This window comes from Numenius arquata, chromosome 16 (genome assembly GCF_964106895.1).
Source record: "Numenius arquata chromosome 16, bNumArq3.hap1.1, whole genome shotgun sequence".
NCBI classification, from domain to species: domain Eukaryota; kingdom Metazoa; phylum Chordata; class Aves; order Charadriiformes; family Scolopacidae; genus Numenius; species Numenius arquata.
The window spans coordinates 2948783-3089914 of record NC_133591.1 but is presented as its reverse complement, the minus strand read 5'-3'; the positions used below and the strand labels follow the sequence as shown (position 1 = coordinate 3089914).

The 141132-nt window shown below is 45.9% G+C and overlaps 2 protein-coding genes across 4 annotated transcripts in view; both read left to right on the top strand.

The window, feature by feature from the left end:
• The window catches only part of SGSM1 (small G protein signaling modulator 1), a 42831-nt gene extending 6445 nt beyond the window's left edge, over nt 1-36386 (top strand). The window contains exons 3-27 of the mRNA XM_074159779.1: nt 9475-9550; nt 16385-16547; nt 17344-17496; nt 18010-18077; nt 18669-18814; nt 19314-19445; nt 20008-20132; nt 21131-21193; nt 22118-22185; nt 22622-22785; nt 23281-23410; nt 24541-24720; nt 25519-25657; nt 26036-26100; nt 26486-26631; nt 27255-27383; nt 27839-28021; nt 30339-30410; nt 31173-31751; nt 32384-32508; nt 34282-34364; nt 34703-34812; nt 35099-35195; nt 35616-35783; nt 36298-36386. Of these exons, the coding sequence (XP_074015880.1) occupies nt 9475-9550; nt 16385-16547; nt 17344-17496; nt 18010-18077; nt 18669-18814; nt 19314-19445; nt 20008-20132; nt 21131-21193; nt 22118-22185; nt 22622-22785; nt 23281-23410; nt 24541-24720; nt 25519-25657; nt 26036-26100; nt 26486-26631; nt 27255-27383; nt 27839-28021; nt 30339-30410; nt 31173-31751; nt 32384-32508; nt 34282-34364; nt 34703-34812; nt 35099-35195; nt 35616-35783; nt 36298-36386 (3453 nt within the window). The remainder of the gene's footprint in view (nt 1-9474; nt 9551-16384; nt 16548-17343; nt 17497-18009; nt 18078-18668; nt 18815-19313; nt 19446-20007; nt 20133-21130; nt 21194-22117; nt 22186-22621; nt 22786-23280; nt 23411-24540; nt 24721-25518; nt 25658-26035; nt 26101-26485; nt 26632-27254; nt 27384-27838; nt 28022-30338; nt 30411-31172; nt 31752-32383; nt 32509-34281; nt 34365-34702; nt 34813-35098; nt 35196-35615; nt 35784-36297) is intronic.
• A 17203-nt stretch (nt 36387-53589) lies between these two features.
• Nucleotides 53590-140800, top strand: KIAA1671 (KIAA1671 ortholog). 3 transcript variants are annotated; one of them, XM_074159834.1, is made up of 13 exons: nt 53590-53747; nt 75681-75816; nt 76378-78028; nt 79199-79292; nt 81476-84691; nt 85391-85513; nt 128494-128612; nt 134434-134689; nt 137099-137273; nt 138636-138763; nt 139133-139266; nt 139424-139506; nt 140033-140800. In XM_074159834.1, exons 3-12 carry the CDS (start codon nt 76431-76433, stop codon nt 139500-139502), a joined length of 5922 nt encoding a protein of 1973 aa, XP_074015935.1. In that variant the 5' UTR covers nt 53590-53747; nt 75681-75816; nt 76378-76430; the 3' UTR covers nt 139503-139506; nt 140033-140800. The 3 variants fall into 3 exon arrangements, with proteins under 3 accessions (XP_074015935.1, XP_074015936.1, XP_074015937.1); XM_074159835.1 differs by lacking the exons at nt 53590-53747; nt 75681-75816; nt 76378-78028; ... (1 more) ...; nt 81476-84691; nt 85391-85513 and adding an exon at nt 111938-113305; XM_074159836.1 differs by lacking the exons at nt 53590-53747; nt 75681-75816; nt 76378-78028; ... (1 more) ...; nt 81476-84691; nt 85391-85513 and adding an exon at nt 122607-122775.
• Nucleotides 140801-141132: the final 332 nt, after the last annotated feature.

Below are 141132 nucleotides of genomic sequence, written 5' to 3'. Positions count from 1 at the left end.
AACACACGTCGCTGAGATCATTCCTGTTTCCCCTGGGGTAGAATGCTGCATTATGGACCCTTCCCTTTAATGTCTTTTTAATTTCTTTTCCAGCAAAGCGTCCAAATATTGAGAGTTTATATGCGTTAACACCACCTTCCTCCTTACCCCCCAAGGAAACACAGCCCGGTTCCCAGCCGTGAGCACACGTGGTTCCTGGGGAAGCTCTGCTGGCTGGCCTGACAATCCCACGTGTGTCACATGGATGGTAGCCCAGCGACTGAAGGTGCTATGTTTTATTAAGTAAGCCGTGATAAATAATTAAATAAGACTTTTAGAAAAGCCAAAGGTCTCAGGTGGTAGGATTGCGATCGACGTTTCTGTGGCAGCAGGAATATGGAGCTGCCGAATGGTTGTAAAAGCAAGTGCGTGCAGAGGGTCTGGTGTCATTAGAGCTGTCACCGCGCTGTCCCCCGGCGGTGCGAAGGGTCTGTGATCTCTCTTGGTCCATCGAAAGTCCCTGAAGTCTCTGGGTATAAACAGTGCCTGTACTCTGAAGCTGGCAGTATTTTAACTGACTGGAGCCCAACGAATTGGAATTATTTAACGGTCGGCTTGTAAACTCTTAGATAAATGGCAGAGCTTGGCTGCCACTTGTGATGGTGCTGGGAAGGTCTGGCTGGCACCTGGAATAATCAGGGTGTGTGTTGCTGGAAAGGTAAGAAACTGCGTCTTGCAACACTGGGTTTGATAATGTGAATTTTATAAAGGAGTCTGCTAAAAAAGGATGTTGTAGCTGTGTCGGCTAAAGCGAAAAGGCAACGTTTCATTTTCAAATGAGAAGATAAGTCTGGTTTGTGAGAGGTATTGGGCTGACAAGTTCCGCTTTAGCTGAAAAGGTGCCTTTTAGCTGCAGCGCAGGTGGTGTGATTGGACATACTGGTTTTATTATGCACTGTCCCCAGAGACTTCTGTGGGCACTGGAATGGACAGTCCAGAAGTAGAGGACTTGGGGTAATATCTTTGTGTCCTGGGGCTGGACACTGAGCCACCTTTGGTACAAGCCAACTGAAGAGCCAGAGACAAAACCAGGCCTACAGGAGAGATGGGGAGGGACTCTATCAGAGAGCGGAGCGATAGGATGAGGGGTAATAGTTTTAAACTGACAGAGGGGAGATTTGGAGGAGATCTCGGGAAGAAATCCTTTGCTGTGAGGGTGGTGAGAGCCTGGCCCAGGTTTCCCAGAGAAGCTGTGGCTGCCCCATCCCTGGAGGGGTTCAAGGCCAGGTTGGATGGGGCTTTGAGCAACCTGGTGTGGTGGGAGGTGTCCCTGCCCAGGGCAGGGGGATGGAATGAGATGATCTTCAAGGTCCCTTCCAACCCAAACCATTCTACGATTCTATGAAAACCAGCCTCGCCTTTCTGCTGGGAAATGTTCGCTGGTGTCAAAACCCTGCAGTGGGACCCTGGAGCTGCGGAGCAGGTGAATTGTGTTTGTCCTTGCGAATACAAACACTTCTAGGATTGTCTTAATATTGCATCTGCTTCACGAAGCGATCCTTTAGCATTTTATAATACCTGAGAAGTGATAATACCGTAGCGCTACATGGACAGGGGGTGTCCTGTACATACAGTCTCATACACAGTGTATGAAAAACCGTTTCCTGTCGAGCTTAACCAGAGCTTATTCCTGGAAAGAGACCTTGATTCGGAGAAGCAATTAAAGAAATGCTCGGAGTCCCCACATGGACATCTTGTGCCAAAACTAGCACTTAAAAATCCATTTTACGTGTAAAAATTAACGTCCAGATACATAATCAAAGGAGCACTTAAATACTGCAGTGAGAATGAGGAAACACCAGCTCATTAAAGAATTTGAAAAGCAAACATACGAAAGCAAACGGAGTTTAAAGCCTGTATCATCAATGTGGAGGGGGTTTCGTTGTGGTTTGGTTTTGTGTTTTTTTTTGTTTAGTTTTGGGTTGTTTTTTTTTTTTAACATGTAGAAAAGCAGATTAAACAAGTTCACGGAAAGGAAATGCACTTGAGATTTAGTGTGGAGACTTGAACGACCCATTGCCCTCCTAGTTGGAGTCTGAGAGGATACAGGCAGTGCAGGTCTGGTGTTGTATCATCTCATCCCACCCAAATCCCTGACATCCTATGCAGAGGTGGATGTTCAGAGGTAACAGAGGGAGGGGATTCTGCCCCTCTGCTCTGCTTTGGGGAGACACCCCCCCCCCCACCCCCCCAGTGCTGCCTCCAGCTCTGGGGCCACCAACATCAGAAGGACATGGACCTGTTGGAGTGGGGCTGGAGGAGGCCACGGAGATGCTGGGAGGGCTGGAGCCCCTCTGCTGTGAGGACAGGCTGAGAGAGCTGGGGGGGTTCAGCCTGGAGAAGAGAAGGCTCCGGGGAGACCTTAGAGCCACTTCCAGTACCTCAAGGGGCTCCAAGAGAGATGGGGAGGAACTCTTGATCAGAGAGTGGAGCGATAGGGGGGGAATGGTTTTAAACTGAAAGAGGGAGATCTAGATTAGATCTTAGGAAGAAATTCTTTGCTGTGAGGGTGGTGAGACCCTGGCCCAGGTTGCCCAGAGAAGCTGTGGCTGCCCCATCCCTGGAGGGGTTCAAGGCCAGGTTGGATGGGGCTTTGAGCAACCTGGTGTGGTGGGAGGTGTCCCTGCCCGGGGCAGGGGAATGGAATGAGATGATCTTTAAGGTCCCTTCCAACCCAAACCATTCTGTGATCTTCCAGGGTCCTGTCTCCAGGACCACTGAGGCTGGGTCTGGCAAACGGGCCCGTGCCAGGGATTGTCACCGCAGCCGTACGGCACAGAGCTCGCGATTCTGCAGCCCTTTTGGCAAAGTGACCGAGCTTCACCTTGAAACAGGACTGGGAAAAGGATCAAGCTGAGGACTCTGTTTGCATCTGGCTTGCTATAAACAATTGCACGGAGTTACAAGCGTGGCCAAACATATGGGAGACACTGTGCTTCAATACAGATGCCTTAAAAAACAGCGAAAGGCTTTGCAAGAAGCATGGCAGGGAAAATTGTGGCTGTAAACATCACTGAATAGTTTGGATTACGGGTTGTATGGTGACTTGCCTGGAAAAATCCAGCCAGGTAAAACAGAGTTGTGAGTCAATATTGCCTTAGACTAATAAAACCCAGAGTTATTGGTTGGCTCCTCATTCTCTGCACCTCAGTGGTTATTGTAACTGCTGTAATATTTGGCTTGTTCCACCAATGTAAATGACAGCTGGGACTGGGTACGGTTATGGAGCTGTGTTACGGGAAAATTGGACCTTGAGATGAAGCGTAACCCTGGGAATTTTGTAGCAGAGACCTAAGCCTGCATCCCTCTTCGGGGTCTGGGGGCTGTTGGGTAGGGAAGGTTCTGGTTTCATTTATTTTTGAAGGCTCAAATCCCTGGTGTGAAGTGGGTGTGCTGGGAGACCTGATGCCCCTGATGAATGCCATCACCCAAGGACCCTTCTCAGTGCCTGTGGCTCTTGGGTCCGGCTTTGAAGACAGGGCAAGAAGGTAAAAAAATTGTTTTCCTTGTAATTCAGACCTGCACGTGAAGCAAAGAAGGACTAGCTTGCTTGTTCACGCACGAGCCAGTGATTCAGACGGTGATGTCGAGACTAGCCTGTCTTCTGGTGTATTTTTGGAACTGCAATTAATGCTGTTGAGTTTGTGTGGTCACCTCGTTGTGGGGTGTCCCTGTGACCCTCTTCTCCCAGAACAGGAGGTGACTTGTCCTGGGCTCACAGCTGGAGCCAGGAGAAGGGCTTCGTTGCTGTGGAATGCTTTGTGATATTCCTCTCAAGTTTACCTACAGCTAAATTATTAGTTGCTGTTTTAATTTCCTTTCTAATAAAAGAGGAGCAAACATCTCATTTTCCTTAGACTGGCTGTAGATAAAGAGTGGGCAGCTTCATTTGTTGAGATTGTTCTGGCTACAATATGAGAATTAGCATTAAAATGCCGGAGCGCGGCATATTTAGAGGCTGTTCAAGTCTTCTCTATGGAGTGAGCCAAACGTGGGTTAGTTGGCGTTCTCCATCCCTGCAGTGTCACAAACCAGTTTTCCGGAGAGGATGCGGGAGCACCACGGCAGATGGATGCTGCTGTGGCGGCATTTGTGGTCCCAGCTTGCCGTGGTGGGGCTGGGGTCCAGGTGGGAGAGTCCTTTGGGGTCTGCAGACAACGGCTTAGGAGAGCTGTCAGGAGTTTTGGGGTTCTCTGGGTTGGAGCTGTGCCACAGATGCCAGCTGTGTCTGTTTATGGGCAAGTATTAGATTGTTTTGTTTGAAAACAAAAGGGGCCTGGAGCATCTCTCTTTTGAGGAAAGGCTGAGGGACTTGGGTCTTTTAAGTCTGGAGAAGACTGAGGGGGGATCTGATCTTAAAGGGTGGGTGTCAGGAGGATGGGGCCGGTCTTTTTTCAGTGGTGCCCAGTGACAGGACAAGACGACATGGGCACAAACTTGAACACATAAGAAGTTCCATCTCAATATGAGGAGGAACTTCATTCCTGTGAGGGTGGCAGAGCCCTGGAACGGGCAGCCCAGGGAGGTGGTGGAGTCTCCATCTCTGGAGACATTCAAACCCCACCTGGACACGGTCCTGTGCAGCCTGCTCTGGGTGGACCTGCTTTGGCAGGGGGTTGGACTAGATGATCTCCAGAGGTCCCTTTCCCACCCCGTATGATTCTGTGAAAACCTTCTTGGTATAACACTTATTTTTTGTTAGGAGACTCTTATCTACCTGTTGGGGCTTCCTATTTATTGTAAAGCTGCTCCCGATCTCCTCTAGCCCTTCATGTCAGGTGAGTCCCCTTGTTGCAGCTCCCTTTCCACTTCTATTCCTTCAGATATCTTTGATTTATTTTGTTCAGTGCGATAACCTCAGTCAATACGGAGCATATTTATTTTTTTTCTTTTAATGAGTAATTTTCCACTAAACTGCCTCCCTTGGAAGGATTTTTTTTTTGTTGTGTGCCTTGAGAGTGCAGGTTGGTTGTGCTGTGTTGGCACCAAGCTGCCGGGTCGGAGCCGGATCCCGCTGTGCTGGTTGCTCCACGGGCACTGGGTGACCAGATGGTCCCTGCCCCACGGATGGCGGTCCTGCTGGAGGTGTGACCATCACAGCAACAAGACGGCGGCTTGCGCTGAAGGGGGCTGACAAATATTTGAATAAATACTGCTTTAATTTGAATATGCTCCTCATTTGAATCGGAAGCTGGTAAGAAACTGTGTGTATTAATTCCCAAGTGTGTTTTAGGGGTTTGAAATACGGATTCTCGGTTTATGCTTTTGGGTGATTCATGGAGAGGCTGAGTTCCCTGATGGTTCCTCATCACAGTGTTGCAGGAGAAGTTTCAGATCCTGAGAACTGATGACCTGATTGGAGTTTTAAAATCCCCAATATTTTTTTTTAAAGCGGTATCTATCTGCCATGGTTAGCAGCATGGCCCCAGGAGCAGTTGTATCCTTGGAGCTGCCGGGAGGAGCAGGGAGGCAGGAACAAGCCCCTGGGACCGTGAGCAGACCTCTATCGCTGTGAGGGTACTTTTTATATCTGTGTGCTCGTGTTTTCTAGAAGATTAATTGGATATATGGGGGAGAAGTGCTCATGACCTGCTGCCAGAGGAAGCTCAGCCCAGCTAGGTGAGGGCCATGAGCTCTCTGGGCCAAGGCAGCTCGACCTGCAGGGAGAGCCTAATTTTTGGGGAATCCCCGAGGGTCCCAAGGCGACAAGGGGGTGATCAGTGGCGGTTCTTGGACCCATCAGGGTTTCTAAAGGAGGGGTTGGCATGTCTTTGTTGGACACGTGTAACATCAGGAGGAGGAAAAGGAGGAACTCTGTGCTGGTGTGCACCTGGTTGCACGTGGAGGAGAAGTGCTGCTTCCCATCTCTAATTCACCACCGCAGCCGAGGTCAAGGGACATGTCTCACTACAACGATGCAGAGAGGGACTCCTTTCCTGTTGCTGGCACTCGCTCTGTCCCCATTTCTGTTTCACGGTGTTCCTTCCGTTGTGGAAGTTTGAAATAAAACACTGCTGGAGCCGTGGAGCCGGAGTGAGGATTGTAGCTTTCCCCTTCTGCGGCGCTCAGGATGTGGCAGTGGTACCACGGGCAAAACCCTACGTTGGACGTAATAAAAAGATGGGTTTGCTAAACTCACCTGCCCTGATAAGGGGCAGCTGCAGTTTTTGGCCACTTGGCACAATAAAGCCCTGAGATGGAGGGAGCTTTTGTGTGGGTCTCTGCTTCCAGAGCCCTCCGTTCCCGGGGTGTTCCTGCAGCTGGAGTCACTGCTCTGAGCAGGAGTTGCAGGAGCTCCATCATGCTGTGCCCAGGGGAAATTCCCAGTGCTCTGAGCCACCTCCAGTCCCCAGATCCTCATCTCCGTGACATTCTCTGCTGTGAGTTCCTGACTCACTGTCAGCTCATCCGAAATCGGCGTGCGAGCCCTGCTCCCCCCAGGGTCGGGAACGGGCTCTGTTAGTCACCCGGCACCTGGAGCAGCGCGGCACAGAGAGCTGACCCGGTGGCTGTGACATCCAGAGAGATGCTTTTGGCTTTTGATACGACTTTGTGCTTAATCCATATTCGTAAAAGGATTTCCTTTATTGAGCCATCAGCTCTGCATAACTGACCTTGATTATGTCTTGCCAAGGAGTTTAATTCCCCAAATGATGCCATTAAAGGTCTCTCCTACATGCAAGGTTTGCTTGGCCAAGTCTTGACCTGCTGTTTTTTTCCTCTTCCCTGTGCCTTCAGAGGGAACATCTTGATAAGCAGAGCCTCTCTTACACCCACGTCTCTGCACCGTGAACCCTTTCCCTGGCATTTTCTGAAACCAAAGAGCGAAAAGCAAGATGTTATAGAGGCACTAGAAGATGAGATCTGGGCATGCTGGCAGCTTTGTGTTTAGAAGGCAAAATGGTTAGGAACAGAACATTTAAGGACCAAAGATTCAGCTGGATTTTTGCTAATTTCGGCAAGATTTGGGGGGGTGACAGCTGGGGATGGAAGTCACCGCCACTGGCTGTATGAGGTAGAGCACCTCGGGAGCAGGACAGCTGGGGTCTGCCTGGGAAGGTGTTTGCACCAGGGCTGTGGGGTGATGGGGGGACAGACGGAGGGATGGCAGACCCTGTGGTTGGTCTGGTATGAGCTGGCAAGGCTGTGGCGGGTACGGTGTCGAGGAAGCAATTTGAATGGAGGATGGTGGCTGGCAGAGCTTAGGGCAGTTCATGGGGCCATCAGTCTGGGGCTGCCTCCTTCATTAATAACACCTACTTCTCTGGCACTTTCTGAGCCAGGCTCAAACCCCCCTGAGCACTAATCTCCACCTCTCTCGCATGCACCTCCTGTGTCCTAACGAGGTGTGGGGGCAAATGGAGGTGTTGCTTGAGAGCCGGGGTAGCTCACAGAGCTGCTCTGCTTTCCCCTGGCAGTGCTTTGGCCCTGATCACAGGACCGTAATACCCCCACATCATCCAGCTTTAAGGGCATTTCACGTGGAATGCCACCCCGAAAATCAGAGCACCCCCAGCAGCATTCCCCCAAGTCTGTGGGCACTGTGAGAAGTCATTTCTGTTGGGAGCACGAGGTTGGTTGAGGTGCCCAGAACCATTACAGTGCGTGTTTTGGTGTTCCCTTCAGTGTCATCCTTGTAGAGAATATCTGAGTTCAGCACATCAGCAAGGGAGCTTCCAGGAGCTATAGAGGGAGGAGAGCCGGAGTGGGACTCTTTGTCAGGAGATGTAGTGACAGGACAAGGGGTAACGGTTTTAAATTGGAAGAGGGGAGATTTAGATTAGATATTAGGAGGAAATTCTTTCCTGTGAGGGTGGTGAGGCACTGGAACAGGTTGCCCAGGGAAGTTGTGGCTGCCCCATCCCTGGAAGTGTTTAAGGCCAGGCTGGATGGGGCTTTGAGCAACCTGCTCTAGTGGAGGTGTCCCTGCCCAGGGCAGGGGGATTGGGACTCGATGATCTTTAAGGTCCCTTCCAACTCTAACCATTCTATGATTCTATGAACATGGTTCCAACAGGAGACATTAAGCAAGGGTGGGGGGACACTCTGCTGGCAACCTGTGTTGGAAGCCGATCTTCAGAAATAGGAAATCAAGGCACTTTAAAAAAATCTAAAAAAAAAAAAAAATTTAAAAAAACTAAAAAAAAAAAAATCTTCTCTAATAATAACTCAACTTTGTAACCTGTAGTTGCTGTGCAGGGTTGGAACAAAGCTTGGTCCAGTCCAGTTTTCTAGCTCCAAAATACTAAGGAAACACCAGAGGCTGCGTGGGAACGTGGGCTGGGGAGCTGCGACCCGGCTCAGGTAGGGCTGTGGAGGCTGCTGGTGCCGTGGGGAGCGCTCCGTGTGGGAAGGGCGAGGGTGAGCCCTGCAGGATAATCCTCTTCTGTTGGAGCTGCTAAAGCTGAGCCAGGAGGAGCCAGTCCCGCAGCAGCGCGTTGTACCTGCTGTCTCCGAGGGGATGTGTTACAGACAGCTTTAATGCTCCACGAGTTCATTAGCACCTGCAGGGTGGGCTTGCTGCATCCCCAACACAGGTCTGAGGGGTCTGTATTCTACAAAGAGGATGTTCTTGGTGGGAGGGGAAGAGCTGGTCAGTGTCCCTGCCGGCAGGGACAGGTACTAGAGGAAGAGCAGCAGTGCTAGGAGTACTTGGATTTCTTGCTCCGATTGTCCTTGACTTCTCAGGCTCCTCTGAGCTACTTCCAGGCAGTCCTGGGGGCTTCTCTGAGGCCAGTCTGTCCTGTGCAGCCCGCTTACCTGCAGGTCTCCCCTCCCATCTTGCGTCTGCAAAACAATTATGCTCCTAATTTATGTGGCTTCCTATTTGTTTTCCTCCCGTCATCGCGGCCCTGATGTGCAGCCTACACGACAGCTTCCTTCGGATTAATTGCACTGAACTGAGTGCCAGTAACGTGTCACGAGCAGCACAGACTCAGTCAGAGGGCAGCGCCGATTGCATTGCTATGCAAATAGCATTTCTGGTCACAGTTGGTGCCAGGTGATCATTAACTTGGCACTAATGGATAGTTACAGTCATTTGGGACAGCTACGTCACATGGAATTTGTCAAATCCCCATAAAATGAAAGAATATAACAATACTGTATTATTAAGATGCCTTTTATCTAAATGATGCTTGATTCCTCCAGTGAATTCTCTGCTCGTAGTTTTCCTACTTTGAAGTTTCTCAAAACCAAAACATCTCTTTCTTATTATCTGGCTTTTTGAAATAGCTGGTGATGCTCGGCAAGCAAAGATGCAGTGATGCTCCAGGAGACCTCGTGTGCCATTAGGGGCGATTAGAGAAGTCAGAGAGCAGAGGAGGCTTCCTTACAGACACGGAACAAGCAGAGCATCTCGTGCTCAGTCCACTGCAGGTCTCCTCACTCTGGTCTATGGCTGAAATTCAATGGTTTCTCTCTTCTGTTCAACAGGTGAAGCAGATCATGGAGGAGGCGGTGACAAGGAAGTTTGTGCACGAGGACAGCAGCCACATCATCTCCTTTTGTGGTGAGTCTCTGGATGTTGATGTGAACTGGGGGGCTGGAGTACCCAGTTTTCCTGCCCGGCACTGGGGCTGTGGTACACGTGGTTCCTGGGAACACACTCCAGCTCCAGGGCCTCGTGCTGGAGCTCGGAAGGTGATTAGTGCCAGAGGATGAGTTGTTCTGGCAGAGCTCTGAGTCCCTGGGGCCTTTGCTCTGTGCTTAAAATATATTGAGATGTGTCAAAAGAGGGAAGGATGTTGGCAGTGTGTATGGTCACTTAAGAAATACTAGAAATAATATTTTTTTTTTTTTAAATTCCCTTGAGAAGTGATTCAACAGAGTCTGCTAAGTCCAAATACTTCTTTGCTGTTATGGAATAGGAATTTATGGGAAGGAATCTTCAGTCTGCATGACTGCAGGAGCAGAGAGGCTGGATGCTGCTAAAGAATTTTAAATGGAGTTTGTGGAAGATCTGCTCTGATATTGTGCAGGGTTTGGGCTTGTTTTCTGGCAGCTGTGCTCTTCACTGAACCTGCTTTTTTCACCTGTGTTTTTTTTCTGCTGGTGTGACAAGTTTGTAAATGTGGAAGCGTTTCAGAACGGATTCATCAAAATCTCAGCAAAGTGTTTTTTAAAAACCTCCCTGAAGAGCTGTTGGGTTTCTGCCTGTGATACGTGCTGAGGGCACTCTGGGCAAGGACTGCGGGGCAGGAGAGGAGGAGTATTTATATCCCAAAGGGTAGTGTGGAGCAGGAGAGAGCAGCTTTGTTCCTTGTGGCACGTGTCATGAGTTTGAGGCTGGGTCTCAGCACCCCCGGTGCAGAGCTCAGCGCATCCTCAGGAGGAGCGTGTGGGGCAGCATGTGGAGCGGCACCGTTTGTGGCAGCCCAAACTGTGGCTGCCATGGGGTAACGAGCCCAGGCTCCTCTCGGCAGCTGCTCTGTGCTGGAGAAGGCTTCTGGGGGCTGGAGAAGGCTGTATTCCTTTCTGCAGGGCACGGAGCTGCTGACAGACCTTCCCTAAGGTTAAGAAGCAGCGTTAGGGGAGGGGGGCTGGTTGTCCCCCGCAAACAATACGGCTGAAAGGGCCTTAGGAGAGATTGCTACCAGCTGCTGGGAGAGCTACGTGCCGGTTTTACCTGTGGCTTGCTGTTTGCTGCCACCTCTCCTCCCCAGGTGACAGCCAGCCAGCCCTTCGGTCCCTGCTGGAAGCCCACCATGGCTGCAAGGGGAGTCATTGCTCCTGCAAGCCAAGGAGCCTGGGCAAGTTTGGGGTGTCTGCTCGGCATTGGAGGTTTGAGACAGAGATGTGCACCTCACAGGGTCCTTGGCCAAGCAAGTTTAAAGGGCAAAGGAAGAAACTCCTCTGTCACCCTGTAGCTCAGCCCTGAAGGTGCCAGGGAACCTCTCTGCTCTGACACCACGAGCCCTGGCTTCCAGGTAAGGGGGTGGGCAACCCGTGGCCGTTTGGAGCCTGATCTGTTCGCCCTGCCCGTGGCTCTCAGCAGAGATTTTTGCTCAGTTACAACCGTCTGTGCTTCCAGCAGGCCCAGACCGGGGCCATGTGGCTGCTGCTGAGCGAACGCTGCGGAGGGGAAGCAGCCCTCCTCCGTTTGCAAATAGCCGAAGGGCAGCTTGCTAATTTAGAGGCTGGGAAGAAAATGACAGAAGTGATGACAAGCAGCTTTTGAAGAAGTTGCTCCGAGGAGGCTCGTGCAGCACTGTTGCCACTGAGTAAGGCTGTAGCATCCACAGACAGGCACAAAAAAGAAAGAGAAGGGAGCTGTGAGGTCTCTTTTTTTTTTTTTTTTTTTTTTTTTTTCCTGCTTTGGAGAGCAAATGGGCTGCCTTTTCCCTTTACTCCTGGGCCCTCGTGTGAGATAGATGCAGATGCTTGTTTCAGGCCTGTGTGCCTTTGTGTGCTCTCCACCGCATGGCATCGAAAGAGCAGAACAGACTTCAAGGTGTGACTCATTCTCTGCTTTTCTGTGCAGCACGAGGCTTTGCAGCCTGGAATTATTTATAGCCTCCTGCCACACGGAGCTGAGGCATCCAGGCACGAAGGGCTCGTTGATTCCTTCTGGCTTCTTAATGATGCTGCTGCGCTTTCACTGGCTTGTGGTGTCTACACCTTCTGCTGTTGCTCTCTCGTTGGAATGGTGCGTGCGCCTTCCTTGGTGTTGTGGCTCTCCGTGAGCCGGGAGAGCTTATAAATAACCTCTTTTCCCTGGCAGGCAGAGCGTGCTGCGAGGCTGGTTCTGGGTAAGCAGAGCTGCCCTTTTCTCTGGGGAGAACTGCCTTCCTCGCAGAGCCCTCCTCATCCTCTGCGCAGCCAGCGTACCGCAAACCCCTTCTGATGAGACCAGTGGTCTGGCAGGAAAGGGCAACCACCCTGTTTTGCCTGCAAGGGAAGGGTTTGAAGCAGACAAACACGAGTTGGCATCTGTCACGTTCACGCTGCCCTGGGAGGCTGATGGAGAGCCGGCAGCGGGGCTGGGGGTCTGCGTGAGCCGAGGGGTTTGTTGTCCACATCAGTGCTAAGGCTGCCTTTATTCTCAACCCCTGAGTGGTTTGAATCCTGCCAGACCACCCTCCGGATCTCAGAAATAGCTTCAGTCTTTTGCCAAGAATCAAAACTCCCTCCTTTCCTGGGTGCAGCTGCCTAGAGCCCCTGCGCTGTGTGTCTCTGCCGTAGGTTATATCCTTAGGGATGGGGAGAATCTCTTCACAGTGTCTGTTTGCAGTGGTGACAGTAAGTGATGAACGGGGCTCAAAAATCATAAGGTTAGAAAAGAACCTACCTTTATACCTGCATTTAGCGTGGACAGGGCGCTCTTAGTTTATGTGCTCAAACCTCTGAGCCCTTGGGCGAGTACAGGGAGAGGTTTTCCTATGGAGACTCCACATTTGTGTGTAGTTTTGCCAGCAGAAGTAGTGTTTTGGAGGAGTTTGCCCTACGGCGTTGAGGACAGATGCTGATGATCGCTCCATCGTGCTGGAGCACGCTGGAAGGCTTTTCTCCAGTGCGGGTTTTCTCCCTCCTGCAGCTCCCCAGCTGGCAGGGAGGTGTGATGCACTGGCCGAAAGGTGAGCAACACATTTTGCCGCTCTCTCGCATGAACGTGAGTGCTCTTGCTCGTCTGCTGGAAATTCAGAGTGGAACTGGTGGCACGTTGCACCGTGTCCGGCAGCTCTGGTGCCCAGCTGCACCGGGTGAACGTCGGAGCCCATCCAGGCTGGCGCTCGCTGCAGAGGTCACCTCTGAAGAGCTAGAGATGGCTCCTCAAGAACAGGAAAATCCCCAAAAATACAAATTGGAGGAGGGTGTGACAGTGCCCTGCCCAGCTGAAGCTCAGCTCCAAAAGCAGAAAGCTGATGTTGGCAGTGTGGTCCCCCAGAGACCTCACCCTCAGTTCAGTCTCAGTGGAGAGGGGAAACCACCCCAGATTTTGAAGGTGCTGCTGTGATTTGCTGTATGTCAGCATAACCTTACATCCCCAAAACAAATCTGTGGCTTTTCTGCTTGCAATTCCACTTCTAGCTGGCTCCTGAACTCACTTGTCTGGGGTTGATGACTGCAGTTCCACCACAGGAGGTTAGCAGAAGAGATCTCCCTGAGCTTTCGGGAGATACCTGCTCCATGGCTGGGTACTCTACAATGGGTATGACTGGGTTCAGTCTCAGCCATGTAGGGTTGTTTGTGTCTGTTACTTGGATTTCAGCTTTGGAGCTCTGAACAAACGAATGAAGGGATGTGGGGTGATTTCAGCGTGTGTGAGGGAAAGGTGGGTCTTCTTGCATTTGGTCCCAAAGCCATGACGCAGTTTGGTCTTACTTTGCAGCTGCAAATTGGGACAGGTAGGAAGACCCATCCATGTGATTTGTACCATCTCTGGGCTTCAGGAGGGTTTGTGCAGGGCTTTAGTTAAAAACTGTGTACCTATCCAGCAGCTCTGAATGGCTGGGTTTGGGTGAGCAGGACTTGGCTGGCCCAAACGCATTGCTTTTCTGCCTTTTTTAGTACAGGACGTGTCTCGCAGCCCCTCAGATGCTGCACGCCTGCCCTGCCTGCTCAGCGGTGAACTCGGGCATTAAGAAGAGCAGAGATAATGAGAGCATCTCTCAGCCCTGGGAGCTGCTGTTGATGGATCTGCATGAAATACCTTTTTTAATGTCTCCATAGAGTTGTTCAGCTGTAGGAAAAAATGCCTTTCCAAACGAGAGGCGAATCGGTGGCTGCAGGGAAGGCTCTGCAGCGCCGGGTTCCTGGGGAAGGAGGGGTGCCAGGGTGCCAGAAAGCTTGTTGTCAGACCTGTATCGATAGCCTGCAGAACTGTGGGTCTGTGTAATTTTCCAGTGCTTTGATCAGCCTGTTTAATAAGTCTGTGTTTGACACTAGGCATCCATCCTGAGCCCTCCCAGGGGACTCCAGCAAACAGATTGCCAGTGGAGCCTGTACGTGTGCGTGTCTTTCTGTGGAGTCATCGCTGGCTCCCATCGCCGGCAGAGCCAGCTCCCTGGGCTCCTCGTTTGCTGCTTGCCCAGGCAGAGAGCCCAACAGGAGAAGGCAAGCGGCCAGAGCTTTCTGGCCACTCGCTGTGGTCTGGTGAGTCCCTGAGGCTGCCTTTCGGCAGAACCCAGTGCAAGGAGCCATGCAAAGCCTTGCACGGGGACTTTACTGACGGCTACCAGCTGCAAGGAGTCACCAGCGAGCTGGGAGGACCTCCCAAGCCACACTGAGCTGCTGGCGTTGCCTGTGGTTCATCCCCAGGTTCTCTATTGCCTTTAGGTTTTTTGTGGAAAATGCTTGTGTGAACATTGAGATTTTTTTTTTTTTTCCCCATTTCCTCTACTGCTTTAGAAATCCTAGGTGTGCCAATCTCTTGCTCCTGGGCTTTCTTGTTCTTGCTTGGACCATGCCAGCACAGGGGGATCAGGGGGTGAAATCTTCTCTTCCAGCCTTTCCCATCCCTCAGACTGGGCTGAAGGGAAAACTTCAGGGAGTTGTTTGGTTTCTCTACAGTCTTCAAGAAAGCTGTGAGGAGGATGGCAGCCTGTTTGTCTGCATAGCAGAGCAATTGTCCTACCTCCAGAAGATGCTTGTTTGTTGTCTTGTGTCTGACGAGGATGTTTTCCTGAAGGCCAGGTGGGGGTGTCCTCTGCCTTAAAATATATCCTCTGTGAGGTTTTACCTCCTGTCCTTCCATCTAGCTTAATGATGGTGGCTGGAGTGGTGAGCACACTGGAGAGAAAGGAGTGGGACTGGTGAGCTGAGCTTGCAGAAGGACCCCAAGTCTGGTGTGCTGTTGGCAGTGCCCTCCCCAGTGACACTGCAAAAGCCTGTCCTCTGTCCCAGGCTTGGCTGGGGCTGCTGGTCCCGTAGACAAACCGGTCACCTGAGATGGTTTCAGACCCCTTTAGCCAGGGGAGCAGAGAAGATGCATTGCTGTGTGGCCACACTTAGCTTCAAGCTGTTAAACCACAGATAAACTGTTTACTCCCACAGGCTTAAACTGAGCGACTGTACGAGCAGGCTCTTGGCAGCTCCTGATCCATGCAATTACTGCCACATCACGAGCTGGTGGCTCCTCTGCTGGGAAAAATCACTGCTCTGGTACCAATGATCGTGCTGCTGTGGACCTGGAAGCACCAGCTTCCAGGATGCAACCTCTGTGTGTGCTGAGATTTCCCAGCGTTAACATCAATTTGTTTGCAATCAGGATACTGCGTAGCGGAGCTGGATCCCGGCATTTTCAGAACAAAGGGCTGCGAGCACAGTGGTCTGGGTCCCTTCTCCTGCTCTGTTTTATGAATGAACAAAGCACTCTGAGAAATCCAGCCGCCAGCTTGGCACATCGTCACAGACTGCTCGCTCCTGCGGGCACAGAGATACCACCTCTGTGGTCTGGAAGCTGCACGTTCCCATTTCATCACCGGTCTAGTAAGGTCTCTCTAGGCTGTTGGTTGGTCAGATAAGTGAGCACAAGACAAGTTAGTCTGCCTGACTAGTCCCTCTCAGGAGATCTCAGGGAGACCCTGGATCTACTTTAACAGGCAGAAATTAACTCTCCATTGAAGTATGTTCATCATGGAATGGTTTGGGTTGGAAAGGACCTTAAATATCATTGAGTTCCAACCCTCCTGCCCTGGGCAGGGACACCTCCCACCACACCAGGTTGCTCAAAGCCCCGTCCAGCCTGGCCTTGAACCCCTCCAGGGATGGGGCAGCCACAGCTTCTCTGGGCAACCTGGGCCAGGGTCTCACCACCCTCACAGCAAAGAATTTCTTCCCAATATCTAATCTAAATTTCCCCTCTTCCAGTTTAAAACCATTACCCCTCATCCTATCGCTCCACTGTGATAAAGAGTCCCTCCCCATCTCTCCTGTAGCCCCTTTAGGGACTGGAAGGGTCTCTAAGGTCTCTCTGGAGCCTTCTCTTCTCCAGGCTGAACAATGCCAACTCTCTCTGTCTTCATAGGAGAGGTTCCACCAGCCCTCGCAGCATCTTTGTGGGCCTCCGCTGGACTTGTTCGCACACCTGCAGTTCATGCCCAGTTCAGATTAGCCAAACTTCTAATAGACGCCACCAAAAACTGAAATTGTACCTCTGTATAGTCAGCAGAACTGATGGCTCTGTGGGCAGAAAAGCTGTACCACTGTCTGCTGCTTTGGGCCAGAAGACATCTGGGTTCCCCAGTCTCCTGCCTGCTCAGGCAGGAATAGAATGTGGCACTGGTTTCCTCTTGGGAAACCTCTCTGCTGTGGAGTAAGGAGATGGATGCAGAGAGAGACCGGCTGTTGTGATGTGGGCTGTGAGTTCTCCTGCCGCTTCAGTGACGACTTTGCTCTGTTGCAGCTGCGGTGGAAGCCTGTGTCCTGTACGGCTTGAAGCGGAGGGCGGCGGGATTCCTACGCAGCAACAAGATAGCAGCTCTGTTTATGAAGGTGGGCAAGAGCTTTCCTCTGGCAGAGGAGCTTTGCAAGAAGGTGCAAGACCTGGAGCAGCTCATTGAGAATGCGTAAGGCACCGGCATCGCTGTTACCCCACCGGTCGCCTGCGTTTCGGTGTGGGTGTGTAGTTTGGGTATGGCTGTGGGTTGCAATGTCCAACTTGAGCCCCTCTGCAGGAGGAATTGCCCTTTCAGTGGAGCCAGACTCCTGTCTTGGGCTTTTGATACCTTTGAACTGGCTGTTTTTCTTGGAGACTGTAAGTTACAGTTGTGGTTTAAGCTAGGATGGACAAGTTCTTACCTCCTCCACCCCTTTTCTTGTGCTTAGGAGCAGCTAAGCATGTTTGCTCCTGAGCTGTCACGGTTTATGGACCAGTGCACTAAGCCAACTGGAACCAAATGTGGTCTGCCTCGATGTGCAGGGCTTGAACCTGCTGTAATTCAGCCTCTGTTTGAGAGTGGCTTACTCATCCTTGGACGGGAACCAGGGAGATGGATGGTGCCGCTACCTGGGGGCAGGAATTTTTATGCCGCTCTTTGCTTGTGACCTGCTGTCCTCAGGTACCAGGGGAAGAGGACTCCGCTGAGCCAGAGGCTTGTTCTAGGGTGCATTTACAGTGGGGAAACCTATTTACTGACGTCAGTTTTCAAGTACAGATGTGGGCCTTCTGGAGCAGGGGTGGAATAGATGAAGGGAGCGGTCTCCAGAGCCTTGTCCCCATGCAGTTTCCTGGGCATCCCCCAGCCACCGCAGTCAGCACTGCTGAAACCCCGACTCCCTGCCCCACGAGGTGCTGTGAGTGCCCTGTGCTCCTGCAGTGCTCAGCGATAAGATGTTGTTGTCTTTTGCCTTGTACTTCTAAAGACGAAATCAAGTCCAGGGCGTCCCGGAGAATGTGCGCAAGATGCCGAAGCTGCCCAACCTGTCTCCTCAAGCCATCAAGCACCTCTGGATCCGCACAGCCCTCTTTGAGAAGGTCTTGGATAAAATCGTGCATTACTTGGTAGAAAACAGCAGGTGAGTGCTGGCACAGGCCAACCATTTGCCCCTCCAAACTCTCTACCAGCATCTGCCCTGGAGTAGTTGCTGGCTGAGCTGTGTTGAAGTGGGCCAGAGAAGTCCCTGGATGGGACAGGCCAGTCCCTGCTGCTGGTGGCCACCGTACACTCCCTAAAATAAAGACAGGCCACCCTTGCTCTGCTGACAGCCAGGTTGTTGGGGACTGCATCGTCCTTGTCATCTGAAAACTCCTTGCCATGGTGTCCCCTCTTGGGGAGGTGTCATCTCCAGTCCTCGGGATGTTTTGTTAGGAGATGGTGATGCTTCCAATGTGCTTCGGGAGGGCATCTGTTCCCCAGGAATTTCACAGTGAGCAGAAACAGCCTGTTAAGGGCTTCTTGCCCTCTCACCATCAAGGAGTGATACAGAAAGAGAAGGGCATTACAGTGATTTAAAATTACTGTCTCTGCCATTATGCAGTCCCAGGGGGCTGAAATGCTACAGCATTCTGCTCTCTTTTATTTCTTCTAGTAAGTACTATGAGAAAGAAGCTCTCCTGATGGATCCTGTGGATGGGCCAATTCTTGCATCTTTATTGGGTAACACTTTCCTCTTGCCCTACTTCGATAGCTTGCTTTTCAAACCTGTGTTCCCAGTTCTGTGATCTGGGATGTGAAATGCAATTGTTTTCTAGTAAGAACTTCAGAAAGCTTAGTAGCCCTAGACAGGTAGTCCTGTGGAATGGTTGTAAAGACCACATGATGCCCAACTGCTGAGCAGTGAATAGAGATGGAGAGTCTTAAGGCTGAGCCTGGGGTTTCCTTTTCTTGCCAGGCTTCAGTAACAGTGATGGGCATAAACCAGGGCTGGGGCCAAGGTCTGGGAAGCAGGAGGGAACTGCAGCGCAGGACTTGGCATGTTCAGTGCGTTATTGCTCCTGACCCCTCTGAATTCTTCACTGCTGTTACCGCAAAATCATAGAGTGGTTTGGGTTGGAAGGGACCTTAAAGACCATCTAGTTCCAACCCCCTGCCAATCCAGCAGCAATGTGTGCTAAGCCTGGTGCTTGTTGCCTGCTGTCCCGCCAGCCCTGCTCTGAGACGCTGGGCTCCAGGGATCTGAGAAGTGACCACAGTCCTTGGAACGACACCGATGGCTTCCTTATGTTTGCCCTTTTCTTCTCTGTGCAGTGGGGCCCTGTGCGCTGGAGTACACGAAGATGAAGACGGCTGACCACTTCTGGACAGACCCCTCAGCTGACGAGCTGGTTCAGAGGCACCGGATCCACAGCTCGCACTGTCGCCAGGACTCACCCACCAAGCGCCCGGCGCTCTGCGTGAGTCGGGGACAGCCGGGCCAGGAGGGACAGTCCCCAGCAGTGTGATGCACGGGCACTGCCAGGGCTTGGGGCTCCACCTGCTTCAAAAGGGCTGTGAAACCCTCAGATGAGAGAAGGTAGAAAAGTGCAGTTACTTGAAGTCTCCAAGCCAGAAGTGCCGGGAACATGGGCTATGGAGACTGCAGGTGTGCCGGCCCAAGGCAGCGCTGCACCTTGGGGTTCTCCACCCTTTGGGAACAGCGTGTTAGATTGAAAAGCAAAGGCAGCTGAAGTCTGCTCTGTTTACTGCAAACAAAGCACACTCTTGGGGCTTCTCTAAGTACAGCATCAGGCTTGGCCAGAGCCAGGAATCCTCTTAAGAGGACATAAAGGGAAAGATTTCTAGTAGGGACTTTCTTAAGTGTAAAAGCGTGGAGGGAAAGAGCTTTCAGGAGAAGCTTTTTGAAAGCAAGAGGTGTCTGTGCTGAGCTCACGTTTGTAGGTGGATCTCTTCCAGATTCAGAAGAGGCATTCGAGTGGCAGTATGGATGACCGGCCCTCACTGTCTGCCAGGGACTACGTGGAGTCGCTGCACCAGAATTCCCGAGCCACGCTCCTCTACGGCAAGAACAACGTCCTGGTGCAGCCGGTAAGTACCTGCTGGGGCATCTGGGTTTTACAACACTGCTCTGCTCCCCGCCAGGAAATTCCACCCCAAGTTGCTCTTTGACGGAGAAAAGCACAGGCTCTTTTCTAATCTGGGAGGGCAGCGACTGGGCTGCGTTTGCTGAGGTCCTGGTAATGGATCCTCCCAACTGAATGGAAGAGCTCTTCTGTCTGAGTAGAAACAGACTCCTCTCTTGGCCACAAAACACCGCCTCCTGTCCCTTCCTGCTTATTGTAGTCGAATAAATGAAATGCAGACTGCTTAAGTGGAGCTGTTAAGTTTGCCTCAGCTGAGCAGCTGCTCCCGGCCCTTTTCCAAGCTGGTGAGGTGTCCTCTTGTCTCCGCTGGGAGGTTTTGCAGGGCCACCATGGGTTTGTCACTGTTGGTGAGTGGATGGGCTCAGGGGCAGCAGGCAGGGCTGTGTTACGGTCCAGGGCTGTGCTCCAGGGCACGGCTCAGCTTCAGGTAGCCTGGGGTGGTGGTTCTGGTTTCTTTCAGCCTGTTCTCACCAGCTCCCTCTCTCCCTGTGTTTCTTTTTCTCAAGCGAGATGACATGGAGGCAATCCCGGGATATCTGTCCCTTCACCAAACTGCCGACATCATGGCTCTGAAGTGGACTCCCAACCAGCTGATGAACGGCTCTGTGGGGGACCTGGACTATGAGAAGAGGTGACTGTCACCGAGTGCACCCTGTCGTGGGGTGGAGGGGAGGCAAATGTTCCCCGGGTTCAGAATTTGGATCTGGTGTCCAAGGCCATCGATGAGTTTTCCCACTGAGTGCAGAACAAATCAGTCGTCCTTGAGTCTGTAAGAGGAGAAGGGAGGGGGAAGAGGCCTGAGGTGGTGGGAGAGGTGGCTGCGGGAGGTGGTGTGAGGTGCTGTGGTGTTGCTGGGAAGCGTTCAGCGAGGGAACTGGTGGGTGCTTGTTCTGAGAGACACAAAGTGGTTTCGTTTACTGCCCTTGGGGAATTCCCCAGGAGAATGCCCTCTCTACACACTAAGCATTGCTTTCGGATTTATCGTGGTTATTTTCATCTGGGGAGCTGAGGAGCTCATAAATAGGGAAGTAGGAAGAGTATCTGCAGAGAGAGGGGACACGAGTGGTTCCCAGATAATCATACCTTGGTGGCAGAGTCTGGGACATTTTGTGGTGTTGTATTCCCACGTGGTCCCACGTGCAGGTATTCAAAGTCCTTTGGATTTAACTGAGTCCCTGGAGCTTATTCCTCCAAAGGGCCTGAAGTCTGCTTAGTTTGCTGGGCAGGGTGGATTGCCGTGTCCTTTTGCCTGGGATTGCCTTACGGGGCTCCTGGCATTTCTCTTGAGAGCTGCAGTCGTTTTAACAAACGGCAGAATCGTGCCAGGTCCCAATTTGCCTGAGAAATGGAGCAAAGGAAAAAAATCCCTTTCCACCAGCAAGTACTCCAGGAAAGCTGGAATGTTTAGGACACTGATTCTTTGACCTGGGGTAAAGGTCGTCTTCAGCAAAACTTGTTCTCAGTTTTGTTTATTCTCAATTGTAGTTTTCGGGATTTTGTTTACCTGTGTTCTTTTCATCTCCCCTTCCTTCTTGGCCCTTGGGCCGTTCCTTTATGCCTGGTACCCTCCCCCTAAAATGCTGTTTTCATCTCTACACTACTTTTCTGAGTTCTTGACTTGGGCATCAGCCTAAGCTCTAAAACTTCCCAGTGTCAAGACGTGACCAAGGAAGAGAGGAGGCAGATGACAAAGTAAGTACGAATCTACAAGGGATGACCCTTACGCACCCCTTCCCATCCTTAACTGTCTTTATGAGCCTTTATTTTAAGTACTATTTTTGTAAAGTGACAGATAATGCTGCTCAGAATCTGGAAATTGCTTTCTTGGAAAGAAGTAGGATGTTATTAAAGGCTGGCACCCTCACAGAGCTCTTGCTGGGCTCTCCACAGAACTGAAACCTTGCGTGAGGCCATGTGTTTCCTGGCGAGATCCCCTTCCCCGGCTTCCTCCTGGCGTCTCTCTGTCCCTCTGCCCTCCTTGGTGACCAGCAGCTCTCCAGCATTTCCTAGATCTGCTGTCACCTTGAGGTGCCGGTGCTGAGGGAGCGCAGTTCTCCAGCAGGAGCAACTGGGCCCAAATCTATTTCCAGCTTTGAAAGAAACCCACGAATTGTGAGGGTTTACTTTCCCCTCCCCTGACAGGAGCTCAGCAAAGCAGCAGCACAAGCTTGGACTGCACTCACTTGCACGTTCCCTTTGGGCTCCAGGGCTGCTCCTACCAGGTTCCTGGGGTTCTCCCAGCACCCCAGCCAGGTCGAGGAGTCCTTTCTGGGGTGCCTGGAGGAGAGTGCTCAGCTCTGAAGGGCACTGCGTCCCTCCATGCAATTCCCAGGATCAATGGGCACGTTGTCCGTATCTGGGAATGATGTGAGGGTAGAGAAACAGCCCAGGGCAGGTGGGACTGGACTTGCTGGCTGAGCTCAAGTGGCAGGGACAGTAACTGGCTCTGGAGGGATGCTGTCACTTACTTGGGCTGGCTTTGTGGCAGTTGTGCTGCTGCTGGGACCTCATCCTTTCTGCAGCTTCCTCTGGAGGCAGGATCTGGGGCTGATGTGAACAGAAGCAGAGCCTCTTGCATCCCTGAATCTCTCGACTTCCTCTCTCCCTCTGTTCCAGCGTGTACTGGGACTACGCCATGACTATTCGCCTGGAGGAGATCGTCTATTTGCACTGTCACCAGCAAGGTAAGGCCAGAGTGGGGGCTGCTGGAGGGTGTTGTCACCCTGACATTTGCTTCGTTAGATCTTTGGGGACTGCCTAAATGGGAAGGTTTTGATTCAGCTCCAGGACAGATATCCAGAGCTCTGGGTGGTCACTACTATGTAAGTGCTTCTAGGAAAGCCTTTAAACCAGCTCCTGGCTCTGGGGCTTGGCTGGGCAGCGCTCCCTGCAGAGCAGTGCCCTCTGCTTTTCCAGGGTCCTGTCTCCCAGGCAAGCCTTCTCCAGCGCCCAAGACTTGTAATGGACTTGGGGAAGAATTCAAACAAGGAAGAAATTCTTTGTTTTGCACACCAGAAAGACAATTCCTCGAACTTCCTTGCCTGTCCTCTGCGTTTTTGACTGGTAATGTTTCCCTCATTCATGTGTGTGTCTCCTCTCTGCTGTCACTGTTGCTAATAGTAGACAGCGGTGGGACGGTTGTCTTGGTGAGCCAGGATGGGATTCAGAGGCCCCCGCTGCGGTTCCCCAGAGGAGGACACTTGCTGCAGTTCCTGTCCTGCCTGGAGAATGGCCTCCTGCCCCACGGGCAGCTGGATCCACCCCTCTGGTCGCAGCGGGGAAAGGTAGGCACCCCAAAACTTGTTCCTGAGCCCACGGCACTGCAGGTTCTTGCTGGAGTGTCTCAGAGCAGAGCTGATGGCGAGGGACCACCAGTGGCTGCTGCATTTTAGACAATCCCCCTCCTGAAACCAAGGGAGGCGGGCTTGAAATACAGCAGTTTGGTTTAGCTCGTGGCCTTCACCAGCTAAACAGACCCTCCTGGGCAAATGGGAAGGGATGTGGTACGAGGGTGTTGGCCATGAGGCCTGGTGGGTTTGGTTCTCACGGACCTGGCCGCGCTGTGTAGATAATACATACCCTGCGCGCAAACAGGGTTCGATATTCACCGTGTCATTGAAAGCTTAATCCAAAGGCTGCTCCAGCACAGGGAACCTGCAAACGTCATCCGGGCTGACAAAGGACGTGCTTTTGTCGGGCAGGAGTTTGGCAAGCGAGGCAGCGGCCGCGCTGGCCAGTGTGGTGGGGTGGCTTGTGAAGAGCAGGTTTTGTTCACCCAGGGGAAGGTGTTTCCCAAGCTGAGGAAGCGAAGTCCCCAGGGCTCCTCCGAGTCTGCGTCCGACAAGGAAGACGACGAAGCCACAGATTACGTTTTCAGAATAATCTACCCAGGGACACAGTCTGAATTCGGTGAGTGTGTGGGCAGAGGGTGTTTGGGGTGGGTTATGATGGGATGTCTGAGCAGCCAGAGACCCACCACTGACAGACACACGGCAATTCGTGCCAGCAAACAGTTCCAGAGAAATGGGCTTTGCCTGTAACAACTCTGCCTTTTATTCAACTTCGTATATGGGTTGGGGTTTTATTTTTATGTTTTAACCTTTCACTTGCTACTGAATCCTCCATTTCTGGAGCTGCACAACAGGCCATGAGTGCCTTAATGGTTGGAAAAAAAATCTTGCACATAAGGTTGACTTTGGTCATGTTCCTGGGGGGTCACTTTTCAGCACCACAAGCCCCCAGGGCTGATTCTTCCCTCGCTATCACCAGGTCAACTTGGCAAGTGCTGCATTAAACCCAGCAATGTTCCTTCAGCGTTGCTTCTGCAGCGCAAAGGAGAGGTTACAGCACCCTTCTCTGTGTGCTGCCAGGCTTCATCCCTGTGTCTTCACTCCGCAGCTCACAGGGCAAGGGAGAGGATGCTGCTGGATTCACCAAACCAGAAATCTTTCTTAACGTCTGGTGGTGAATTACCTGAACGGTGCGCTTGGCTGAAGTGATTGTACATTTGTCCTCGCTCTCCTGTGGGATACTAAGAACAAATTTTTGATCTCTGGGAACATTGTAGATGACTTTATAAGGGGCAAAACTAAGAACGCAATAGAAGACTTGTGGAGTGCTTTTAAAAAGCCATGAAACGCGATCAGAAACTTGTTCCTATATTTTTGAAGCTAGAAGGGGGCAATCATATCTCCTGTGACTCCTCCGTAGCATCAGTTAAGATTATACTTAGCTCTCCCTGCCTTTAGCTGACTAACACAATTCAGTGAGTCAGATAAAAACCTGATTGAGGCTAAAATAGCAGATAGAGGTGCTCCTTTCTGTAGGTTTCTTTTGATCTACCCCTTAAAATTCCATGCTGGGGGCCAGATTTGTTGCGAAATGAATTGCTGCAATCTGCTTAGCTGGCATCATCAAAGTCTGTGCGGTTCCTATGGATCTCCCCAGAGCGGGATGGAACCACGTCAGTTCTTTCTTCTCTACAGATCCTTCCTTTCTCCCCTTTCATTTGTGCCCTTGTCCTCTCTCTGTGTCCCTAGTTACCATTAATGGTAATTTTCATCCATTCCTTCCGTCTGTGATCTCCACCGCTGCTGTGAGAGGGAAGATCGCGAGGACTCCAGCTGCAAGCAAGATAGTGGTGATCCCTAAATGGTTTATGAGCCTCCCCATCAAGTCCCGACCTCCCCTTGCTGCTCTGGGGGCCACTCGGCATCAGTGTAATGCGGCTGTCATTTGTGTCTGGTCCTACTGCTTGCCTGTGTTGTCACTTGACAATTCCTGCGGAGGTGTCCCCTGTCACTACTGACTGTCACCTGCTTAATATGAGGGAAATAGGAATATTTCAATATTTTTTTTTTTGCTGGTATCAGTTATTCAATATCACGAACAGGAAGAGTCCAAGGGTGAGTGAGGAAGCCCTCTCCCAGCGGAGTTTAAGCAGGGATTTAGCAAGTGACAACATGAAGAGCTACTTGCTCCTGCTGTCCTTCTCCTCTTCTTTGTCAAAGCCTTTATATCCTGTCGTGTGATTTGGATGCTCCCATCTTTCCCTGAATCTTGGATGGGATCCTAACGTTTGAGAGATGGGGGCTTTTCCCCTTCAGTGATCCACTCTTCTTGGGACAAGGGTTGATTTCAATCACGTTTTTTCTCATCTGTGTCACAGTCTGTTGCAGCCCCTTCTCCCGAGTCTCTCTGGGTTGAATGTTTTCTGCCTTGGTCGACGCTCAGCAGTTTAAGATTACCTTGCTGAAGGCACTGTAGTTAATTAGCAGATGATTCTCGTTCTCTCTCATCAATGCTCTTTTGTTTCCTTTCCTTTCTCCTGAGCTCACCATTGATGGTGCTGCGATTACCTGGTGTGTGTCCTACCTGGCTGCTGGAGGCTCCTTGGGAAGAGTGTGGGATTCTACGTTGTCTAATCAAAACGCTCCTCTCTGTTGACCTCCTGTGGCTCACTTGACGCTGGGGCCATGGCGGACTGAGCTGATGCTCCCCTCTCTGTCCTCTTACAGTGCCCCAGGACCTGATGGACACGTCGGGTGCAGGCCTGCCCCCCATGTGGCAGCCCAGCACCCGCAAGTCCTCCTGCTCCTCCTGCTCTCAGAGTGGCTCCTCCGATGGTGGGCCATCCAACGGCTGCAGCCATGAAAGGTATGACAGCTCTGCTGCTGCTCGCTTTGAGAAATACAGGTGAAGTAAAACAGGGGTTACAGGCGAAAGCCCAGCTGGATGGCTGAACCAGAGCTAGGTTGTCCAGGGACCATTTGCAGGTGCCAGTGGGACATGTCCACGCTGAAGGTGAGGCTTGTCCCACTCATCTGGGACATCTCAGCTGCTCTGTGGCCGTGTCGTGGCAGCAAGAATTGCTGCTCCCAAGCTGAGCAGAGCTCCCCTGGTGCACCTCTGAAGGCAAAGAGGTCCCGTGGTGCACCTCTGAAGGCAAAGCTGGAATGGTCAGATCAGAGCAGCGACTGAGGGCACGCATGGGAGCATTCCCTCTCCTCACATCCAGTATGTTTTTGTTGGCAGAGCTCCGCTGAAGCTCCTGTGTGACAATATGAAGTACCAGATCCTCTCCCGCGCCTTCTATGGCTGTGAGTACTTGTCACATCCACGATGCCTTGAGATGTGTGATGGGCATGGGATAAATAAGGTCCTGGGCTTTGGGCTAGCAGGGGTGCTGAGGCAGCAGGGCAGTGACCAAGGCTACTGGGACCAGTTTGTTGCACGCAGGGCCCTATGTACACACGCTCAGGATTGGGAGCAAACGTTTGAACTCTCATCCTTAGACTTGAGCAGCAGCGCTGGTGGTACAAGAGGATGAGATACTGACCTGTCCCAATAGACTCCCTGCTTTGCTGCTGAGTGTGGCTTCAGAGGATCTCCTTCGGGGACCAAATTCATCAGAGCTTTCTCCTGTGCTTCATCCTCATGGCTCCCCAAGTTCCCCAGCTGAATGTTTGCTTCTGCCTGATGCAGGGCTGGCCTATTGCAGACACCTCTCCACGGTGCGAACCCACCTCTCGGCCCTGGTTAACCACAACATCGTGTCTCCAGATGTGCCCTGCAACGCCAGCTCGGGGCTGACTGTGGACATATGGCAGAGATACCTGCAGGACAGCACGGTAGGGCCACTGTTCTTGGGACATGCCAGTTGTGGTAGGCTTGTGGTGTCCAGGGCAGTGCCACTTAAGTGGTTGTAGCACGGTAAGGTAAAGCACATGGAGAAGTTCCCCAAGAAGAAAATTCAGAGAGCCTGCCCCAGGCTGCACAGAGCCAGGGGATCCTAATCCTTGACATGTGGAAGCTGGGGAATGAAGGCTGCTCTCCTTAACATCTTCTATTCAGAGCCTGTGTCTGTCACCCCAAGTACTGTGGTCTGGAGAGGGGGTCCAGGCACGCTGTTACGGCAGGATAGCTGGAGAGCTGTGACTAGTACCACAGTCCTGTCATCCTGCCAGTGCTCTGAGGTACAGCAGTGACCTTGAGTGACTTTGGTGGGCCACTTTCTGGCTGTGGTGAGCCTGTATTTCCCAAAATATCCACCCGCAGTGGCCTCTGGCTCTACTTAAGCCCAAGCAGAGACCTGAGAGGTCATCTGCAATGGATGGGCAGCGAGTTTGTGAGTGGTCAGTGTCTGGACAGCCCTTTGGGTGCTCAAAGGTGACATGGGCACGCTGGGGTTGCCCTTGCTGATGGGCTCTGGCCCTGGCTGCATCTGTGCACTGACTCGGAGCTCTTCCCGCAGACTTATGAGGACCAGGAGCTGCTGCGGCTGATCTATTATGGTGGGATCCAGCACGAGATCAGGAAGGCTGTCTGGCCATTCCTTTTGGGCCATTATCAGTTTGGGATGACGGAGGCGGAAAGGAAAGAGGTTGGTGTGGGTGTGCTGCCAGCGCAGCAGCCTGGTGCGTTGCACTGCTGTGCACTGGGGTATTTCACAGCTTGAAGTGTCTATGCCAGAGTCCGCCCTGTGAACCCACCGGCTGTTGTGTCCCCTTCATACTGTGGCTGTAGATAGCAGGTGGGAGAAAGACTCAGATAAGCAGGAATTGATAGGACCAAGCTGCTCAGTGCCCTGTGCAGCTCTGGAAGGCAGGAGGGGGTTGGATGGTCATCTTTCTGTCCCAATTTTTGTGAGGTTTTGTGGGTCGGTCTCTGGCTGTCACTGTGCCGGAGGTGGGTGACTTTATTTCCCGCCTAGCCAAAGTTAACACAAGCATACGCTTAACTTGTCTGTGCAGGGCTATTTGGGGGATGGAGGAGGCACTGGTTTCTGGGCTGTTCCAGGGTTATCCGTTCAAAGACTATCTTTCTCCAAACGCTCAGGCTGATGACCAGATCCGTACCTGCTATGAGCACACCATGGCCGAGTGGCTGGGCTGCGAGGCCATCGTCCGGCAGCGGGAGAAGGAGTCGCACGCAGCAGCTCTGGCCAAGTGCTCCTCCGGGGCCAGTCTGGATTCCCACATTCAGAGGATGATGCACAGGGACTCCACCATCAGCAACGAGGTGAGGGTGGGAGGGCTGGGACCACCCAGGCTCCTTGTTGGCTTGTGCTACGGGGAGGGATGGAGATACGGTTCTTGTTCACCCTCCTTCCCTGACCTCTGCCTGCCTCTGCACTTCCTTACTCACTGTAATATGGGAAAGTCAGGATTGGAGCTTTCTTACCTGTTTTTTCACCTGTTTTTCCAGAGCGTTTAGCAGGAGGAGCAGGTGTCTCCTGCAGTATCTCCTGCAGTATGACCCCAGTTTCCATTCTGCACTGACCGAGAGGTTTTGGTCCGTAGCCTGAGTGATCGATTGAAGTTTTAACAAATTTGCTTTGGTTCTTGTAGCCACAGCGGCGCTGAACACCTCTGCATCCGTGCCCCTGGGTGATGGTGCTCGGCACAGAGGGCCTGAACGCCAGGGAGAGGACAGGGGGTCTTGGCAGAGGGCAGGGGGGCAGCCAGGACCCCAGAGCTTTGTGTCCAAATCCAGACACTCTCACCAGTCCTGTGAAACATTCCTTGTGGGTACTTCTGGAGAGTGAGAGATACTCATTACCCGATTTGCACCCTTGGGGCACATCAGGATTAGCTCCCTGGAAGTCAGTGTTGAAGCAGGAGGAGGGAGGAAGACCGTGTTTTTGGCACTGAGGAGTTGTGAAGCATGTCAGTGGGCTTCTTGGCTCCCTCTTCCATCACCTGCTCAGCACAGAAGCAGCCTGGACTGCTGCCTGGGGGCAGGAGGAGTGGGGTGGCTCTAGGACAGGCCGTGAAGGAGCCCGTGGGGCTCGGGGCAGCCTTGGTACACCGTGTTCCAGCATCCAGCTCCATGGGACTGGCTTTTAGCAGTGCAGTGAGGAGTTAGGTCCAAAGCTCAAACCAAAGGGTGTGGAGGGAAAAGCCTGTTAAAGGAAAGGCAGTCCTGGGAACAGAGTCCGGGGAGTGTTTCCGTGTGGGATTTTTTCCCGGAGGAGAAGAGCCTGGCGCAGCAGAGCGAGTGGTGCTGGGTTCACCGGCGGCAAATGGAGGCCAAGCCGAAAAGGGCCGGGTAGGTGCAGCCCTGGAGACTTCATCTGGTTTCCTCTGGGGATGCTTTTGGAAAGAGATGAGCTCAGCCCCAGCCGTGCAGGCTCCATGTGCGTACAGAGCGGGAGAGATGAGGGAAAGGCAAGTCCAAAGTGGGGTCCTGGTGACACAGCAGGGGTGACACAGCTCTCGCAGGGGAGCAGAGGGGGCTGCACCATCGGAGCCCTATGAATCGTTCCCGTCCCCACAGCATCTGTGCCATGGTGGTTCTTTTGTGTCCCGTTCTGGGAACATGGGCTGGGAGGAGAGCTGGCTGAGCTAATACAAGCAAACGTTCACCCTTTTCCCATCCCAACCTGAGATTTCCTGTTATAAAATGCTCCCATGGTAACGGAGGAAAACTGTCGCCCTTCCTCTCTCCATCAGAGCCCGGCCCAGCGAACACCCCACAATACGAGGGTGGGGACAACTCCTGCTGCCGTTCCAAAAATGCTGTGTTTTCTTAAAACTCAATTGTTTGTGTGTGAAATCATTGCAAAGCTCTGTGCATCCCGACTCCGTGCGGCCGGAGCAGCCGCAGGCTCCTGCCCTACACTAAGCATGGCCCAGGCATGGCTCAGATAACGGTATGGACTCGCTCTTAAACGAAGCCTCGTTGCTCGGAGCGAATCCACCAGGCAGAGCACTGAACTCCGGTGGATCCAAAGCCCAACGCTTCCTTCTGTGCTTCAGCTGGAAGCCAGAAAAGGGTGCTGTTGTCTTTTGGAGGGGCTGCCTGGGCTGAGTCTGGCTGAAAACATCAATATTTGTCCTTTAAGAAAAGGAAAAAGCATTAATATGCTTGGAGGGATTGTTTTATAGCCTGTGACTTCATCGTTTATGTAAACTAAGATGGGGTGAGCCACATCGCTGCCAAATTAGGACAGAGATTTGTAGAAATTTGCACTCCAGGGAGACAGTGTGACCTCTCTGGAGGCCAGAAGAAAGCAGTTCCTTTCAGACCCAAACATACAGTGTTTGAACAAATGGATTGGCTCCGGACTTTTGTTTTCTGTCATCTTCTCCAGCAGTAAATGTCAGTGGCGGGCTGAGGCAGGGTGCTGAGCTGTGTGACAAATCTGCCGGGCAGAGTTGGTGTCATGTGAAGGTCTTTCATGGGTCAAATACGAGAATTTATTGGACGCATTTCCTGCTTGTCCTTTACATGCAGATGCGTCCACCTCTGATAGCGTGCCTTGAGTCTCCCCCTCCCCTGGCTCCAGATGCCACGCTTTTTGCCTTTTCACTGGCCTTTTCCCTCTCTCTTGCAGTCTTCTCAGAGCTGCAGCTCTGGCCGCCAGAATCACGCCCGGCTGCAGAGCGACTCCAGCTCCAGCACGCAGGTGGGTGGCAGCACCTTGTCCCCTCTTGCCCATTCAGACCCCGGCCACCTGACAGCTCTGCCCCGGCTTGGGCTGATCGCTAGTCGATAACTGTCATGATTTCTGGCGAACGGAAGCGGTAGTTGGAAGTAAATAATTTGCAAACCTGCCTTTGGAGCCACTAAGGTCAGAACTGCCCACTGCGTGGCGGTGCTTGGCGCTGCCCGGGCTTGAAGGACCAACCCCCACGGTGGCCTTCACACTTGAGGGCCCTTGGCTGCTCCGTATGTTCGTAACCATGTGTTTAACCAACCTGTTTAAATGACGTTCTGCCTGATATATTACGCTGAATAAAGCGGAGTCCTTTGGAGCGGGGACTGTGGGCCCCGAGTTGCGCAAATGACCGAGCACTGACCTGCCAAATCCAGGCAGGAGGAACCTAAAGGCTGAAAACTGTGCCCAGAAATTCCTCCCAGGAGTCTGGTTAAACTGGGACAGAGAGCTAGATGCCCAGGCTGAAGTTGTCTTCTCACTATAGTGAAGGTGTGGAGCCACAACCGTTGCCCTCAAGTCTTCCAGGCTTTTTTCCATTGGGTCCTTGTGTGAGCCCTGCATATTTAGAGAAGATCTTCCTCCCTTCCAACTGTTGGGAACACACGGGCATTATGTCCCCAAGAGCTGCATTCAGCAGTTTTACTGCTGAATGCAGCTCTTGGGGACATAATGCCCGTGTTCCCAATGGTTTGCTGAACGGTTTTCTCACTCTCACACGTCCTTCTGCAGGTGTTTGAATCCGTTGATGAAGTGGAACAGACTGAAGCGGATGCACAGCTGGAAGATGGCAAACCAAGCAAGATCCCTAACGGGACGGTTCCCAACGGCACGTGTTCTCCTGATTCTGGCCACCCCTCTTCCCAGAACTTCTCCATCGCCTCGGGATTCTCGGAGCGCAGCTTCAGCAACGAGGACAGTGCCCTAGAAACCAACAAATCCTCGGCCAGCTCTCAGGGAAAGGCCGGTGGGTCCGACGTGCCAGCCCCACAGGATGGTGCCCAGCAAGAGGAGAAGCTGGAGGGCCAAGACAGCCTGGAAGGTGAATTTCCCACCGGTGGAAGCGTGGACTTTGTTCCCATGGGTGAGAGCTCGGCAGGGGTCCTGCGTGACCGTGATGCGGTGGCCCTGACTGTGGTTGAGAGCTGGGCAGACAGCGAAGCTGAAAAGCAAAGCTTGGTGGAGAGTGAAGGGAACCTCTCTGAGGAGCCAGAGATGGAGAGCTTGTACCCGCAGCTGGATTCTCTGGCTGTAGCTGGTCTGGCCAACGGTGAAGCATCTGCCGTCTCCTCCACGGGTGTCACCTACTCTGTAAGTATGGACTTGTTTGCCAAGTGGGTTCCTCCTGGGTGCCTCACTGTTTACCTGCATTTGTCCTGTGCTAATCCTGCAGCTGTGTGTACACAGAATCACAGAATCATAGAATCATCTGGGTTGGAAGAGACCTTTCAGATCATGGAGTCCAACCATCAACCTAATTCTCATAAAAACCATCACTAACCCAATGTCACTAAGCACTATGTCAACCCATCTTTTAAATACCTCCAGGGATGGTGCCTCAACCACTTCCCTGGGCAGCCCATTCCAATGCTTAATAACCCTTTCAGTGTAAAAATTCTTCCTAACATCCAATCTGAACCTCCCCTGGCGCAACTTGAGGCCATTTCTTCTTGTCCTGTGACTTGGGAGAATAGACTGACCCTCACCTTTCTACACCCTCCTTTCAGGGAGTTGTAGAGAGCGAGAAGGTCTCCTCTCAGCCTCCTTTTCTCCAGGCTGAACACCCCCAGCTCCCTCAGCCGCTCCTCATAAGGCTTGTTCTCCAAGGGCTACAGGCGCTTTCCACCTTCCACCTAAACTCTGCCATGTCACTCTGCTGCCCTTGCAACTTTCTTTTTGGTTTTTATTTGAAAACAAGTCAACTTTGCTTTTGTTTTGGGCAGCCAGAGCTACTGGACATGTACACGGTGAACCTGCACCGCATTGAGAAGGACGTGCAGCGGTGTGACCGCAACTACTGGTACTTCACTCCCGCCAACCTGGAGAAACTCCGCAACATCATGTGCAGGTGGGAGCCGTGATGCTCAGGGTGGGGGCCCCCCTGCCGTGGGAGTAGGCTCCTGACACTGGTGGTTGGTTTCCCTGAATTCACCTTGAGGCTGAAGCCTCAAACTTTGTTCTGGTTACTGAATTTCACCTCCTTGACTTCCTCCCCCAAATCCCATCATCGTTGTGGCCAGCAGGGCGAGGGAGGGGATTCTGCCCCTCTGCTCTGGTGAGACCCCACCTGGAGTCCTGTGTCTAGCTTTGGAGTCCTCAGCATAAGAAGGATATGGACCTGTTGGAGCAGGTCTGGAGGAGACCATGAAGATGATGAGAGGGCTGGAGCCCCTCTGCTGTGAGGACAGGCTGAGAGAGTTGGGGGGGTTCAGCCTGGAGAAGAGAAGGCTCCGAGGAGACCTTGGAGCCCCTTCCAGTCCCTAAAGGGGTGCCAAGAAAGCTGGGGAGGGACTTCTTATGAGGGAGCTTAGCAACAAGACGAGAGGTTAACGGTTTTAAACTGAAAGATGGGAGATTGAGATGAGATCTCAGGAAGAAATTCTTTGCTGTGAGGGTGGCGAGACCCTGGCCCAGGTTTCCCAGAGAAGCTGTGGCTGCCCCATCCCTGGAGGGGTTCAAGGCCGGGTTGGATGGGGCTTTGAGCAACCTGGTGTGGTGGGAGGTGTCCCTGCCCAGGGCAGGGGTTGGAACTCGATGATCTTTAAAGGTCCCTTCCAACCCAAAACATCCTATAATTCCAGAGCAGTGGGGCTACAGTCTGGTAGACCCAGGAGTCCAGCCATCCTGCCTTGTGCTGCTCTGCCCCGTGACTACCGTGTGTTTGGGTCCTGGGCCAAAGCAGGGGGTTCTCTGGGGCTACCCAGTCAAGCTGCCTTGTGGCCTGAACCCAGCACAGCCCACGTGCTCCCTGGAATATGTCTGGAAAATAATTTAATGAGGATGAGCCCGCAGAGCTGTGGTGCTAATGAGGAAGTGCTTGAAGTGACTTGGTGGTTAGTGCCTACCCAGGAGACAGCGATACCTGGGTGCGTTTCTGATTCTCTTTGCTCGGTCCCTGTGACTAAGAGGTTGCTGTGTGACATTCACTGCCTCAAATCAGCTCCAGCTCAGCAGCTGTGGCTGCTTCAGGGGCAGCGAAGACTAAAAAATATTATTACTCATCTTGCAAATATGAGGAGAAGCTGCTATTTCATTAGAGCCGTCACTTTATCTGACGGCCGGAGTCGGAGATCTCTGCGGAGATGAGACCTCCGATACAGCAGATTTTTGGAAAACTGGTGGGATTGGGTGGAAAAGATTGTTCCCTTTGTGCCAGCAGTGGATCCGAGTCCTTTCCGAACACAATTTTGACTTGTTACCTAATATGGGAAGATATCTCTGCAGGGTTGGGTGATTCCTGGGATGCTGAGTCCAGGGAGGCGAAGCGGAGGGGGGGATGTTTGGGCAGAGAGAGCGCCTTTTTTTTTTCCATGCAAAGAGCCATGGCACAGCCCTGGATCGACACCCTGCGATGGCCATGGCCATGGCCATCGCAGGGTGTCGATCCAGGGCTGTGCCATGTGTGGTTTACCTGAAAGTCCCCAGGGGAACTTAAATCATTGACAGGAAGAACGGAGCCCCAGGCCTGACAGAATGAACGGGTCTGATTTTTTTTCCCTGCCTGCCGGTCCCAGGAACAGAGGCAGGGCATGGACAAGCGAGGTGGCAGGCTGTGACACTCACATGGCCCGTGAGATCTTCCCATGTCACACCTTTGCTGCTCTCTCTCTCTCTCCCGCAGCTACATCTGGCAGCACATTGAGATCGGCTACGTGCAGGGGATGTGTGACCTGCTGGCCCCTCTCCTGGTCATCCTGGATGATGGTTAGTAGGTGGCTCTGTTCCGCTTTCCCCATCCCTTTGTTGGGAGCGTGTGGTGGGATCTGCTGGGCTGGTGGTGGCCCTTTGCAGCGGGAGGGTCCCATGCTCAGAGGTGTGGAGTAGCTGGTGGCAGCATCCCGTTTATCCTTGACTCCCAGTAGGCCCAATCTGTGGACAACAGGTACTTTTTGGAGCGTGAGCTGTCTTTCCAAGGCCGGTCCCTGACGGTGTGTGTGGAGCGGGGAGGGATGTTCCTGCTGTGGGTAGATGGTGGGATGTGGTGATGAGGGGGCAGCTGCGTCCGTGCAGCCAAGCAGTGACCATCTTTCCACCCTCCCCAGAGGCTCTGGCCTTCAGCTGTTTCACCGAGCTGATGAAGAGGATGAATCAGAACTTCCCCCACGGAGGAGCCATGGACACCCACTTTGCCAACATGAGATCCCTGATCCAGGTAAGGGGGATCCTGGCCCAGAAGCCTCTCAAACCAGGGAGGGAATGCTGTTCTTGGGGCCTTGGAGGGGCTGAGAAGAGCTTTCAGTGGTGGGAAGCAGGATGAAGAACGGGGGGCTGTAAAGACAGCCTGGGAGTAACATGTGCCAGGATTGGAGAGGAGGGAGAAGCCGGGTGGGAGATGTTGTGGTGTGGTAGGAGAGCAGCGGGAATGGGGCAAGGCAGGCAGAGGAATGGCTGGGGCCTCTCGTGTGCACCGATGAGTTTCCTTTTGCTTCTCTTGGCAGATTCTGGACTCTGAGCTCTTCGAACTGATGCACCAGAATGGTGACTACACTCATTTCTACTTCTGCTACCGATGGTTTCTCCTGGACTTCAAGAGAGGTGTGTGCTGGGCGGGACGCAGCCAAGACCAGCAAATGGGGAGGGAAGGCCAGGTCTGCCGTGCTTCCACACTTCTCTGCACTCTGCAACTTCAGTTGTTTGAACTTTTTCCCATGTATTCCCATTTTGCTCTTCCCTGGTAGATCTGTGGTTGACTTTTCTGTCTAGATAGAGAACCTGTTGTTCCAGAGCCGCTGGTGAACCTCCAGCGGGTCTGTGTCCTGACGCCTGTGCCACCTGCTGCAGGCTAGAATATTTGTCTCTGGGGATGACTGACTTATTGCTTCCAACTGGAACAGGTTCTTGTGGGGAGAAACCACCCAGCGTGTCTCCCCGGTGCTGCTGGGAAGCCTGTGAGTCGGGATGACTGTAAACCCGTGGCTGGTGGTGTAACTGCTGGGCTTCTTCCTCTCTTCACAGAGCTGGTGTACGATGACGTGTTCGCCGTCTGGGAGACCATCTGGGCAGCCGCACATGTCTCCTCTGCGCACTATGTGCTCTTCATAGCCCTGGCTTTGGTGGAAATGTACCGGGACATAATCTTGGAGAACAATATGGATTTTACAGACATCATCAAGTTTTTCAACGGTACGGTTTGTGTTCTCTTGGGCTGAATTTGTGGCAGCTGCTCGGATGTCGGCAGCACACGTCTGTGTGACCACAGACAGTCGTGGCTGGGATATACTGGTAAATGCTTAGCACAAACAGAGCGGAGTATGGTTTTGCGATGCTGGTACTTGGAACATGATGGTAAAGAGACCCATTGTCCTCACACCGCCAGGCTCTGAGGGGGTCTGGCGTGGGGGGAGCCACCCCGCCATCCTTGGCAACAGCCCACCTTGCCGTGCTCGAAGGGAGCTGTGAGCGAAGGTTGTGCTTCCTGCTGGTTGTAATCGTCCCGGGATGAGCTGGTTAATGATGGCTCTTCAGAGTCAGGTGTCTCTGAAGATGGTGCTTGGGAACGTGGGCAGGAACTTGCAGCTTCAGCTCCCTCCTGGAGCTTGGCTGAGAAGCCCAGAGCTGTGAGGGGTGGGGGTCTCCTTGAGACACCCGGGTTCCTCAGGTCTAACCTCTTTGTGGGTTCCTTCTGTCCGTCTTCCAGAAATGGCTGAGCGGCACAACACCAAGCAGATCCTGAAGCTGGCTCGGGACCTTGTCTATAAAGTCCAGACTCTGATCGAGAACAAATGAAGGATGTGAGGAAGACGAGGCATCCAGACAAAGAGCCGGGACTCCCCTTCAATGCTTCCTCCCCTTCTCCTTTCTCTTGAAGTGCCACACCTGTGGAAATAAGGTAGTTGGACACACGCTGCTGTCTAAACTGGAAGTACCCTTAGCTCTCCAAGTGTTCAGTGTTAGGTCCAGGGGCCCTGGCTCAGATCTTCGCGGCCTTTTTCAGTGACTTAACCAAAGATCCGTACAATTGTGTTTTATTGCTAAGGACTGGCTTTGGAAGCAGGACCCAGGACGTGGCTTCCTCGCCTTGCTGCGGCAGAAGGGCAGCAAGCGTGGTGGTTACCACCACAACTGCCGAGGCCGTTGCCAGCATCCCAGGTCGGAGCTCAGGCTCTGGGAGAGCAGAGCCGCTCTCCCCGGGGCCAGCTCGGGCTCTGCAGCCCTTGTTGTTGCGAGGAAATAAAAGCTGGTTCCTTGGCCAGTCGTCACCCCGTGGCCCGGGGAAGCCAGCCAGCCCTGCAAGCCTGGGCAAGACAGGGATGCTGCCAGTACTCAGTTTCTTACTAACATGAGTTTCTGCCAGTAACAGAGAGGGGCTTTGATCACAGAAATTCCTCTTCTTCTGATCTTGTCCCTTGATGCGTAGCATCCCCGTTAGTATTATTTTTTTTTTTTAGGGCTGTGTTCTCTCCCTGAGATTTTTATGTTGTTTGTTACTACGGTATCTGAGCACACAAGAGTTTCATCTCTGGATGGATTTTCAGAAGAGCTCCAAAATCAGCATCGGGTTTTTCTTTCAAAATCCAGCCTGTTTAATGCTCTCTGAACACTGGAAAATCTGGTCCAAACCTCCTCTGGGAACTCTAGACTTGAGGTTTTCTTACCTGCCTTACTCTGGCTGCTTGTGGTAGGAGTCTGGTCTCCCCGTTGTTCCTCTGCAACCCCCATTAGGGCAGAGCTCCTCGGAAGGCAAGTCGGAGCTCCTGACTTTCCCTCTGAAGGTGCCTCTCTCTTCCTCTATTAATTAAAAGACCAGCTTCTCAAAGCCTAGACAGTGCAAACCATCCCCTTGGTGCCTGCAGATTTTCTGTGTGCTTCTGGGGCTGGCTGCAAAAGCCCCCTAAGTCCACTGAAAGTCTCCGGTTAGGTCTCGGTGGGCTTCTTTGACACGCTTGTGAAGAGGAAAATAGCCCCAGGTCCCTGAGTGATCTTTGCTTTCGGAAGATGCACTTCTGTGGCCGCTTTTCCTGCAGTGGCTCTCCAGCCTCGCAGCCCCTGGAGCACACTGCATGAAGTGCCTCTCCAGCACTACCGGCGTGAGAGATGAGCTGCTGCATCACGCTAAGGCTGCGCTGCCGAGGGTTTGGATTCATTTTTCAACTCAGGTAAAAAAAAAATAAATATATATATATATATAAAGGAAAAGGAGAGGTGTAGGTTATTGGTAGCTCTGGTTCCGCCCGGGAGGACTTTGTCCTGGCCACAGAAGGCTGCGGTGAATGTGTGCTTTCAGCAGCAGGGAAGATGCTGGGTTGTAGCTCTCTATAAAGGTAATTTCTCTCAAGTTTTGCTGCAAAAATTTGTGTTCCCCCCTCCATGCGATGTGTGGTGTGATGTGTGTGTGTATGTGTGTGTGTGCCCTCCTCCTCCCCTCTGCAAGATAAGGCCCTGCTCTTCTCTTGCTGTTGGAGTGCTGCTCGCCAGAAGGGAAAAGGGGCCCTTCCCTTCTTCTGTGGAACATCTGTCTGTGCTGACTGTGTTTTGCATTTACTTGTGGCATGTGTCAGATGTTGCTTGCAGAAAAAAAATAAAATAAAAGACAGATGTAAAGCTGCGGAAGAGAAAACTGCTGCTTCAGGAAAGTTCCGCAGAGCGTGGTGAAGCGGTTTGCGGTTTCTGAAGAGATCAGTTTGTCTTTCCGCAGTCCTGGGACCTGGAGGTTGCAGCCAGAAAACCCAGGGAACAGCAGCGGGTGCTGAGTCCTTTGGGAAAGAGAACTGCAGCCGGGGGTGAGAGCCACGGGGAGCCTTTCATTTCTCATCATCCCGACAGGCGAACCTGTAGCAAGGATCTAGGAAATCCTCTGAAGCGATTTTTCTGCCTCAAATCTCCAAAGAGGGCTTGGTCTGTAGGAGCGCAGGAAACAAAAGGCATTTGAGTTTCAAATCTGCCAGTTCGTGTGTGAATCTTTTATCTTTCCACTGAAGCAGAGCGAAAAGCTCGTGCCTTCCCTGCCAGGCTGTTCCTGTCCCCTCCAGGTCCCAGGACAGGTAACGGACTGCCCGCGTCACCTTCTGTGATGCTCTGTCCTCCCCTTTCCGAGGGACAGGAACCAATAGGGCAACTGAAACACAGTCTCACCAGGCAACGTTCGCTGACACTTTATCTTTCAAGCTTCTGTTTTTCTTTTCTTGGTATTTTTTTTTTTTTTTAAACAAAAACAGCCAAGAGATTCTGCACAATATTTGCTGTCTGTATTAACTGAGAGTGTCTTTGGGCCGCTCTATAGCAGTGTTTTTTGAATAACTTCGGGGGGGGGTGGGGTGTCAAAAAAAAAAGTATTTATTTATTGATTGTACATTACTGTGCGTCCTTGTATAACTGAGTATGTGAGTGTGTGGTGTTACGCAAATGGAGATATATCTTTTCAATGGTCTTTACGATATCTTGTAAATGTTTACCAGAAAATTGTGTCTATATATAATATATATATACAGTATAGAGAGAAAATATGTGAATTAAGTGGGTTATTTTTTGAGGGGGTGGGAGGGAGGGAGAAGAAATCTTTTGCTTCTGAGAACTGTGTGGTTTCTATAGCACCTATTCCATGATGTGCCAATCTGTCACTGTCCCTGTTCTGTGAGAATTGTTCTGGTTACGGCCACGGGAAGCTCCGAGCAGAACCACCACCGTGCCCTCCGCTTGGCTTGATTTTTAGTTCTGACTTCAAAACTGGAAAAGGAGGAAAAAAGGGAAGGGAAAAAAATCCATAATTTCAAAAAGCTTTATTCCAGCTCTGGTGGTGAGTAGAGGCGGCAGGAGCAGACGTCTGCTGGAGCTGTGCAGGGTTTGGTGCCTGCCCCTGGGATTAGTTTGGGTAAGAGCAGTTGCAGAGTCGAGGCTTGGTGTGGGTTGCGAAGAAGTTAGATAGTCCAAAGAATATGGTGTGTCATTTAAATTGGGACTGAAGTGATCCTCCTTTGCAGCTGATGGTACCGTTTTGTTAGGAAGGGAGTATTCCGTGACCTGTACGGAGGAGCTGATCTGCTCTTCTAACCAGTGCCCCTCCAGAGGAGCTCCGCTGAAGGCAGCGTGTCCCGTGCACCGCTCTAAATTCATAGAAGTCAGTGAAAACCATCTGCTCCCAAATATTCCTGTGAGAACTCCAGTCTGAACTTGGAGGTGCAGCTTTGTGTTCCCCTGCAGACCTCGGACACGAGACCTGAACTATTTCCAGGCCCTGTGCTGGTGGAGGGTGCCATTCCCCGGCCACCCGCCCCGCCGGACCCTCGCCGTGCTGCCAGCGCGGGAGCAGGCAGGACAGTGGCCGGGGAGGTCACAAACAGGCTGTGACGGTCCCTGTGCTCTGCTCTTCCCCAGCTCATGTCCACGTGTGGTCCCAGCTCGGTTTTGAGCATCTTATCAGAAGCTGCAGTGGGAGCTGTGCTCCTGCTGACCCCTCTGGGACACCCCCTGTCCCCCCGGCGGGTTTCCGTGCCTGTGGAGACCCAAAGTGAAGTGACACCAGGAGCCTGGGGCTCGAGATCTACTTGATGCTTAAAAGATTTTTGTTGTCCAGCTGTTCCTAGGCCCTCTCCTGCCCCTCTGCTGGATTGCCCCGAGGTGAAAGCCTTATTCTGGGTGTCCAACAGTGAGAATCCCCCTGGCACAGGTCCCTCCCGGCTCTGCAGCCGGAGGATCGTTTCTTTACCATGGAGGGAGAAGCCCGTCGCAGGGGAATGCTTGCCCATATACAGTCATCTTCTCTGGCTCCCTGGGGGAGAGGAATGTCTCATCCCAGCAGCTCTGTGCAGCTGAAATCCACCCGGAGCAATGGCACTACGAGCCGGGGACTATCTTTAGCCTGTTGTTGTTCGCTCTGTGGGAGCGGGGACTCGAGGTGGCCGCATCCTTCCCACCGGCTCTGCATCCCGCTTGCCCCCGGCCCCTGCTCTCTGCCTCGGGTCCCTCCGGAGCTGAGCCCGAAGAACGGCCTCCCCGGGCTGAGCCGTTCGACTCCCCTTGCACCGAGCACCCGCAGAGGTGTGGGGTTCTCGCGTTATCTGTTGTTCGAGCCGCTCAGCCGGCGGGTAATCTCGCTATCTTTAAAAACAGTGAATGTTTGTGTCCTGGCCCCGTGTTCCCCCGAGGGAGTTACTAAAGGATTCTCTTTCTGCCTTTGAGCTCTCTGTTGATGCGTCCCACCGAATAACTCTGGGTACCCGTCGCTTTTAGTGTTACTCATGTAAACACTTCAGAAACTGTCTTTGTTCCTAAATGTGTGATTTTCATAGGAGTTTTTCTCTTACTGTGTTGAGTCTCTGAATCGCTTCGCTATTAACATTTTTCATGAAGACCACGAGGGTTTTTTGCACAGGAGCTTCTGGCTTGCCACCCTGTTCCGCTCTCATCCAGCCTCTTACGTTTTGAACATCCCTTAACGTATCCAGATAAACCCTTTATTGTAACTGGAGCCAGGAGCGGAAACGTAGGTGTCAGCAACCATTGTCACTGATAAGCGAAGAACAGATCAAGAGAAGTGGCTCTTCTGGGTGTGGCAGCTTGGAATCGCAGTTCTGCTGGGACCCCATCCCTGAATCCCACCCTGGAGACACAAGCCTTGTGACAGGCTGGTGGCCAAGAGCACAGGATGAGATTCTTCTTAGTCTTTCTTCTTTATTTCTTTGTTCGCTTATTTTATAATCTGGCTGCTTTTCCTTTCTTTCCCCGTTCGCTTTGAGTTGCTGTACTGGGAGCCACTGTGGCAACCAGTCCTCAAAACAGGTATGGGACCAGTGTCAGGATTCTCATCACGTAAGTTTGCTTTTCAAAGTATCTCATACTTTCTTAAATTGCTGCTCTCTGCCGTGGCTTTGCTGTTCAGGTAGTGGTAGCCTCTGAGCCCCTTCATCAGTGGGGCCAAAGCGATTCTCATTTCATCCAAACATCGCTCAAATATTTTTCGCTCCATTTGGGAATTTTTCCTGAGTAGTTCTGGGCACATTTTCGACATTTTCCTATCGCCTGAGCACAAATTGATAATGAAAAGAGCACAACTCGCCGACCAAGTGACAATTTTCTAGCAATATGGAAGCCTTGTAACTCGCCGGCCCCAGTTTTCAGAAGTTCTTAGAAAAGTTTTCAGATAAAATGCCACTTACTGTTGCCCGCTATTTCAGGTGCTCTGATGATCGTCACTCAAGGTCGTTACTGTCCTTGCCTGCCCCGAAGTAAACACATATCTCTGATTAAAACACCTATCTCTGATTAAAACACCTGAAGTCTTTGTGGTCCCCAGTCGCACTCACCACTTTTACGTTTTACGGTGGCAGCGTGGGCCAAAGTTAAGGTTGTTTTGGTGCCATAGCCGTGTTTTTCCACAGCTTAGAGTGCTTGGATTTCTTCGAAACTTTATCCAAATCCTGAATTTCCTGGAGAATGTACATTGTTGGAATAGCCATAGCAGTCTTTTAATATGTGTCGAAGTTTAGATTAGTGATAAGTGTATTCAACTTTAAATTCTCATTCAGTAGTTTAATGACTTCCTTTTTTTAAAATTGATTTTGCACATGGAGACTGAGCAGGGAGCCCAAAGAAGGGGCTGCAGGTGACAGCCTCCGGTCCCTGTCCGGATGCGGTGGCACACGAAGGGCCTGTGTCCCCCCGGGGCTCCCTAACGGGGCCAGTCCTGCCGTGTCCCAGCCCCTGTCCCACCAGAGGGGTCTGTGGGGTCTCTGGGGTCTCCCACAGAAGCCCCCGCAGGAGACGCCATCGCCCCTGCCCTTGGCGGTGGCAAGAGACTCCCAGGAGCTCGGCACGTGGCGGGAGGCAGGTATGAAGTGCCACTGGAGATGGCTAGGAGGGAGGAAGGCCACTTTTCATCAACTTTTTTTTGTAAGGGGTAAAAAGTACCATTTATCTCTCTTTTTTTTTTTTTTTTAATATATTAATAAATCAATGCTAAAATTTAAACTATGCACAAGATCTCAAAAAGTACATGGAAGGTTTAAGAGCCGGTGTGGCTTTGCTGCTGGGGAGGATAAAGAATGGAAAATCCTAATACTGGATCCTGAGATATTAAAAAATTTTATTTTCTTGACTATGTAAGAAGAAAATCTAATAAAATTCTCAGAAATTCAGTCTCTTCTCGGAGAGTAATTCCCAGGAGCCAGGGAAAGAGAGAGCTGGTTTTTCACAAACAGAATTAATGAAAGCTTCTGTTGAAAATCCAACTTGGATGTAACCTTAGACCCGTGATTGTCACTTCCCTCGTGCTGAAGGTGTGTTCCAGAGAGCTTGAGGGGGTGACGCTGGGCTGTCACCCTGCCGGAACTGTCGCGGCGGTGACAGGTACCGTCCCAAGCTCTGCGGGACGCGGGGGTTACCTCTCAACAGCAGGGTTATGAATGTATCTGATGTCCTGGCGTTAGACTTTTACGTTGCCCTACACTGAATTGCTGCTTTTCTATGTTGGATGCCATTTTGGTCTCTGGGAGTGGCTCTATCCGAGCTTAACGAGCACTATAGCTTTTAATATATTTGTAGAAGTGCTGCTAATGTTCTTAGATTATTTGAATTCCACACTGTGGTATAATATCTGTTTTATATTATTTTATCCATGCTTTTGGGTTGTTTTTTTTTTTATGTAAACTGTTCCTTATCGTTGTTCAGAAAGGAAAAAAAAAAAAAAATTAAAGCTCTATTCTCTATGGTTAATGTATTTTCAAATCAATAAATTCCTGGTTGTTCTTTACGGCTGCGCAGTCCCTGGTAAGACCCCAAAAAGGCAGCGCTGGAGGATGTGGGGCAGTTTCTGTCCGTTATTTCTCTGGGAAGCCCCTGACGGAGTTGATGAAACAGCCGAGGCTCAAGCTCGGTGTGGTGTTTGAAGAGGAGACTGAAATTTTTAAACACAGGGAAATACCTGGCAGGTTTTTTCTCTGAGGTGTGAACTGAAGTGGGGATGGCAGTGGCTGCAGAAGCACAGCCGTTGGAGGGATGTGTCCTGGAAAAACGCTTCCAGGAAAATAAGTATGTTGGATCTACCTTTCCTGGCCAGGGGTGAGGCTCCTGCAGTCCCAGGATACACCTTCTCCATCCAATATAATCTGTGTTTTTCATGGGAGTTCTGCTTCCCTCCTCAGAACACCTGCTCCTCGGTGCTACAACAACTGTTACTGATTTTTAATGGGCACCCAAAGCCACAGCAAAATAACCGGGTCTGGAAAAAGCTCCTCCCGTTGCTGAACACGTGTCGGTAAGTGCTCGCTGGTGCTGTTAATGAAACAGTAATTCCAGTGAAGTTAATCTGCACCGAGCTATTTCTGTGCTCTCTAAGCTGCTGACAAGGAATTTTTCACAGTGGGAATCGGTGCGTGGCCTGAGATCATCCAGAGCAGACTCTTTTTTGCTTGCCCTCCTCCCGCTTCCAGCACTTCTGGAGTGGGGAATGGGCTTTTAAACAGATAATTCCTTGCAGCTCAGCGTGTCGGGGTTGGCAGCAAATTTGCTGAGGGTGTGCTCGATCCCACCGTCCGTGTCCTTGTCCGTGCTCCGAGTCTCTGCCTTGTGGGTGATCCCAGGCTCCCCGCGGTGCCGGGGGTCGTGTGTGTGGCACCCAGGCATCTCCTTTCCAAAATAACTCCAAGGAAAGTACTGTCGCTGCCGGGAGATCTGTCGGGAGCCGCAGGTGAGCGGGGTGAGATGCTTCTCAGCATCCCGTTAGTCCCGGCAGATGGAGCCGGGGCAGAGCTGCTGCTCCTTCATTCCCAGGGGAATGGCGAGAGGCTCCTGGCTCTGCTTCCAGCCTCCCGGTTATGCCAGTGACAACCTGCGCCGTGGTCATCCGGGCTCCCGTCCCAGCCCCCGGGGCTGCAGTCTGCTCCGCTGCCTCGCCAGCCCAGTGACTCGCCTGGGGCTGGGGCCAAGTTTTACCGAGACCTTGAGAATCGCGGCATGTGGGATGGAGGAGCTGAAGCTGGGCCCGAGGGGGAGGCGGGAGGGGTTGCTAATGAATTGGGGGGGTTGGAGAAGCGCTGGGACAGGCCTGTGGTGTGGCACCGGGCCAACACTCCACCAGAGCCCAGCCCCGTTCCCCAGCTGGGAACGTGGGGCACGGAGGGGGTGGCAGAGTGGCTGGTTGGGGGGTGGGAAGGTGTTGTGGTGGGCGCAGGGGGGAACTGGGGGTTTCAACTGGGCTGGGGAGACACAGCCCAGCAGTGGGAAACTGCAGCTCTCCCCTCGCCGGGGGTGGTTCTTCCCCACAATCACCTTTCCTCAAACCCGGACCCCACGGCAGCTCCGCACACCCCCAGTCCCCTTCCTGGAGCCAGACCTTCCCTCCGCAGGAGGTGGAGAAGAGTGTTGCTCTGCAGAGGCCAGGCTCCCAGGTTCCTGGAGACATCTGGGTGAGAAGCACGCACCGCAGCATCCCGAGGGATGACGTTAGAACTGTGTTTTGGAGGAGAATTGTATTTTCACACCTTTTGGAGTCCTCCTTTGCTTTTGTCAAGTCCTTCCTCCGTCGTCACCTCCTCTCCCTTCTGCAATTCTCCCCCCTTGCCCTGTGGCAGTGGCTTGTTTTGATCTACAGCGTGGTCCTTGTGGTCCTCGCCTGCCTTGGTTGTATCTCCTGGCCTTCTCGCTCCAGCCAGCGGTGGCCTTGCTGTCCCTCCCTGGGCGGATGCTGTGTGCCAGGCAGTGACACCTCCCTGCCTCTGCTGCCCTCAGACTGTCACGACCACACTTCCTCTTGCCGTACCCCCCTGGGCGGAGAATTTAAACTGATGGCTGCTAAGGTGAAATAGAGCGAATAAAGAGGAGAGAAAAGGCTGCCAGTCGCTAGGGAACCTCTGGGCTGGGTGAAGTGGGTGGATTGCACCAACGTACCATGATGGAAACACGGCAGAGGGCCCCGGTGCGAGGGCAGCTCCCGGCTGAGGGGCAGCCCAGAGCCAGGACACGGTGGTGATGGTTTATATCCGCGTGGGATTCTCTGCTAACACAGATGGGGTGCGCAGAAGGCAAGGGATTGCTCTCTGTAACACTCTATGAAGTGACCTTGGACTTGATCTCCTTAGCTTGCCTTGATATTTCCTGGATCTATCTCCAGACCTTTACACCGGTGGCGATACGACAGGCTGCGGTGCCTTTCCGGCTGCAGGCAGGCGGGTAGCGGGAGCGACACACGTGTCTTTCATTAAAAAATACAAGAAGGATGAGAGGAGAGCGGGAGGACAAGCTGCTCGTGGGTCCCTGCCTGTGCTCGGGGCTGGCACTTGTCATCCCTGTAGCCTCTGGAAGGTCTTTGGGTGCTGGCGAGGGCTTCCAGCGCTCCCCGGGGACGGTGTCATGCGTGGGAGCAGGGCAGAAGTGAACCCTGACCCTGGGAGTGCCGGGTGCCATCGGTCACCTCTTAATGATGTTGTGCTCGTCGGCTCCCGCGCTGGCACTGGGAGGGAAGAAGAGATTTGCATCAGCCTGAATATCATGTTTTAAACAGCACCGACCAAGTTTAACTGCGTATCTAAAAATGGGATAGAAGTAAAAGCAGGATTGGATGCTAGCTCCAGATTCCTGCCTCTACATACTTAGGAGGAGACTTAATTAAATAAAACCTGGTATTTAATTAATCCTTAATGTGTTTGCTTCTTGGGGCATGTTTGCTCTAATGGCACAGCACCAGTTTTTAGCTCTGGCTAATTGATTGCCAGGGAGCTCACGGTAAAGAACTTCAAAAGGCTGCTGAAGACACTCCCCAAACACACATAGTTTGCAAAATGTCAGGATGGGATTCAACCGCCCTTGCGAATGTGTTAATTACCTGATATTAATTGGCAATCTAATCACTCGAGGCCAGGTCCCCAAGGTGCAAAAGCAGAAATGCTCTGCATTCCTGGTGCGGAGAGACTGGCAAAACTCCCGCTGTTTAAATGGAGGAAAGCAAATGATCCTAAAAGTGAATTTCATTAATTTTTAACTCGGGATACTTTCTCACAAAATAGCAGATACTCTGAGGTTGTGCTTTGAAGTGCAGGTTGGTGCAGCCGCTGACATTTCCATCTAAGTTGCCACCTCCCTGCAGCGGAGGAGACAACAGCCTGAAAAGCAGTTTTCTATCCCATGCGGGATGAAGAGCTCTTCCCAACCTCCTGCGCTGGGTGGCAAACAAGGGCACCTCAGGAGATCATAGAATCATCGAATGGTTAGAGTTGGAAGGGACCTTAAAGATCATCGAGTTCCATCCCCCTGCCCTGGGCAGGGACACCTCCCACCACACCAGGTTGCTCAAAGCCCCATCCAGCCTGGCCTTGAACCCCTCCAGGGATGGGGCAGCCACAGCTTCTCTGGGCAACCTGGGCCAGGGTCTCACCACCCTCACAGCAAAGAATTTCTTCCTAATATCTTGTCTAAATCTCCCCTCTTTCAATTTAAAACCATTCCCCCTTGTCCTATCACTACATCTCCTGACAAAGAGTTCTTCGCCAGCTCTCCTGTAGGATCATGATCAGAGGGCTGGAGCACCTCCCCTATGAAGACAGGCTGAGAGAGCTGGGGTTGTTCAGCCTGGAGAAGAGAAGGCTCCGGGGAGACCTCATAGCAGCCTTCCAATATCTGAAGGGAGCCTCCAGGAGAGCCGGAGAGGGACTCTTTGTCAGGAGATGTAGTGACAGGACAAGGAGTAATGGTTTTAAATTGGAAGAGGGGAGATTTAGATTAGATATTAGGAGGAAATTCTTTCCTGTGAGGGTGGTGAGGCACTGGAACAGGTTGCCCAGGGAAGTTGTGGCTGCCCCATCCCTGGAAGTGTTTAAGGCCAGGCTGGATGGGGCTTTGAGCAACCTGCTCTAGTGGAGGTGTCCCTGCCCAGGGCAGGGGGGTTGGGACTCAATGATCTTTAAGGTCCCTTCCAGCTCTAACCATTCGATGATTCTATGATGCTTCACCCTCAGCCGGTGGTGTCGGGGGGGGGGGGGGGGGGTGGCAGCTCCTCCGAGGGTGGGAGGGGTGGTGGCAGCCCTTGAGTCTGAGCCCTCGGGCTGTCTGTGCGAATGCAGCAACCCCGGCTGATGAACCAGTTTTACCTGGCACATACCCAGGACAGCCCGAGGCGGTGGCTGTGTCCCACAGAGAGAGGGGACAACCGAGGGGCTGCACTGGTGATCTGGGCTTGTCCTAACACACTGTCCCCAACGTCCCAGCACATGGCACCTGGGCAGCACTCGGCCGTGGCCGCAGTGGCCGGGAAGGACCAGGCGTATTTATAGCACGTCGTTAACATGCATGAACGAACATGTTAAATCCCAGCACAAACAAAGCACTTCTAGTCTAAACATCGACTCTGTCCTGCTCACACCTCCACCTGCAGCTGACTCCTTAAGGGGTTCTGACATGTATCTCCGAGATGCCCGTTTCCAAAGGAAAATAAAGCCAGTACACAAAGGCTTACTCACAACCGGGTGTAGCAATGCCTGGGCTAATCCTTTGGAAAGCCCCATTTTGCACCAGTACGGCATGGTTTGGACAGGCACCACTCACTCACCCCGATGCCAGGGTAAGGTCCCTACCCAGCCCCACCAGCGCCGAGGGCTGTGCAACGGTGACGGGCTTTGCCAGCCTGGGATTTGGACTCTCCTTTCACTCCATCTGCGTGCGGTGGCTGCGATGGAGCAATCTGTGCGACGGCGTCTCCCGTGAGCCACGGATGTACCTCACAGCCATGGAAAACAAGCTCAGATGCAGGAGACAAAGGAGCAGGGATGTGTTAAGCCGTCTCTTAAGCACAAGGAAGCGGAGAGCTTTTTTTTTTTTTCCTGCAGCATTTCTCACAAAGTGAAAGCGTTTCTGCAACAGGTTGGGCAGCTGCATTGGAATGACCTGTGAGGGTTCACGGTATTTATCAGAAAGCTCTCAGCTGTGATAATTCCCAAAGTGAGATTATCTGTGCTGGTTTAGGCAGAAGCGTATTTTCTGAGTATTTTCCTGGAGTTCAGCGAGGCTGTTCAACAGCAAAATGCTGTTGTCACTGCGAGGAGGGAGGTCGGGGTTCAGTGCACGATCTCTTCTTTAGTGGCTGAGTTGGCCTTTGGTTGGACAAGTTTATTTGAGCTTTTATTAGTTCAGCAAATGGAACAAAGATACTTGCCTTTATCACTTTGACTAACAACGTGTTGTTGTTGGCTGAGTTACAGGAGCGCCGAGCTGAAATCTGAGTCACTCTTCTGCTTGGGAAAACAAAAACAGACTCCCAGGAAATCTGCTTCCCTTTGTTCTCACCACAGTCCCCCCCCACCTCCGACCATGTGCCGCTCGCTGATACCGCAGGGCAGGCCCCCCACCAGCATGGGTGCTGTGTCCTCGCCCAAACTGGTGGGGGGGGGAGGGGCAGGGGGGGCAAAACCATCAGAGTTTAGATAATTGACAAAAAAAATTCCACACCCACTGATTCTTTTACTCTGATGCAATAAAACCTCTGCTATAGTGCAATCTAACCACTCCTTCCCACTGAAGAGCATTATACACACAAATTTGATGCTCAATTATCCTTGTTTTTTTGTCGAGGATTTCTGGCTAAAGCTGCTTTCAGCAGCTGGGGGTTGACAACCTCTGCCTCGCTGGATTTCTCCTTTCTGGAGGAAGAAGTATTTTGTGGATACTGAAGGTATAACCCTGCGATTACACCTTCCTGCAATCCTGCCCTGGCAGAGCTCAACCTTCTGCAGGACGTGATGGTCAAAGGGAGTCGGCTGACATCGGGCTGTGTTTTACAGACCGTGCTCTTTAAATCAGGACTCTCCCTTTTGCCTTCCTTCTCCCACCCCTGTTCCCGTTTAAATTGGGAATAAAACTTGGAGGCAGCAGAGGAAGCGGTGGGAGGGCCGTGGTCAGTGGGACTTTAATCATGAGAGTTGTTCTGGTGCTGTGGCCTCTGCTGCACTCTGAGCCGGGCACTTAGTGCTCTCTGTGTAGATCTGTACTGATTTCCATGGTGGATGACCACAACGAGGTGGGAAAGGAGCTTTTAAGGACCCCTGGCGTGGTGGTGATGGGAAGTAGGAGGATTTTCTACTTTCCTTTTTGCAGCTTATCTGGACTTGGCAGCGGAGCACCTTCCTGCAGCACTTAATGCCTGAGATGGGCAGGGAGCTCCTCGCTGGTTCCTCCTGGGGCCTCATCTTGAACCTTCAAAGATAGTTTTGGCTTTCACGGGAGCACTTACTTTTGGTTGCAAGGCAGGACACCAAAGTGCTTTGCTGCTTAGGGCCAGAGCATTTCAACCCACGTGGGCCTGAGAAGAGCAGACGCTTGTTCCCCAGATCCAGCGCGGTGGTTTCTGCATGTATCTCCACGTCTTTGAACAGGAGCGACTCGCTCAAGCGGGAAGAGATGGAGATTGTTCACGGCTGGAAGAAAGGAGGGACCAGGTGAAGCTGGGCAGAGCCTGGCTGCTGTGAGGGCGGAGGGGACGTGGGAGCAGACTTTGGTCCCCGTGGAGGCAGCAGGCCAGCGGTGACGGTGTTTGCCTGGGATCTCCCCACCCGCTGCTGCGGCCTGACCTGTGGTTTGCAGGAGCGGAACGCGACAGTTTGGCAGCCGCCCCATGTGGCATATGCAATTAACCCATTTCTCCACTATAGGGCACTGACAGACTACGCGAGAGGAACCAGATCACACCAACAGCCCCGCTTGTACACGCAACATTTGCTGTTATTCACTGGTTCATGCAGTTCTTGGTTTAATTCTGAAAAGGTCCCACCCTGGAAGTTAATCGTACTGTAGAGAGGAGAAACAGTGGCATTACCCACCTGAGAAGCGGAGCTGCTCGTAAACTGCTGCATCAGCCTGGCAGAGCCTTTTGCTGGTTTGATGGCAAAGAGTTTGTGTTTAAAAAATGGAAACTTCTCATAGATAAGGGGGCTTGTCATTCTTTTCCGTCTGCGAGCACTCCTTCACTGTATATTGCTTGCATATCATCGCACTGACAGTTCTGGTGAAATCATAAACCAAAGGTTCAAAGCTCAAATGTCTGCGTGAGATGGGTTTGGCAGTGTCTGTTTGCTATTGCCATCCACACCGCAGGGTGGAATTACAGCTCTAATTTATATACATGGGGGGACAGAACAGGACTCTGCATTTAACTCTGCCCCTCAATTGCGCTTAACTCTAGTCCAATACTTGCTGATAAACGCAGCGGGAGAAAGGTTCTCGCAGTTGTTTCAGAGAAGGAAAGAGCATGGGGGAAGAAAACCTTGGAGCCAGGGCTCCATGCGTTAGGTCCTGTGCTTGCCCGAGTGAGTGGCAGTGGTGGGATGGTGGTGGGATGGTGGTTCCTCTGCCTGGTGCTGGAGCGTGATGGCCAGTGGGGTACCCGACACCCCGCAGCATCACTGCAGGTCCCACGGTTCCTCGCTCTATGCCATTCCCTTTCCCACATGGTTTGGATATCCCCAGGGCAGCAGAGGCTGAGTGAGGGTGAGGATACGGCCCCTCCAGCCTTGCACTGGAGCCTCGTGGAGACCAGGCTGCTCTGCACCGATGCATCTACCCCGCAGCCCTGCAACCCCGCAGGTGCATCCGCTGCTGGCCTGCCGGGGCTTGAAGCATCGGGAGTTTTGGTGGCTGCTTTGAAGTTCCCAGGTCTCATCTCCCAGGGCGTTTGCAAAGGCACACGCTGAGGTTCCTCCTCAGACAGTGGGAAACGAGACGGCAGCTTCTTGGGAACGCGTCTGCTCTCCTTGAAGTCCCCCATTTGAATGCAGCCTCCCAGGGGCTACGTAGCCTCTGGAGCCTGGCTTGGCCAGTTCTCTCGTGTCTGGCTGCGTCGCTGCTTGTAGGTGTTTATGTGGAGGGTGCTGCCATTAGAGCGGCTCCTGAATAACTGATCAGACAACCTCATTGTTTCCCATTACTTGCTGAATGCCCCATGTGCTAGAGCAGAGGTTCCCAAGCCATGGGTGGAACAAGAACCACTTCAAAGAGGTGTTAAGAAGCAGTAACACCCTCTTTGCAGAGGCACTGGTTGGAGACATGGATCGCCCTCTTCCATATGGGGTGCCGGAGCTGCAGGGTGGGTGCTGGCACAGAGGGGTCTGCTCCCAGTCTGGTGAGGAGGGAAGCTGGGGGGGCATGGGTGGACGAGGAGATGGGTTACGTCTTGGTTTCTGGACAAGAGAAAAGCAAATGAATGGGGATTGGGATCCCTTTGTGTTTGCGTGTGCGGTGAAGATAAAAGGATTGCTAAGGTGGGGAAAACACATATATTATCCTGATTTGGGAGCAAGGGAGGGTGCGTGGGGGTTGTCTGTGGGAAAGGGATCTTAATTTAAATGGGATGTGGGCGTACACAGCAAGGGTGGGGACGGAGGAGGTGAGGCCTCGCTCTCTTATCCCTGCAGCTGCTGCGGAGCTGGATGCTTTGGCTGCGGAAACCTTTCCGCTGGCCCCCGTCCATGCAGCGGCTGGGGGGCAGTGCCGGTGCACCCATGGAGCTAAGGCACGTCGAGAAGTGTCACCTCCCTCGCGCAGTTCGGGAGCGGGTCACGGGGAGATCCGTCAGCTCGGTCTGCTCAGGACCCCCCGATGCCCGCAGGGGAGGTGAGATTTCCGCTGGCTCCCTGCAGGGATGGGTAATGGCAGATTAGTAAATTTCCCACAGATGGCAGGGACGTGGGACCTGCCGCCTGACCCTTCGAGGGGTTGTAAAGAGCTGGGGTGAGGATGCCGGGCTGCCTTCTCCTGCGTGGCCGCAGTGCTGGCCCTCCCAGCCCCGGTGGCCATGCTGGCTGCGAGCCGGCCCTCCTCTCTCCCCGGGCACTGCTCGTCTGCTGTGAGTCACCAGCCTTGGGAGGGCCGGCTTTGGACTCCTCCATCGCCCGAAACCACACCTTTTGTCACCACAAAAAGCAGCATTGGGAGCGTTTGAATGACTACAACCGTGGCGGGACCTCGGAGATGGCGGAGGGGCCGCTGAGATGCTCACGGGCACACGCTAAGTGGCTCAGGCACCATTCCTTGGGGAGAGGGGGTGTCTGGCGAAGGAGAAATGCTCCCCATCTGAGGAGAAATGTGCCACCATCTGAGGAGAAACGCTCCCTATCTAAAGAGAAACGCTCCACTGTCTGAGGAGAAATGCTCCATGGCCTGAGGAGAAATGTTCCCCCTCTGAGGAGATGCTCTCCCTGGACTGGGCTCTTGTGCCTTCTAGGCTGCCATTTGAGAGCCCTGGCAGGGAGGCTCTCCTGGGGTCCCTCTCTGCAGCCCAAAGGTGAGGGCCTGGACTATGGCGGCAGACATTTTACTCGGAAGGGGCACCACCACCCAGGGTGCCCCTCACCCAGCGCCTCCCCGGGGAGGGCAGGAAGCCCGGAGGGCTGCAGGAGGCTGGGTGAAGGGGCAGGGTGTTGTGCTGTCCTTAGGGAGAGGAGGAAGGGCAGCGGCACAGCGCTGCGGAGGGGCGGCTGCCCTCATCCGGGCCCTCGCCCTCAGGGAACCGAAGCAGGGGTGGGGGGGGGGAAGATTAACACCGCTGGACGCCGGCCAGGGCCGGGACGCGAACCCTGGTCCTCCGCGCCGCCAGCGCCACGCCCGGAGCCAGCGGAGGGGCAGGTGGAAAGGGGGGCGGAGCCCTTCCCCCCCCCATAAACTGAAGGGCTGCCGCGCGGGAGGCCCCGCCCACCCCGGCGGAGCCGCGCGGTCGCCATGGCAACAGAGGCGCTTCCCCGCCGGGCCCGGGGCCGGGCTGCGCGCGCGCCCGCGGCCCGGCGGCTCCTGGCGCCGGGGCGAAGGGCCGGGCCGGGCCCCGCGGCGCGGCAGGGCCGGCGGCTCTCCGCAAGCTCGGGACGCGGCGGGACCGGGGTGGAACCCTCCCCTCCTTCTCCCTTCCGCTGCCCCCTCGGCAGCCCCTCGCCCCCTGGGGAGCGCGGAGGGGGCGGCCCCCCGCTCCGCCCCGTCCCGCCCCGCCCCCGGGGTGGGGGTGTCCGGTCGTAGCCGGGCGCCGATCACCTCAGGCGGGCAGGCCGCTGGGGCTCCGCCGTCCTCAAACTTCACTTAGCAACTTCCCCCCCCCCCCCCCCCACCACCACCTTACGTTTGCGGCGGGAGCCGGCGCCGTCCCGTGTCGGTTTCACCCTTGAGGGACGAGCCCGGTGCCTCGGCGGGGTAAGTGCCGGCGGTGGGCTCCGGTGAAGGGCGAGGAACAAAGGCGGCCCGGTGAGGGACCGGGCGGGTCCGGTTCACTTACCCTGAGGGGAGAACCGCCCCGGGTCCCCCCCTTCCTTCCCCCGGGCCGGCTCTGAGGGCTTTGCCCTCAGAGCCGGCCCGGGGGAAGGAAGGGGGGGGGCCCGGGGCGGCGTTGCTCCCGGCTTCCCGGTACCGTGGGGGGGATACACACACACACGGGGGTCTTGGGGTCCATGGGGGTCTGTTAGGGTGGTGTTTGGTTGGTTTGGTTGCTTGTTTTTCACTGCGTCAGAGGCAAGGGCGAGGGGAGAAGTTGGGTCTTGGGGTGGGGTGGGTTAAAAAGACACCCCTCCCCCCCCCCAAAAAAAAAAAAAAAATAAAAAATAAAGCCCTCTTCGCGCTTTTAATTTTGGGGTCTGCCGGGGGTTCTAGGGTAGTTTTGGTGGTGATTTTGGTGGCTCGCGGGTCTCGTGTTGTGCTGGCGCGCGCTGCAGATTAGAGCCTTATTTTGTAATCCAAGATGACTTTTTGTAAGCGCCGCAATTATCTGTTCCCTTCTTGGATTAGTGATGATAATGTGCTTGGCGTTCTTAAACGTACAAATAAAGATGCTCCCCCCTTTCCTTCCCCCCCCCCCCAAAGAGTTTACAGCGCAGCCGACTACTCCTTGGGTTTACAGTAGTCTGCAGAATGGACCCGGGCATTTCAGAAGTGTGGTATGTGACTCTCTTATGCCTTGGATTTTAGGAAACATATCTCTGGAGTTAGTTTTAAGTGCCAGTTTAAGGTCATCACACTGGTTCTTTTTAATTGCGGATGCGCATACCTTCGCTTGTTGGCATATCAGCCCTTGCGTGTGTGTGTTTTTATTTTGGAAGCATGTCTGACATTTAGGTGGACGGATTTGTATTGCTCTTTTCTGTTATGCAACTCACTTGTCCGTTTTTTCTTCCTAACTCTACCAAATGTCAGTGATTTATCTGTGGGGTGGAGGGGTGTGGAGTTCTGTTTAGGGGTGGAAATAGCCCATCCAAAAGATCACATGGAGGTCAGTCCCTAATTCCCTGAATTTGCATGCAGTTCTGCGCTTGGATTTGGGAGGGAGCAAAATCGGGATTCTGAAAGGGCGAAGCTAATCTGTGAAATCACTTTATTTCCTGTGTGGTATTGTGTCGAGTCGCCTAAAAAGCGTTGCCTTTGTGAGTCTTTTTGCAGCATTGTTACTGTTCTTGCATTTCTCCCGGCTGAAGGTAGGAGATTAATCTTGTGGATTCAGGTATTGGCTTGACTTCTATTTCTGTGGCGTAATCCGTGTGATTTTGATTTGTGTCTGAGGAATGGGATTAAGGGAAATCGCACTTGGCAGATGGCGGAGCTCTTCTATACCATTATGAGATACCGTAACCTTTTATTATACCTACAGCTTTGATTCTTCAGAGTTTAGTAATATAATTCTATTCAAGATAAAGTATTGCTCATGATAAAGTACTGGTGCTGCATTAAAGCAATTGCAGCATATAGCAATTGATATTTTGTCAAAACTGATGCTTTATTCCATTGTGGTAATTACAGGCAATTTTCATGGTAGGCTGAAGAGGTAAACTATGTTTCCAGGGCAACTGTGAAGTTGTTTAGCTGCTTCAGAGGTACTTTTGGCCAGAATTGAAGGTTGTTGGTATTTTCTTCTCCTTGTCTCTCTTCCAGAAACTAGAAGGCTTTGCATCTTGTTAACAACCACATGAGAATATTCTTTTTCTTTGTTTTCCTGTAATATTTTTAGGGTGTGGTAGGGAAACAGACCATGTGTGGCAGAAACTAATAAAATTGCGAGGCAGTTTAATCTAGGTAAAGACTTTTTCAAAAAGAACTTTTGAGAATTTATAAACTTTTTTTTTGGTAGGATTTTCTTCAGTGTATGCTATGCCTTGTTCTGTAAAAATTGTCAAGGATATTTATTAGCAAGTAAATCTATAAAGCCTTTCTACTTGAGAATAATTAAAGAGGTAGGAATCCTATTTAAATGGATGCTGTAGTCTGTAATTCAGTTTTGATTGGTATATAGCTTGTTGAAAATATACTTGTAAACTTTAGTCTGTTCTTTTTCAGACAATGCTCTGAACTAATTCTAAGCTAAAAGTTTCTTTTCCAACATAAATAAGACATAGAACAAAGTGACTCTGGAGTGTCGTAGTATGGAAAGTCCCCAAGAGAAGTCAAAATCTAGGGCTGTTTTCTAATTCAAGTGCTTGACGTTTGTTACTTTATATTATCTCAATTTATAAATGGTTGTAAATGATGTGAATGTCACCAACCCAAGGTTTGTGCTCACGCTGCAGTTCTAGAGGAGAAAGGGCACAGTACCCACCTGCGTTTCTCCTGACCTGGGCTCTGAATGGAGGAGATACCAATGTATTAGGAAAATGTTAGTGTCTGATGATTAAATAATTTCTTATCTCCAATCATTGCCATACTGAAATCTAAATGTAGTGTTGATTGTGTTGGTCGGTTGGTTGTTGTTTTTTTAACACTGTTTCCAACCTTGTGTGCTATTGTCACCTTAGATACAAACTGAACCCCTTGTGTATCTGCAGGCTCCTCTGACAGCAGTAAATATGCTTCCTGGATGCCTGATTTCTCCCAAAGGAAAAATAGAAATAATTTACAACTTGGAAATAGATTTCATTGAAAGGAAGAATTTCAAGCTCTAAGGTCTGTGTTTGAAAAGTTTGTCAGCCTTTACTGGTCTATGGGCTAAATGTAAAATTTTGACCACATGTGAAAGAAGCAAGTCCTGACCAGCAGGTCCCAGGTGGAAGGTGGATGGGGAGCTCAGGTATTCCACCTCCCGGGATTCTTTGCACGGCTCTGTGATTTTGCTTGGGTGTTGTCCTGGACTCTGCTCCATTCAGTGCTTCTGTTTCTCTGGCTACTAGATAATTTTGAAACCAGTCCTGTCACCTCCCTTCTTTTTCACATGTGCCTGGTTGCTGTAAAGTGAAAAAATGAGCTCGCTCTCCTTGGTGAAGAAAGTCTTGCTGCATTCGCTGCCTATTCCTTACCTCGGGATTAGTCTTTGTTTGATCTTTGGTCATGGAGCTTTCTCTCTTCTGGTAGCTTTTCCAAGTATCATTAGAATCAAGTTGATAGAACTCCTGGTGATGTGATGTGTTGTTTTTTTTTTTTTCCCCTCTTATCCTTGAGTTTTTAAGTAGGTAAGAACGTCCCATAGTCTTGAAAATTTCAGTGTGGCGGTGCTGGTGGGGAGTACTCTGCAGGTTGGGGGACACAGGACTCGGAATCATATTTGAGAGGATTTACTCGGAGCATGTTGGTTAGGAACACGGCACAGTTGTGGCTGCAGAAAGCTACCTCTGTCATACCTTTGCCTGCTCATGCGTTTAAAAATTGTACTGGCTTCTTACTGAGGAGTCTCGTGTATCAAGATTATTCGCTATGACTTGATATGTTTCCTCAAGCTTATATTCCACAGAAATGGATAACTTGGCGCTGCTCGCTTGCCAGGGGAAGTTTCCTTTGGCAAATGAGTAATGAGTTTGTCATGCTGAGTTGTGTGCTGTGTAGTTGTTTAAAAATGGGACTAGTAAAAGGGTGTGTGTGCGTGCATGCACATCGAAGTGCAAGTTTTAAAGTGTTCTGCATCCAGTTACATGTAACGTCCCTATTCTTTTCTTATTTTCTAGCTATTTCTTTTTATAGGATGTTTTCCTGCATGAGGATATGAATAATGCCAGTTGGAAGTCTTTCTTTCGCTTTCATAGCCTGGAAAATTTGCATGATGCTGTTCGTTGTAGGGAGGTATTCTGCGTCTTAGCTTTTCTGCTAATTTATGTTATTAATTTATTTTTTTAAGGCAGACATAGCCTTTTGGGGCTCCTTGTTCAATTCTTAAGTAGCGGGCACCTTTTGGGAGGAAAGCGCTATGTCTATTCAATACTTCAAAGAGACTTTCATGGAATAGGAGATCACGCTGTATCCAGTGGGCTGTTGGTAGAAGCGAGACTGAAGTAAACTGTTTAATCCTGCAAGCCCAGGCATGAACCTCCCAGTGATGCTGTGAGCACAATCTGTATCACTTCTTTGTGTTTGATGCACGAGGGTGACTAGAACCGGAGAATGTTGCAATATTTTAGGTGTGTTGTGGTTTTGTTTTTTTTTTTTTTTTTTTTTGTATGTAGGAATTGCCCAAAGTCATCATATGGGAAAAGCCACAAAATTTTTTTGCTTTTGACTCAGAAATGTGTTTAAATGAAGACTCCCCAGTTGCGGTAGTAGCTTTTGCAGCGCAAGCCACCACATGGTTGTCTTGAGTTTGCAGCCAAAGAGACTGGAATAATAGCGTCAGGAGAGCTGTGGAATTCCCTCCACAGCAAACTAGTCTTGAATCCTAATCGTAACTTTCTGAATGACCACAGACCTGGTAGATTTAACAGTTTACCTGGAAGACTCCATGCTTGGTAAACTCTAGATGCACCTGCCCTGTACAGCTGAATGTATAGACTTTTCCAAAAAAATATACAGGAATTTGCTGTTGGGTTGCCCATATATGTGCTTCCAGTGGGATGTGAGTGTACGGAGCTGACTCCGAGGAGATATTCTACTTGCTGGATTGAAAGAGGGAAAAGAAGTTGTCTCTGTGTGTTTTGGTGTGGTTTTTTTTTTTTCCATGATTGACTTTCAGTAACTTTGAAGGACACACATAAACTTTTCTCTGAACTCTTGAAGCTCTATTCTAGCAATACTCTTTATTAAAAAAAAAAAAGGTAAAAAATCAAAATCATAGCAAGTCAATTACTGTTTGCCTTGAATGGGCTTCTGTGCACGAAATGGTTTTATGCACAGTGGACTTTTCATATCTTAGGTCCTGTTAAATGGCAGGAAAACCCAATTCTTAGGAAAACCTGGGTATTGAGTTTTAGCAAAACACACTAAATTTAGTACGATGACTACTCTATATTTTTGCAGCTATTGGCTAAAAATATTAATAATGTTTCCCCCCCTTTTTTTCCTCCTTTTTTTTTTTTCTCATGACTGGATATCAATATATGCTCATGACCTGAACATCCGATCAGAAAGGGATATATAGGTCTGCTGGATAATTATTTTCCTCAGACATAGGCTTAAATAATCTAGAGTCTTAAAAGAAGTATATTTCTGTAAACAGCTTAATCTTTAGGTTCTTTTCTCAAACCAAAGTGGCCTATTTTCTTGCATCCCACTGTCTTTGGTTTGTTCTGGAAATAAGTGATGCTGGAACGTTGCAGGCAAGAAAGCCTTCAAACAGCCTTCCAAGCTCTTTGGGGTTATTTTTCAATGCATCTATATAAACAGGAGGTTCTTTAATAGATATTTTCACAGTTCTTAATACCTTGCAATGCTTGAAACATGCTTGAGGAGAGAAAATGAATTTTTTCTGAGGCTTGTGTGATTGCAGTGATGCAATTTGAGCAGTTTAGGACTAGAGAGGATTATTATCTAAAACATGGCTTGTTTTTGATTTGAGTCATGGCCTACAAACATGCAGTTAAACGCTGGTGGGGGCTGGGGAGGAAATCTTTAAGGGGGCTTCTTTAAAGCCACTTACAGAGCTGTTCATTAGAAGTTCTTATCAGAATTAAGTGCCCAAACTTTCAGTTTTGGGCTCTAACAAAGCTGTTGCGTGCCTGAAAGAAGATAAGGGCTGGACTTGCAGCAGTGAGAGAACTGAAAGCTTCTTACTGTTGTAGTAATTATGAGTCAGGATGGTCATTAGCCTGCTGTAACAAGTAGAAAAAGATAACCCAACCTTCGGCAATTGAATTGTTATCTACGCAATTTTCACTTAGAGGGGAAAAAGCATAGTTGTGTGTTCCAGCAGTTTCTTTAAAGAGTGTATTTATGCAGCGTATGAACAGCTCTAGCTTTGGTGCAATTTTTACTTGTCTTATTTTACGGAATTAACGTAAGCTTTAATGGGGGGTGGTAGGAGATCTAAGTCTTTTCCCGCCTCCCGCCAGGTCAAAATACCCTTTTGATTTGGTTTGGGGGCTGGGGAGAGAATTGCCAAGAACCGAGTGGGCTATTAACTCCGGCTACAGGCTTGACCCAGTTACAGTTGGGCAGCGAGGTCTGCGGAGCTCTGGTGAGGCTGGGAAGCGTGTGTGCTCTCTGAGCTGGGCCAGACTGGGAACAGACATCCGCGACTTTGCTGCGGGAGCAGCACTTGGATGTAAATTAGATGGAGGGTAAAAATAGAAGAAAAAGGAATTAGCTGCATTTTGTTGTTTAAATCTGAAATATATAGGTTTGGCGCATTGGAGAAGAGGTGGAGAAGATGCTTATATTCTTAGTTTAATAGTTAAAAACAATTTCACCCTTCATAGTTTCTAAGGGTAAAAAGCGGCCAGTATTTTAGTGAAAAGCATGAAAATATGAGTATGTGTGTTTGCTGATGCAGACAATATTGTTGCCATACACTCAGCCCTTTCTGTTTATATTTTCATAGTGACGTTTTTTTCTGGTCTTAGTATTGGTTAATTACATGCTTTCTGTGCCTTTCAACAAGTATTATTAATAATGTGAAGTTCGAAAACTTGTTATTCCTACGGTTGTAGAACTAGGATGGTCTTTACTTTACAATGTTGGTGAGAATTTGAAAGACATAGATAGGAATGGAAATTAAGTTTGTCTTTTTTCTGTTCTTCTAATGAGCTCAGACTTCAGATTGGATTAAGTCTGGCTGCTCTTTCAGTTCAGCTATAGTATCAGTAACTCTTGGGAGGGAGTGAGTTGTGCCAGAATTTAAGAGGGATGTTTATCTGCTGCGAATATGTTCAGCCATACAAGGCTTTCAATGGACAAAGCTGCCTCGTCCGTAACGAAAGTATTCGGCCCAGCAAAGCCATGATACATTCTAAAGAGGGCTGGAATTTCTGGCCACCATAATTGTGTTTGATATTTCATGAGAACTGTCGGAATTCTTCATTGAACAAAACGGGCACAGATGCCTTTCTAAAACGGGCATTTATGCTGAAGTTGTGCATCTCGGCTGGCTCGTTCCTTTACTTGGAGACCTTATGAGAAATGTCATTTTTAGTATTTGTTGTCAGACAGTGCTCTTACTGTACTGGCACTATTAGATGTCAAATATTAGTATGATCTGTGCTTAGTGTTTTAAGCAACATGATGGTCGCAGACTTACCTAAGTGTCATCGTCTTCTTGCAGTGCGCGTGTACAAATGATACAGGGCTTTTCTTTTGTGTGTTTGAGCCTACAATAACACTTATGTCCAAGAAAATAGATATCTTGTTTATGCAAATAATATGAAGTATTTCTAAGAGATGTTTGAATTTGTGCCTTGTAATTCTTACTAGTCATCATAATGTTCAGTTTACGTTCTTCACAAAATGAATATTTTATTTATTTTTTTTTTAAATAAATCACTGCAGCTCTCTGTGATTACTGCTTGCAAAGGAGAGATTAAATGAATTGATTTGATTACAGTAGAGCTTCTAGCACAACTTCGGGTATTTTATTACTCTCCTAAGTATGATTCTACCTAGTAGGGATGATGCTCCCTATTGCTACGTGGTGGTGTGAGGCTGCAGGAGAGATTGCCGCTTCTGATCTATTCTCACTAAACTTGACAGGGCAACGGATGTTTTCTTGACTTCTTCCTTAATACAGTTGAATCACAGTCCACACAGGGAAGACTCATCAATAGTTACAGATCAGCATTTCAAGAAGGTCAGGGAAACTGGTTTCTGCGTGGCGAGCATTATGCTAATTCAGTCGTTAAACATATTGGAATTGCGCTTCCTTTTGCTTCTGCAGTGCTTGCAGATTCCATCGGAGCCTTTGCTCTGCGCTCGGAGTGCAGAGGGTTAGTTTTGGCCAGGGAGAAGCTTTCTTCTGCGCTGTATTGTAATCACGTGCGAGAAATGTGTCTGCAGATCTCAGTTTGAATAGAGCTCTTTACATCAAGCACTTGCTTAAATAGTGTCACTGTCATGTTGGTGCTGTCCTGGTTTGAGGATGTTATGCCTGAAGATGCAATCTACGGAGATGATACCACGATGGAGAGGTTGAAGCCTTGTTTAAGATTAAATACATATTTTCCTCTCCTGAAGGTACTCTATATTGGGCTCAAAAGACTAGCAGTTGTAGTGACTGTCGTGGTTTCAGCCAAATTTACCAAACCTAGACTGACAGATGGCCCTTTCCCCCCCACACCCCTAAAGAGAGGAGAGGAAGAGAGAAGGAGATTTACGAATTCATTGTTTGTGTGTGTGCAAAAGTGAAATGAGAGTGTGTGTTGAAGCGGATGCGTAGCTTAGGCCTCATTACTGACACCTTTTACAAACAATACTAAGCCTTTTCTGTCATACTTGGTCTTGAATATGAGAATGTGTGTTAGAGTTGTTTCCTAGCTGGCATGTGTATTATCTTTAGAGATTATTTGTGATGCATTAAAGCGTATGTGATGTAAGCGTCAAGTAATGATCAGGCAGGGTGTTATGTTTGTTGATATTGGACTGTTGCACACAATGTAAAAAGCAGTAATTTTGTATCTAGGTTTTTTGTACCGTAGATGTATTGTTGACTAAGGTGGTTTTTCCACAAGCTTGACTTTGTAAGGTTCGGGTTAGTGTATTTTTTCAAATTGTGTCCAAAAGGCTTGTCTCAGCTCGATTTGAGGGTTTTTACCCTTATAAACTGTGGCCTGCTCCGTTTTCTGCTTATGTTGGCTCCTTCAAATACTGTGAGGCAACTCCATTCTGGAGATCTGCATCTCAGCATCCTGTTAATTACACTGGTTCCACCGGGACTCAGTTGCTGATGGGAGTGTGGAAAAAGTGTGAACGTGGGAGGAGCACCTCAACCCAGCAGTTTGGGAAAGTATTGGGGAGTGTGGAGAAGGAGGTAACGAAGCAGATGGCAGGTTAGCATCTGGAGAGCTTTAAAACTGATATTGGAAGGCCAAGGATGCCATTTGGACACTTGGCCGTCTGACAGCTTCCTTCTCAGTTGCTCCTGCCTGGGGGGGTCAGTCTGAGTCCCTGGCATTGATTTGAGCGTGGTGATCACTGCCAGCTTGATGGAATTTGGTTGTGGAGCTGTTTGACGTGTCTGAGACCAGGGGTAGTAACTGCTGACTACCCAGAGTCAATACCTGAACTGGTTTTCACAGAGTAACCAGAGAATGGAGTGTTGGCCACATTCAGTGACTCTGCTCTCGGTTGCACGGAGAGCGTACTGGAGAGGAGGCTGGAGTGGAAAACTTGTTGAGGCATGAGTGTATTTTTTAAACTACATAATTAACAGAAGGTTGTTTATAACTATTTAACCAATATTGGCTTTCAACCAGTGTGTGAGACAGTGTTTGTAATGACTTGGACTGGCTTTTATTAGGCATCAAAAATCTGTAGCGTTTATCATTTTGCTGCAAAACAAACAAACAGTTTGGGTCAGGTAGATCTCTTCTCCCATCCTGTAAATCTGTTTTTCATTCACCCTGATTTTTACCACTTTGGCTTTTGAACCTGAGGACTTCGGGGAGGAGAACTCGGGTTGATCAGTGTGATTCCTGGGGAGGGTTTGTGTCCGGTAGTTCAGCTGTTCCTTTTGTCCATAGTATGCTGGTTGGGTCGTACATGATGAAACAAAAAATAAAAAAAAAATTAAAAATCACCCGGTCTTCTTCACTGAGCAGGCACCTGGTCTTCTGTTGGCTTATCGAGTCTCCAAACTGAAAAGAAACAATATTTTGTGTCTACGTCACTTCTGAAGCACCCTCCACTGGCTGCTGTCTCGTGAAAGACGCTGGGATGAGTAGATCCTTGATTTCACTTGCCAAGTTTGCTACTGACTTGAGGAAGCTGAAGATACATTTGGCCTTAACATGCAGCTCCTTGGGTTGGCATGGCTTGATTCGGAAGGAATTCCTCTTGCAGAAATTCTGGATCCAGTGTCAGTTACCTGTTGTTTTCATATCAGTGTCGTGTTGATATTTGATCTTTCAGACCTACAACCAAAAGGCTGCTGAGGGAGTCAGCTCAGCAGATTGCCCAGGAGCTGCAGGACTTAACGGTGCCTCTTGAAGTTGGTGAATGTGTCTCGTGCCTTCCAGAGGCATCCAGGAGTATTAACAGTGAAGCTAAACCTGAGATCAGTTAGTCGTGCTTTGCTCTATGGCTTTCTGGGGGCAGGAATGGACTGGAGAGCTGGGAGAACTCAGCGTATTCTGGTTTTGTTTTGCATCAGATTTCAGTCAAAGGAACCTTCTTTGTAATAACTTTGGAAAGGTGATGTTTCTAAGTTCACTGTGAGATCATTCCCAGGTTACTAAAATGCTATTAAAATCCTTTCTTTGGCTGTGCCCTGAGAAATTGGGCTCAGGCGCTGAGGCTGCTGGTGTGAGTGTGGTTTGGTGGGGGTGATTTGAGGGAAGCTTCTCGGTCTGGATGCTCCCAGGCAAATGAGCGCTCATGCCTCAGTTCTCACGTCTGGGTGAACTGTTGAGAACATATCTGTCATCTTTCACTCCTGCTAATTTTTCTGAGCTGCAAAATATGCCTGTGTCAGCTATTCGTTATTATCCTGCCTTAAAATGTCTACACGGCACCATGTGTTCTTTGACAGTGTCTGCATTTTTTTTCCCAAGTGTTTTTATGTTACTCTTTTATCATCATTTTAATGTGTTAGAGTGGTTCTGTGACTTCTGGCTTAAAACTTATCAGAAAGTTCAAAAAAAAAACCCCACTCTTGTGATTAAAAATGCACTTCTGTGCTAAAGCTTGTGAATGTCACTTAAGTAGCCACTTGGGCTTTCCTTGGCCTGCCCTCCGTGCCCCTGCCAGCACGGGGTGTTGAGGGCAGGGCTGTGTTCTGCTCCAGGGTTTGGTCACAGCCAGGCACTTCCAGGTTCTCGGTGCCTCCACGATTTGGGTTTCAGTGCTCTTTTTTCCGCACTTCTGCTATTTATTTTTTTTTTTACACCCCCCTCAATAAAAATTTTAAGTGCCTGAACCGTTGTCTTTCAATTAATAGGCATTTTTTTCCCCTTTCTGTGCTTTCTCAAGCATATAGGGAGATGGAGGGGATTGTTTTGTAGTTACAAAGCTTCTAGACAGTGTGTTGACCAATAATTCATTAACGGCCTTGATTTTGCTGAATAACATTGTGTTTCTGAAGAATAAGGTAGTAAATGATGGCTAACGTGCATGTGCAGGCGTTTTGCTGTCAGAATTCTCGATTTAAACCCGCTTTTGTTCAGAAATGGGAAGAAATGTAGTGTCACTGCTTTGATTCCCCACACTCATACAGAACTCTCTGATGCTCTGCTCAATTCCTATCAATTCTGGAGGAAGAGGAGGCTCTTTTGTGGATTGCTGATAACAGTAACCTGCTGGCAGGTAACAAAAGAAACATAGGGACAAATTAGAAAAACCAGGCAGTGTTTCTGAAATGGGTAATTGCATTGTTGGTGGGGGGGGGACTGAGACTATTTCCTGCATGTGTGAAAAGCTAGATGTGACCACTGAAGGAGAAATGGGAGCCTTATCATCAAGGTAGCAGCAGTAGCTCCTCTGGCACATAAAACATTCTTGACATAGCTGCTTTTTTGATGGGTGTGCAGCTTGGGGCAGATTATTGATGCCTGACAGGAGACAGCACCCTGCTGCAGCAAACGTGTCCTACTGTGTTGAGTACACAAGGAAGAGATCAAAGAGCTGTCTGAAAATTGTTAACAACCTGAGAGGCAAAAAGATTAATTTCAAAGTAGGGAATTGTTTGGTAGAGCAGAGGATGACATAAGGGATTTTGGCTCACAGAATGATAAATGCCACTGAGTATTTTGCTTTTATAACAATATTTTATTTAACTCAAAATAGATCTACCTATCTCTCGCTAGTCTAGTAATTTTTTTGGTATTTATGGGATACGAGTGGAAATTGTGAATCTGATGGTCATGTCCATTTGAATGAGTTTTAATAGCTCCATCTGTATACTGAAAGGCATAAGTAGAGTAAAATGAAGCCAGTTGAAGATTGTTAATAATTGGCTTGTTCAAAATTGGGTCATCCTTTATGTAAAGCATTTGAATTACTGCTATAGGAGCAACAGCTTGGGCAAAGGAGGATTTCTATCGGATAACCTACGCTGCACCATACTTAGTGCTGGGTAAAGCGGCTGAGACCAGTATTTTCCATGGTGTTGGCCTACCAGAACTGGTGCTGAAGCTGGATTTTCAACATGGTCAGGCTGTTATTGAGGGCATTAGAAAATTTCCCCCCGAGTCCCTGCTGGCTGAAAGCTGCTCCCTGGGACCCCCTGCCTGCCTGGCCTGCGAACGGGGGGAAGTGAGACCGGGTTGTGATGTTCGTTAATGTGAATCTGTCAGTCTGTTGTCATAGCATTTGTCTTTTCCAACGGTAACAGGGAGATATCATTATTGTCCACTTCAGATAGGTACCGCCGTGGTGCAGTCTCGGGGCAAGATCTTTAAAATGAAGGCAACAGGCTTAGAAATTGTTCATTTCTTCACGGAACAGAATAATCTTTTCCCAGGAAGAGATTCCTGGGAAACATCTGGCCCAACCCACAGTTCCGAGTGTGTTTCTCCCATTATGCTGCAGTTCATTGCTAGAGAAGTGCTTGGGACAAGTATTTTGGGCTTGAGTATGGTTTCTTGTTGACCGAGCTAGACTACATGCTTCTGCTATGACTAACACAAATATTTGAAAGGCAGAATAGTGGACTGAGTGGAGAAATTGCTGCTCGACAATACTGACTGGTCCGTATTGAAGAAAACGTGTTGTTAGCAGCAAAATCCAAAGCTGTTGAACACAGAGCTTTTTAGTGTATTATTTTTAAGAAAAGAAGTGGAGAATAAGCTACTGAAGACATCAAATGGTATAGCTGTAAGAGCTGAAGCAGAACATAAATATTTATAACAAGAATAGGTAGTGACAAGTTTCTTTTTAGCTAGGTGAAAGCTTAGAAGCAGCGTAATCTGTTACAGCATCTTTGCTCTAAGTATTTTGTCTGCAGGTGGCACGTGCTTTTTGTGAATGAGTCTTTTAGTTAATGATTGTGTAGCTCAGAATCTATCCTTCAAGACAAGTGCAGCTGTAAAACTCATACAAGAGGCGTTTCCTAGGGGCAGTTAGTTTTTGCTCCTTAGTAATTGTTGACAGTAGCTCTATAGTGGCCCAGGACAGCTGCCTTTGAACCTTTATGGTGAGAACAAATCTTAAGGATTAAATCAGAAGGAAAGCTGTCTTCCCTATGGAAGCTCTCAGTTTAGCTTTGCCCAGGTGTTCTGTCTTGGAGAAGATGCACGTATATATACATACACACTCACACATATAATTTTTAATCTGTCATTATTCTTTTTGGTCTTTTATCCCATCACTCTTGTTTCCTTTGTCCTCAGTTTCATGGGTGGAGGTTCTCTTCAGATGATTAATCAGCTGAAGTGATCTCTACTGTGTTGAAGGTGGTGCTCCAAGGCTAGTAACCTCGGATTTTCTTAAAGTCCTGATGAAACTCCTTTATTCTTTTCTCCCTATGGTAATACCTTAATCCCTGTTTCAGCAATCAGACAGTTGTATAAAAGATATAGCATTTATAAATTACTACTGGAGATCCCAAGTCAGTCACAGAAGAGCGCGGGCTGGTTATGCTTTCTGAAGGTGGTTTACTGTGCCAGGTCACAAATGCGTTTTCCAGCGCTGGAAATCCTGTTACAATTTGAAGAGGGAGATCAGAGGATTATGGGCTTTGTCCTTTCTTACAGTCCCTTCTGACACAAAAGCACCTGCCACGCATAAAGGCAAGCAGGAAATGTCTTCTCACATCATGCTATTTCTGTAATATAGTGACCTTCGGAAGCTCAGTTTATATGAAGTTATCCGTTCCCCCTGATTCCTTCCTGGGCGTAGAGGGTGATGTGTCAGGTTTATTTCTGAAGGCTTCATAACCTTTGCTTGCAAGCAGTAGTTCTGTGAAGACACTTGCCTATTTTTGTAACAAGTAGGTGGATTTTTTTTTTTTTTTCTTAATAACCCAAAGCCCACAGATCTGTTTCACTCGATGCTTTGACCCACATGGCACTTGGGGTCAGAAGCAGAGCCATCTCTCGCGAGTCGTGGGAGTGTTGCACCATTGAGGTTCCCATTAGCTTTGCTGGCTTCCATACTGGCTGGAAAGGTGTTTCACTGCAGGGATTTTTCTGAAGGGTATTTTAACTTTGCATTTGCTCCATGAAATAAATCGTTTCAATGCCAGTGTTCCTGTAGTTTTCACCAGTGTTTTGGAAGGAAACTGTCCCAATGATACCATTGCTGCTTATCAAGCATTTGCAGCAGCTGGTACCCCTGAAAGCACCAGGCGAGCGCAACAGAAAATCCAGTGGCAGTATCTGTGTTCTGTCAGCTCTGATATCAGAGACAGTTGTCCTTTGTCTTCCCTCACTGCCAAGAGGTGCCTACGTGCAATTACAGTAAATATTTTCAGGTGTGGGTGGTCTCCAACCTCCTTTTACTGTTGAAACACGGTATTGAGCATGGTATTCTGTAGGGGAGTATCAAATGGAAGAATGCCAAAGTGGGTTTTTTCGGTCTGTATTTCTATCTGTGCTGCAGACAGCTGGCTCATCCATCTCCTTCCTCTCCTTCAGCCGTGGCCATGCTGTGCCTGCCAAATGAGAGCATTCCTACTCGGAGCTGGAGCCTCTAGAGAAAACGCAGCCCTGCCTGGCCTCTGCGGGCTTCGGCTGGAGAGGGCTGGTTCAAAGCGCTGCCTGCTCCAGGTCAGAGGCATCAGTAGCTACTTGATGTGTTTCTGAAACAAGAACGAACCAAATTTCACCTCTTCTAAAGCAAGGTCCATACACTCAAAGGAGATATAAATAAATTAGTATGTGATTAATTTCATCGTATTCATGATTTACAGCATAAGAGTATGAAAAAGACACAGCTGGAGGTTTAACCCTGTTCCTTTAGAATCTGTGCAGAAAAACGTATTCTAATCAAAATTTATTTTAAATATAGTTGGAAGTGAAGTCAAGCTTCCTACAACAAGACGACCTTTGTTGTTCCTACAAATTAATCGGGAGGGAGTTTAATAATGGTTCTGAAAAAGTTTGAGGATAAATTTTGCCAGATCGCAAATAAAAGTATCCACCCTCCCTTGTGTCAGGGATGTAACCGTGTTGACCTTTGGGAGCTGAATATAGAGTAGAGTTCTGCCCGAAACAACTGAATATCTTCCTGTAAGAGCCTTAATTTGACTTCTTTTTCTTTTTTCAGTTCCATAGTCAATTTTTCTTGCTTGTAGTCAAACCTGATCATTAATATTTCATCTGGCATCAAATGCAACTATTTCTGGAATGTCTTTTTTTTTTTTTTTTTTTTTTTTTACATTAAACTGCACGTAATGGGGAGAAGTCATTTGCAGGCCTTGTTTGTGGGCGAAGCGCATTTACAAGGATGAAACCTAAAAGAATATTAACAGGAGTTGAGGCTGACCACAAAAGCAAATGTTTGATGACATAAGCAAACAGAACAGCAATTTCTGAGGCCTTCTGGGAATACCAACCTTCCGCATAAACCCGATCTTAGCCTGACTTCAGCCTTAGCCAGTAATTCACGTTGTTCCTGCTGAATATCATCCTCCCTCGGCAGAAATCGAGATTTTGCTTTTGTTCTCTATTTCAACTGCCGAAAGAATTGGGCTTTCTGAAAATACCCACCCACTAATGAGCCAGGTGGAATCCCTCGCGCAGGGTGCGAGCTGGAAATAAAAGCTGACTCACTCAGGAGCGTGAGGGTGCACAGCATCTGGTACCGAAAAATGATGATTCACCAACATGTCAAAGCATTTTTCCTTTGGTTGGGGTTTGTTCTAGCGAGGTCTCATGAGACTTTCAAAACAAATTAGACCTTCCGTGAAACTTGGAAGGGAAAAGAGTTTACTCTGAAACTGTCAATGAGAGGGTTGCGGAGGATGAAATTATGGAAGAATGAGATGTAATGAGGTAGTTGTACAGGTCAGAGGAAATGCCTAATGTGCTCTTTCAGCCTGTGTGCTCTTGGTGGATCTCTCTCTGAGGAGAAGACACCGGTAACGATGCACCAAGAGGAAAAACCCCAACCAAGAGTCTGGGTTGGACAAAGTTTATCTTGATGGAGAAGTAGTTGCCCGTAATTGTCTGTAGAACGATGCTGATCGCCCCCGAAACTCACAGTGCAGAAATTTGTGGATATCGTTTCAGAACTGAAAACCCTGAAAATGGGTGAGGATTGATAATAATGGTAATGGTTGGTGTTTGGGAGGATCTCTTTTTGCTGGGAGGAATCACAGATTCTTCCTTTAGAGCCATTTGTCACTACAGAGCAGAGCATTTCTTGGGCAGGAGGAGGGGTGGGCACTATGTCCATCAGTGCTGCGTGAGGGGCAAGAGCAGCAGAACAAGCAGGTTGATATCCAGAGTCAAACTGGACATTTTTAAAGGGTGAAATTCTAAAACTGTTCTCTAGAAATAACCTTTTTCTTTCTGAGCAGAGCGCAGACACACTGCCGGACAGACAAGGGCCGGGGAAGTTACTCCTCGCTGGGGGTGACTGTGATTTTTGTAGATTAATCCTGTTTGGTTTCTTTTTATACGTGACACACATACATTGTTATGAAAACTCTAGAGGACTGGCAGCTGCGGAAGCAGACAATTGCATATAATTTTTTTTTTTTTTTTACCAGTCATTCCCTCCAGACCGGTCTCTGTCTTGCAAATTCAAGGAAATTTGGAGGATGACTCCCTCTGCCCCACTGCTGTCAGGGCGTTTCCTTCTCGGTTATGGACAGTTGCCTTTTGCTGTTGAATGCTATTTTTAACGTAAATTAATGTGTTTTTCTGAATGATTGTCTTAATCAATTGATTGTCCTGCTACATCAAGAATGTCATCTTAGATTTATGTTGTCCATTACGGGGACACTCCAGTGTATTTAACATTGAATTCTTGGTCTCCAATAAAGGTTATTGCCCGTGTGGGGCCAGTTTGAATTACTGAAGCTACTTGCCTGTAGTGCTTTATAATTTGTTACCCTTTTAACTATCTTACCTTGTAACATGGGTTAGAATATTTAAATTATTAAAATAATGGGTATTAAAAGATAAGATAAATTTTCACTCTAGTACTGAGATGCCAACACAATCAAAAGGATAGTTGAAAATATTTGTGTTCTTCGGAGCGCGTCTAGATCTCAGTGAAGCTCTAGCAAGTGCTGATAGTTATGCAATTGTACTGGCAATAGCAATTAGAGATTTACAAGTGCTTGTAAATGCTGCTATTTATAGGATGGGCACTTTATTTAACGAAACGCTAATCTTTCTCTGCAGTGGGAGAAAATGTCAGAGTGGAGTATTTCATCCTTGTGATGGGACTGGGCTATAACATCCAAAAGAACAATACTTTGTCCTTTTCTAAAAAAAAAATAAAATAAAAAATCTAGAGGTTTCAAATAGGCTTGCACATGCGGAATGGAGAAAGAATATTTTTAAATTTTGCAGTGCTTTGGAATATTAGTATTAAAGATCTATGGGGCTTTGCAGGTCACAAGACAGCTGTCTTGTGAGATTCGGAATATGTATTTTTAGTGCTCAACTTGTTAACTTTGATTATTGAGGAGCAGAACAAGGGCCTTGTTTTATGGATTTCTCACTCTGAATCTGGGAAAAGGTGACTTAAATGCATTTTATTGCTTGTTCTTGCTTTGTGAATAAATTTGTTCAGAAATATTTTTAAAAATTAGAGTCAGTACGACACTTTTTTTTTTTTTAAATCTTTCTCTTTGAGAGACCCTGTATGTCCTCTTAAATACAACTGATGGATCCCACTTCAGTGAATGACGGTACTAATAACGTGCATCAGGCTTAAATCCAAGAATAGAAAAAGCCTTTTTTTATTGAATTAGTTGCATGTTCTACGTAGTTATAAAAGTTTCAGAAAGGGTTTTTTTTCCCCCTTCATGTTGTTTTGGCTGTGCTATAGGAAGTCTTATGTTCATGACAGTATTCACACGCATGGTTAAGTTATTCTTTTTTACATATGTGCCCAGTGAGTGAGTGGATTAAATGAGAATTAGCAGAGCAGATCCTATCAGCGACTCTCCAAGTGGTGTAGGAAGCAGCAGAGGGATGATTGCTCAGGATAACTGACCTGAACTGCTGTAGATGGATGCCAGTACATGGTCAGTGAGGACAGGAAGAAAAAAAGAAGGAAAAAAAACCCCTTTTTTTTTTTTTACTGACTGAAACATTTAAGCCACTGGGGGGAAGCCTTTTGTAGGAGGAATGAAATAAATCTTGTGTTGTTTTGTGTCTGTGCGACGTGTCTGGTCATTGCATTTGTTTTCAGTAGCTCCTGTGGCTTGCTATGCCAGTGCAAACCTGCGGGAAAAATGAATATATAGTCATTTGGCAGAGCTGGGTTTTCAGAAGCTGCTGATATATGTAGTTATACAAATCTCTTCCTGTATTTATACACTAAAGGAGGAACTTTTTTTTTATACTGGTAGTGGATTTGCTGGCAAAGTTTTGTCTAAAAAAGGAAAACCTTGTGTTTATTTGGTAGTTTTCTACTGGAGTATTCTTAGTATAAACAGACATGGATATTCACTGTTGGAGTCGTGCTTTGGTTGTTTCCAATTTTATAAACTGGATTTTTGGGTGGGTTTTTTTGTTTTGTTTGGCTTGCTTTATTGGTTTTTTTTTTTGTGGTGTTTTTTTTTTTTTTGTTTTAATAGCAGAGGGATTTTCTCTGCGGAATTTTTATGCTTTCCATCCTTACAAAAGACAGATGGAGCTGTTTATCTGTTGTGAGGTTCAGGGGCAGATTATAGATTATTTTGCTTTGTGTCATTTAAAGCATTCTTATTTATGAGCAAGGAAGTTGGCAATAATCACGTGATTCATGGTGGAAAAATTATCTGCAGGCTGCTGCTCCTGTTGTCCTAATAGGCTTAAAGGAATTACCACTGATGTAAATAATAGTTCTGTGTGCCGCTGGTGGGCAAGGCAGGGCAGGCAAACGCGAAATATAAAGGGTGTGTTTTGGGTAGAGCCTTTCCCGTATGATTTTTTTTTTTTTTTTTTTGCAAAAATAACACCGCGAAGTGAATAATCCGTTCTGATTCCTAATGAGCAATGTTAATAATCTTTTAAAGATAGATTGTTTAATTAAAAATCCAAACAGCACCTCAAGACGTTAGGATTTGAAGACTCAGTTTGAGCCTGGAGTGGTGGTTGCGTGTGCATCTCTGTAATACCCCGCCTGGCCAGGAAAAATCACAGTTGCAGTTGTTTTGAAGCTGAGGAAGGAGAGCAGCGGAGGAAGAGCCAGGCCTTCACGTGCCATTCTTTCCATTAAAAGCAGGAAGAATTTCAAAAGATATTTCAGTGCCATTTATAACTTCACTTGTGCACACAGAATGCACCCCAGAACAGCCGAGGGGAGCGTCGCTGAGGCTTAGGGAGCGCGAAGAGAAATAGTGCCCAGGAAAGGTGACAACGTGGCTTGGGCGCTTTGTGGAACAGAGTGGGGACACGTAAAGGACAGAGTGGCAGCGCAGCCAGCTTGGTGGCCACCACAACACGTGCAACTTGGCCAACTGTCCCTGAGCAGAGGCAGGTCGGGGAAGGGAATAACGTATTGCAGCTGATGATGAGGGATTTACGAATGTGATAGTACAATTACAGTAGTAATATTATACATTTATAGCACCTAAAATTCTTGTGCAATTTAGTTTACAGTTGACTTTTGTACATTGCCCAAAATTTCATAGGTTGCCAACATGACTAGTTAGTATTTTATTAGAGAAGCACATTTATCTATTCCGAGGTGTGTATTTCAAAACCAAGACACAATGTCCAGTGTATGTCATACCTGGCATTGATGACATGATTCCTCCTTATCAAATGTGCAGCTTTTTGAAGTCCCAGGAGCTTTATAATTTTCAAAATTGGGTGATATTTTTTTTCCCCCCAAAAATATTTTGTTCTCCTTTTCTGAATACTTGTCTGGTTTGGGCCACGTATCTGTTGTAGAGTATCTGAGCAATAAGAATTTAAGACCTGAAAACTGACTTTGCTAGATCACGTAGGAAAAAAAAAAATGGGGTCCTGCAAAACTGAAGTGTACGGTAATAAAACTAAGGAAAAAATATCATCAGAATGGGTAAACTGTGGTTGAGGAATGTTGGCTGGAGCAATGATTTGTACGCTGTTAGTGAGGATTATGTCCTGCATTGTATACTCACTGCCTTGCGTTCCGTTGAGGATCAAGTTTTATTCCATGTAAGAAGCTCTGTGCCCCCTTCTTCTTTTCCAAAGAAAAAGAGCTACAGAATGACAGGAGCAAACGTATTCTCAAATACCGCAAGACAGATGCTGGTTTTGCAGCTTAATTTTTTGCTTTGTGGCATTTCCTGTGATCATCACCCTTTTTTCAGCAAGCGTTACTATTTTGCTTTTAGAGCATAAGTTGCTCTTCACAAAACCTTTGCATCCTTGGAATGCGAGAGCATTTTAATCGGATTTTGATGGCGTTTCTTAGAATAAGGAATGGGAGAGGGAGGAAGATTTCATTAAGATCTGTGAGATCGTGGAAGGGACAGATTGATTCTGATAAGCTGATTGGGTTAGTGCCTATTTTGGAAAGGAGAGGTCGTGGACTCGAAGGGGACCAGCACAGCGTGTAAGCAGTTGAGGCAGAATTTCAAGTGGATTGAGAGATGAAAGGGAACGGGCAAGGTGAAGGGAGTTCATTAGCCTGCCTGGGAGAGGAAGGGACAAAAATAAATCTCCGCAATTTCTGGTGCCAGTGTGATGGTAGTCTAGTCAAAGGAAGGTGAAATAATCATTTTTCCAGACTGCAGACTCAGGAAGGCAATATTTATTTAGTTATTTTTAATATTCTCACACACAGGGGGCTCCATATTCCACAGCATCTACAAATAGGCATATTTATAGGGTAAATGCACACCGAAAGAGATCAGGTGAGAGGAGTCCAAAGGCTGCCCCTTCAAAGGCTGCTCAAAAGTAGACAAGGAAGTTGCAGCATAAAATTGAACCCCTGAGTGAACGGCTATGAAATGCAGTATGAATTCTCTAAAAATTGGGTACGACAGCTTTTAAAGGAAAAAAATAAAATAAATAATGCATCTAACCTTACATAGCCACCTGCATCTGCTACAAAGCTGAAATATACTTATTAGGAAAAATTCAGGTTATTTCTTGTTGCTGAAATTGTAATTCCTGCTGGTTTTCCCTCATCTCTGCAGTAAGACTATAATTAAAGCCAAAGCTAATCTCCTGCCTTTGTTGGTGAGATATTGGGAAAACTGCTTTGTCATGGTAAAAGTCATATTTTGATTGAAAATCGGCCGTTTGAAGGTCAGCCTCTCAGGTGGCATTTCGCATACTGTTGTCACGGAAAGGAGATTTACAATAGAAAGTAAATGACAGTAATTGAGATTACAGTAATGCAGAGCTGGGTGTTTAACCAGTGGCTGACAACACTTGAATTTGCAAACAGTACTCATTGAAATGTGGTTTTAACTATGTTCAAATGTGGTCTGTCTACTGTGCAGACCAAGTTATTTACCCTTCGCCTTTCAGTTCCACCTTTCAGGCTGTAGGTGGTAATTTCTTGTTGATTCTTTAATAATTGCCTGAAAAATAAACATCCTTTTGCTTTATACAGTTAACTCAGGTGGCTTTATGCTTCAAAATTGGAGCCAGCTTTTTTTTTTTTCTCCTTAAAATGCTGAGGATTTTTGTCTCCTGTGATATTACCTGTGTGGATCTGGGTATGTGCCATGTCTGAATCTGAACGCTCTTTGTTTATTCGCAGGAGAGGTCTGGTCGGTGTTGCTGAAGTGATCGCTTTCCCCTGTTCTTAATGTGATCTTGGCGCCTGAGATCTTGTTTTCACTATGAGAAGTCAATCAGATCCTATGGATTGGTTGCAGCAGAAAATGCAAATTCTGGTAAGTGGTAGCAAAGCTTTTGGAGATTTGTAGAATATGCATTTATTTCCATTGTTTAATTGTAGGCTTTAGCTAATAGCTAACAAATCACTTCCAGTCATTCTAATCTTGATATTGGTATGGTTTGGAAGTACATACTCACTGCATTTGGCCAGCTATTTATAATATTGTAAAAAGCAGTTGATGTTTGTATGTCAAACATCATACGTTTGAGATACCAGCTTCAAAAAAGAAATTAATTTCTTTATTTTTAAGTATTTCAGCCCTTGAAACTTAGAAGACTAATGGGAACTCAGTGCTCTGCAGATGCTCTTGTAGATTTTGTGACATATTCTCTGGCTGTTAGGCCTAATCAATGAGTAACGGTGTTCCTTTTTGGTTTTTTCGACAAGGAGGAACAGAATGTCTTTCATTATGTGATATACTCTGTAAACAGCATATCTGAAAGGCAACTTAATCTGAGTTTAGCTACCTTATGAATTTAAATTAGAATGATGGTTTTTTGATGTTCATGCTGACTCTACATCAATACTGGCATTTCTTTTTTTCTTTTTTTTGCAGGTTCTTTTTACTTGTTGGATTTTTTCAGTTCTGTTGAATGTCTAATTACAACTATGGCAACAAGAGTAGAAATAAATTCTACTTTAGCGTCTTTGACGACAGTACCTGACTTAAATGAAATCAGAAACGAGGATAAATCACAGCGTGTGTATGTAAGTGTGCTTTCAGATGCAAGTAACAAGACCAAGGATGCTTCAGCATCACTAACTCTTGAAGAGAAGAACAAGTTTGGGAGTTCGTTGAGATCTGCAACGATGCCATCGCTAGGATCAAGGCCAAGGCTTTTCCCAAAGCCTTTTTCTAAAGAGAAATCTTCAGATACTTTTGCAAATGTAAAACCACCTGTTCCGGCTTTCAGATCAAGCAGTCTCATTAGAAAGGCCACTGAAGAAACATCATCTGTTAAGGTATTAAGTGGAAATGTTCCTCCGCTAGTAGACCAGAAAGTAATTGAGAATGAACATAAGACTGGCAGTGAAGTAGTCACAAACATGACTTTCTACACTGGTCCCAGTGCAAATACTGTCATTCTTTTTGAGCCGGCAGGGACAGAGCCATCAAAGGTAAGCCTGGCCCAAGAAAAAAGGGCTGCTGATGACCGCAGAGTATTTAGTACTATGCAAACAAAAGAGCTTCAGTGCAACACAAAGCTGGAGAAACCATCTGAGACATCCAGGAGTCCTGAAGGGTCTCTTCACAGGCAGATATCTCTTTCCTCTAGTCTTCGACCAGTCTCTTGGAACTCCCTCAAAACTGGTGAAAAAAAAGATGCTGGTGAAGTTCATCCGGGGGAGAACAACAACAATGATGCAAATAATATCAACAGTAAAGTTGATTTCTCTGTCGATGTGCAGCAGAGGCCAAAACATAGACCAGTATCTGCTATTTTTCTGGAATCATTACGAGATCAAAAGTATCGCACCGTGGAAGCTTCTGAGGAAAAATCTCCAACGGAGAAATCCTGGGTTAGAAAACCAAGGCCTCTGTCCATGGACCTGACAGCTAAGTTTGAACACAAAGATCTTTCTTCTTGCAAGAAGAGTTGTTCATCTCACGAAAGCAAGGAGAATGTATCGCTAACTTCTTTTACTGACGTGGGCTGTCATGATCAGTCTGAAATGGGGCCAAAAGCCGAAGAAACTGAATTTAATAAAGTCAGTTCTTCTAAAACAAATTTGAAGTGCAGTAGTCAGGACATTGGCATCCTAAATAATGGAAAATACACATGGGAAACAAAGCTTAAATCTAAAAGTGAACAAATTGAGACAAAACCAGAAATAACATGTAACTTGCACATTTCTGAAATAAGCCATGAAAGCACTAGTGAAAGCAGAACTAATAAGGAGGGGAAAAGACCGGATCAGAAGGAAACGTATATGTTTCTAGGCTGTGAAAGTCCTGCAGCTTCCTCAGAAAAAGAGACTAGTATTGTGAGAGGTAGTGTTAAAAAACACATTAGTTTGTTCACTTCAGAAAATCCTAGTACCTCAACGGATCCAGATCTTCTCCCATCAGCTGCTGAGAAGGAAAACAGATGCGTGAGCATCCAACAGAGAATCAAAGAACTGACAACAGAAAATACTGACACTAAGCCAGGAAATCTGCGCAGGTCACTTCAATCCCGACCACTTTCGGCGGACTTAACAAAGATGTAGGTTGCAGAGAAATTCTATGTAATCCTCTTAACTTCATCTCATTGAGTACAACTTGCTCTCTCAGTACAGTACAATAGCTGATCATTTTGGTTCCACTAAATGTAATTTTTCTTTTCTGCTGTTATTCTTGAGCCCCTTTCCCACCTTTTCCTACCCCAAAAAAAGAAAATTTAATGAAATATACTCTGACAGCTGAAAAAAAAATGCTATAAATATGCTATAAATATTGTGGCCTTTGTATTTGACACTGTAACCGTATATCTATTATTAAAATTTCATGCATTTTGAAGTCTTGGGGTGAGCATTGTAGACTGCAAGCCTTTATAATTGTAATAAAGCAAAAGAATGGTTACCATGTCTTTGACGGCGGTATAGAGTGTCAGGTTTTCAGGCAGACAGGGATCTTATTTTGCTGTCATATTAAAGCGAATATAAAGATCTGTGATGTGTTTTCTGCCTAAGCTGTGGCAATGAGCAGTGGTGTTAGAGTAACATGAGAGCTGCTGATTCTTATATACCAAAATGACAAAAAAAAATTGTCCAGTAAAAAGAGATTTAGTCCAAGATAAAATGTATTTGGGGAATTGATTATTCAAAATGAAAAATTTGTTTGTGACGTGAATGAGATGGCGCTTTATGCGCTTTGCGATATCTGAGGCCATACTGCAGGGGCTGGGACTCGTCTGGGTAGTTCCTGTTCCACAGGTGATGGCAAAGGGATAAGGAAAGAGAGACAACATTTTTTTGGTGCTGTTAAGGAAGTGTGCTTCACATAATAAATGGAGCAGATGTTTGACTAACAGGACCTGCTTTATGGACAGTGGGATGGTAGAATTTTTCAGCAAACCTTGGTCTTTTAACATTGTGATCAAATTAAAGAGAAGACATTTAACTGAGGCATGAGAGTATTAGTATCTCTGTCACTATGCCTTATTATGTATCTCTGAATCTTATACTATATACAATAAGCTGCATAACTAACTATTCTTTAGGAAACAACTATCCTTTGGTGTAGATTCAATTAAACCACTACATACAGTTACTTACTATGAAACAGTGATGTTTCTCCTTTAATTTATTGGATAATTTCTACCAGCCTGCTTTGGTAGGACGTATAGTTGCTAACTAACTGGACTAACAGAAGTAACAGAAGTCATTTGTTTTAGGTTTTCAAGTCCGACATCAAGCAGTGAAGCAAAGCCTGAGAAACCTGCTGAAACTAGAAACGACTCTGTCAACGAAACGCAAGAAAATCAAAAAGTAAGAAAATGGCATCAGCTGATGTGGTCTCCAGCAAAGTTTGTGTTTAGAAGACACTGTCCCGTGTGTCTTTATCAATCTATCATTTTAAAATAGGTATTGAGAGTATTAAGAATGACATAATCCGAATAGGTTTACTTGTGTCAGTCTATCTTTAGGACACAGTGATAAAGTATGGGAGTGTCACGTCTGTTGAGTTTTTGAAAGTTAAATATGCGTGCTGTTAAATGCATGCAGTGGTATAGAGTGAGAAGTATTTTATATACTATTTTAAGGGTACTTCTACTGCACGAAAACCCGTAGTGAATGGGCTATGGCTGTTGTGGTTTTGTGCGGTGATTGCCCTTTCTCTAAGCGTAGCATTAATGTAGAGCATTTCTACATCTGAGTCACGGCTCCTTATTAAATACATGCTGTAGGTTTCATGTCAGTCTCCTAAATAACATTTAACTTCAAAGTTTTGACAGTGAAGTATTATACAGAAAGTTCTGATTTGCTGTACAAGCCGTGAGACCGTCTTTGTTTCCAAGCAACACTTCAGTGTTGCAAAACAGAACTTCTCTGCTGACACTTCTTAGTGTTAGAGATTTAATGTAGTTTTAAGGGTACTTTTTGTGCTGTGCTTTTTTCCTGTCTAGGTTTAAGACAGGAATAAATGGTAAGGCAACTAGCAGCTAAATACAAAGTTTCTGTTGTTTAATACAATTTTTAAAAAGATCAATTTGTTTTAAAAAGAGGCTCTTCCATTAATGGAAGTGATGTTTTCAGAATCTGATAATAAAGTAGGATTAAAGACAATTCCTTTGAATTCCTAGAAGAATATTAATCAGATTTAAAAATCCTTCTTTATAAATCTCTTTAATGTTAACTTTCTGACATTCTTCAGCTTTTTTTTTTAAAGAGAAACTTACGTCAATTCCAAGTTTTAAATTTTAAAACTTGAACAAAAGATTGAACTCTTGTAGACTGAGGAGTATTCTTTGATTCTGTTTGCCATTTGCATGCTGTGTCTTTTCAATGAATGTTATTAAAAATAGTAGCTGTCAGGATGCTAGTTTACATTTTCTGCAAGTAGATAATAGTAAAGAATTGTCAAGAAACGTTAATTCCCACTTTCTCTTTTAACTCAGCTCATCCTTAATATTATTCTTACCTGAGCAGCTCCAGCTGTGAAATTTACTCGGATCTTCATATTCCTCACAATTACTGACCATGTAACTATTTCGTTGGTGAACAGCTATATTTGAACAGACATTTTTGACAAAATACAGTATATTTGGTGTCTCCGGGGAGTTTAGACTTCCTCTGAAGATGGCGACATCCCTGTGGTGCTGTTCTGTGCTTTGCTTTTGAACTTGACTTTCTGTAGGGCTTGCAACGTAACTGTTCGTAAGTGTTTCTGTGGTAGCCGGAGTTAGGAACCTTTGAAAGTTTTATGCTGTTTTTGAATGTGTTGCCTCCTCTGGAGTTTGGTGTGGGTATAAATTCACTGCAGATTAAAACGTCTTGTGAAGTCTGAGCTCAGGAACTCAGAGTCGTGCGTAACTCATGTATCAGCACTTCATAGAATCATAGAATTGTCTAGGTTGGAAGGGACTCTTAAGATCATCTAGGCCAACCATCAACCTCACACTGACAAAAACCATCACTAAACCATGTCTCTAAGCACTATGTCAACCCATCTTTTAAATACCTCCAGGGATGGTGCCTCAACCACTTCCCTGGGCAGCCCATTCCAAGGCTTAATAACCCTTTCAGTGTAAAAATTCTTCCTAACATCCAATCTGAACCTTCCCTGGCACAATTTGAGGCCATTTCCTCTTGTCCTATCGCCTGTTCCTTGAGAGAATAGACTGACCCTCACCTTTCTACACCCTCCTTTCAGGGAGTTGTAGAGAGCGAGAAGGTCTCCTCTCAGCCTCCTTTCTCTAGGCTGAACAACCTTTTTTGTATTAAAAGTGAAAATCAAGCTATGAGATAATTCTGTTATAGTCAAGATTCAGGAACTGGAGCTACACATTTGCCTTGTTCTCTGGATTTTGTATTCAGGGAATGTGGATGTATTTAACTTGTGCAGGGTGTGTTGCAAAGCGTAGGTACAAGTAAGTTTTAACATAAACTTAGTTTATTTTTTTATTTAAATGATGCATAACAATCTTAACTGTTGGATTTTCTTGTTCCAGAGTAAGGAGATCAAGCTTGCACATGGCACAGATTTCACTGAAGCACATGCTACTGGGAACCCTTGGAAACCCCGGCAGATTGTAAAAATAACAAATAAACCAGATCAGATAGAGAGGAAAGGAAGCTTCCTTGGAGACGGTCAGCATTTTTCTCAGCAAAATGAAAATTCTGTCTCATTCACAAGCAGCTTGGAAAAAAAATTAAAACCAACCACGCTTGTGGAAAAGACCTACATGAAAACTGTCCGAGCCACTATGTTCGACCATAACGTTCAGAGGCATAACGTCGCTGCTGATCATCCTGGAACTGATTCTGCACTGAAAATGAATAATGAGCTGGAGGCAAAGCATGAAGTGGTGGTTTCGGGGCACAACAGACGGTCATGGATGGGAGAAGTGGAGGAAATCACTGGTATAAAGAAGGAGTATCACAAGCAAGCTGATTCATCAAAGCATATAGTAGATGTAGAAAAAAGTGGGAAACCAGCTTGTTCAAGCGAAGACAAGAAAATGACTCCAGGAATTCTCTTAGAAAAATCTTTGGTTGAGAAAAGTGAAAAACCCACTCCTAAAAATGCAGAAGAGTCTCCAATTTACCAAAGAGTAGAGCCCAGATACGAAGTCTTTCAGACGTGCGGTGAAAGAGCTCTTAGTGAAGCCATTACAATGGCTCCTGAAAAAAAGGCCATGACACTCAGAACTAGAAAATCATCTGTGAAAGAGAATAAAAATGATGAGGACGTTTTACACGCTGGTCAGTCGGGTAGGGCAAATACTAAAACTCTCTACTTGAAAGAAGATAATATGACTTCTGAAGCTAAAGACACAAAAGTTTTTACAAGTAGGTCTGCGTTGAGAGAAACTACTGATCTTTTCTCCAGTGAATGCACTTTATCTGAACAGAAAAAAGACTCTAATAAAACTGAAACTGAACCGTTAGTAATAGCTGAGAAAATACCTTATTCTACAACCAAAAGTAAATTTTGGGGAATGAATGAAAAAGTAAACAAACCACATTCTGAAATTAAAAGTGATAAGAGTGAAGTCTCTTCCATGGATAAGACAGAGGGGTCTAATATGATTAAATGCTCTTCTGAGAAAAGGAGTTTCAGACCCGGTGGGACCGACAGCTATGAATTCAGAACCAACTTTGATCGTGAAGTGATTTCAACAAGTGTAAATAAACACGGGGTCCAGTCCTCTTCACTGCTTTCAAGTGGACAGTTTTGTGAATCTTCTAGTAGCTACCATCCTGATACGAAAGTGCTAACTGTTAATAAAGAGGAATCTAGGGCCTTTGGATTAAGGAAAAGTCTAGATGTCAATTGCAAAGAGCAGGACTTTAGCTTAGATAGTACAGCTCGTGAAAAGAGTGAAAAAATCAGAGTAATAGATCCTGAAGAAAAAATCAGGAGAACCAGAAGCAACATTTCTGACTTGAAGATTTCTGAAAGGTGGAGAAGGAGGACCCTGCCTCAGGATTCTGTCAAGACAGAAGAAGTCACCTGGCTCACTCCTGAAAACATCAAAAGGCTGAGTCGGACAGATTCATTGCAGTTGGATGAAAGCTCAGGTAAAAAGAGAAGCAAAAAAAGCAATGAAGGGGTGGAAGGGAGTGAGACAAACCAAACTGTTCTTGGCAGCCCTGACAATTACTTGAAAAATCAGAGTTCTGCCTTTGAGCCAAAGGCAACTTATTTTGCAGTGACTTACCAGATTCCTGGTAACAAAAAAGAGAAAAGCTTTGTTGGCTCTCCTGGTGCAAGAGAAATTAAGACAATTTCTAGCTCAAGCGAGGGAACGACAATTAATCTAGACCCTGTTTTTCTTGAAAGGTCCAAACCTTTATTGCAGCAACCAAATAAGAATGTGACAAGTACAAATTGTAGAGAAGACTCACGGGAGGTGCATATTAACAAGGATTGGGTCAAAGAAGAAGACAAAGCTGATGTTTTTTCCAAAAACATTGCATTTGGCAATTTTAATGTATCTAGGAAAGATAACCAACAGTATCGTGAAAGAGGTCTGGATCTTTCTAAAGAGAAAATTATAGATGTTGATGCTTTCCTGTTAAAACAGGATCTGGAAAATACAGCTCAAACTGATCTCAAAAGTAGCAGAAGAAATGTTTTTTCTTACCAGGAACCTAGATCCCCCCTGCGTTTTGCACAGTTACATAAAGACAGTGATTCAGGCACCCAGAAAAGGAGTGAAAATAATTTTGATTTATCTGGAAGGAAGGCTGAGGATGGCTACAGATCCCAAATTCTTGATATCGATGCGCTTATGGCAGAATATAAAGAAGAAGCAGCAAAGGCCAGTAACGTTCAAGACAAGCTCTCTGAAGATCACAGTTCATTTAGTAGGGAGAAATCCAAGAACAAAAGAAATGTGTCAGATAGGACAACCTTTTCCTATAGCTGGAAAGAGTGGAAGGGATCAGATCACTCTTCTGTTAGTAACAAACAAGGTGACTGTGCAGAAGAGTACCACAGGCCGGAGAAACTGATTCTCAATGAGAAGAGCAAAGAGAAACTGGAACTGTGTAGCCCTGAATTTGATAAACAAAAGTCCAAAGACAGGAAGTTCAGCCCTCCTTACTGGGGAAATCCTAGCAGCTTTTTTTCAGATAAATTTGTAAATTCACCTGTGGAGTTCACGAGGAAGAAAACTTTCATCGTTGATGAGGATGAAGAAGTGAACTTAACTTCCAGGAACCGAAGTCCCAAATTTGTAATCGATAAGGTACAGCCTCTAAGTGCAGTTAGTTCAGACCAAAGGCTGGAAGTTAATTTTACATCTAAGTTGTCTGTAAAGGCAGATGATGGCCTCTTACAGAAGAAGGTGGTCACAAAAGAACAGTTCTTGGAGGTGTCTGCAGAGGGTGATTGGAGCAAAAATGTAGTAAGGAGCTCTATAACGAGGAATAAAGACGCTGCAAATAAGACAACGTGTGAGAGTGACTCTTCTAATGTGAAAAGTAAAACTGATTGGAAGAACTATACCTCTGGTGTAGCAACTGCACCCCCGGATTTAAGACGATCTTACTCAGAAAAGAGCCGCCAAGGAAAGGACAATCTCCCGCTTACGCAGGAAGTAAAGGGAAGGAAGGATCTGTACCGACCCCGGCAAAGCTTCCCCTTGGAAAGTGCAGATAATGGGTGGAAACAGAAGATGTCATCTCTGTCAGAGTCATTCTTCTATGAGGATAAAAAGGTATTACCAAATGGTATTTAAGTGTGTCCTGTAACTGAAAGTGAGGAAAAGCTTTTATTATGTCTTTATACCGATTTTCAGCGTTAGCTGTGACTCTGCAGCGAGTGAGCAGTTACATACTTTTCAATAGGGTTCATTTCCTTTTGTGTTGTATTTTCTTGAGGAATTTGTATTGTCCTAGATGACTAGATTTTTGTTTCAAGTGTATAAATATTTATTGATGTTTCCATGGAGAGAGCTTGAAAGCGCTTTAAAACGTGTGCATATTATTTTATTAATGCTACAAACCTAGGATGTTAAACTGTTAACTCTGCCATTTTATAATTATTTGAAAAGTAGTAGTTTGGGTTTGTTTTATAAGTTGTCAACAGTGATGTTTTTGGAATCCTTTTTGTTTGGTTGTTTTTTTCTTTCCTGAAGGAAGCAAATTACTTATTTTTATTTTTTTTTTTACTGGGTGAATGGCCCTCATTTGTGTGTAAAACTTCACTGCTGATACTGACTTTGAAATGCAAGTGATTCCCTTGACAGCGACACGTTAATGCATGAACGTGTAGCCAAGTTGGATGTTCATGGCTATAATGTTTTTCCATTTTGCATTTTCAGCTTGGAACTTCCTCTGGTTTGGGTTGTTTTTTTTGTTTGATGTGTGTATGTGTATGCACGTATGTAACAACATACATAAATTTATTTTTACAGGCTTCTAGGAAAGAGTGGACCAAGCAGAGTTCTGACAAAACAGATGGAACGGACTTTTCAATGGGCTCTACTCAGAGAAGTCGCCACAGTTTCTATAAGGACAGGAGGACAGATGACGGGATGGTATGTTATTTTGGAGGAGGTTTTTGGGCAGAGGCTGGGGGAGAGAGAAGGGAGATGTAGCCCGGATTACTCCATGCAGCACTGTTTTCCTTTTTGCAAATAGCCGTGGAAAAAAGGATGTGTTTTCTTAGATGCACTTTCTGTGGAGTTTAACTGGCAGAGAACACTTCTCCCTGGGATTCCACCACACTGGTCTATGCCAAATCACAGAATTACAGAATGATATGGGGTTGGAAGGGACTTCTGGAGATCATGTAGTGCAACCCCCTGCCAAAGCAGGTCCACCCAGAGCAGGTTGCACAGGAACGTGTCCAGGTGGGTTTTGAATGTCTCCAGAGAAGGAGGCTCCACCACCTCTCTGGGTAATCTTCAAACACAAAGTATTAACCATACAGCTTCTTTGTTTTTCTTTCTAAGCAAAGAATTTTCATCCCGAACGCTTAAGATGGGTCTAGATCGTTATGCTTTTTGTTGTTTCTCAGCTTAGAGAATGAAAATTGCTTAGATTCCAGAAAAGTCTTTTTCTGGAAAATCATAGAGACAAATAGAACCATGTCATAGCCTGAAAAATGATGGGTTTGATTTTCTTTCTGTAGGCAACACGCAGTGAAGAATCACAGCTGACTTTTTTGGTAGTCTGATTTGTCTCTGATATGCATACTTTTGGGATAAATTCCCACTTGAAGTTGTTGGGTGATATTGTCCTAAATTATAAAAGTATTTCCTGACTTCAGTCCACAGATGAATTTTATGCTGGGAAACAGTTATCGTCCTCTGTCCAGATGTTATTCTGAAATGAAAAGCAAAGGTCTTGATCTTCTAGCATAATGAAAGAAATATTGATATTTTCTGTGGAAAATAAAGGATTTGAAAACCACATTAACAACACAGAACTCTACCATTGTAAGATAGATGTTGCTGCTGCCACTGAAATCCTTCCTTACTGGAAGAACTTGTTTTGTACCACTGCAAGTGCTGTGTGGTGTTTTTGTTTTTTAACCTTGTGCACGGAAACAGATTTGGTGCAGTGGAATGATACTGTCGTCACTCCAGAGTGCACTCTTGTAACTCTACACGTATATATTTGCAATTTTTGAAAATCTGGACGTCCCACATCTTTTCAGAACTCTTCCATTTGTATGGAGAAGGGGTGACTACCCTGTCCCAAGGTCAAATCTCAGCTGTCCTCTTAAGTGTGCTAGCACACTCCTGTGGTGACTGAATGTATTGCCCTCTGCAGAGATCCTGGTTTTGTAATTACTCATCCTGCTATTTACAGCCCTTTAACAGAGAATAGAGGAAAAGATAAAAACCGAAAGGAGCTGAGTGAGACTTTTTTTCTTCTTCTATCGACGAAAAAGCAAATTCCCAAACTTAAAAGGATTTTATAAGAAGTTTCCTAATAGGAGTTTTGGAAACAGGCTCATAATGTTCCAATTCTAGTCTTAAAACTTCATGGAAGGTATTCAAGGGCTAATATCCCCTTTTCTTTCCCAGTCTTAGCATGGAATTCAGGTTGAATGTTCATTTAGGGGGAGTTTGGGTTATTAACATTATCATTCAATCCCTAAAGGTTGCTATTTACCATCCGCTTACAGTGCAAATATGTAAAGATGTTGTTGACAAGGTAGAATAATGGGGAGAAAAGTGTTGTCAGAAATAGGGCTGGATAATTGAACTATTCAAGCGTGTACTCGGATAAATATGACTGTTATTCTCCAACTTTGGTGTTAAGTGTGAAGTTGCTTGGAATAAACCTTGGACTTCATCAAGTGTAGCCTGAGATGGGGAAGGAAGGAAGGAAGGCTGTCAGCCCTATTAAAAGAGAAAACTCACGTGTCCAGCATCCACTGGAATTCAGTGGGATCCAAGTTCTTTGCTCCTTTGTATCGCTTTGAAAAGCCTAATGGTGGGGTATTTGTTGTTCTGCAGTGCCATGGTAGCAAAAAGGGCAGCCTGGCCTCTGTGCGTGTAAATTGTGAGTGAGCAGGTGCAGAGAAGTGATTTTTACATGTGTTTGGGAGGTGGAAAACTCGCCGTACTTTCATGTTTTCCGAAGCCCCACATAGATATTGCAGATTATGTAGAACTCAACCATTTCTTCTGTCCCCAAAGTTAATACCTTTCTTTTCATTTGGAGAAAATACAAAGACTTCAGCTGTGCAGTTGCTGTTCTCACCAGTATGTTTCAATACTTCCCTCTGGTGGAGAGACGCGCTGTAGTTGTCTTTGAGGTCAAGATATATGCCACTTCACTGCGATTCTCCTGTGGATCTTTTCTCTGAATTTGAATGCAATCTGTGCTTTGCTTGGTACATATTTGAAAGAGGATTAGAAGGCAACAAAACTCCTGCTGTTTTGTTTGAACAGTTTCTAGTTGATCTGTTTAGTTGTGAAGTTACTTGCTTTTTCCTGTGTTTTAGTGACACAAAAAAAATATGCTACTGTACATATCACTGGTCACTTGAGATATCACTGTCTTTCTAATCATAGAATCATAGAATGGTTTGGTTTGGAAGGGACCTTAAAGATCATCGAGTTCCAGCCCCCTTGCCATGGGCAGGGACACCTCCCACCACACCAGGTTGCTCCAAGCCCCGTCCAACCTGGCCTTGAACCCCTCCAGGGATGGGGCAGCCACAGCTTCTCTGGGCAACCTGGGCCAGGGTCTCACCACCCTCACAGCAAAGAATTTCTTCCCCAGATCTCATCTCAATCTCTCATCTTTCAGTTTAAAATCATTACCCCTCATCCTATGGCTCCAGTCCCTGATCAAGAGTCCCTCCCCATCTCTCCTATAGCCCCTTTAGGGACTGGAAGGCCCTGATAAGGTCCCTCCAGAGCCTTCTCTTCTCCAGGCTGAACCCCCCCAACTCTCTCAGCCTGTCTTCATAGGGGAGGTGCTCCGTCCCTCTGATCATCTTCGTGGCCCTCCGCTGGACCTGTTCCAACAGGTCCATGTCCTTCCTGTGTTGAGGACTCCAGAGCTGGACACAGTGCTCCAGGTGGGGGAGAGCAGAGTAGGGGGGCAGAAATGAGACCATAGCGCTCAAAGTGACAACTTGCTACCTTTATTGTAGAATAATAGGTTCACTTTCATCCACATTCACTAGCAGTGTAATGAACTGTCCCGTATTCTTTGATATTTGACAAACCTTCTTACATTAACACGCATTTGTTGTGTTATTTGCCCTCTGCCTATGATAATAAACAACTGCTTGAATGAAATTTCCCAAGACAGCTAATGAACTAGATTTTTATGGAAGAACGGAGTTTAAATGGAAGCAAGGTGCAATAGTGTAATTTTACTTCAAAAGTCTTTTCTTTGTGATTGTATTCTAGAGAATCTACTTCCAAATAGGTTATTTTTTGAAACATTATGTAAGATGTCTTTGAAATGAAGCCATTACAATATACAACTGTCGATATGGAATTGGGGGTTGAAATATCTAAGGATGATACTCTTGAGATTTAAGGCTCGTCTAGATTGCTTTTTTTAGCTATTTTGAGCTTGTAATCCTTAAAAATCAGAATAAGGCTTTTATAAAGATTCCAGCATCACTGCTAGACTGTCATCATCTGTGTTTTTACTATGTCTTTTGCAAATAAAATGTTCAGTGCTGTAAGTATTACAGGGCTGGTAAAGCATCACAGCGTTCACAGAGGTGATGTTCCCAGGGAAAAGGAAAGGTGTTCTGTGCTGGAGCGGTAGCTCCCAGACTTCCCCACCTTCCAAGATTGTGGTGGATTAATGACTGTGAATGTATTGGACTGTGGTGAATTAATGACTGTGATCGTATCATACTGCCAGTGGTTTATGTGCTGGAGTTTGAGGAAGAATTGGGCTACAGCCTCTCTGTGTACTTCAAAAAAAAAAACAAAACGTGTTTTACAGTCTGAAAAGATGGTTTCTCTCCCTGTGAATAATAGCAATATCACAGTTTGGAATTTTCTCCTTATTTAATTGGGCTGTTCCAGAACAGAGGATAATGAAGTCTGTATTTTAAAATGTGATGGTCTTCGAGACTGTGGAGGTGTCATGGTTTACAACCTTCAAACTAGAAGATCTTTGAAGACAGACAGATATCTTAGAGTTTATTTTTCTCTGAGGTCAGTAGCATTACACGTCTCGTGTACTGGGGAATGTGTTACGATCTGCAAAACTATTCCTGCTCTTGTGTAGTCGGATGTTTTAGTGTTCTCTTGGCTGCCTTTTGTGGAGATGTTCAGAAGGTGCCCTACACGGCAGGAGCTGGCCGTGGAGCCCTGTCCTTGGGGATAGGATCTAAGCTGGGCTGCTGCGTTCCGGCGTGCGTGAGGGACAAAGATACAGGCTGAACAGCAAGGCAAATTCTTCTAATTCATTATTTCTGTGTGAATATTTTGGTCTTTGTTTCTGTTTCTATTTCTTGGAGGTTAGAATAAGTTTATGATCGTAAGCTTTGTTGTTAGTGTTTTCTAACAGGTGACTGTGTTATAAATATTACTGCTAATTGTAGGGTAGTGCTTATACATCCTATTCCAACTTAAGGTTTTTTTTCTTTCCCTTTTCACTCTTTGATATAGCCTGACTCTAGTAAAAAAGGAAGTAATTTCAGATTTAAAGGCATTCGCCTAACAGAGAATTAAGGAAAATAATAGAATTTCTGTGAATAATTATTTTCCTGTTTACTTCGCTAGAGCTAACAGTATCAAGAAGACAAAACTTTTCCCTGCCCACTTAAAAATATTTACTCCTTCATGAAGTCAAATAGTCTGTATGTTGTGCTTTAGCCCTGCCTGCATCACAGGTATAAAAATAAAGTTGTTCTGACATTTGCTCTGGACAGCTGGGATTTTAGCTCACAGAATTAGCCACAAATCTCAGATTCTGTAGGAGGCAGAGAGCGTGCCTGCACAGCTTTGTGTATGGCTTAGACTACGGTAGGGGTCTTTTCCTTTATATCTTGAATGCAGTTTGAGGGACTGTGAGCCTCTGGTGGGACTGACTACCTGTACAATAAAAATGCTTTCTGTTTGTGTAGCCTGTTGTAAGTCCGGGGGTTGTTACACACTCGGTTCCCACGGAAGGCCCCGTCGCTACAGCGTGTTCTGGTCAACCACTAGAATTTCAAAATACGTTTTTCTTTCATAACTTGTAGTGATTCTATCACAGCTGACACAGGTCTTTTAATTCTCTGACGTTCGGTCACAAACCTCAATTCCTGATGAAGTCATCAAGACTGATAGGAGTCTGATGAATGGAAAAGTGAGGAATGTGCCGTGTGGCTCATCCCCGAAACAAGTAACTGCTCTCACTCTGTTGGGCTGAAGGGATCGCAGCCTCATCCAGAAGCAGCAGCTTTAATGCAACTCTGGCTTATAACCAAAATTACTGCTTTGTGTAGTTAAAACTGAGCACTCTGGTACTAGAACTGGTGTAGGCATGAATTATTTTGAAGCCTCTGGTTATATATTTTATATACTTATTTTATATTTAACTTTGTTTTTTTTTCCTTTGGTGAGGAAAATCTGGTACCCATGTAAAAATGGGCTTATTTGAGACTGTGATGTGTGGGTGGAGGAGGATTTGTTTAAGAAAATCATGAGCTGACTCTTAAAAATATTTTGGAAATTAACTGCAAGGGAGAGAAGATAAATATTTTATAAACATGATCCGATGAATTTATAGTTTGGCTTGTCGCGGTTCACCAGTTGTTTCCAGTTCTGGCCGTGACGGGTCTGTCTCTGCCCATTGAAAAGCAAGCGTGATCATCTTCTGGTTGTATAAAGCTTCTAATATTGTAGCTTCGCTCATTCCCAGAAGGGAACAGACCTGCTAAAAAAATCATCATGTGCTAATTGTTATGTTACCCTGAAAATTGAATCAGCCTGGAAGAAAATCAAAAGAGCTTGTCAGCTGTACAAGGTTTTATAGGTGGCGATTAGAAAAGTGGTGATTAGTATTTTTCTTAAGTATCCAGAATCAAAATTTCAAGCAAAGGAGACTGGGGGCTCCTGGAAGCTGTTTTGTGTCACCTCCCTGTTGTCCTCCTCCCTGGGAAAGGTGACAGCAGGAGGAGCTCTGGGGGGAGAGAAGGCCCTCGGGTCCTCCCTGTCGCTTATCTCTCCTTTTCCCATGGAAAAAAGGACATAGGTCAGAAAAGCAGCAACAGATAGAAACATCATGATTCTCATTTTTTGCTTTTCACAAAATACCTGTTACTGTTTGGTGGTTTTACTCTGCTTCCTACTTCTGAAGGCTGCCCGGAGGAGGGTGACCCAGTGTTGGTTAATAACTGGGTTTGCCCAGACTTTCTTCCTTTTTTGGTAATATTCGGTTGCTGGGAGCATTCCAGTGCCTTATAAAAAGACACTTTGTTGCGTCTATTTCTTCTCCTTCACAAAAGACATTTTTATATTAAAAGCAGGAGCTGTTCTTTCATGTGTTTTGTTGTTTTTTTTTTTTTCTTTTTCTTGTACATTATGAAAAAAATAAGGTCAGTTCCCAACCCCGACAACGGCGGGGGCATTAATAGCGTTTCATAACCCAGCCTGCAACACAGAGTGGGTTTAGAAGCTTCTCTTTCCTTCCAGATGAAGGGCTTTTTAGCGCGAAACCCCCCAAAGTCCTATTATTAATTCTAGCCTAACGCGGTCCGGATTACCCGAGATGGGAGAAGTCGGAGCAGTTTGGTGCTAAATAACAAGTGGTTAAGTCACATGATGGCAGTAGCCCAGCGACTGCTTATAAGTAGCCACAGCATCTGTTAAAGGCACAGAGCTCAGCCTGGTGACGTGGGGCCGGATGAACGGCCATCCTACATTATTGATGGTGCTTTTAATTGCTCCGCTCCACTTTTAACTTCTGCTGGAGGCGGGGAAGAGCGGGGAGGCTGGCTCTTTAACGAAGATGGTTTTGCGTTAACTTTGTGCCGGGGAAGATGGAGTATTATTACTGTCCACGTTTGCTGAAGTTGCTGCAATATCTGTGGGTAAGTGTACTCTTTAATGTAACTGCGCTTACCAGATTGGACAGTTTTTTAACTGTTTTCAGAAACCCTGAGAATGTTCATATGTAGCAATGGTTTCACTTTGTAGTTTCCTTCTGAGTAGTAACATTAAACTTGGGATTTATTTGCGGAGAGAAAGGCTATTTCATCTTTAATATTCACTTAAAACGAGGAGACTGCAGACTACTTGAATGTGCCTCAAAAATCCCTCTTAGTATTTGGAATGTTTTCCTCGTTTATGCCTAACTGAGCAGAAGAGCTCTAGTTTTTCACACAGTGTATTAGGAATATTCTTCCCCATTCGTTTAAAAATGATCCTTGGTCCCTTGAGACTTCTGCTTCCAGAAGCACCACTTCCCCTGCTCCGGAGCTGCTGCCTGCTGTTTTAAGTAAAATGGACAGTAATAATGGCTCTAGAAGTGTATATATTTACAATTCCTTCCTTATTTTTAATTGGACTGTGTTAATAGGTTTCGCTTGTCTCAGTGAGTGCTTCCTCTTCAGACAATCCATAGAGCCCTCTTCAATGAAAAGCTCTTTAACAGCTTTTGCCGTGCCAATCTGCCAGCTTGGAAGGGTTACTTTTGCACAGTGAATTTTATTTCTCTGGTATTATCACATTTATAAAAGATGAATGTGATGAATAGAGATGGCTGTATTACTTTGAACGTAATTACTTCATGTTTTAATTTCTTCTGTACTAATCAAATATCGGTTTTCATTTGTTTGTGGCATTGTCGGCATCACCCTGGCAATTTGCAGCTGGAAATTCAGCCAGTCATCGGCACTGAGGCTTTAAACCTTCTCATGGTAGCTGTTTGCCAGCGCGTTTTGAAACTGTAGCAAAAAGTTGGCTTCCCTCATTTAGAGTTTTAATTTTACAATCCTTGCCTTGTATGTGCCTTGATAAGCAGTGGGATGAGGTTGCCTACTGTGAATTTTTTGCAGCTGTACTTGAAGAACTGGGCATTTTCTTAAGAAACTCCTGTTGGAGTCTGTATTATTGTAAAATGTGGAAGTCTTTGGAAATTTCTTAAGGTGTTTTAACTGATTAGTGAGATTTTTAGAGGCAAGCTTTCTTTAAATTGCACATTAAAAATTTAGCATGATACTTCAGACTTGAGTATGATGAGAGGGCGGATGTTCTTCGTGGTTGGCCAGCGTGGGAAGGCTGAAAGAGATCTCTGAATGCTTTTGCTTTTATGTGTATCTGGTTATTTTTGATCAGTCCAGAAGATCACTGGGGTGATATCTAATATTGTACACTTTTAGTCTGTGACAGAACAGCTACGGTATATTTTCTGTGTGTATTTGCCCCTTTAGAGGCCTTGAAGTATTTATTAGGCATTTTCATTAGTACACTCTCCTCATATGTTGCAAGAAAATCTAGGAAGGACAATTGTCGCATTCATTATATTAAATATATAGAGCAAAAGAAATTTTAAGGGAGAAGCACAGCTGTGCCTTTTGTCACTTTCTGAGTTGATGTTACAGCTGAAGGCTACTAAGGAGATATTTATCAGTTCTCTCTATTTATAATCAGGAGTAACCAGAGATGTTGGGGTTATTTGTCAAGCTTTGTGTTATTTAATCTATCTTGGGGAGCTAAGATCCTTTATTCATTAGGTAGACATACCCGAAGAAGCCGTAACTCTTAATTAAAAAATATTATAATGAAAATCCATTTTTAAAGCTACTATTTTGAGTTATTGATAGGTTGCGTCTCTTCTGCTGTGTATTTGTTTTACTCCTACACAGTGGTGGAGTTGTTGGACGTCAGTGGACCCACTCAGCGCCAGCTCTCTGCTAATTACCTGCTGATTCCTCTTCTGATCTTTTGAGTAGGGTATGTATTATTATGATGTGTAGGAAAGTCATCAAAAGAAATCCTCATAGTATCGGTTTGAGCACAGATAGTTCGGGGTCTGCCCAAGCACGTGTGAAATAATGACTGACCACCAAGAAGTCTGTGTCCTGTAGTCTGGGCTGTGGAGTCTTCTGAGCTCTAAGTTTTCTGAGAAGCAGTCTTTTGTGTCCGGCAAAACGTTTTCTTCAGTAGGTTGTATTAAATGCAGGCAGAGTTCTGTCCTGTAATTCAACCCCGAGCTCCCTTTTCAGTTTGAGTTGTAATAATGAGGAGAAGAGCAAGCTTATCAAGGGTGCAAATGATCCAGGTTTGATGAGGGATGCTGCAGGGCTCGGAAATACAGCCGCTCGCTCTTGGTTGGTGTTTTCTTTTGTGTAACGCATAATACTGAAATGGGGATTACTGAGAAGCAGGTTTTTGATGACAGACACTGGAGTAAAAAAAAGAACAATAAAAGAAGAAAGCCAGGAGTGCTGCTGGAGCCTTGCAGATTGCTGCATAAGGCTTTTATTTTTATGAGTCTTTAGGATTGATGTTCAAGAATCCAGAAGTTCCTGGCTGGTGAGATAACAGTCTGGTTTTGGTGAAATTAGTTGATGTTTTCTTGGCAGGTGGACGCTTAAACACCACTCTGTGTTTGGTTCACTCTCAGTAAATTGGCTCTTCATACTTTTAAGTGTGCTTGCTCTTGGGTGAAGTTTCTCAGAAGCTTGTGGTTTTGTGACTTCAGCAATAGTGACTTCAGCAATAGTGACTTCAGCAATAGTGACTTCAGCAATAGTGACTTCAGCAATAGTGACTTCAGCAATAGTGACTTCAGCAATAGTGACTTCAGCAATAGTGACTTCAGCAATAAATCAATCCTTCTCTGAATCTGACCATTCAGATTATATAGATAGCTTGAGGTATAAACTCTATGGCATACACCTCAGCTTTTGCTGGTGGAAGTGGAAGAAGGGTCCGTGCTGCCTCTTAGGTCTGTCTGCGGCCCTTGGTAGGACCTTGGTGGCTGGTTCTGCCTTAGCCTGGGTTTTCCCGTAGGCTGCTGGTGGTGCTCTTCTTCCTGGCGTTTTCAGGGCTGGCTGTTTCTCATCCAGCTGGTGTCAGCACTGATTCCTCTTCCTGCTTTTTCCATCAGTCTGGAATCCAAACTTACTGACTTGCTTTTCAGTCCTGTTTTCAGTTACAGGCAGTATTTGTAATTTGGACCCCTTCAGATAAGCGTAAAGCATAGCACTGCTCACTAATCACCAAACGCATTGTGGTCGCCTGTAGTTCTTCAGCCGAAATTCAGAGACTGAATCATAGCTCTGTCTTCCACATCATCACTTCCTTCTCTGCTCTGCCATGTACCTTCCTCCTAGCTGTGATCTCTTCATCATCTTAATCGGTTAATTATTGTAATTATGTATTAAAGTGCCAGTCTTTCAGTGACCGTGTGCTATATTGATTATATTTTGAGTATTTTCCAGGGTACATGGGGTATCCATCAACCCTTTCCCAGCTGGTGAGGAGCTTTGCAGCTGATACGAGACATCTTTAGGTCTGACTTGCATAAGGAGTCCTTTAAGAGCAGCTCGACAGTCTGTGGTCCAGCTGCTTGCATCAGTCCTGCTGTTGGGCTGGTCAGCAGGCCAGGTATGCAGCCACAGTGATGAGGTTTCCTGTTCCTTTGCAGTGCTCTTTGCCCAATAACCAGCTTTTTTGGCTTGTTTGTGGACGCAGCCACAAGTGGAGCGCTCTCGGTTCTGTTCCTGTCCTTAGCTGTCTTAAAAGTTGTGAGCAATTCTCACTCTGCCCCAGGACATTTTGTGGGGTTCATTTTGATGATGTATCTGAGGCTACTGTAGGAGCACGCTGATAAACTCTGTGTCACAAGTAGGACCAGGTAACATCAGCCAGCTGGGTGAGTGGAGGCCAGGCTTCTTGTGGTGGGGGCAGAGCTGGGAAGAGGTAGGAATGCTCTGGATCTGCTCCAGAATAGGTGCTGAAGGAAAAGAAGAGGAGCCCTGGCTGATTTTGAACAGGCGCTGCAGTACGTGTGGGGAGAGGAGGGTTATGTCAGGACATGGACTCTGCTGGGTGCAGTTTTTAGTTCCTTGGCCAGGAACCAGCTGTGACTTTGGTCACAGCCACTTTCAGAATGGTCCTGGCCAATGTGACAGTGAGTGAGGGACTTGGCTCAGAGCACTGCCTGGGCCACCAGCTGTGCTGCTGTGGCATTGGAGACAACCAAGAATCAAAATCTTGGGGCTTGGTGAAGAGTTACGTGATTTCATTTCAATCCAGATAAGACAGATAAAGTGTGATGAGAGAAGACAGCCGGAAGAGCTGAGAGCGGATGCCACTGCACCCCTTTATATGAGACAGCACTGTGAGCTCTAGTCAATATGTGGGCTTTCCCTGACAGCCAGATGTTGGTCTGGTCTCAGTCCCTCCACAGTGGTAGATGCATAAGTCCTGACACCTCATAAAATGAATAGTTTCCTTAGTTTCAACTGAGTGTGACTGGAAAAGCACCTGGGGCCAGGTGAGTGGCTAACGATGCCTTGAAAACATTATAGGTATGGTCTAAGAGTGGCCTTGGCTTCACTTTAACAAAATGAAGGTTCAAAAAAACCTGTGGGAGACCAGTGTCCTATTAGCAGCAGAGAATCTAATAAATCTCGTAGCTCTGTGTTACGTGTACATAATAGTCATAAGCAGTTAGAATCAAAGTGGGCTCCAGATTCACTACTCGATTTTGGCCTTCTGGTGTGGATGGTGGTGGTGGGTCTCCTGAGCTTGCTGGGTATACCATTCTTGATGAGTTTTCTTCTCAGTCTGGCACTTGTGTTTGTTCAAACAGCAAACAAATGCTACATCCTGAAAGCACGCAAAAGAAACCAGCATGTTTTTATATAAAATGTTACCCTGCAGCACTGTTACGGTTTAAAAAGACCTCCTTATTTATTAACAGTCATTAAACAAGAATTTAAAAAAAAACAAAAGAAAACTGGAGTATTTGTGAGAGGTAAGATCTAAAGTTTGGTTTGACAAGATTTTAGTTGCTGCCTTTTGAGACTGGTTTTGGTACCTCTTTATCAGGTGACTCCACAGGAAGTGGCAGCTGGTTAATGACCGTGCTGCCGCGGCGTGTCACTGCGATAGCATTTTGATGGGTGATGGCAGGAAACCTTAATCATCGGTCTGTGTGCCGGGGTAATGGTTATCCCTGCTTTAAGGCAGGGACAGCATTCCGTGTCGGTGTTGTGTGGCTTCCCTTTGTGTACTCTGCCTGGGGATTTCTTGTGGACAGTCTCTGCTGCCGTTCTGTTAAGGGGTTTGCTTTTGATGATGGGACAACCGCATTTTGGGCGCATATTTTTTTTTTCCAAAGACTTAAAAATCCTTCCCACCCAGGTAGCCTGTGAGGTCTATCTGCTGGGCTGACGTCAGCAGCTAAATCTTCCTTTCAAATAATCTGAGTAAATAAAGCCCCGTTGCAGGGGAAAAAAATCTATTCAGAAAGGCATTTTCCTAATTCCTGAATGCTGCCGTGCAAGAGGAATTGTAACTTTTGTGTCCCCGTTTAGAGCAAGCAGATAAAATAAAGCTGGCCTAGGCAGCCCGTTCCCTGTGAGAACGCGAGAGAGTGCTGTTCAGCCGCGGGAGCGACGTGCTGGCCCGAGGCCACTCGTCCTCCACCAGCTTCCGAGCTCGCACGAGGCAAACAGTGCAGGATCCAAGCCAGTTTGTTACAATTAGGTGCGGTATTAAGTTTAATTTACCATAAAATGCTCTTACGAACTAGTGCATTCTAGGTTAAGTCGGTGCAAGAAGGTTTGCATTCAGTAAGATGTAGGTATTTGTAGGCTTGGTAATTTTTTTGGGTAATGACTGTGTCATTTTGGGCTCGGAGCAGCTGGAATTAGGGGACTGTCTGCCCCTGTCCTTTAATTTGAGTGTGAAGTAGTGATTATGCTGCTGATAGGAGGCTAACGTGGAAGGTTAAACCTCATTTATACATCCAAAGCAGAGGTAACTTCACTGCCTCCTTCCTAATATTTTGATCTAAAGTTGTGTTGACTCAGTTCCTGCTTTCCCATGCTGTTGTCCGTGTCGCTGACGCTGGGAAACGGCCAAGTTCCCACTATTGTTCCTGTTCTTTCGGCACTCCGTGAGTTGTTCATAGAGCCGGTGCGTGTTTACTGTACTGAAAGGAAACGGCATTTTAGAGAGCAACTTGAGCATGGGGAAAGTAGCTCTTTGTAGTAGCCTTTCCTCAAGATACGATGGGATTTTGTACTGTAGAGCAGAGCTTCTCCTAAAAAGTGACTTAAGGTAAATCTTAAGCCTGAATGAAGCTCGGAAAGAAAATGTAGTATTTGGTTTAGTGATTCATGGTTGAGGCCAATCTATACTGCCTTCCTTGATGTGACAGGTATTTATTACTTGCTAACCACAGTACATAATTGGCAAATTTTGATTGCTGGGGTTGGAGATCGCAGATGTCAGATGAGACTGGATTTATTTCTGCCTTTATTCCAGAATTCAGCAGTATTTCACAGTTCGGGGCAGGAAACGCAGCAAATCTAGTTGAGAACCCAAAAGGAATGTCAGCAGCCAACCTTTTGGCTCCACAAACTTCCAGACCCAGCAGGAAATAATGCACTTAATCTAAAAAACGTAAGCGAAGGCCACACCTGTACTAGTGACCCTGATAAAAAATTTAAGATGTAGCCGCCTGCAGTGTTGTGAGGGTGTTCTTGTCCCACGCCGCTGCTCGGGGCTGTAGCTCTGTGCAAGCCTGAGGTCGGGTGGCTTGTGGTCCCCCACCAGCCACCGACTGTGTCCTGGGGGACGCGGGAGCATCGGGCCGTTGTGCAGCCACCCTGCTGTCGGTGACGTGGGGCTGATCTGCTGGGACGGGGGGAGGAGGAGGAGGCAGTGAGAGCAAAGAGTCCAAGAAATAATGGAACCCTGTATGCACGCAGCGTTCCACAGCGACAGCAAATAAATGCTAGGGCGTTTTTTCATAAAAATGGCAGGTTGCAAGATAAAATGGATGAAGGGCGTATTGTGTAAACTTACACCTGATACTTGTTCTACTTGCTGCGATCGAGAAGTGGTTGATGTAAATAAAAGACACGTGGAATGGTGTTTTGTAGGGAGAAAATAGAACAATCAGGAGCTTGGTGCTTCCCAGCTGTGCAGCGGGAAGGGGTTTAGACAGTTGTTTAGCAGCATGTGATTACGCTGAGAACAGTCAAAATGATTTAAGATGCAGTTTTACCTTCCAGCTTCTTGTTAGTACTCTTTGAAGAAGGAAATCCCTTGCACCAAAAAGCATTCTCTTCTTTCTGAGTGTTCTCTGGATTCTGAAAGTCAGATTTGATCCTTCAGTAGCTGGAGATTACCCGAGCACCCTCTGTGGGAAAGAGAAATACTACCAAATTTCTCCAGGCAGATGGTAATAAAAAGTTCTGTATTTTATCACTTTGAAAAAGGAAGACAGAAATGCGCTATTTAAGAGATAGTAAACTTGGCATTTGCTGACTGATTTAAAAGAGCAGTGTGCTTTGCAGGAAATCTAACTCTTCAGAGAACACATCGTTCCCCAGTACAGCACACGGTCGGTCTGTCTGTCTGTCACTTCTTGAAGTTGGCCCAGTTGTGTTTGCCATGGTTTGAACTGGCCGTGCCGATGCTCAGGAACGCACCCAAACGGACCCTGACTTTAGGTGTAGTTTTACCAATTAACACTAAAACTTGTGAGATTTAAGGGGACACTTTCTGACTGCTGGAACCTGCATGTGTGGGACAAATCCTGCTTCCCCGAAAGCTCAGCTGTGCCCAAGAAAAGTTCTTCTCCCATAAGGGATTCCTGCTGTTCCAGAGTAGGGATGACAAACCCCTTCCAGCCTCCGTAGCAGGGCTGACGGCTGTGGATGAAAAGGGAGATGCAGGCTGAGCTGTAATGCTGCAAAACTGCTCAGACCACGTTTAGTGAGATAAATCAGAGCTTCATGGCAAATTTTTGAGGAGATGAAATGAAGTTGGAGAATCTGGCATCATCCCCGACGTTGGATTTTGATGACTTTGCGGAAGAGTGTTGGGGAGGTGGGGTCCCAACAACTGCTCGTATGCAGGTCTGAATTGACAGTAAAACTTAATATCAGTCAAAGAGAAGGAAATACTTTGAATGTCTCTTCATATCGGATTGTCCCTTCTCGTTTGCATGTTACTGGACTGATACTTTTCCAACCTGTCTTCTTTCCAAGAGCTTTTCCAACCTGTCTTCTTCCAGTTGTTGTTTTGAGCACAGAGTAGCATGTTTGCATGCTTGTTCTGTTGTGCTTCGCTTACCTTCTTTGCCCCATGAGAAAAGTTGAGCCATTGGAGGTATTTTAGGCCACAGGAAGTCTCTGTTAAAAGTGTTTAGCAGTTACCTGTGCTTAATGTGTGAGGCCGTCGGATCAAACGATGGAGAAATGACTGTTCCCGTGTTGAGTTGACTATTAGAGCCCTGGCTCTGGAACTGCTTGGTTTTGCCTCCTTGGGGTCGGGGATCCTGCGTGGGCTGGAGCCTTTGTCCCGTGGCTGCCCAGTGTCGGGGGGACATTCCCAAATCCAAGATTGAGACCTCAAGGAAAATGGAATCAGTGGCGTGTTGAGATGGTGTATTTGATCGAAACAACAGAGAATGTTTGGGCAGGTTTGCAGGGAGCGTGTGGTGTTCAACCTGCTTTGGGTTTGTTTATGTGCTTATATTTTCATTTCACGGTGCAAACAGCTTCCTTTTCCTGGGGATAAGTTTCACATTGTGTTTGTTGTTGACATTGGATATCTCCCCTACTGTAAGATAGCTCCTGGTTTTCCATAGCATCTCTCTTAGGTGATACAAAAGCTCATGCTTAGCTTATTGCTCAGCTTGTAGCTAATTTCTTTGTAGTTTTCAGCCCACATTGGAGGGAACATCTAGTATTTTTTTCTGGTAACGTTTATCAACAAAAAGCTTTCATTATCTGGGTTTTTATTTGTATCTATGGAAAAAAAACTGTAACAATCTGTCTTTTGCTTGGCTTAATCCTTTTGACGCAAACAGATGTAAAGAAAATGTTTTTAGTACTTCCCAGAATATTTGTGCTGTAGGAATTTCCTGTTTCTCTTTTGTTTTTCAGTTTTTCCTCCTCCGTTGGGATGGAGGGGAAGTGCTGAATGATTATGTACATGGGCTTTCAAACAACATAGTATATTTTTAGCTTGTTCCCGCAGCTTTAACGTTGATAGCTTTGTCTTATACTAAAACAATTCAAGGTACAAAAACTATGCATGTTCAGGATGTTTAACTGAGCCTTTCTTAAGTTCAAGAGAAACAGAGTTTTGGGGACAAAAGAAGTAACGTTTTCCAACAAACTGTTCTGGCACTCTAGTTGTTGCAGTTATTACTGGTAATCATGTTTAAAAACTTAAATTAGAAGTTATATTTCACAATTACCTTTGTTTACAGATTTTTGTTGATCTTGGAATAATTACAAACTACTGTAAAAGCACACAATTTTGTACAGAGTAAAGGATGGCTGAGTTTCTACTTCAATTGCAAATGAAATGGGAAACTGCAGGTTTTCGCTGATCCCATCAAGGATGACAGTGGTAGCAGAATGGTAAAATTATTCTGCCGGGTGTAAACAAGTATGTGGAGTGTTTGGTCATGAAAATTATTAACCTGTTTTCTTGTATCACAAGTGTAGTTCTGTAAGGAAAACAAAGAATGCAAATTTCTTTGGATGAAAGCGCAGCTTTCAAGTGTATTTGGAGCTTAGTAAGACTCACTCTGTGCCTCTGTTTTCCCCTGTTCTTGCCCCTTGTGTTATCACTTTTTGATTTAAATCTGTAAGAATTGTAAGTATCATACTTAAATGTGACTTTTCTTAAAATGAGAACGTAAGGTACAGAGTTTTATCTTCCTGAGGCAATAGTGCTGTGATTTCTGGTGAGAAGAGTCAGGCTGGGGGCTGAACTTGCGGATTAGATGCCTTCGGTATCTGACCTTCTTTAGCAAACATTGCACAACGTTTCTCTGTGATAAAAAGCTTCGTTTCATATGTGCTAACGTGCTTCCTGCGTGAGAGGGGGAAAAAGATGATGTCCCAGCAACATTTCTAATCTTTTTGTTGTCTTGTTTGAAGCGTGCGGGTGTCTGCGTGTTTCAAATTTATTGATTGGACTGAGTCACGCTGTTTTTTAAAAAGCTTGATGAAGAAAAAGATGTTAAAAGTGGCTCTTTGTATATAAAAATGGTTTGGGACCTTGCACAGGGAAGTTTAATCAGCTGCACACATAAAACTTCAACAGTTTTTTGTTGTTTTCACAGCGTTATGTTGGCCAATTCTCATTGTGTGCCATGGAGAATGTTTTATTTGCCAGAAGATGTGGGTGGGATGGGAGGTCCATGTTCAGGCATAAGCTTCAGCTTTAATAAATTACCACTAGATAGAATCATAGAATGGTTAGAGTTGGAAGGGACCTTAAAGATCATCGAGTTCCAACCCCCTGCCCTGGGCAGGGGCACCTCCACTAGAGCAGGTTGCTCAAAGCCCCATCCAGCCTGGCCTTAAACACTTCCAGGGATGGGGCAGCCACAGCTTCTCTGGGCAACCTGTTCCAGTGCCTCACCACCCTCACAGGAAAGAATTTCCTCCTAATATCTAATCTAAATCTCCCCTCTTCCAATTTAAAACCATTACCCCTTGTCCTGTCACTACATCTCCTGACAAAGAGTCCCCCTCCGGCTCTCCTGGAGGCTCCCTTCAGATATTGGAAGGCTGCTATGAGGTCCCCCCGGAGCCTTCTCTTCTCCAGGCTGAACAACCCCAGCTCTCTCAGCCTGTCTTCATAGGGGAGGTGCTCCAGCCCTCTGATCGTCTACATGGCCCTCTGCTGGACCCGTTCCAACAGGTCCATGTCCTTCCTGTGTTGAGGACTCCAAAGCTGGACACAGTATTCCAGGTGGGGTCTCACGAGCAGTAGGTACGAGACATTTACCCCTTTTAATGTTCCTGCCACCTTGTTGGGGTTATAGTGCCAAGGACCTCCCTTACACTTGTTTCTGAATCCTGTAATTATCTTTAGAGTTGGCCATTTTAACCTTTACTTCCTGAGCAGCTGATGTGTTTTTCTGCTTGTTTTCACGCTTCTAACACCCAGGCCATTTTTACCACAAAGCAATGTAAATAGAGGGAGAAGACCGGGGTGCCCCCAGCCAAGGCAAATGATAAAAAATAGAGCAGGGAAAAAAATTCTTCCTTCCTGCTCCCCAGAGAGGCGATCCGTGGCTTGTGGAGACCTTTGGAAGTAGGGGAGCGAGGAGCTGGGTCTGCCCTCTGTTGTGCTCTGCTCTGGGAACAGCTCATACCTGCTCCTTCTTCTGGCCAGGAACATTCCGTTGGTGGTGTACGATGACAGTCGTACCTGAGGGATGTGGGGGTTTTGTTTCTTCTTAAACTTTTTTTTTTTTTTTAAATTCAATGCTGTTTTGTCCTTCCTGCAGTCTAACCGAGACTCTTTCTGTACGAGACCTGGATAAAGGATATATTTCTCTTGGTTTATTTTTCCTTGTTCCTTTTTATTGTCCTCTCTTAGCTGATATTCGAGAAGATACGTGCAGGGACTATAAGTTATTTGGTTGTTCGTGTAACCTTGGCAGCGTATATTCATTTCTACTGGGGCAGTGGCCAAACCTGTGCTGTAGGTCTGCAGGGAAGTTGCTGGTTTCCTCCCTAAAGTCACGTTCTGTGGCAGGGAATGTTCTTGTTGCCTTTCTGCCCCTGCGTGAGGGGGTTCAGTTGTGCTTGCCATAAAACATGATTATTTTTATGCTTTTTGTGCTTTGAGAGGATTATCAGGTTAGCACACAGCAGGGCAGAGAATAAAGCCTTCCCTTCCGTGCCTGGGAGTGGGGCTGTTCTGGATCATGGTTTTCTCCTCACCCTGGTCGTTTCACCTGGAGTAGGCAGGAGAGCGTGATGGCAACAGAGTTCAGCTCTGTTATTTATCAAATAAAAGTAGCAACACCACAGGTGAACTTCAAGAAAAGGGCAGTTGTGGAATAAGGATGTGCAGCGTGTGGGTGGTATCACTTCTGTTGTCAACGGCCGGCTGGCAGTGATTCAGTCTTCTGGAGCTGGTGCTGCCACCATTCCCTTACACTGCAGGACCACGAGGAGCATTTGTCCTGGTGTGACATGGCCTGAGTGGGCACTTGTGTACTGGGGAGCATGAGGTCTTCAAAGGAACACAAATTAGCTTTTGGCAAAGGCTGTCCTGAAGCAAATCTGACTAGATGCTAAAGAGAGAATTCTTGGGTCCCACAGAATCACAGAATGATATGGGGTTGGAAGGGACCTCTGGAGATCATCTAGTCCAACCCCCTGCCAGAGCAGGTCCACCCAGAGCAGGTTGCACAGGAACATGTCCAGGCAGGTTTTGAACATCTCCAGAGAAGGAGACTCCACCACCTCTCTGGGCAGCCTCTTCCAGGGCTCTGCCACCCTCAAAGGAAAGAAGTTCCTCCTCTTGTTTAGATGGAACTTCTTACGTTCAAGTTTGTGCCCATGTTGTCTTGTCCTGTCACTGGGCACCACTGAAAAAAGACTGGCCCCATCCTCCTGACACCCTCCCTTTAAGTATTTATAGGCGTTGATCAGATCCCCCCTCAGTCTTCTCTTCTCCAGACGAAAAAGTTCCTCAGCCTTTCCTCATAAGAGAGATGTTCTAGGCCCCTCGTCATCCCATTCCACATCAGATGAGACTCAGATTTCAGAAGCAAATTGCAAAGACAGTTTTATTACATAGGCCTTTTTGCAGTTGTGGTGCCTAAATATCAAGAAACTTCATTTTGGTTTTCAATCTGAAGGAATAAATTAAAGAATTTGTCTGCAAAACTACTGGCACTGAATTTCAAAATGTAATTGGTTTTTTCTGATTGAATTGCGTTGCTTCTTAAAGAAATTAGTATTACTCTGAAGTTATTATTACCTCTGTTTAAAAGAAAGATTTTAAAAATAGCCGTGGACTACATTGATGAGATATTTTATGAAGTATTTTAGCCCCTTTCTTTAAGAGTCTCTTATATTAATGTGTGCTTGTGTAAACTTTCCAAACATTGATCCAGGACCTGTTGCTGCTGCAGCCTTCCCTTCCCCACTGGTTTGTGAGGCCTTTGTGGACCTTTAAATAAACTAATATAAAAAAAGTCTGGAAATAGAACCTCCAGTCTTTTTTGTAGTTGGTTATGTGTATGAGCAGAATGCCTTTAATGCCAAGTTCTATGCAACTTGTCTTAAATTTTGAATAAGCATAACTTAAACTGAGCGTAATTTGCTTAGTTTCAGTAGGAAACGAAAGCAGTAGAAAACAAATATTTAGTGTAAATATTGAGATACGCAGTGTTACAGGTTACAAAAGAGATTTCGTTGTATTTAGACACTGTACAAAGTCCTTGTGCAAAAACATTCAACTTTTTCCTTCTTTTTTTTTTTCTTCTGAGCATAGGCTGCTTATGGCTATTGTGCAGGTGAAACAGTCCAGGCGTCCAAATGAATTTTATTTATTTTATTTTATTGCTGTGAAAAAGAAAAAAAACAATCCAGATAAAACCTCTAAGCCATTTCATTTTTGGCCGTGTTAAGGGAATCTTGGATTTGAGGGCGGAAAAGCTGAGTACAGCAAATGGCGGGGGGAAATGGATGGAGCGAGAAGCAAACTTACCTCAATGATGGTAACGTCAATTATTTTGTGATGCTGTATGTGATACTGTGTAAAAAATCAGAGGGGAAGCAGGGTTTTTGCTGTCTTCAGAGTACCCGTTGGTTTTGTTGGGGTCCGTGTCCTAAATTTGTTCCGGTATGGGCCATACTGGGTCCAGTGTTGCAACTGGTGATGCCCAGCGCGTTGGAATCAGATGGGGAAGGGGTGAGTCTGAAGAATAATTGAGGTTTCCTCACCTGCGGCAGGGTTTTTTTCTGGCTTCGAGATAGAGGTGGATGCTGTGATGTGAATCACATCATCTTGTTCTTCTCTCTCAGAACAGACCTTGATTTTTCTTCGATTTCCCCCAGACGATGTGTGTCACAGCAGTCTTCTGCACCCATGAGCCAAGCAGCTTGTTAGGGTTTTGAAATTATGCTGTGTTTTGAGCTCTGTCAAGTATAAACAGGTACAGGAGCCTGAACAATCCCAGTCTTTTGTTCATGGACCTAAATGTAGGCCTTTTGTTGAACACAAGCTCCGTGTTAATTCTATTTTTTAAGCTTAAATGAAAAAGATTGCTCTGTGCAATGAACAAAGATCAAAATTAAAGACTTTGTGCAGGAAGACTGTTCTGTGAGCGGTTGTGACAGCTCGCTGACAGTAACAGAGGAAGTGTTTTTAATTCTCTAAGGCTGACTTCTTGCCAGGGAAGTGAGATTTAACCTGGCAGACAAACTTAGACAGCTTTTACCCAGAAATCTGATAACCTGATTGAAACTTGTGCATTTTTCAGATTTCCCCAAATCCAGATATTCTACAAAACGTACCCAGGGGATCTATCTTTTTCTTGTTTGTGTAACAGCAAGTCATTTTGAAGAGAAGGGGGGGGGGGCGTGAGAACTGGCAAGTAGATAGGAGCATTTTAAAGAAACCAACTCGATACGCAAACAGTTTTGTTCTTTGTACGTGGAAAGGAAAACACAGAGTGTATCTGCCCAGGCTCTTACCAGGCTATGTGTTTTCCCAAGTTAAGAGCGTTTTAAAGCAGTTCTGTTGGTCTGGGTTTGGAATGAAAGAAAAAAAAAACAAATCCCTTTGCTCCAGTTGTTGGGCTTTTGTGTCTCTGCCAGATGTGCAGGGACAGGGACAGTGGGGTGGTTGGGGGACAGTTCGTAGGGGGAGCGGGACTGCTGCAAACTGGCAGATCGTCGGGAAGCCTTGGGAATATTACTTGGCATTTCAGCTGACTGAGTACTAAAGCATCGCTTTTTTTTTTTTTTTTTTTTTTACTTCAAATGAGAATTTGAAGGTGACACAGGGAAAACCTTTTATTATGGGATGTTATATGTAAGAAATTCAGCCTGCAGTTAGGAATGCTTGCTAGTCCTTCTTGGAACATGCCATTTTCAGGTGGTAAAATAGGCAACACGGAGGCAAAAATAAGGAGGATATAAAAAACATAAGTTGTTTTGTAGTGTCTGAGGAACCCAAGGAGTAATTGAGTCTGGAGCCATGTCGCTAAGCTCAGCACAGCGCTGCGTCTTTAAATAGTCCATAATGTCAAACACAACAGGTTAAATTAAGTTCTCTTACTAATGAAACAGAAAGAGAGTCGGTGTGGAATGCGAGCCCAGAACAGCCTTACAAGGGCAAGCTTTGCTCCTCGGTGGTTGCCGAAGACTGAGCGTAATTGAGATGGACAAACTGAGAGGCCCGAGATGGAATTGAAGCTGTCATGATCTTTCTAAGTACTTGATCACGATATTTATTTGTGTGTGGGATGACGACTCGCAGAAAACACTTAAGAAATGCCTGAATTATTAATGATCGCTAACTTAAGTGGAGCGATGGAGTGTGAGGCAGGTGAGCGTCAGGAGAATGGGTTTCTGATTGAGGGTCCCCCCAGGGAAGAGCAGAGACTTTGTTTTCGCAGTTAGTTTGAACCGATGTTGCCCATCCTTCTCTGTCACATCTTCTCGTGTCGCAAAGGATCATTCAAGGATCCAGTGTGGGGGAAGACTAATCCCCAATATCCTTTTGATAAATCTTCAGCTGGGTTGCCTTCCCAGTTCCATGCGTGCTGGTGCTACCAGAAGGGGGGTGGTGATGGGGGGGACCCAGCCGTCGCTCGAGACCCCGTGGGACTCACACTCCTCAAGTTCCACCCGCCTCTCCTGGTGTGTCTGTTACGTGCTGTGACCTTCCAATCCTATATCGTCATTAAGCATAATTATATGTACTTGAGAACAGGTAAAGCTCAAAATGAGCTGAAAGAAGCTTTTGGAAAATACAATGTAACCATCGAATTTTGTTTTCTATTAAATGAGGGGAAAAATAGGGATTGTTACTTCTTTGTGTGGGATTGTATTTTTGAGTTGTAGGTGGAATAGATGTTAATAATAAAAGTATCCAGCAATGTTTGAATAACGAGGTCCCGTTTGCTGCTGTGGTAATTAGTCATGCTGTACTGGTTAGCAATGTGTGCTTTCTCTTTTCTGAAACTGCAGACCCTTGACAGATCCGGGGTGGCTGCAGCGTGAGATAATCGCCAGTGTTTTTCAAGGGCAGAAGATCGGCTTGTGCTGTTCTCGTTCGGAAACAACCCCTTGCTCAGGCAGAAAGGCTGCTGGACCGAAGCAACTGGGAGACAATTATAGAACATCTGTATGGTTTGAGCTATGTTCTGTGCGCTGAGAGGTAGAAAAAGATTCATGGACTCACCACAGAAGAAGTAAATAGAGCCCATGCGTAATCCCCATGCTGTTATTGAATTAAAATACACTTGTGAGCTTTTGCCAGCTGGGAAGTTTGTGTGGAGTCCTGCAGAGCATCATGTTCTGGGGAGCCTTAGAAAAGAAATAAAGAGACCAAGTTGGTGTGCTCCCCGGGGAGCCCAGGCTTTCTTGGTCCCTTGTGTGCGCACCCACAGGCAGGAGAGCTTGTACGTGGCAGTGTGTTCTTTGAAACCAGTACTCTTCTATGGGTAATATAGCCTGGAACCTATTGTGAGGTTGATTTGTCTTTTAAAATTGCTTTTAATAGTGGCTTGTGTTTTCATACAGTTGAAATCTCACTTGAATCAGAAAAGTCCAGAACATGCTACTCGGCTCCTTACAGCTTCTGATAACTCCATCCTTTAGACTTTTCCAGTGTTTCTCCAGCTTTGGTTGCCTGATGTAACGGAGTCCTCATAGGTTTCACTGAATTATTTTACTTACCAAAATAGAAGGGATAGAAGCGGTCTGTTATAATAAAGTAGAATAACCCTCCTCCCACACACGCGCTCTGCACAGGTCGAGGCAGAGCTCAGCATTGTTATGCTTTTGGTGGGGAGCAGAGAAAATAATAATAATAAAAAAAAAAAAGTATTGTGAAATAATCTATATCCAGTCTTTGCAGCGTCCAGTGAGAGATATTTTGGAGGAGATTTCCTTTATGTAATTGCTATACAGATGCATTTTAACACAGCAATATTCCTACAAATTTTCTTAAAACTTAATCCATTTTTTCAGCCTTCATTTATTTTTAGATGGATTTTTTAAGGAAACTAAGTTTGACCGCATGGTCTGTCAGTCTCTTGGCGGCTGAAAACTCGGCCAGTTTTGGTGTGGAGCTGGAGCAGGAGAACGTGCAGCCACGTACTGCATTTCAGGTGAAGGGGTGGAAAAGTCTTCAACCCTTTGAATTTGATGGTGAAAGCGCATCTGATTATCTTCTAAAACATTTTGCCATGATGTTAATTGAAGTGTAAGTCTAAGCAATAATTTAGATGCTGAGTATACTTAAATACCTAGCACTATGTTCATGTGATAGCCAGAAGATACTAAATTTAGTATTGCGGAGAGACTCAAATCAGCAGTTTTACAATCTTCTAAGGATGAAAATGGTAAATTGGGGATAACATCTCACTCTTTTCAAGGGAGGTCTAATCAAAAAGCAGACTATATTCCATAGTGAATTTTCAGATTCCTCAAGTGACATCCATGTGTGAGAAGTTCTTGCAGCAAGCTGTAAGAAAGCCACCTTCTGTGGATGTTGGGTTGAATCTGGTTGTGCATCTCCTCCCATTTTTGAAAGGCGATATACCAGAAATTTGGTGAAATTCCAGTTCTGCTGTGCCCATTGTGTTTAGGTGAAGGGACTGGTGACTAACTTGCATGGCAGCTACAGTCCAGAGCTCTCTGATTGCTATTTTGGGGGGCTACTGAATCAGACAGAGCCTGAAACCATCTAAAATAGCAAAGTGCCTCATGAAGAATCCCTGTACTGCGGCAGGCGCAGAGCTGCACTTGCAAATCCGCAGATGTTTGAAATATAGAGCTTGGATTAAACAGCATAAAAACGTGTAGTAAGTTTTAAATTGCCACCTTAAATGCAGGATCTCCATCATTTGTGAAGCATTATCCATATTTGTGTCAGAATAAATTTCAATTTTTTTCTGTTTCTTTAAAAATATAAGAAACATCCAGCTCTTGGGGCATCTGATCAAAAGTATCTCTTTCTATTTCCGTACAAAAACAACTCTGTAGCTCTTTAAAAGAACTGCGTGAGGGTGGAAAAAAGGTTTTTCTCTACTGTTTGGATTCCCTTTTAACACTGAGAGGTTTTGTTAGACTGCTAATTTGAGAATGTTCAAAACAAATTGAACGTATTCAGAAATGAAGAGTAAGATATGGAACGCAGCCTTTTGTCACCGAAGCCTTTCTGGGAAATGAGTTACAGGTTGGTGGAGTTCAACTCTTAAAAACAATGTTTGAAAGGCAAAACACCCTGTTTCCTCAGAGCATCTTAGGCCTCTAGGGTGCGTGTTTGGAAGTAGCATTTCTGATACGATAAAACTTTACGTGAGAGCCGTTTCATAACATATTACCTAGAAATTTTTTGTTCCATTAAATCTCTTCCTGAAAGGTTTAGGGGAGGAGAGGATGATGCAAGACCACGGTACTTTGTATGGCAAATTAAGCAATAGCAACAAAAAACCCCTTGAATAAACAAGAAAGAGAACAGCTTCCAACATGCCTCTTACCTTCATACCTGTATCTCTTTCCCCTCAATTCTAAACTAGTCACGTCTTGACTTTGGACACCTATTCATGTTTATTGATTTAAAACCTTTAGCTTTTATTCCAGCTGTCCTCCCCACAAAGGGGCTGTTTGCAGAAATTCTGTGGCTGGTGACATCTGACTGCTGAGTGTTACCTGCTTTTATCCGTGGGGTCCTCTCCTCACCCCCACCCATTTCAGGCTTTGCAGTGGTGGTACCGACCCCGTGGTGTCCCAGCTGCCCGGGACGGGGAGCAGAGTTGGGGAATGACCTCAAAAGTTGTTAATAGTGTGTGAAAGTGGAGAGAAAAAAAAAAAAAAAAAGCTTTAAATTGTCAGACCTGTTCAGCTTTGCTTTGTGCTTCTGGCTTAATCATTACCTTGCACTGATATCATAGGCGCTAACTTGAAAGTACCTTGTTTGAGTTTGTAAATAGCAGAATAAAATAGTTACAGGTGTTGCTGCTGCCCGTGGACCCCGTCAAACAAGGGGAACGGGGTTAGGATTTGTCCGAGCGGGAAACCTTTTGGTGGAAAACACTCCCTGGCAGAGCCGTTGGTCTCCTTTTCCCAAGGAAGGGTTAAAAATCAGTAAGTACACGTGACATATGCAAACTATGAATCATTCCAATAGATCTCTGCAACTCCTGCCTGCTTAGGCAGCAAGCAGATGCTGTTCCCTCCGTTGCCATGGTAACCCTGCCTGTACTATAATAAAGCCCAGCCCAGATCCTTCCTTAGGCAGATCTCTGCGGCGCTTTCACCTCGCTCATTGTTTCCTCTCCGGAGCAGAGGCGAGGCAGGGACGGAGAGGAGGGAGCAGGACACCAGAGGCAGCTTTTCCCCGGCGCGTCACCTCTCGTGCTTTGCTCCAGGAGCGTTGGGATCACGGCAAACCTTCCTCCCGAAGCTGTGATATCCACCAGCTTCTTCCCAGGTTGTGTAAGGAGAGGAGCAGGCGCGCGCAGCGGCTTTAACAGGCGTGGGGAAAGAAAGTCTCTGGTGCTGGCTCCTGGTACAGCATTTTCCCATTCCCGGCTACGTTCCCCTGGTATGAAGCCCCCCCCTTGAAGCAGAGGAGCTGATGTCACACAGAAGATCTTTTGGCAGGCTCTGAGCAGCCGGCGAGTCCAGGCTCGACACGGTTCCCCTTCAGCCTCACCGTGCCTCGGAGCTTGTCGTCTGCATTTCTGGAAGTGAGAATCTTGTAGGATGGTTCCGAAGACCGGGAGACCGGTGAGGAGGGGGTTCTGCTGATGCTGACACCTTCCTGCAGAGTTTTTTGGGAAGAAAATAATTTGGATTTTATTGTTCAGAAGATCTAACCGTCTTGCTGCTAAATGGATTGTATAGAAGCATCAGAACTTTGTTTAACGTACTGTTACCTGAAAAGCTGCCGAGCCAGAAGAATACGATTTTTTTTATCCTTCTGATATTTACAGCAAAACATAAACTTGGGCTTAAAAAGGGAGTTGCTTTTTCGGCTCTGAAATGAGACACTAAGAGACTAATTCTGTGCTTGTAAGTGGACTAATTTCAAGTGACTGTGTCAGGATTTAAACCTTGATTTCTCTCTTTAACATGGCTGAATTAAACATATTTTGATGGAACTCTGGAAATCTGATTGTAAGTAGGAAAAGTCTTTTATTTTTTCCTACTTGACAAATACCAATCTCCAACTTCATGTACCTTTTGTTATTTAAATACAGAAATATGCTGATGGTTATAGTGTAGTGCTATTTAGCTGAAAATACTTCATGAGTGGAGTCTTTTTTTTTGCAAATTAAAATCAGGGTTGTTAAGGAGGATATATTTTACAGTAATTCCTACTGAATATTGATTTCTCATCTCTGCTGGAAAAAAAAAAATAAATATGGATTACCTTGGAGACAAACTGACAGTGGCACAAACTCACATGACCCAGTGGATGGGTACAGTGCGGAGATCCTTGCAGGAAGCACTAAATTTAGTCACTACTGCGGTTGCTCATGAACGGAGTAGCGGGGAAGGTGGCAGCAGGACTCCCTTCAAGCGCACCTCCTCCTTCAGGCACTTTGCATCCCGGAGCAGAGAGTCCTTCCGAAGGTTTTCAGTGCGGAGTCAGCAGAGGTTTTCCTCTTTGAGGAAGAGGCAGCCCAGTTCAGAGCCACCCGAGCTTGTAAGCTATACACCTTTTTGAGACTCTCGAGGTAGATAATACAATGCAAAAAAACCTTGGTTTGTTTTTTCCTTGCAACGTTTTATCTAATAACAAAACCTGTCTCGCCTCTGCTTTTCCATTTAAAAATAGCCCCCGAAACACTTCCAGGTAGCGGTGTCTGTCTGTCTGCTCCCAGCTGGTTTCTTCCCGCAGCGCAGGTGGATATTTTCATTTGCACGGTTAATCAAGGTTTTGGGAATGGGGAGAAAATGTTGTTGATCTTAGTTAAAGCGACGGGGTAAGGCAGGACAAATATTTGTGTCAAATTAGGAAAAGAAAGTTAGTCTGAAACTGCGTGTTGTGTCGGTCGTTGCGAACACCACAGGTCAGTGTGACTTTGAACACAGCAGTATTTGTAATTTTTCAGTAAAAAAAAAAAAAATGCCTAAAGCTAAATTTGTACAAAGTGTTAAGCACTGTCACTGTGCAGTCGATGGTAAATGATCATTATTTTCTTTTTATCGAAAAGGAGGTGGTTTTTCTCAGTATAATTGCTACTTTGTCATGAAAGAGAAGTTAAATGACCAGCGTGACTTGTGAGGGCTGTAGTGGGGCAGAGGCAGGGTGTAACTTCATGGGACCAAAGGCACAGGCGAAGAGCTCTCAGTTCACTGTGACTCCGTGCCACACAGAGCCCCCTCCCCTCCCTTTTTCATTGAAGGCCTTTCCCAGTCTCTACATTATTTTCAGGAGGGGCAGTCTGTATTAAATGACACGGCAAAGCGGTGGAGGAAACACCAGTTGTGTGGATATTGAATATAAGAAGTTCCACCTAGACATGAGGAGGAACTTCTTTACCTTGAGGGTGGCAGAGCCCTGGAAGAGGCTGCCCAGAGAGGTGGTGGAGTCTCCTTCTCTGGAGACATTCCAAACCCACCTGGACACGTTCCTGTGCAACCTGCTCTGGGTGGACCTGCTTTGGCAGGGGGGTTGGACTAGATGATCTCCAGAGGTCTCTTCCAACCCCATGCGATTCTGTGGAGAGAAGCCCCTTCCCAGGTGGCTCTTCCCACTGGCCTGGGGCCTGCCATGCTCCTCGAAGGCATTATTCGACACCCCCTCTTTCTAGTTTTTAGGTTATAGTATGTGAGAGTTAAATAAATCCGTTTAATTCTGTTTATTTCATGGAGAGGAGCCTAAACTGGTGATTTGAGTTGTCCTCGAAACTGATGATTTCGGACTGATGCTTGAGCTATGGGAAGTGGGTTGACTCAAGTGGAATTGGGACCAAAGCCTTGGTACCAGTATGTGGGTAAATCCTGAACAGCTTGCTCTATGAAGTGGCCTAAATGTTTTGGGTTTTGTTGGGTTTTTTTGTTTGTTTTATTTTTTTAAAGAAAGTGGTTATTTGCTGTAAAATGTTAATACCTAAAGTTCTGCTGTGGCCTCTCGGAGGTTTGTTCACGGAATGACTGAAGGTAAAGTTGCATTCCTCGGGCAGGTGTGGCCTTTGTGTAGAGGCTATTTCCAGTGCTTTTTATCAGCTATGGCTATAGCCTTTTTGTCCTAGCTTGCTATTCAGCTCCTGTTTGGCTGTACTGGAAAAGAAAATATTGTCAAGTGAGCGCAAAAGAACGATGAGGAAAATATTTGGTAACCACTGTTACAGCGTCAGCATGGGCAAGGTCTGTTGGTTACTTTTTTTTAAGCTGGTATTTCAGATTTGCTAGAATCATGTGAATAAAAAACTTTGAGAAGTGAAGACTGAAAAATGGAAGTGTGGAACCTGCAGAGGACAACTGTAACGACTTTCCTTACGCGGCACTGCTTACGGAGCAGAAACCGTGAGATACAGGGTGACCTTTCCAGTTCATTCACTGGTGACAGCCACTGGAGATGCTGTTTCTCTGCTTCAGCAGTAATTTTGCATGTGCTTGGCTTTATGTGTGAATTTGGTTTAATCTGGGCTCAAACTTAAGGTCTCGGCACTTGTGAAATTTTGTAGTTTGTGCCATTGTGTATTTTTTCTATTTGGCTGGAACATGGTCCTGGTTTTACTTAGTCCTTGGAGATACTAACATTTTCCTACCAAAAAAACCCCTATGGAATAAGCGTAAAGCACATAATTAATCATAAACTGACTTCTTTGTTGTTTTAGGGCTTTACTGTAGAGTAGTCGCTTGATGCTGATGCAGTTTTTAAACAAGGAGCCACCGGGCTCGCAGGCTGGGAGCCAACTGCTGCCACGTGTCTGGCCCAGCGAGCGCCGGTGGCCTTCAGCTCCGTCTCTGCTGTCACTGCCGGCTGAGAACTTAGCGTTGTACAAGACCAAGAAACCTGTGAAAACTCAAGTCAAACAGCATAATTTAAGATAATGTGAGTAAACTTGCTGCTGAGGTTGAAGGTAGTGGAGGTGTGAGAGTGCATTCCGCTGCAGTGATGTAGCTGCCTCTCCCCTCTCATGACTTTGGTGGACTTTCAGATTAAATACCAAGGTAAATAATAGGTTACAGTTTGTGTGGATCTCCTGTCACTGCTTGACATACCTTCTAGAGGAATTAAAAGTATTGTATTTAAAGTATTCGTCCATTTATTTGGATATCTGTGACTTTTACAAAATGCTTAGGCTCAAAAATTGTCTCGTTTTCCATCTAGTTCTGTACTTAAGTTGCCGTCCTATGTTTGTAGCAGCAAAGGCTGATGCTGTGTGTGGTGCCTGCTGGATCCCACAGTGGGAAAATTCAGGCTATTCCATACGTTTGACATAGGTGCCGTTCCCAATCTTTTCAAATTTGGGGAAATCAACAGGTCAGCACCTTATTAACAACATACTACAACATGTTTTAGCTGCTAATTACCGCAAGCCGTGTAGCTGGCAAAGGCCTCATGGATATCACAATTTTTTCTGTGCTGTAAGAGAGATTTTTATCCGCTCCAGAGGAGCTTCAGGATTGGAGTCCAAGGGATTTGACGTATTTGCTTGTTTCCTTGCTGGAGATTATAAAAGTAGTAATCGGGCTGCAAGAAAGAAGAAATAATTTTCTTTTCAAACACTTCTCTTTAACAGCTCAGGGGTTACGTATTCGCTTTGTTATTCTGTTCATACCTTGTCACATTTTCCTATTCCATGTCTGGCGGAGCTCACTTCCTCACCCAGCTCCCTCTCTGCTGCTCGGGGTGTCCCTGCAGCGCCGCAGAGAGGGGGTTCTGCAGCAGATGCCTTGGAAGGGGAGGTTGGGTGGATAGACCTTACTTAAAATGTGCTCCTCTAGCTTTTGTATGGGAACCAGACTTTATACTGTACGCCTTAAGTTACACCTAGATAAATAAATGTCTATCACAGGGTAATCTGATTCTGAATCTAGAGAAAGTACAGCCATATTTTTAAGAACTCATGGAATCGTAGAATAGTTTGGGCTGGAGGGGACCTTTAAAGTCCATCTAGTGCAACTCCCCTGCAATGAGCAGGGACATCTTCAACTCAACCAGGTTGCTCAGAGCCCCGTCCAACCTGACCTGGGATGTTTCCAGGGATGGAGCATCCACCACCTCTCTGGGCAACCTGGGCCAGTGTTTTACCCACCCCCATTGTAAACAATTTTTTTCTTATATCTAGCCTAAATCTCCCCTCTTCTAGTTTAAAACCATTACCCCTTGTTCTATCACAACAGGCCCTGCTAAAATGTTGGTCCCCATCTTTTTTATAAGCCCCCTCTAAGTACTGAAAGGCCACTATAAGGTCTTGCTGGAGCCTTCTCCAGGCTCAACACCCCAACTCTCTCAGCCTGTCCTCACAGCAGAGGAGCTCCAGCCCTCCCAGCATCTCCGTGGCCTCCTCTGGCCCCGCTCCAACAGGTCCATGTCCTTCTGATGTTGGTGGCCCCGAGCTGGAGGCAGCACTGGAGGGGGTGTCTCCCCAGAGCGGAGCAGAGGGGCAGAATCCCCCCCCCTCGCCCTGCTGGCCACACTGCTGGGGATGCAGCCCAGGATAATTCCTGAAAAGCTAGGACGATGAAGGGATAAAACGAGCCTGAGATCTAAAACTAATTTATGTTGTGGTTCTCAAACCAACAGTTGATCAGTCAGAATTTAATAATTGCAAATCTGTGAATGACAAACAGGAGTGCAAGAATAATTTTCATTTTAAATAACTTCTCTGGTATATTCAACACTGGACTTTTTTGAGAAAGTTTATTTTTTATTATTATTTTTTCCTGTAGTACTCTTAGTAATTTCTTCATTCAAACAGAACACTCTTGTTGTTTTTCCTGCCTTCATTCATAGCCCAAACCCCTGAACACGCTGTTTTTCTTCCCAATTGCTGTTTCCCGCAGCCTTTCCTTCCTCTTGTTGCCTTGTGGTTGTCTGTTCATGTAGCCTTAACTTCAGAGTCATCTGTGCTTTTTGTTTCTGCTGAAGCAGGACTGAATTGGTCCGAGATTATTTTCTACCAATAGATGTAATACAGTGTTCTCATACTTAAATTAAGGAAAAAAGGTGTCACCACAGACTGAAGAGACTTTCTGGCTGCTGCACCCGTGCCTGGGCCCTGCTGTTGCAGGTCACGGGTGCTGAAAACACTAATTTTAATTACTAATTTTATTCTGGCATATTAATATCAGATCTGGGAATCTGTAGCTGAGCTTGCAGAATTTTTTGCTTTACAGCGAATCCTTTTAAATGGAAGTTAATTTTTCTCCCAGGCATTTTTATTGAGGCTTTTTTCCGTTTTTCATCTCACGTCATCAACTTAGTGTCTTTGTTGTAATGGGAGCAGAGATACTTCCATTAAACATTGCCTCTGTTTTAATCATGGTAATATCAGCCATGTTCCTGTTATGGGTATGATATCTGGTTTTATGGCCAGCACCATCAGTTCTGGATCTCTAAGTTTGTTGCCATACAGTAAAAACAGGGTAGTAGTTTAATGCCCTCAGCTCCTTCGCTATCCCCTTCCGCTGCTGAAAAAGTGTGGCAAGTTGTTTCTTTATAGGAAGTTTAACTACTTCCAGCCTGGCAGCGTGAGCAGCAAAGCTGTGGAAAACCTCAGAGGTGTTCCAGGTTCTTGGGAAGACTATTTTGAAATAGAAAAGAAACGATTAATTCTGTGGCTGCTCAGGCTGCGAATTGTTCATGTGTTTTATGGGAGTTGTTCTCCTCTGCGTTAAAAATCACACCAAAATGCATTTAATTGTGTTTTGTTTTCTGTCGTCCTGGTCAGTTGGTGTTCTTTTCATTCAAGCTTCATCGATCAGAATAAGTTATTTGTTGGGATTCAGTTTTAATGTAGTTCCAAACTAAAGATGGAAATGGAGTGTTTTGTTTGACTGCACGATGCTGAGAGGGTCCTTAGCCCTTCAGAGGGGTTTAGTTGCATCCTACAGCCCTTTCACCAGCATCCTCTACTAGAGGCTGAAATGCCCATCTTGGGTTCGTGTTTTGTTTTGTTTTTGGCTTTTTTTTTTTTAAATCTTCACAGATATTTCTTTCTAAGTCAATATGAGCTTGGCAGTGAGGTTGTTTCATGGAGAAGCTGGTGGACTCCCACTTTTTCTGTTGTTGGAACTCGATCTTTAAGGTCCCTTCCAACCCAAGCCATTCTATGATTGTGTGATCCCTCTCTGGCGCTGAAGAGAGAACCTGGTTTGAGTTACACACATGCCATTCATCTCCACATCACCTGGGACTGGATCTCTGCTTTTAAAAGAGCATTGATCTCTACTGTCTGTTTTGATTTTACCAAAGCTCTGTCTGCAGATGTTTGTCCTTTATGGTGACCATCCTTCAACAAACTGTAAAAAGAAATTCATACAAGTTGGCTTTTTTTTTTTTCTGAGGTTGGCTATTTTGAGGTAGACCCTACAACAAATAGTTGCTGGACTATTTTGTCCTAATATTCACCGAAAGCCCAATGAGTTGCTCTCAAAAATACTTTTTTTTATGTACCAACGGTGAATGGAATTTTTTCTTTAAATTTCCAGAGAGTTGTTATGGTAGAGTGAAGCATGTTTGCAGAAAGCAAGCTTTAAAAAATGAGTTGTTTGTCTTGTTTCAGGATGGGGGGCGGGGAGGAGTAAAGCTGTTCAGTTTAATTAATGAAGATACAAGGGCCAATACTGAAACAGTTCATGCTTTTTCATTCTTAGTAACTTCCCTTTGGTTTAACAGGCCATGAACATAGCTGGCAGCATAAATCTGGGCCATAAAACTCTAGTGATGGGTATTTAGTAGACTGCCTTTGTTGTTCCCTTGTTATTTTGACAGGAATAATCACTTAGACAACTCTACTCTGTGATTTTATTTAGGCTGGCTGCAAGGAGTTGATTTTTACCATGTTCTTAGAGCATAAGAGAAGAACATAAATATATTTAGAGCTTGTCATTTTGTACTCATTCACCTTGCCTTTATTTTTTTTTTTTTTTTTTAAAGCACCAAATGACAGCAGTTAGTTTTCAGAGGGAAATAAATTGTATTAAACAAAACCATCCCTGAACACAGCTCGACATCAGCAATTCATTTTTATTGAAATTTTGTAACATCGTGATAGTTTCAGGAAATACTAGTGGCGTTTCATTGACCGGTGTGTATTTTGACTCCTCTCTTCTAAAACATCTTCTAAGTTGTCTGAGATTTTTGTTTAAACGAGCAGCACACGGTTCCCAGAGTCTGTGTGTTTGTTATTCGCTTGTTGCCAAGAAATCCTATCGCTTTCTTCATGTCTTTAAATCTGGGCTTTAAACTAAAAAGCCCTTTTCCCCAGGAATGTTTGTTTGAAGTTTAACTTGTATCTTCTGTAGAAAAACGTTAGCTGTGAAATAAAGTATTTCAAGTAGGAGGTGTTGTTTCCAAGCATGTAGCTTTTCAAAAAGAAAAAAAAAAAGGCAAATCTATTCACTTCCTAGCAGAAGAGTATAAAATTGTCATGTTCTGGCTTGTGTCTCGTGCAATGCTGAAGATGAGGGATCCTGTTCAATTCCTAGTGCCAACTTTTATTAATGCTGATGAGAGCTGCCTGTGCCCGCTGGGAGAGAGTGAATTCCTTGGGCTCTGAGGTAGGACCTCACTGTTCTGCTCAAACCCTTCCTGATGGACAGGCTGCCGTGTCTCTGGCTCCCATCCTCTGGGATTCGGTTTCTTGGGGTTTCATTTCTTTTTAGCTTGACTGCCTAAGGCTGAAAAGAAAATTTAATATGTTGACATAGGAGGGATTTTAAAGATGTTCCCGACTATTGCTCTGCTTTGGTTTTCTACTTTCCCACCTCTCAGAGGAAGGACTCTCCTGGCTCGCTCAGCCCGAGCAAGGTGTATATTTAGAATTTGGTTCTTGTCTGCTTTCTGCACATCAGGTCAACCTCTGCTCTGTCTTCAGCCTCGCGCTGAAACCACATGGTACGTGCGTGGTGAGTGTTCACAGCAAGTCACTGCAGCTCTATTTTCAGGGTATAAAAAAAAATGACAAACTCTAAAATGTCTTCGAAATCCTGAATGGAGCGAGGAGGGTAACTTCACGGAGAGTCACTGCAAAAGCAGTGAGTAGGTTTCATTGCACGATGCTTATCAGATTCCTGGCAAAACTAACTTAATCTGGATTAATTTGGCCACATTGTGTTGTGGCTGGAGTCAGCTCCAGGTAGACTTTGGGTCTGTCTTTGGTGCTGCTGCCTTTGAAACCATGAGTCTCAGCTGGACCTGGCTCCTGAGAGGCACGGTTTAGTTGGGGGTTAGGAGTGAAAGGTCCCTTAATGGAGGAGAAGCAATTAGCTAAAGACCAGCGAGCAGGACAAGTGATTTTATGCGTTCAAAAAGTGTGCAAAATGCCAGAGTTCGGGGAGCTGTGGTAGTGTTCAGCCTCCTGGAGGTTCAAGTTTAGGCTGGAAAGGTATTGCTGGGAAAATGCTGTTTGAACCTGAGTAAATCATTCAACTTGCTGGCAGTGATTTCCTCTGGCTCCTTTTTCACTGTTTACAGAGAATGTTTTGTGCTGGTGTGGCGAGGAGGATCCCCGTCAGCTCTGTGCTTAACCCGCTTGTCAAATCAGCTGTAGTTTTTAGGTCTGTTGTGCAGTTTGGGTGTTTTGATTAAAGTGAAAATATTTATTTTTTTTCCCTAGCATAAGGCAGGTACGCATCTCAAAGGGATATATCTTGGATCAAAACAAAACTAAACCCATTGTATTTAATTCAAATACAGTATTGAAGCAAAGAGTTTTGCTTCTGAGATTAAGGCTGGCTTTCCTATCAGCAAGGCCGTAGGACTGGTGATAAGGTCTCTTGTAGGGGTAGTAGAGAGCTTTTTAAAGGGGAGCAGCTGAGCTAACAGTGTCCATGGGATACAGCAGCCTGGGATGTTCTCCAGCCTCTTCATCCAGTTCCTCTCGGGTACTGGCTGTTCGCACCCCACGCATTTGCTCCCTTGGGCTAGTGGCTGGAAGGGACACTTGCCCTTCCCAATGTCTCTGCAGACCTGGGTCTGCTTTTCTGCATTTTTTTGCCGTGCTTTTCCAGGAGGAAGGGGTTGGGAGTCAGGCCTGCGCATCAAGCTGGGAAGCTATGAAAAGGTGGAGAATTAAACCAGTCACCCTTCTGAAAACAACTCTTGTTTCGTAAGGTAAACACTGTCAGCTTTTAACATGAGGAATATAATTGGTTGTTGCTTATCATATCCCGGTGGAAGAGGTAGAGAAAACACATATGGTTGAGACAGCCCCGGGTTGCATAGCAACAGCGAGGATGTAGTGCCTGATATCATTTATGGGAATGTTTTATACCGTGGGACTTGGTACGTACTCTACTGCGCATGGAAAAATTAAACATTTATGATTTAAAGGTTTTTCGAGTAGAGCGGTGTAGACCCTTAGGGTGTAATGATGCTAAGTATGTTGTGTTGGGGCACACTTGTGCTTCCCCATGTGTGTTCAGTTTGCCATCTTAAACTGGCTTGTCCTCTCCAGCCCAGGAGGGCGCTGGGGCCAGTGGTATGGTCCTCTTGAGCAGACACCAAGGCTGCTCCATGCCATCTCCTTGCCTGCTGGTGGCAGTGGAGATGGCCTATATAGTAATGAAAAGACCTTGAGGTTATGAGATTGAGTAGGCTTGGTCTCCAGCGTTTGTGAAGGGCTTCCTTGGTGTGAAGATCCTGTGCTGAACAGGGTATTGGACAGGACTGAGGAACTCATTCTCATCCTCTCCTGTCAATGCCCGTGGGTGGAGCCTGCTCTGGAGGTCTCTTAACTTCCCTCATCAGTGAGGTCAGAAAAAAAAAAATACAATTCCTGGAACTGTTTATCTGTCCCTGCAGCGTGGAGGGTGGGGTGGGAGGCAGAAGGTGCTGCCTTCTGCCTGCGACATTACGCTAAGGCAGTTACTCCTTCCAACAATTTATTTAAACACTGAGTTGGGAAATCTTCTCTCCTGGTTGCTTGGAATTAACGGGAGCGTTGGTCTTGAGCCATGACTTACTCCTTCTGGGCAGCACTAATTCGCCGGATAGTAAGTATATATGGAGATTGTAGGATGCTGATTCCACAGAGTTAAGACTTTCCACTTCCTCTATTGGCATTTAGATACTTAGAAAAAATAAAATGGGTTGTGAAAGGTGGTATAGTTTTTAAGGCCCTCTTTTTGTGGTGGTTTTTGTTAGTTGGTTGACTTTGATACGGTGTTATGTTCTTGATAATTCTGTTACTGGTCCAAAATATATAGTTTACCTTTTAGGAGTAATCCTTAGAATCATTTAGAATAATTGTAGAAGAATTCAGGTTAGGAGGGACCTCTGGAGGTCATCTAGCCCAGCATCCTGTCCAAAGCAGAGTCAACTATGAAAGAATAGAATTTAATTTTAATAGAATAAGGTGTGTTGCCAGCTTCCTGGCATATTGCAGGGGAACAATTGGGATGGTTTCCTGCATTTGTAAGGACTTGTAAACTCTCCTTAAGTGCAGTGTCACACTTAAGGGCCAGGGGAGTTTGGAATCTGGGCAATTTCACCAAACTTCTGTCTTTTTTTTAATTAAATAAAGGAGAGAGAAAAAGAAAAAAGTAAATACTTTTCAAGAAATTAGGAAAAATTTTTCTCTTTGAGTTTTGTATTAACAAGGCACATGGTCAAAACTTCATTCCATTGTACAATTACCTATTCACATTCAATTTATGCCAGTAGATTTTAATTTTTAGTTTTTGCACTTCAAGCTGTGGGGTGTCATTTTGACTGTCTGATGTCTCCGTCTCCTTTGCAAACAAAGATATTTTTGAAACTGTCTGTGCAGATTCTGACTCATGAGATCTCTTTTCAGCTGGTATTGTGTGCCAGGTCTTTATTTCACATCAGCGCGAAAGTGTTTTTCACATAAATGTATGAATTCACTCGTAGTTACGGTTAATTTTTTGCGCCGGTCGGACCGATATTTTGTGTGTGCATCATTTTCAGGAACTGGAAATTGCAGGAGTAATCAGCCCTGGACTCTTGCCAAACCCAGCTTAATTCCAAGGGAGCACTGAAAGAGGCATAATCATAACGTCTCATTCGAGAAGAAGAACTGGAGGCAAATCAGTGTACAACTCGGCTGTTTTATTTCATATGAAAATCAACTTAGATTTTTTTTTCCTGGCTACTGTTGTAAGAATTATGAAGTTAAAGATCAAAGCGTGGAGAATTACAGTATTTGAATACTGGATTGAGAGTAGTATTTATTTGATTGGCGAGATCTTTCTGTGATTATAAATAAGAAAATTTCCTAGTTTGCGTTTATCTTGTGCGCCAAGAGGAGACCAGACTCCTCTCTTTATTGCCTTTTCCTTTGAAATGTCTGTTTTTACTGTGAATATTCTGTTTGTCAAGGAAATGGCTGTATCTGGCCTAGCTCCACGTGTTGTACACCTCTTCTTTCAACTTTGGTTTCCTCTTCCAAGGGATGAATAAAGAAAGAGAATGGATCCCAGATATTACCACAAAGGTTGTTGAGTTAATAATGAGTAGTTGTCCTTAGAGAAAAAGAGGTTTCTGTTCAGAGCAGATCTGTTCTTAAGAGCCACAAAAGTCAGAGCCAGATGTGTCTGTTCTTTATCTTGCAGCATCTCTTGTTCTGTGAAGTTTAGATTAAAAAAAAAAAAAAAAAAGGAAAAGAAAAGAAAATACTATTTTGATCTATCCGAAGAGGTGAGCTTTAAATCAGGATTTAGGTTCAGATTTAGGCTTAGATTTAAATCAGGAACAAAGTATGAAGCAGAAACTGGTCGTGTTTGGGAGCAGTACATGTCAGAAAATATTTCTTCTGCCAATACTTGGGTAAAAACTGGCTTTAGGGCACCTTATTGTGCCACTGGATGTGTTGCAAGTGCTACAGGGCAATAGGTAGGGTCTACGGGTCTGTCTAGGGTCTGACTTCTATGGGTTTAGGTAAATTACCGTGATGTTGGGCACAGTGGGATGTGTGATATGATAGGCTTGTGACAGACCTGAAAATTGTCACTCCAGCACGTTCAGTAACTCTTACGTTATTTTCCTCATGTTTTAAAGCTTTGGATTTGTAATCCCAGTTTGTTCTTCATTCATGCTCTTTGTTACACCAAGTTGTTCCAAGTAAAATCTTCATGCCAGAAAATGCAAATGTATCTGTATGATCTAATTTGAGTAGCTTGCATCTAAAAGCATCTCAGCCATAAAAAACAATGGTACATATGTATAGCTCTCAGAGAATTTGTGTCATTTTGACTGGTATTTCAAAAAACCAAAAGTTTAATAGCAACTATTAAGTGCTGTCCAGAGAGTATGAAGGCTGAAAGAGGATGGAAGTGGAGAAAACCATCCCTTTTTTCACCCCCCTTTTTTTTTTTTAAACTAGCCTCTACTGTGTTTTAAAAATAAGGTTATAGTTACTGAGAGTAAGCATTTTGAAAACAAAGGGAATGGATTTTTCCCAGGCACCTCCAAGGTCCCAGTGCGCAGGTTGCCTCCAGTCTTTCTGTAGTGCAATGAAGATGATACAAAAGAGATCTTGAAAAGAAAGGCTAAAACTCATCGTTTTTGCGCTTGCTAATAATCACGTACTGGGAAGAATAATTCTTCTGGTTTGTTGTCACTTCCTTCTTCAACACACGCCGTCTCCTGCGAGCTCCATGGGCTATAAATTGCTTTTCTGCGTCACCCTTGGTCCCCCCAGCTGACACCTCCTCCACAAGCTGGGGAGAGAATCGGCTCCTTGTACCTCTCTCTACGTGGGCCGTAGTTGGTACCTTTTTCCTCTCGGCTCGTTGACCAGGTTATTGTACCTCCTTATTTCTCTGCTGGTAGAAGCTGGACTCTTTAAATAGTTCAGGAGTGATTTGCAGACTTGAAAGAACGTTTATTTTTTTCCAACTAACCATTGGGCCCCTTGAAAAGTACGGCTTGAAAGGGAACCCCAGGGAAAGACACAGTCTTCTTCTGAAATAAGTAGCTTCCTCCAGAAGCAAAATGCAATAACATTACTCGATATAACAAAGTAACCTCTTCGAATTTGGAGTGTCTTATTCCTTACGTTTAGAATTTTCAGCTTGTTTTACTGATTTTGAGTTCACAGTGTCTACTGAAGTAGTAATTTCTTCTTCAGGCTTGTTTTTGTTTTAGTGTAAAAATGTTAATTGTGTCATTTTGGTTATAAAACTGCATCTCAAAGTCCAAATTTATGTAACATCAAGTAAAATGTTGCTCGAAACTGAGGCGTATGGGCTGAGCAGTTGGTCTGCAATGTCAAATTTTATTAAGAATTACTGAGCCTTTAGATGAGTGATGTATTTGCATCCAAATTTCTTTCCTGTTGCTACCAAGATGGCATTATCTGGGTTGTGCATGTTTTCTCCTTAAAACCATCACATTCATGATAACACTGCACATTTTATAAACAATGTCTCCCAAATGCACTACAAGAAATTGCTTTTCTGCTGCTCCCATTCCTGTTTCTGGGCTTTTTGGACTCTATTGTCTAGTTAGAAACAATGGGAGTATTTGGGAGTAATACCATCTATACCATGCATAGAGATAATGTGATTTACTTGTAGCTGGTGGAAAATACTGGCTTCCAACAGAAAGGATAATGTGCTTGTGTCTGTTGGGTCATCTCTTTGTGGCAGCAAGTGTTTCCCATGGGTGTCAGGCTATATCCAGTTATATATATCCTCCCCAGATGCAGCTTGTTCTGTCCGAAAAGTGGCAAAAGTTGATAAATACATACTGTATATATATACAAACACACATATATAATACAATATATTGATTACAAGAATGTGGTAGTTTGTAATATGAAATTGGGATTGAAAAAAATTCATAACAAACATCAAGTTGAAAAAACCTCCCGAAGTGGCATGTGAAGTAAGGAGGAAAGTGAGAATAAACGAAAAAATTTGTATTTGTTAGTGGCTTTCCTAGAAGTGAATCAACTTGCCAAAGGTTACGTGGCCACCAAGTGACAGCAGAAGGCTGAGCCCAGGAGTGTTTAGCCCCCTGTACAAAGCACGAAATCATGAAGGTGCAGAGGGAGTTTGTGGAAACCCAAACATATGCCCGAGCCAAGTAAGAGGAAATAGCCTGTGGTTTTTAAGAAATACAAGATTATTTTCCCTGCCACTCACTAGCTGTTAGAAGCGTGTGCCTTGCTCACGGTTGAAAGCTGGAATGGATTGAAAAATGTAAGGACTTGGCTGGCCTCTGGGCGTACATGTATATATCTATATATAAAGTGTAAGAATTGCTACCAGGCTGTGGGAACATCTGGAAGACGAAGAGCAGGAAACTTCTGTTTCTTGTAACTCACAAACTGAGCCCCCTGTTTTCCTTGAGTGTCGCAGATTGAGGGGTTTACTTTGTCTAGTGATGGTGCATTGCAATAGTTGGAATAAGTGGTGGAGCCTTTTGTTGTTTATTCCATTCAGCATTAAAACAGTCCACTTTGTCACCAGTGAGGAGTGTGATAGAGCTAGGGAATGGCAGTGGCTGATAAGTACGGTTGGGAAAATAAGCAACTGGTTACAAATCTATAATCTTAAGGCTGCATTCTTTGTATTTACAAAATTAAGGACACAAGAAAACATGTGAGCTCATTTTTCCACAATAATATTAAGGAATCCTATTTCATTGAATATGGTTATTTCTTTGTGTTGGTATTTTCCACTGGCATGTTCTGCCTGAGGGGCTTTGAGGGGGTGAGTGGGTAGTGTTTACTTTTTTTCCCCTTTTTTTTTTAAAGAGAGAAAAAGCCTATAGCAGGTGGAAACTAATGTAATCTGCTGTCAGATGAGATCTTCATAAGCCAAGTTGATACAGCACTGAAAACCCTACTTGTATTTGTTCGGGATAACGAATGCGGAAGGGGCCAACATTTAATTATCCACAATGTATTATATTATTTCAGTAACTATCGAACTTCAGCTCGTAACTCAGTACAACTCCAAAACAAAAGGTGGGACAGTGCGATATTCTGGAGTGTATGAACATCGCTGTGCTGCGAATCTGGGGTGCCAGCAGCAGCTGACCCACTTCTCTCCCCTGAAAGGGAAGGGTCCTTAAATGCACTATTTCCTTCTTATGGGAGTAGTAGGTCTGTGAAATAAAAATAGTTACTTGGGAAATGAAAGGTGGGAGCAGAACACAGAAAAAAACGCCGTGCTCTGTCCTTCTGCGTTGTACCTTGTGTCTGAACTTCACATTAGCACACATCAATTTGTCAAAGGCTCTCTAGTGTCTGGCACTAGGCTTATTTATTTATTTATGCTTTTTATTTTGAATGCCTTCCAAAGAAAGAGCTAAAAAAAAAAAAAAAAAAAAAAAAGTAGTCCTTTTATTAAACCCAGGAAAAGAGCAGTAGAGTTGATGTTTCCCTTGTATGCTTGGGGAGATTCCATGTAGTCCCCAGCAGAATTCTTTCTGTTTGGATAGGTGCTTCTAAAATTTCTCAGCAGCCTGAGATAATAATAAACTTCAAGCAATATTGAGTTACTAAAACCAGGGAGTCAATTCCTCCGTGTATAACTGCTAATTTGCCCAGGAAAACAGTGCTCGTTTTACGGGGAATCATTATTCTGAGTTTAGAGCCGTTTTCATGTTTAAGTTTATTCCCGGTTTTATGTTGACCGAGTTTAATTGGTAGATTCAAAACAAGTATAGCAAATAAAATCTGCTGATCATTTAACCAAGGGATAAAGGCGTGATGAAATGTCTCAACTGTTCCCTTGCAGGACCAGCTGAAGCAGTGCTTCTCCAGACAGCCCGCGGGAGCCAAGGACACAGACACGTTGGTGCGGGAGCCTGACAGCCAGTACGGCACCTGGAACGAGCAGCGGCACAGTGGGGACAGGTACGGGCGAGCAGCGTCCCCTCTGCCACCCGGCAGGCTTTTCCTTACCCGAGTCATGACAAGAAACCGTTGCTTTGTGTATATGTACACATGTATGGGGTTTTTTTTAAAGTCGCACACTCATTCTCAATGACTCTACAATTTCTTTAGTCTAGAATGAAGAAATATTTCTGTAATATTTGCAAATTAACCTTGCAATAAGGCTTGAAACTCAAACTCCATTCTCTAGTGAGAATGCAGCATCACCACTTTCATAAGCAATGACAAAACCAGCTTGGACTGGAATAGATTTAACAAGTCCACTGGTACACGAAACGTAAGTTAGATGTTTTTTTGTAGTGCTAAAATGGTAGAAAGAAGATATGGAAAAAACACTTTTTCTCAATAGATACACCAAATGGCTTTGGCTAGATTAACATAGCTAGTAAAAACCTTTTTTAATGCTTTGTATTTACATGTTGTAACTACAATTAGAAATGTACATTTTCACGTTTAGAAGGCGGTTACCTGCTTGTGTGCTACGTGTCTCTGATGGGTAGAACTAGGGTTTCTAGGGAGATGTTTCTAAAATTGTCTGATTTTTCTCACTCTCAGGTAGGTGAGGAAGTGTCTGATTATGATTAGACAGGGTACGTTAACAGTTTTGGGGGTTGTTTTATTTTTATTTTTTTGGTAAATTTGGTCTCTACCATATCAATTAGCACAGCTTTTAAGGCAATGTTACGAGAAAAGCTGAATGACAAAATCTGTTTGAAATGGGTGCTCTGAACACCAGGCACTTGCTCCGACAGCGGGATGAGCGTGGTCACCTTTTCACGTGTCCTGATAAACCTCGGGGTACGATCTCCACGTCTCAATAACCCTGAAACATTATAGTGTGGTGAAGTGGAGGATGAAATGGAGCATCAGTTGAATGAGAGATAGTATTACCGATGCTTTTCTGTTATTAAAACGATTTAATGGAATAAACCTAGAGCACTCAAGTGTGAGGCTTTATATAATTTACACCTGTTGTGTAAATTATAGCTTGATCTACACCTACAATATCCGATCTGCTCAGTCTAGTGTGAAAATAGCATTTTATCTGGTTGTTTTATTGCTATACTTGTTGAGATCTTATAGCAGACATCAATGTCAATTATGTTTGGTGTGTTCTACACTTAAGAACTGTGCGTTATAAATATTTTATTGCTTATAAAATCAGGGTAGCTTTCAGCCTGAAGTTCAGCGAGCTAAGTGACAAGCCAACAGCATCATCCAAGCCTTCTGTAAAATTAACTTTGATTTCAGTCTGTTATAGACATTTTTGGAAATTGGTTTCCTAACAAAGGTACTTGACTCTGCTCCGACATGGGCAGCATTTGAATCCTACTTCAAACCTGGAGGATTCTTCCTGGTTAGAAAAGCTCCATCAAAAAAATTATGGTTTATTGAAGTATTGAGCTCAATCCTGGAATTTTGTTTCCGGTGTAAGAAATGTTTAGTTTTTTTCTTTTTTTTCAGTGTAATGAAGACAGCCTAGTGAGTTCTCATCATTTTGCCACACCTTTGTTCTGCTATAGCTCGACTCCTGTTCATTGTGGGGGAATTGCTGGTATATTAAGTCAGGCACTTGTAGAGCAATGAGAGTCACGTACTTTTAAATATTAAATTTATAATGGGAATCTTCCTGGAATATACTGAAGCTGCATTTTGTTTGCAGTTTATTTTTCATGAGCTCGAAGCCAGGCCAAGTGCAGGCGCTCTCCTCCTGCTGCCGTGGCTGATTCCGGCACATCTCTGCGTCCGGCCGCTGCAGAGGTGGTCCTCGTCTCCTCTGCCGGGCCCGGGGGCAGGCACTTCCCGGAGACTTTGATAATCCAGCTTTCCTGTTTTGCCTAGCTCCCTTCCCTTAGACTCTATCTCACCAGCCACACTGCCTGTGGGGTTACATTCCTCCTGCCCCCCCGAAACACCCTCCTGGCTGAGGGAGAGACCCCAGGGGGAAGAGGCACCCTGAGTCCTTACCCGCATCCGGGGAGCGCACAGGGAACACCGGGATGGGGACACACACAACAATATCCCCAGCTACTGCTGTTGTGTGGGAGGAACTTCCAGTTTCTGGTGTTTTCCGGTATTTGAGTCGTGAAGCGATTATTTTAGCCTGTTTAGGAGTGTTTCATTAAAGCATCTGTGAATGAATTCATTTTCTCTGAGAGAGGAAGAGAATTTTAAAATAAAAAGCCATGACTGCATGGCAACAGGATAAATGTGGCTCTTTTGCTAGACAAGCTTCTAGGAAGGTGGAGGAAGGATCGCTTTCAGCTAGAAGTTCATCAATGCTGGAATAAGCATGAGGGGCTGCTCGTGGCTGGTTGCAGTGGGCTTTGGCAAATAACTTCTTAGAATGGAAAGAGAGTTTAATTTGGAGGCGTAAATTAGATTTTTTTTTTTTTTTTCTTAGCTTATCTGAAAAATTTTATTTTTATGTTTCCCTCAAGTGCTTTAGTAAGCTTTTCCAAATTGACATCATGGAAAATTCTTACTTTTAGATCAGAACAATCTTCATAAGGAAAAATAGTTCCCTTTTACAGAAAAGGACCTGTGTTTTTAGGTGCTGGATCTGTGCAGCACCTGGATCTGTACAGCGCTGACTTCATAACATTTTAGCTATCTGTTTCTTCAAAACCTTGAAGCTTGGCTACAACAAAGTTTTAGAAGAGAAAACCCACTATAGGGTATTGGCTACCTGTAATAGATGGGAATCACAGTTACAGAATATAAAAGGGCATTTTTAAATAGACATTATTTCTTGTGTGATGCCTCAGGTAGTGAGAGAGTAGGGAGAGATGCCTTTCAATTCTAACTCTACAGCAGCATAAAAAGCAGGATTTTCTGACTCCTGATTTCTTATGCTGAAGCAACACATTCTTTATGGCCTCTTAGCACAGTCTTGCTGAAATGATTTAAATTCAGTTGCAATTGAAATTGAAGATTGCATATTTGTGATAATTCTGGTGATATTTGTGAGCACTATGCCAAGGATAATTTTTCAGAGAAGCAAGTGTCTGTAGATGACACCTGTTGAACATTGTTGGTAGCTTATGGATACGCTTATAAAACTTGAAATCTTAATGAAGTAATAGAAAAAGATGCATAATACATCTCAGTAATGAGGACTGAAAACATGTTTTAAATTCCAATATTTGACCGTTATTCTGAAGGGAATTTTCCCCCTAATTTGCTGTTGAGATGGAAAGAATCCACTGGGCATCACAAAGTGTTTGTACTCAAGTCATCCTTGCCACGTTTGGTGATTAACTGTGCCACAGTGTTCAGTGCGTAATGAGGCTGTAATTGTGCAAGAACTCCCAAGCAGAATCCATTAGAAAGGTTTGTGCATTGGAAACCACCGATCGGTGGAAATTCGTCTGTATTTCCATCATTGCAACCTCCCAAATATTTCCATTTGAGAAACTGCACTGAGTTGCATTAGCTGAAGTCCTGGGATGTAGAAGGGAAGAGGCTTTCTGGAGATATGCAAATCAGACAGGATGCCTTTAATATACATTTTAATTTCCGTGAAAGGTGATAAGTCAGCAGATTGTCTTTCGTCTCCGCATTCTTCCATATTCTAGTGGATCTAAAGCCTAACGCTGCAGAGACCGTGTAATCATTCGAAGCAAAAATACTAGACAAAACCTTCCCCCTGGAGCTCATTAGTACCATTTCTTAATTATCCTGGGGCCCAGTGCTGAAGGAGGGAAGAGGCATTCTCTCTACTGGTGTGCTGGAAAAACCCCCTGTGCGGTGTTGGCTCTGCCAGACTGGAAATTATATCATGTACTGCAGCTTGATAGAAAGCTGTTATTCAGCAGTAGACTCGAGTGTTTTCCTCCCGAGATTGCTATCGCCGTGGATTGTACCAAATACTGTCTATTGTTTAAAAAATGTACATATATTTGTACATAAATGTTCAGGTATTTTTTGGTTTTTGACAGTTTTCATAGGTATTTGCTCAAGAAAAGGTGCTTAGTAAAAAAAGACTCTTGTTTAGCAGAGGGAAAAAAAAAACCCAAACTCCTTTAAATACTTCAGGTTTTGTCTTTTAAACTAAATGCTCCTAAAATTAGAAGCAGGACAGCCCTATTTTTACTGACAGTAGAGTCTTACTGTGTTTCCTACCATCTCCTGCTGCTTAAAGGAATACTGCAATCTATGTGATGAAGGGAGACACAGCCTACAGTCCTGACACCACAACTCACTTCTGTTAGTCTAGGCAAAGGGAGAAGATTTCTAGGGATACACCGGGAGCATTGCAGCACTGGGGTTGCACGGTCCCCCCGGGCACCCCAAAAAGCCTCTGCTGTAGAGCCCTGCCTTAGGGTGCCACCTGCTGCCCACCTCTGCCTTCAGCTTCTCCTTGCGTCCTGGGAAGAAAAATATGGATGGATGACTGGATGGACGGATGGGCGGGCAGCTCTCTCAAAAGAGACCCTGAGATACAAGAGAAGGAAGTGTCGCTTCTGTCTGATCGCGTTGTGGCTTAAACGCTGCTGAACTTCCCAGTAGCATCTGATCCACCTAAACTAGCCCTGTCCTCTCTCCTTTTTCACATCTTGGCAATTATGGTTCACTGGGTTACTGTCGCTTGTGTTCCGTGTCACTTAAGGACCAAAATTAGAGGCGATAAGAGAAACAAAATCTAATACAGCTCCAGTGGAGGAGCTGCTGATCTGGGGCTAGCACCAACAGAGATGCTCCTTTCTGTCAGAACACAAGGGATGCCGCTAAAAAAAAATCTAAAAATTGCATCCCAAAATATTTAAATCCTTTGCTGAAGATGCTTCAGTTGTCTTCAAGTCATGTAAAATGGGAATTACTCACACCTGCTGCTTGCCATGCACGGGGCACATACCGTGCTGTAGGAGCTGCTGTGGTGGCTGCGGCCATTCCCAACACACTCCTGTTTTCTTCAGGTCCGGATGTGAATACACAGCCTTGTCAGGATTTCAGGAAAAAGTGTGCAAACAATTTTTATCTACCATATATATAAAAATACAAATATATAAGATATAATAATAAATTAATAATAGGCGAATGTAAATTAAATTAGAATAAATATGATATAAATATACTTGTGTGTCTATATATATATTTATATATAAATATATATATATATATATATTTATAAAAAAAAAGTGCCTTCCTAGGGAAAAGATGGGAACAGGAACAACAGAGGTGTTTGTAAGGTGTGCTCATGAACGGGTTGCAAGTAGCTTGTAGTGTCCTGCAGGAATTCACTTAGAGTAAAAGAGTATTTATTGGTTTGCATTTAAAAGGATGTATATGTATTTAAGATGGTTTTGGATGATCAAGGAGGAGGATCTTTTAACAGTTACTCATTGCCTGAAGGCTGCAAACGTGGTATTACCCTTCACAATGTTTCAAAATGCCAAAGTGTAAGGTTTGCTGCTGTTATATAGCAAATGGGCAAATTTAAGCAGCTTTTAATCAGCTTTCTATTTCTCTGGTCTCGTTTGCGTATATACGTTTGAAGGGGCCTTTGTGCTGGGGAAAAGAAACCCCAAGCAATAAAAGCATAATACAGTCAAATTATTATAGTTTATCTGCATAAATCCAAGTGGGTAAAAAGCTGTGGAAATAAAAGTGATTCACACCTTTGTTGCTGGTACCTGCTGCCTCCGAAGATGCCTTTGTTACTGGTAGCCATAATTCCAGTTCTGCCTTTGTTAATCATCTGCTGAGTAGCCGTGATCCAAACTCTCCCTGCATATTTGTTTGCCCCGGAGTCTCTAGATTTCGTTTTCTTAATTTGCAGCTTTGTGCCCGAATCTCCTTCCTCGGAAAATGATATCATTTCGACGAGAAAGCAACCTCCAAGCAGCCACCCGTCTTCACTGTCCTCTCAAACAGAACCGGCCTCCCTGGTTGATCACCATGACTTCTCAAAAGACCAAAGGAGCACAAGTTTGGACCGTTCCAGCACTGACATGGACTCTACTGATGGGACTGATTTACCGCCTCCGGGAGACACCTACCCTGATGAAAAGACCACAGATTTCTCTTTCATTGATGTAAGTTACCAGAATGGGAAGCAGAAGTTCTCCTTCTGTGTTACCTATATTGTTAGCACGAAGTTGTATCTTCTGGAAACTTTGCACTCAAATCTTCCTCCGCCTTTTCTTTATCACTTTGAATTTTCCCAGCTGACTTCCTGCCTGAAAAGTTTAAAATCAAAGCTACGAAGGTCTTTTAGTTCCTGTAATGACTCCAGAAAACCTATTGGCTCCTGACAACGTCTGCCAGTGGCCTAAGAAAGTTGCTCTTTCTCTTCCCGCTCCTCAGCGAGTGGTATCAGAAGAGTTAAATGTCTCTGTGAACATTGGAAACATAGTTAAATAACACAAATAGCCAGTGACTGCTGTGCTATAAGCCATGCGGATTCAAGGCTATAAAGATATTTACTAATATTTTCTTATTTACAATTGGTCTTTTTCTGTAGTAGCTTACAATTGCATTATACAGGATTTTTTTTCATATGTAAGAATCTTGCAGTCAGCATAAGATCCGTAATTTCTGGCCATACACAGATGAGATTTAGTGTTCTCCGAAAGCACTAACACGACTGTAGTTTTTCAGTGTAGCGTCTAGGAAGTACAGTTTTTTCTTTAGTAAGAGTTGGTGCACCTTCTTTTTTAATAATTATTATATAATATTTAATGGCAGATATGTTGGCAAGTGCAAAATTCCCAACTTAAGTTGCTGGTGCAGCTGGTAGGAAGGTCTCGGATACACTGTGTTGCCTGTCAAAGTGCCGTAACGCCTTCTGAATGCTCTGTAAGATGTGGGAAGGACGCAGGCAGGTTTGTGCTGGAGACAGCGTGCTCTGGTGCCGCAGAATCGACTGTTAAAATCACAGCCGCTTCCTGCGTGGGCTGTTGGAAAGTGCCTCCAGCCAGCTCCCTGCTCCGCTGGTCTTGGATCCACGGGGAACTGCAGAAACCTGTGTTTTCCCAAAGCAGGTGCTGCTCTCATCTTCCAACCCACACTAAAACAGAGAGCACCATGTTTGGTGGCCTGTTGCTTTGAGATCCCCAACGGCGTGTGCCTCGGCGGTGCTGTCAGTTAATAATCCTTTGGCAGGACATCCCCAGCGCACTTTTTGCTCTCTGAAGGAAGCGTTAGTAGCTCATTTCAACAAGGATGGCAATTTGTCTTTGTCCATCAGTGGTTCTATGGCTAGTGGAGAAGGTCCTGTGTTGTGCCGTTCCCCGGACAGCCAGAGGTGTCTCTTTTAAAAGATAAATTAAAACATAATAAACATAACATAAACATAACATAAATAACATAACATAAAAAAAAGCATAAATACATAAAGCTTCAAGTACAGCTGGAAACGGGCTCTTTTAATGAGTAGTTTATTCCTGACCTGAAATCTCTTGAAAAGAAACAAACCCACATCTTCCAAAGAAGAGGAGTCTCAGTGATGTTTGCTGATTACGCAAAGTCTCTAACAAGAAGTTGCTTTAAATATATAAATAAATAAATTACAGCCCCTTCTTTTGCTCTGTAAATGTTGTTGCCTTACCATCGTGTACAGAGATGGATAGGTTTGAAATGACCGATCACAGGAATTTTCTGAATGCCCTGACACTTAACCCGCAGTCTCCTTGTTGCTGCTGAGCGGCTTGAAATGTCTGTGGATGGCAACCCAGCAGAACGAGGAAATTGCAGCTCTACTACAAGAGAATTTTGTGTAGTTGCTCTTTTTTTAGATACCAATCTTCTTATTGGCCTTCAGCTGTTACTAGCTGGCAAGGCCTGTATTCTTAAAACACTTCAGCCTTCCAATATCTGACGGGAGCCTACAGGAGAGCCGGAGAGGGACTCTTTGTCAGGAGATGTAGTGACAGGACAAGGGGTAATGGTTTTAAATTGGAAGAGGGGAGATTTAGATTAGATATTAGGAGGAAATTCTTTCCTGTGAGGGTGGTGAGGCACTGGAACAGGTTGCCCAGGGAAGCTGTGGCTGCCCCATCCCTGGAAGTGTTTAAGGCCAGGCTGGATGGGGCTTTGAGCAACCTGCTCTAGTGGAGGTGTCCCTGCCCATGGCAGGGGGGTTGGAACTCGATGATCTTTAAGGTCCCTTCCAACTCTAACCATTCTATGATTCTAGGACCCAAAATCCTATTTATTGCAGTTATTTTTTTACTAATCTAATAATTCATGCAAATCAGACATCCACAGCCAAGAGAGATCAAAGAACCAGCGTTGCACCCAGTTAGCCACTATGTCACATATCCTCATCATAAATTCTCTTCAATACAGTTTTAAGTAACCACAAGAATAATATTCAGCCAAATATATATAGTTTAATTAAACTGAATGGGTTAATGTGTTAAAGTAGGTTGGAAAATCGTTATGGAGGAGATTACTTTTATTTTCAGGCTGGTTGAAAGTAAAGGTTTTGTTTCTTTTTATAGCAAACCACCGTTCTGGACTCCAGCGCGCTGAAAACTCGTGTACAGCTCAGCAAAAAGAGACGCCGTCGGGCTCCTATTTCCCACTCTCTGAGAAGAAGCAGAGGGCTGGAGTTCGAAAACAGATTTTCTCTGACGGAAGAACCAGATAACGCCTGGATGTTTAAAGATTCCACAGGTATCCCTCAACTATCTGAAACAATCAGCTGTAATCAATTTGGTTGTAAGGGCTAAATGGTGTGACACACCTGAAGTAGAATCAAGGTTTAACAGCAGCTTCCTTTTCCAACCTCTGGGTCATCTTCAAAATCTGGTCTTCCCCTCCGTTCCTTGGAGCCTTTGGGGTGAGGGAAGCCACAGTACCCAGACCTATAGAAGACGAGGGCGAAGGAGAACTTCGATGCAATTTCCTTTATCTTCTGGCTGCTGACTTAAGAGAGTTTTGTTTGCTGAGAAAATATTGAGTTTAGAAAATGGTGCAGTTGGCCGCGTTCTCCAGCACATTCTTTATAGCTAAGCCTGTGTGTTATTGATAAGAGCAACTCTTAATTGTTCATATTCTATAGGTGCTCATAAATATTCTTTCTTTGTAGCATCTGTAAGTACTACAGGACCAAAGAGGCCTAGTTAAGGATAAACCAACTTGTCAAATCCGTTCTATTAAAAAAGTCCCCCTCCTGGTCTGTCCTGTTCCTTAGGATGCACTGCGGAAACCCATCGGGCATTGATAATCCATTAATCCATGGCTTAATGCACACACAGATCCATGGTTTAGTACCTGCAGGGCTTTGGTGCAGTGGTGACGTATGCTGGGGATACCCTTTCGATATTCCCTGAGCAGGGGATTACAGGTTTTGCTGCCTGTTCTTTAGAGAGCCTGGTGAAGTTTTTGTAACTGAGGGGCCTTATTAAAAAAATCAGTTTTATGACCTGCCATTTCTGTTTTCCCTTAAAGCCTGTGAATACAGGGAAGAACGTGTGATCAAACTGATCTCTTCTGTAGCCTCCTAATCAATGGAAAGACTGTTAATCTGTGGGGGGGTAGTTTTGGTGCAGGTCTAACAGACCTAAGATATTTTGAGGACTTCCCTTGGTAAGAAATGCTGTACTGGAAGCTGGAGGGTAATTATCAACTGGGGACCTGGGGCACGTAAAGGTGGCCACAGCACTGCATCTTCCCATGTAGCGTGCAGATTTCTGCTACTCAGCCTCATGGAGCAGATTAATTTAGATGGGAAGAGACATCTGAAAATTATCTCACGCTCTGTGATCAACTGAGGTGTTTAGAAGCAGCATTCATTGAATTAGGAGTACCTTCTGCTCCCTCATTTCCATCAGCAAGAAATCTTTCTGTTGCTGAGTACTTAGTATGTTGGTTGGTTTGATCTCTATTGAAGCATTGATCTCGGTCCTCTGGTGTGTTAATATTACTCTTAATACGCTTTTGAGTGGAAGGAGAGATCTAGAACAAGGTACAGGTGAAAAGCGTGCTGACGAATGGGTTTTCTCCCCCTTTTTTTTTTATTTATTAATTAATTAGAGGAGAAGAAAACTATGCAACAGGAGGATTCTGATGAGGAAGAAAAGGTACAGCGTACTACGAGATCGTCTTCTGTACACGCTCAGAGACTTCCCGTGTTTCCGGGAATGGACCACTCTGTTCTCAAGGTGAGCAGGGGCAGAAGACACCAGGCGAGAGCTGGACCGGTTCAGCACCTGCAGCCGCTCTCCAGAGAGGAGCTAGAAAATCCTGCTGAAGATGAGGGTGGTGTTTGTGGGGCGTGGGATGTGCAGAATAAAACCTTGCAGTTATCTTTTTCACTTCTAAGTGTTGGCTAGAAATATGAAGGGATTTGGGGAAAAAAAAATAGCTTTGCAATAGCAAACATTCTTTCAAACTGCATAGGTTTATAAGGAATCCCCGCACTTATTTCAGGCATGCCTTTTTTTGTTTTTATAAATCTGAGTGATTTGTTTTGCATTCTAAAAAAAGTCTGAATTCTGGCTTAAAAAGGAGTCTTTTATTTTTATATTTAGGCCCAACTGCGGAAAAGACAAGAGTCTGAGAGTCCTGGTGAAGTAAGTTCTGCTCAGCTGTTCAAATCCCCTAAACCGCAGCTCGGAACTCCTGGTGGCAGAGTGCTGCCCTCCAGTGCCGAGAAGGAGGAGAGGTGAGAGACTTCACATGCTGATGCTCATTTTTGGTGGAAAAAAACCCCAGTAATGCAAGTAGACTTCCCAAAGCTGTAGGGGAAATTATATATTTATTTTCTGTAATGAATTATCATAATTAAAGAATAAAGAGTTTGGGTTTTTTTTACATCCTAGGTCGGAAGAAAAGTCTCCTCAGTGGCTGATGGAGCTGAAATCAAAGAAGAGACAGAGCCATTATGAGAATCAGGTTTGAAAAGGTACCTTCTGACGGAAAGAGTGCGAAGTGAAAGCATACGCTGATAAAAGCACCCGTAGAAAGGGTTTCCTTAATGTGTCAGTACAACTCTGAACACATAAACATTAAAGCAGACTTCCCATGCTGTGTGCACCCAGGAATGTAAAGGAATTCTGTGTTGAGGCCGAGCAGTTTTTGTAGAAGGGAAGTTTTCATTCCCAGTGATACAGTTTCACTGATTCTCTCTGGATAATTTTATTGTAACGGCACTCTGTGCTGCGATTTCATAGTGTTTCCATCAAGCACGAATGAGCGTGTCACTGGATAACTGAGTGTTGCGCACATTTGGAACACCTTGGTGTACGTTGCAGTGTTGTGGGCAGCTCCTGAGCATTTAGCACGTTAAATAGGACACGACCAAGCTGATGCTACAACAGTAATACTGCATTTGGGGTTTTTTTCCTGTTACTGACACTGAGAGAGGTCTGACTGCTTTTTTGACCATGTCATACCGTTAATTCAATTGCTTCTGTTTCTTTCCTTTCCAGACAGCGATTCTAACTAGAAGAAGATAAAGAAGTTTTAACAGAAGCCTTAACTCATCTGAACCTAAAATTCACATGTCATGTTGCTGCTGTTCGCTTCCTGCCTCAACTGCTATGTGCATGGTGCCTTCCTGTTTTGTGGAGAAAGCTGCTTAATATTCATAGGCAAATACAAAGCTGTATCTTTTCAGATACGGGAAGACGGTGGCTTTAGACCTGGCCTGGAAGAAGAACCGGTGGTTCATAGTCCTGTAAGATTGTAATGTTTTGTCTCGGAGTGCTGCGCGCCGGGAGAGTCCCCTCGCCGTTGAACAAAGACTGCATTTCCGTATCGGTGTTCAGCAACTCAAAAGTATGATTTTTTTTTTTGGTGGTCGACACGTCAGGCGTAAGGCTGGGCTTTGTGTTTGTTTATGAAAATAACAATTTAAATCAAATTTATCTCTTTTTTTTTTTTTTGTGGAAAAAAAATAGTGAGCTCCTATTTAGAATGAAGTTTTGTGGAAGGTGAGAGTGAAAGAACAAATTCTGTTTACTGCCATATTGAAAAAGGAAACTTGATTATTTTTTGTAAAATGTATTTTTGATTGGCTTATATTTACATGTGATCTGCTGACCCAGCAGATGAATATAATTTTTAGATGAACAAAATGTTAACTTTTGTCACTCTTGAAATGGTATATTCTGTGTTTTGTCAGCATGTGGAATAATTGCTTCATTGGAATGTCTTTCCTAAAAAGGATCAAGCAATAATGTCAACCAGTTCTCTTTAAAAAAAAAAAAAAAAAAAAATATGTAAATACTGTTTTTATAACAAAAAAAGGAAGGGAAGAGGGAGGATGTTACACTCATATCAGGGTTCCAGTTAATTGTTGAATGTCACTTTAATAGCAGTTTGGATAGTCCCACTTCATATTTTTATTCGTTAATCTGTAAATACCAGGTTTAAGTTTTTATTTTTATGCTGATTTTGTGGGATAACCTAAATGTGATCTTCAGTTTCTCAGATGATTTACTTTCCTTTTAGTAAGACCGATGTTGTAACAGCGGGATAGAGATCTCACGCGTAACACGGGTGTTACGAATATCACTGGTATCTCCAA

Bases quoted from the DNA above. Each gene is read 5' to 3' on its own strand.
- KIAA1671 (XM_074159834.1), top strand. From the start codon at position 76,431: ATGGCAACAAGAGTAGAAATAAATTCTACTTTAGCGTCTTTGACGACA. The intron at 134,690-137,098 runs GTAAGTTACCAG...TTCTTTTTATAG, and splicing joins CAGATTTCTCTTTCATTGAT to CAAACCACCGTTCTGGACTC. The intron at 138,764-139,132 runs GTGAGCAGGGGC...TTTTATATTTAG, and splicing joins TGGACCACTCTGTTCTCAAG to GCCCAACTGCGGAAAAGACA.